The following is a 142,300-nucleotide window of genomic DNA, read 5'->3' as shown; positions in this document are numbered from 1 at the left end:
CTATATGCACCTGTTTCCCTTTTTTTTTTGAATCCCACATATGTGGATTGTGTCTGTGTAGATTAATTATTTAGGAATGTGTTCTATCCCCAAGGTGGCCGTGGGTAGCTATATGTTTTTCCTCCTTTTTGTGAATCCCACATATGTGGATTGCGTTCGCTAGATTAATGATTTAGGAGTGTGTGTTTTAGCCCCAAGGTGGTTGTGGGTAGCCGTAGCTATATGTATTTTTTCCCTTTTTGTAAATCCCACGGATGCGGATTGTGTTCGCTAGACTAATGATTTAGGAGTATGTGTTTTACTCCAAGGTGGTTGTTAGGTTGCAAGGTAGATATCTGCACTTTTTTCCCCTTTTTTGAATCGCACAGATGTGGATTGTGTCCGTGTAGATTAATTATTTAGGAATGTGTTTTATCCCCAAGGTGGCTGTGGGTAGCTAAATACTTCCCCCCCCCCCCCCTTTGTGTGAATCCCACGGATATGGATTGTGTTCGCTAGATTAATGATTTAGGAGTATGTGTTTTCCCCAAGGCGGTTGTTTGGTTGCAGGGTAGCTATATGCTTGTCCCCCCTTTTTGCGAATCCCACGGATGTGGATTGTGTTCGCTAGATTAATTATTTGGAAGTATGTGTTTTAGTCGAAAGGTGGCTGTATGATTGCAGGGTAACTATAAACACTTTCAAATAAATGTCCGAGTTTTTGTGGTGGTTATGTATATTCCCTAGTGTGACTAGCTTGCTTTGATTCGTTAGTAACCTTATACACTTTCATTGTTCACACGAGCGTATTAAAGTATTGATTTTGATATGTAGCTCTTCATTTGCACTGCACAGTTGGTTTTTCATAGTCAGCAAACAACATCTTGATTAACCTTGTTTGGTGGTGGTATGTGTTCTCATAGCGTTCTTTAGAAAAACATAGAGTAATCACTCCCACTACCAAATCCAGGTTTGTCTAACACTCAGGTGTATTGGTCACACAATCAGTTATTGTTAGAAGTTCATGACGACTACATTTACTATTTTCGTGGTTTTCCCAAAGTAGCTGGCTAGCTGCCAAACTTGCTTAGTTCATTTTCACATTTATGTGGCCAAAGAATAGTAGAAAGCACTGTGTTACAATAAAATTGCCTATGATGTCCTTTCATTTTTCAACTCAGCGGCTAAAAACTTACACAACATGGGCCTCTGCTAATGGGTTGGATTATCTTTCAGAGGGTTTGAGTCTTACTTTTCATTTTTATTTTTTGGTGTGGGAAAAGAAGGAATTCAATTAATCAGGATAAGGTTTGATCTTAGTTGGTCTAAGCATTTAGTTTTTCCAGTCATACATCACGTATGTTCTGTAATTTTGCATTTTTGAGGCTATGATGTCAGGACTGCTTTGCTGGTCTTTACAATTTGATGCCTTATAGAAAAATTACATGACGTGGCATATTGTATTTGTCTGATATATTTGTTTTTGAACTGACATTGCATCGTATGAGTAGTTCACAATGTTAACAAGTAGTGTAGAAAAATAAATTAACATATTTTATACTTTGGTACAATGCAGAAAATCCCATCATCATTCAACCAATGCCTTCAGAATCAACCTACTGGGATGGTTTCTCTGGTTGATCGAAGTGGAAATAAATGGAGTGCAGAGCTGACTTCAGACTCTGAGGGATTCTTCTTTGTGCATGGATGGAAAGAATTTGTCAGAGATAACTCAATTCAGTGTGGTCAATTTTTAGTATTCACTTATGATAAACGGTCACAATTCTCAGTGACAGTCTTTGAACCTTCAGGCATTGACAAGATATCAACTTTCTCTGCTCACCCTTCCAAAAATGTGATCATTAAAACAGAAAGTGATGAAGGGGGCATGGTCACCGCAGCTATCACAACAGAGAAAATGGCTCCCGCCCTGAAGGAAAATAATGGAATCACAGGAAAGAGAACTAGAGATGTAGATTACCTTATGGAAGATAGGGTGGTTGTATTTAAGAAGTCATCTGAGGCTAATGTTTGCGAAAGTTCTAGGAGAAAACGTGCAGGAGCTTCTGCTGGCAAGTCCAAGGTAACATCGACAAGCCATAACAGTACCAGAGGTAAAACATTTCTATATTTCTGAAAGTGTTATACACATATTTGGCATAGTCAGCTTAGATGATGACTATTAATAGTCAATTATTTTGAACTGTTGGGGGACCAGGGAGGTCTGCATAACGGCACAAATGACTTGCCACATCCATTTCGTTTATAGAACTTGTTTAGTTGTATTCCTGATTTGTTCCATGCATAGCCATAAGCTACGCGGTGCCAAACCATGCAAAGTAATTGCAAAAAGACATATTTCTAATCTCTTGGTTAGAGGTTGCTTATTTATTTATTTCCATCATACTTGTTCAGAATCCTAAGGATTCATATGATTTCCCAAAAAAATTACTTTTGCACATTATAGGTTCATCATGCAGCTCAGATGAAGATAATTCTTCTAGCAAGTCACCAAATCCACCATTCCTGATGCGCTTTCTGTCTGGTGAGGTGTCTCGGCGTGGTAGATGTAAGTTATTGTCCCCTAAATGTAGTGCTAATAAATTACTTCTGTAGACAATTTGACTGTGTTGCACTTTTCAGGTGTTTCAAAGGGTCAAAGACAACTAACAGTAATATCACAGAGGCGTCCGGTAACTGAAGCAGAGAAGGACCATGCTCTTCAAAGGGCAAGAGAGTTTAAATCTAAGAATCCTTTTGCCGTGCAAATAATGATGGAGTCATATGTCTATGTTGGATTTTTCATGGTAATGTTACTTCCGTGTGTTAATCCTCATCCAGCACTTTCCCTTTTTCTATGTGCATGAGACATTTTATCTTAAAAAAAATATGTGCATGAGAGGATTCTTTCATGCATGATTATAATTTGCACAATGGCGCTGCTGCTATAGTTTGAGAGTTTTGGATGTTCTAATTTGAACATCCCATCTTGACATAGCCTTATTACAAAGTTTCTGCATACAGCAGAGAGCGATCTATAAATAAGCAACAGTCTGTAGTAGTAATTTTCAAGCATTCGGTTAATACCATCATAAATGAGCCAAGTTTAGTATTTTTCAACTATCTTTCTTAGATAAACTTCCGATTTCCCCAATTATGCCTTACCCTCGGGGCAATACATTTTTTTTACAAAAAGGCTCACTATCTGTATATGTTTACTCAACCTCCCTACTTGTTTTCTTATATCTAAACCAAAACTCATTTTCTTATATTGCAGAATATCCCATGTGAATTTGTCCGTGAGTGTCTTCCCCATACCAACAAAAGGATCACACTCTGGGATCCACAAGGGAAGGCTTGGGAAGTTAACTATGTCTACTACAGTGATCGTTCTGTTGGTTCTTTCAGTGGTGGCTGGGGCAAATTTGCTGTTGGCAACAATCTGGAGAAGTTTGATGTGTGTGTCTTCGAGCTTGTCCAGAAGGATAACATAAAAGTGCACATCTACAGAGTTGTCCCAGAAATTACTCCGCACAAACTCCGTTCTGACCCGAAGTAACATTGCTATGTCGGCATGTTGGAGGCTTCAATTCCATTGATCTGAGGCTGTAGTTGGCAGTTAAAAAACTATTTATATGTTGGTTTCTATAAAAAAAAACAAAATAAGTGCCTAGTTCATAAGTGAACTATTGTTCCGGTTGGGTTGTTGAATGACTAGTTTAGACCTGGTTGTATTGGTTAAGGAGTGTACTATTGTTGCGGACGTGCAGCCATTGTAATGCTAAAATGTAACTTGCATTTTTTTTTGTGGCTGTATAATATTTTTACTGTTATGTTTCATGATATATGTCATAGGTAGTTGATTTCATTCAGATTATCATCAAAGTATACTGGCCTGAGATCTGAAAACCAGATGGTGTGATATGCTTCACCATATCTGATCAGCTTTTACTTGGGATGGTGGTTGCACACACATGTGGCTCTAGTGTGCAACTGAAGCTTTGATGAAAATTAGTCGTTAGCTAAGAAATGTTCTGATCTTATAGCTTAGAAAAAAGAGTTTCTGATTGTTGCCTCTTTCTGGGAAACTGTTACTGAACTGGTGCTTATGTGATCCTGTTCTCTAAACCCTGAAACTTTATGCTTGCAGCAATTATGATTCGGTTTCAGATTTGTTTATGCTAGTAGAACAATCCTGATTCAGTTTCAGGTTCAGTTTCATGCTACAGCAATTGTTCATTTGTTCTAGATCTCTGCTGCTAGTCATGTTATAGCATGATTAGCTTATGATGTGAGAATAATTTGTTTCCCCTTCTTGCATGAATATGCCCGACAGGCAAGTGCAGATTGTTGCCAAGATTTTCTGACAGTGTACAAGAAAGAGTACACAACCAATTCCTGCTGTTTGAGACCAACCGGTAGAGGTAGCTGAATCCATCTCACAGCTCTTCCTTTGCCTAGCTCACCTGACCTCACTGTTGCTTCAATTTGTTACAGGCCTATATACAGATCTGAGATACCGCAGATTGCCACGAGACGACACGTGTCGGCGCCTCGCCCAGCCTGAGGCCTTCTTCTTCCTTTCTACTCCAGTGAACAATGGAGAAATCCCAATCAGGAAGTCCTATTCAGATGACCTTTCTAGGTTTGATATGTACTATGACTACGATGATTGACTTACTTGTAGTACTGGTCATTATAACAAAGTAAGCACAACTGCTAAATCAAATAGTAGATATCTATATGATGTGTTAGGTGAGAGTTTGAAAATTTTTCAGTCACTGATCAACTGAAATGCAGTACAGATTACAGAAGTACAGTACAGTACAGTACAGATTACAGAAGTATTTATGTCTGGACATTTTTAAAATTATGATCTTATTACTAGAAGAGAAAGATTATAAATGCAAACTGTGGGATCAGATAGGGCATTGAGATTACTAATGTTAGAATTCCTGAAGATGCAGCACAAATGATTGTACCCTGATCCTGGTCTGTTTTGGCTGTGATGTTTAGTTGCAACATTTATGAAGCTGAAGACTTGGAATCATCTGGCACTGCCTCACATAGAGATTTCTGGTGAATTCACCAGAAAACTTGGCCTGCTCCTTGACATTTAATAGCTCCCTCATTTCGGTAGGTTTTGATGGCAAGGCATCTGCATCTACAAGGTTGGTGACAACAAACCAAATGCAGCTGTAGGAACAGGTGTACAGTAAAATTTTACAAACAAAATTCAGATATCTTTATATGATGAAGCAAAATTCAGATGGAACCAATGATTGATCTCAATCAGTACTATACTGAGAAATAGCCAGGGCTTGTTGAACTTGATTCAGAAATAAAATTTTTGATGATTGAGATGCCAATATACATTGTGATAACTGATATAACATAAGAAGAATCAGAGTGAAGAACAGAAACAGATAATTATATAGGAAACTATATATATATATAGATAATAAGAAGAACACACACTTCAGCAAAAGAGAGGAAATTTACCTCCTTGGGTTACTCTGTCCTGTGACAGAAACATCAAACATGTAGTACTAATAGATATCAAATATATGCACATTACTATTTTACACTCGTGTATATAACTCATCCTCATCATCATCATCGTGATCAAGATCATCATCAGCTCTCGGATTTCTTGATTTCTGAAACCTCCAGAAAAAATCTGATCGACTGATCGTTTCGGAAAAGCTTCAGATGGGTGCAGTTCTTGGGTTGTTCCTCGTGTTCTTGGCCAAGAAGAGGTTCTTGAGCAGCCTGAGCATCAGCAGCAGGCTCCATCTCCGGCGCCGCCGCACCACGCTGCCGGAGTACATGCGCCTCGCCTGCTTCTCGCCGCCGCCGCCGTCGTCCTTGGCCATCGCCGTCGTCGCCGTCAGCCCTCCGCCCTTGATGTTGAGCGGGCTCAGAGGGCACACCGGCGGCGCGCGAGCCAGCTCCTCGTTGAAGTCCTCCCACAGCAAGTCCATCTTCTCCTCCTCCTCTCCATCATCTCCGTCGTCGACCTCGATGACGGCGGCGAACAGCAGCGGTGGAGGCGAGCCGACGAGGCCGAGCCGATGATCGCGGCGAGGCGACGTCGCTGCTGGGAAGAAGGTGAACTCCTCCATGGTTTGCAACGAGGTTGCAAATCTTTTTTTTGATGTGTATGTGTCTATGTGTTCTTGATGTATCTACTGCTACTACCATTACTCGGTCTACTTTCCTCCTATATATATATATATATGAGATGAATGGTGATAGCTACAATTTGTGTTTGTATGACAAGTGGTCACTCATGGAGGGTGAAGCATCCTCATCTACCTGCTTGAAATGTGCAGCTGTTGGGAGGATTCAGATATGGTTGCCACCCCGAAGATTCAGAGTTTCAGACAAGATGGCAATAATGATGCAGTGATAATATGATGATTAGTTTTCACTGTTTATGCAAAATGGTACTCACTCCATCCTCTGTCCAGATCCATAGTACTCGGAAATGTTACATCTTGTACTATGTTAACCTTTTTTTAGGGACGGAGGGAGTAGGCTTGATCCACTGCCTCTCTATTATAGGCTATGTTTAGTTCTTGGAATTGGGGAGAAGTTTGGGGAAAGTTGGTAGTTTGGAAAAAAAAAGTTAGGAGTTTATGTGAGTAGGAAAGTTTTGGATATGATCTGATGTGATGGAAAGTTGGAAGTTTGGGGGAAGTTTAGTGTGTACTAAACAGGGCCATAGAGCCAAAGTTGAGGGACAAAGGTTGTGTAGCTAGGGTGTAGTAGGATGTAGCATCCTAATCTAGAGTACCTACTTGAAATCTGCAGCTGTTGGGAAATTCAGGGATATGGTTCCCCTGAAGCTTCAGATCAGATGGCAATAATTATGCAGTGATGATGTGCTGATTACTTAATAGTGTGCACTGTTTATCCCAAATGACAGGCAACTAATTACTATATACAACCAGTGTTAAAAAGGGACAAAGGCTGTAGGATACAGTGATACACCACCCTAGGAAGAATGTTCACGCATCTGACCTGCCTAACAGCAACATAAGCTGCAAGGTGTTGCACTGGAGTTGGACCAACCAATCAAAAATTTTGTAGTAACAAAAAAGAAAGGATTGCTGTTGCATTGTTAGTGTGATTGAAAAGCAAAAGGGAAGCTGGAATCCATAGACAGGCATGTGCAGGAGCAGCAGCATGAGCAATTGAATGGTTTTTGGAGGGAGGATGTGTGTGACAGCAACAGCAACAGCAGCAATGCAGTTATGCAGAGCCCAACAGATGATTCAGGGATTGCTTTTTTTCTGATGGCTTTCTGCCAAAGATGTTTGATGTTGCTTGGAAAGATGGAATCTGCCTTACTCTGTGCATGCTGTTGTGCATGTAGTACTGCTACTTTCTGGTAAAGAGTAAAGATGACTGAATGAGATGTTCAGCACTGGTTTTCACAAAAAGGAAGAGAATGCTACAGATTGTCTTGGCTGCCTCTGCATTGTTTCTCATGGGTGTAGTTAGCTTGATGTGATAAGATTCTAGACACATTGAGTTGCTACACATTGAGCATGGGTGTAGTAGTACTCCAGCAGCAGCAGTAGTTGATAGTAGTAGTAAGCTAGAGAGTGTTTAACAAGTACAACCTTTATCCCAAAATATAAGAAGTTTTAGAATTAAACACGGTTATTAAGAAAGTAGGTAGAAGTAAATGGTGTAGGGTTGTATTTGGATGAGTAGTGGAGGTAGGTGGAAAAAGTGAATGGTTGAGGGTTGTGATTGGTTGGGAAGGGAATGTTGGCGGAAAAGTTGTTACTCCCGCCATCCCAAAATATAAGTATTTTTAAAATAGTGCCAAGTCAAACTTTTTAAATTTTGACTATTAATAGTGAAAAATTTAAAAAGATTAATCATGTAAATTTGATGTTACTATATTTATCATTAAACGAACTATCATAATATGCAACTTTTTTATTCAAGACATTTTACTTTTGTAGATATTGTTGATCAAAATAGCATCTTGGAGACCGTGTTCAGATCCAAAAATGCTTATATTTTGGGACGGAGGGAGTATATTTTGGGACAAATCCTGATGGCTAAAAGTTTTATATTTTGGGATGGGGGAAATATTTATTTTAGTTACTAGGTATGCCTTTTAGTAGATTCCAACAATTCAAACATAGGCATGTGGGATATCTAGAGTATGTAATCTCTTCTTTCTTTACTATGAAGTTAAGGCCAAAAGCTCAAACCTCGTGCTTCCACGTTCAGGGGCGTAGCTAGCTGGTGGTCTATATGGGCACAGGACTACCCTAGATTCTAGCCTAGAGACCTTAATCCCCACTATCAAAATAAATTTCTTTGGCCACAAAGTTTGCTAAAGCATTTCGTATTTACCTTTGAGATTTATACTCTTAAATTGATTTGCTCTTATTCAGTCTTTACAATTCATGGATCATTTGCAAAACGAACTATACTTACTGATATATCATGCTTCTTAAACTTGTTAGTTAGCCTGACAACTCTAGAGTGTTATATATTTGTTATTGCATTTTTGTCAAGTTTTGAGTTTGTTTATACGATTAGATTAGAGCTAGCTGTCTTTTTTTTCTGTCATGGTGTTTATGTTTTGATGGTTTATTTGAATTAGGCGGTCTTTAACAAATTTTGTAAATGCATATTAGATAGTATGGTGATATTAAAATTGTAGTATAAGTTGGCACGACTATGGACAAATTTTGTAAATATTGTAGTATAACTTGTTTTTCATCATTCTTTTTCTATCTACTGGGTACTTGGTCACACCTAAATTTTTTTTATCCCCCGTCATGGGAAATAGGACTATCCAACGAAAAATTCCTAGCTACGCCACTGTCCATGTCATCATCAAATTGTGAACCGTTGGATGAATGCGTTAGATCGCTTCTCAGACGTTAGATGGAATCCAGCATATAAGCCCAACCCATTAGTCACCGAGTAAGTCTCTTTGCCTCCTCAGTGCCAAATGTAGCCCACATGAACACATTGGCCCATCTCCACATACATTTACATGTATCCAGCCCGTCAATCCGTATAAAAGAGCTTTATGGCTAAACGCCCCTTTAGTTGACATGTGCTACCTAAATTATCTACAAATTTTGGATAGAGATGCTAAAAAGAATTTTTCCAAGAAAGCTATTTGTTTCTTCTGTTTCTTCTTGAGATTGTACCTCCTATCTAACAAATTGATGTTAACCAAGTCACGCAGCAACGCGTATGAGGCATCATCTAGTTATCATGGTGCTAACTGAAACTAGCACGAATGAAATCGAGCAGAATCTATATATGTAGGATGCAACACCGATAAAAATTTTGGAAGGACATGATGGCTGATTGTACAGTTGCACAAAGTGGCAAGGCCTTGTTCTAAACGGATTATTCGTGTCACGTTTCCAAAATATACATAAAAAAATCTTTTCTGTAAATAAATCGATCCGACATTAGCAAGTAAAAAAGCTTAACAGGTGGAACACTCATGTTTTTGGGGCATTTTTATAAGAAAAAGATTTGGCAATTCAGTGGGAGCTGGAACCTTTTGATGGTTTGACTCAAAAGAAGTTACTACTACTACTACTTGTTTATTTATAGAAGTAGAGACCCAATCATTGAGGATATAACTTTTCTCTTGCCAACTCAAAAATGTCAGAATGGCTTGTTTTTTCCTCGAAATACATGACTTCTCATAGAAAAAAGTAAGTCCAATTGTCTTTCTTTAGTAATAGTTGGTCCATACAATGGATTACAATGTTTAGGACTCCTCAAAAATAGAGAATAGGAACTTGCAAGGGAATTAAATTTTTGAAGTTTTACCACATGTTATCTCTTTGTAGTGTAAGTGCTTCAATCCTTTCTCTACTAGGTAAAAGCAGTTGTCCTTCTCCCCTTCCCTCCTCCTATCCTACATATTAAAAAAAAACCAGTGAAAAGACAAACTGAAACCAACCGAAAAAAAAATAGGGTGGAAAAAATTGAACCATGTTTCTCATATCAAATTAAATCACGTTCTGAAAATCCTGTTGCAACGTATGGACATATGACTAGTGCCATCAGAGAAACAATTACGAAACTTTCTTGCCCTTTTAAAAACCATAGGGATTCTAAGTACATGGCACTTAAATTCCTGTGTGTGTACTAAAGGTGATCTAATATGATTCTCCATTACACATTTGCACGTACGACCGTGACAAGTCATCTCATGCATGATTGATACAAATCAAACAAATCCATGAATGTGATCCCCATTCCATGACAACATATATACTCCCTCCGTCCCATAATATAAGGGATTTTGAGTTTTGGCTTACAATATTTGACCACTCGTCTTATTCAAAAAAAAATTGTGCAAATATAAAAAACGAAAAGTTGTGCTTAAAGTATTTTAGATAATAAAGTAAGTCACAAAGAAAATAAATAATAATTCTAAAATTTTTTTGAATAAGATGAATGATCAAACAGTGCAAGTAAAAACTTAAAATCCCTTATATTATGGGACGGAGGGAGTAGGCCAACAGTAAATGGTGCATTGGGGGAACATTCTCTACCGTCCAGGACATGAGATGATCAACGGCTTAGATTGAACTGGTACAGTAGAATGAGCAAAGTACAGCTTTGTCTCACAGCAACATGCCAGCATCAACACCCTGTTGCTACAGTAAGAACGTACTGTTTGAATTGGTCAGTGATTTGGATCCTTCGCTGCGATGCTAGCAGCAATTGCAAGCATAAGGACCCCATATCGCTAGTTTGGTATTTATCACTACCTTTGTCTTTGTATCGTTGTCAGCAACTTGTATAGGATAAACAGTATTACTCTCTCCGTCTCATAAAAAATCAACCTAGCATAAGATGTGATGTTTTCTAGTACAATTAATTTGAACAAAAGCATGTTTCCTCTTTTTTAAAAAAATATACAAGGCTATTTGACTTTTAAATATGAGCATATATTTGATTACTCATCTTATCATGTCTAAAAGTTAATAGTGTTATATATTAAAAGAATCATGCTATACGTACGACCCATCCATCCAACCGGCGTACGACCAAAACAACGTAGCAACACATTGCGAGACGGCGTGAGGATTCGTACTGCACGCTGCTGACGGCGCGTACATCAACGTTGTAGTCATCTGATAGAGTCGGATGTGTGGGTCGTGTGTGTAGCATTTTCCATATTGAAAAAAGGAGGGAGTATCTATCTTCCCTCTAGTTTATACTACCCCTCCATCTTTTATATGACATAGAGGGTATTATACAAATGTCTATATGAATTTAATTTGTCTAAAAGATAAAGAATTTTAATAAGGTAAAACACCTTCAATCATAATTTAGATCCAAACTCTTAATTAACTCTTATGCTGATCACCTTTCAAATTTAGTGCATAACTGTTGTGAAAAAAGAGTTTCATTTTTTAGAACCAAAAAAGGAAGGACTGTACATGTATATAAGATTCCTCAAACAGCCAGCATCCACCAGGACTAATTTTCCCCGTTCCTGTCGATGGCTCAGGACTTCTCTTGACACGCCTTCCCGTATTTTTTGTCCATATGTGTCGGTGACATGGGACCGGGAGTATCATGACTAGAGGCTTGGGCAGGAGCAATCACCCACGTGGCCTGACCCCCTCGGGGGGGTCGGGCCCGAGGGTGATGTGGCCGCCCCCCTCTTTGTCTCCCCGAGGGGTCGGACCGCTCCCGTTTCGGCCCCGAGGGCTGAGGCGCCCCGACCCCTTGTGGGTTTTGCGCCGCGTGTATGGGTTAGGTGAGCACAACGGGGCTCACCTAACCGCATTTATTGCGGTTTGGACGAGCGCGTCACACCGCATATAACGCAGTGCAGCGCGCTCGTCTATCCGGTCTGTGACCAGTCACAGGCCGGTCAGATCGTGGGTTAGGTGGCGACAGGCGGTCTGACGCACGCCTCGCCCCATCCCGTCAGGATGAGAGCCTCCAAGCACTCGTCCCTAGCCGGAGCCGGCGTGTTAGCTCCTGGAGATGGCACGTTGGTCCCGGACAGATATATGCCAGGCTTCATCCTAACCATTACAAGCAAGATATTGTATGAAGAAGGGCGAACATGCAGATTGCTAGACTGACGCGTGGTGGACAAGAATGACCGATTTGTGACCGATCTGACACTGGTCATGTCGTCGGCAGACAACCGTGTTCCCACGTTGCACCTGCTTCCGGCGGAGTAGAGGTAGGTATGGGCCATCCCATCAGAAGGTCATTCGGACAGCAGCCATTGCAAGTCTCCGCCCATTTATGAAGAGATGACAAGGTGATCCCCGAGGTCAGACGAGTGAGGACGCGTGGCCACACTCAAAAACAAGCAGTGTTTTTAGCTTTCTAGAGAAGGCAAGCCAAGTTTGAGTAAAGAGAGGATAAGTCCCCACACAAAAGAGAGATAGGTAGAAGTGGTGCATGTGGTATCCCCTGGAGAGATAAAAGGAGGACCTTGCCCACTTAGGATAGGGGACGGGAGGAGAGGAGGTTTTGGAGAATAGATCCCACGAGAGGAAAAAAGGGAGAAGAGGGTTTCTAGAGTAAGAGCTCTCTGGCTCTCCAGCTCTTTGGAGCTTCTTCATACATTGATCCACCAGAACACAGGAGTAGGGTATTACGCTTCTCAGCGGCCCGAACCTGTATACATCGCCCGTGTCTTGTGCTTTTTCCATTCTCGCGAACTTTCCACAGACTAGGAGCTTAGAATCTCACCCAGGGCCCCCGGCCGAACCGGCAAAGGGGGGCCTGCGCGGTCTCCCGGTGAGGAGCCCCACGCTCCGTCAATATGCCTAAAGATTTTAGGCCTTGGAAAGAAAATCAGGGTATTTGAGAAGAAAAATGTAGTTTTTTTAAGAAATATACTTGGATTTATCCAAGTTCCAGGGATCTGAGCATATTATTGTCCAGGATAAATTCAGAAGAATAATGGACCATTGCATGAGGATTGAGGGGCCTTGTCCAAGTGACCAAGTCTATGGCATGAAAGGCTCAGAAGCCACGGCATTGCTGGTCCAGTAGATGACTCACTAAAAATCTTGAAGACTTGGACTCTGTGTAGTACAATTGTCTGCATGGAATTGAGCTTTCCTGTGAGAACAACATTAATTACAGGCACACATAATAGTTATGAAGTTAATTGGTTGTTTGATGGTGTGGCAGGCATTTGGTGAGGACATGTGACAACAGCTAAGGGGGTGTTTGAGAACTAGGAACTAAATTTAGTCCCTCTCATAAAAACATAGAACTTATGTTTGGGACTTATGTTTTTGTGACATGGACTAAAGTTTAGCCCCACTTTAGTCCCTCCAACCAAACACATTGGAGGGACTAAAGTGGGGCTAAACTTTAGTCCCTCTCACAAAAACATAAGTCCCTATGGGTAGGGACTTATGTTTTGTGAGAAGGACTAAATTTAGTCTCTAATTCCCAAACACCCCCTTAGCTGTTGTCACAAGCTGTGGTCCAAATTCACCAAGTCATTCAGTTTTGGGGTATAAAACATGCAATCAGATGTCATGTATAAGTTGTGGTATTAACCACATTTGATAGAATCAAGCTCGCAAGAGACAAAAAAAGATGTAACATTTTCTTTCTGTTTTATAGTTTGCATGTGTTCTATACCATGGTGGAGGATATAACAGTAGCATACTATGCTACTGTAGCACAAACGATGGCATAAAACAAAATATCTATACATATCCAAGTTTTTTTTTTAATAATGGAATTCATTCCGGTCTTTACTTAAAAGAAGATACAACCAATTATTACAGAGGTTATAGGACGGATGACTACGAGTTAGAGTCCCAGTTTGATTAGAAACAAGAAAACTACTTAAAATACCACATCAAACATAGAGATTTTTCATCTATGATAAATTAGTAAGAATCTGTATAATCTTCCTTTCTTCACGATAGCTTACAAATTCGCAAAAAATAATCAGAGAGGCCTCTCGAAATTGCCTTATCACGCAACGCCAGAAGCCAGTACACATGCTAAGTCTTTTTTCTATTACATATGCATGCATTTCCCCCTTCTTAATAAGTTTTCTCTCAAATTATTTATCCGATCTATAATCCGATTACACCATTGTGTTCGTTGTAATTAAATCTTCAGAACAAGATCTTACATGATTATACTACAATGAAAAAATATTTATGTATTGCCATGTTTGATAACCAGAAGCGGTTTGGTACAATTAAATTCTTGCGTGGATACCAAGTTTTAATCATACATCCCAATGGCAAAAATACTACTCTTATGCATATATATACCTATAGTTCTCAATGGAATGAAGAAAGTTGCAATAACTACTTTGTGATCCAAATTCATGAACTGTGCATAAAACTGCTCTCTTTTTCGTTGTTTCTTGATTTGATATGTGACAAATATTTGGTGGTGAGTAGAAGCCTGCCTCTTTCGTCGATTAATTGCACGTACGTCCCATGGAAAATATTGGTATAAAAACGACATTGCAATGATGGTTAATATATTTGATACTTGTTGTATAAGAGTTATTATATATATAATATAATCATGCAATGGCTCAAAATGTAAATAGATGTTGCAGTAAGTCAATAACTACTAATGTTAATAACGTGTTCCATTTGCACAGTGAGCGTAACTCAATTAGTTAGCTAGGTTCCTGTTGATGCAAAATCTGGTGCCACACACGAAGGTCAAGAGATTTCCTTAGCTCTGGTGCAAGTCCTAAATTTTGATGAGGTTCAGGTGTGTCATTTAGTTTGATCTTGCAACTAACAAGGATAATAGAAAGGATTGAACCAATAAACCAATTGGCCGATACTGATATAGTGTGTATATATACATCGGCTAACTAACCGATATATCTTATAGCTAAAGCCCATAGCTAGCAATGGTAACTCATCGACTAGAACTCCGATAAAACGTTGTATAATAGCCTATTGACTTAGTAGAATCAAACTTATTAGCAGCAATCTAATAGATCGGACCTAACCGAGATAATATAAGATTGAAGATAATAAGAAAAACCTATTTAGCTGATAGATCTACACAATTGTGATGGATATATTGAAACAATCTAAAACAACAATGTGATTAGAGAAATACCAAGATAGTCAGAATATCGGACCTAACCGAGGAAGTCCTAATTAATCCAATACAACTCTAAACAACGATGCAGTTAAAGATAGAGTCGATATATCTGATAGGCAATGCTTGCATCAACTTGAATAGAATATTGGACATAACCGAGAAAGTTCTAGCCAAATTGATACAAGCGAAGTTGACGGAACTTACTTTCCTCACTGGAGATTGAAACGATGAAGCCCAACTTGAGAGCAAGGCCCTGAACTTGGTTTCTCACCGAAGATGAACTTAATCGATGCAGCCCCGCCCAAAAACAAGAACCCGTCGAAAGGTTGCCGGTTCCGAAATATAATTGTATTGATCTGTGGATGATATTAAAAAACTCCAGGTGTACATATTTATACCCTCGAGGAGGTACAAGTCTATATCGAACATGAAATAATATTTCCTAACAAGAAAAGGAGCATAACTAATCCTACCTATCTAAGAGATATATTAATTAAGGAAATACGAAACTGTATTGCTATGGTCTTCACGATTCCTCTTTGAATTCAGCTTTGAATTCAGCTTGATCTTGATAAACTTTGTTCTACCAATTGGCTTTTTTCGATAACTGAATCCACTAAAAGACCATACCAATTTTTGGTGTTAACAATTCCTTATGGTGGAACCTACCCAACCAGATTTAAGTGCTAACTTGACATGCGTATTCATATTTATGACTAATTATTTTGCACTACAACAAAAAACCTCACACAGAGGCATTTTACAAATTGTCTATAAAATTAGGAGTTTTACAGTGTAAAGACAATTTTCAGAGGCACTTTCAAGAATTGCCTTAAAAAACTTTTATTCTAGAGATATTTTTAGTATATTTTGTTAAATTTTCTCTTGTAGAGGTATTCTTTCACCACTTTAAAATATGCCTGATATGTAAAGACATTTTCTTGAGATATTTTAAACTCTGCAGAGACACTTCTAAAAAAGAATAATACTGTATACTAAGAGAATAAATATAAGTAACACACGCCATAACCTTACAAGTATTGACATGAGGTTAAGTTGGTCAACGCATTGAAGATAATAATGAGTTGCCTAAAAGATCTTGAGTTCAAGGATTGACAGTAGCAAGAATAAATAGTTTATGCTCTTTTTTCAACATTGGTTTGATATGATTATGGTGAAATTTAATATCTTTAGAAAATGCATCTACCCTCTTATAGACATAAAAAATGTCTCTATTAAAATACCACGAGACATAGAGGGATTTATCTTATAGACATGAAAAAATCGCCTCTATTGAAATGCCACAAGACGGATATTTTTCGTTTGTAGATATTAATTCACAATAAGGCACGCATTACATATTTTTTAAATGATATAGTGTTGTAAATGTATTTTAAAATTGTTTTCTATGGCATTAGAAAAATGCCTCTACGAAGCATTTTTCTTGGAGGCGACGTGTCCGTCGAGAGCAAGACACCCATAAACACTTCATCAATCTCAATATATACCAGTCTAGTCTCTCGGAGATGTTCATAGGGGTAGAGTGTTTGTGTGTGTGAGTTCAGAAGGATGAGTGTGCGCCTGTACTGTGTTAAAAAAAAAGTGTTCCACTCATAAATTGCATGCAAGATCGATGCGCATGCATGTTCCCTACAAATGAAATACGAGTACTATCTGTTATCCAAAACAAGTCCATGGTGCACACTTCAATTAAAATCTAGGATACAAGGAGTAGATCAACCTTTATGGCCTTGTCCTTTACCTAGAAAGAATAAGCCGTTGTTAAAACTTTGATCAGAACTCCTATGGGCTTTTGTTATCTAACTAAAAAAGCTCGTGCGTTGCAACGGATAAAAACGTTTTGTCAGTGATACAATAGCTATTAGAAACTGAGCAATAAATTAAAACATTAGGATGGCTATACATTATAATTGAAAAAGCTAATAAAAATTCTTCTTGGTTTTGGGATGAAAGTCCATTCTTTCCTTCCTAGCCCCAGCCTATTCCGTTACTTCCCTCCGCATGACCTACCTCTCTTCGGTCCAGCCCACAAGTGGAGCCATAGGCCCAACTCACACAGCCGACTGCCATCTCCGACCTTTAGATAGTCTCTTGCATATATGCCGGAGCCGTTCATCCCCATCAAATCCAGCCAATTTCTTCTTAATCTATCAAAATTGGTTGAGGGCTTTTTATCCATTCGATCTTCTCTTTCCGTTTTTCTCAAAATTGGAACAAATCCACAAAATTCAATAGGGGGATAAAACACACGGGGAGATGATGTGGCGACAATGCTAGGTTTTGGTCCGGCGGCGGCGTGCAATAGATCAGATGAGATCGAAGAATACCAAACCGAAGCGTGATGGAAAAAAACAGTTGGAAAAAAAGACGGACACGGACAAAAAATATTTCAGAAGCTTTACCTATTTTTTAATAAGGTATAGATATAGATATAAAGTTGCATAATTAGCTAGGTGACCATCCATTATTAAATCATACCTCATGAAATTTCACTTGGCGCAGGGATATTATTGGCTCTAAATTAGTGGCATGGAATCATCTATTCCCACGCATCGCTAATATAGTTTTGTCACATGAGCAAGATGAGTTTAAATGGAATCTAACACCAGCTGGAAGATTCTTGGTTAAATCTCATTATCTTGCTTTGGCTCATACGGGAGCTCCCAATATTAACAAAACTATTTGGAAGTTAAAAATGCCTCTTAAAGTAAAGATCTTTTTGTGGTATCTACGTCGAGGAGTGGTGTTAACAAAAGTTAACCTGGCTAAGCGGAAATGGAAAGAGAGTAAGATCTGTTGTTTTTGCCACAAAGAAGAAACGATAAAACACTTATTTTTTGAATGTCGCCTAGCACGGTCGGTTTGGTCTCTAATCCAGATTGCTTCAAACATTTGTTCGCCTAGGAACGTGTCACATATGTTTGGGCAGTGGGTTTTATGACATACCAAAGAGTTTAGACCTCTAGTCTTACTAGGGGCGGCAACAACTTGCTGGGCAATTTAGCTCTCAAGGAATGATGAGAATGATGTGGTTTTTGATAGGAAAGCTGTTTCTTCTCCTTTGCAGGCTATTTTCTTGATTACACATTGGCTCCGATCATGGGTTATTCTCTAGAAACCCAATTTGCAGGACTTTGTCACTTCGGCTTGTCTATATTTGGAGCAAGTGGTCAAGGAGTTTTTTACCCCGATATATGGGTGGCGACCTAGTCTTCGGGTTATAGGGCATTGATCTTGCATGCTGTTTTTTTTTCTCTCTTGTTTTGAGTATGTTGGAGTTTGTTGGCTGTGTGCACTATCGTGGTGCAGAGGCCGAAAGTATCTTCAGATGACTGAGATCAATAAAGCTTCTATTATCTAAAAAAATAAATCATACCTCATTTCGGCCCCATGTCGCCGCATTGCATGTTCAGCCTCCAAAGGCGAGCTGGGTATATATGCATGCTGGTCAACAATTCCCCCTGACCTCCCTTCATCATTGGGTGGCGGCAAAAATAATGATGGTTTTGCTATGAATGCTACCTAGCTAAGTGAGGTGATTAATTAGTAAATCCCTTGTTAATATATCCAGGTACCCTAGCTAGCAACTTTAGCAAGGCTAATGATTGAAATGTGACTACTCAGTCAGGAGTGCCTTCTTTAGAGCCTACTCCTACTCCCCATAGAACTTCCAATTCAGCTACTTTCGCTGATTAAAATTGTCTGTTGTTTCAGTTTTATCTCAAGTTAAATATTTTTTACCTTTAACTATCATTTTTAAAAAATCGTGTAGTTTAATAACACGTGAATTATATGTTATGAAAGTATTTCTTATGTTAAATCTAAAATATAAATCTCACGATGTTAAATCACGTGTCTAGAATATGGTGAAAGATACAAATATTTAACTTAGGACAAAACTAGAACGGCATGTAATTTGAAATGAATGGATCATACTTGAGTTTATAGTTATTTTCTAGGCATATTGTCAGGAGATTTGAAATGAATAGATCATACCTCAATCCAGCCGTCTCTTAAAGACACGTTATCTAATACAATGGGAATATACCTGATGCAGACAATTGAATGATATATAGTGGATGGACATCAAGACAAATTAGATTTGGATGGTTTATATTGAGAAGATGAAAGTCCTATGTATAATTTGCCAGCTGGTGTAAAATCAATCAAACTTAATTGCGTATTAGAGACAAAATGCAGCTGCTAGAGTCAAATTTTAAGGTCACTCTTTCAAGTTCAAATTTTATGACATGATCCTAGGCTACTAGAGCAAAGTAGGAATGGAGACTTTCAAGTACTCCAATATAGTACAGGCTGTACATTGCATTTGTAGGGTGTTTTCAGCCCAAGACACAAAGCTGACATCAAAGACATGGTCACCGTGCATTCCTTGGCCTGTACCCAACAACTTTTGTCACATCTTCGTGTGAGTTCCAAAAGCTAAAATTGTTTGTACCATGCCAAGCTGGGCCTCATGTTTACAACTTAGGCCGTGATTAGTTCCTTGTCAAAAAAAAATTTTATGTATACAGACATACATTTAAAGTATTAAACGTATACTAATAACAAAATAAATTATAGATTCCGCATATAAACTGCTAGACGAATCTATTAAGCATAATTAATCCGTCCTTAGCAAATAGTTACTGTAGCACCACATTGTCAAATCATGGTGCAATTAGGCTCAAAATATTCGTCTCGCAATTTACATACAAACTGTGTAATTGGTTTTTTTCGTCTACATTTAATGCTCCATGCATGTGTCCAAACATTTGATGTGATGGATTTTTTGGAAATTTGAAGGGAACTAAACACTAGGTGTGCTTAGATTCCAAAAAATTTTAGCCAAAAACGTCACATCAAATATTTGGAAACATGCATAGAGCATTAAATGTGGACGAAAAAACCAATTGCACAATTTGCATGTAAATTGCGAGATGAATCTTTTGAGCCTAATTACGCCATGATTTGACAATGTGATGCTACAATAAACATTTGCTAATGACGGATTAATTAGGCTTAATAAATTTATCTCGCAGTTTATAGGCGGAATTTATAATTTGTTTTGTTATTAGTCTACATTTAATACTTCAAATATACGTCCGCATACGTCAAAATTTTTACACCCAACAAACTAAATACGGCCAGCCTTATTGTAAACCACTAACCAAGTAATCAGGTACTCCACACTCCCTCCGTCCAAAAAAAAAACCTAACATAGTATTGGATGAGATGTTTTCTAGTTGAATCTGAACAGAAGTATGTCCAGATTCATCGTACTGTTAACTAGAAAACATTACATCTAATACTAGGTTGGGTTTTTTTAATTTGAGACGAAGAGTATATGCTTATACTTTATTATACTTTATGGTGATCCTGTAACGATTGAGTAATGATTAGTTACATGAGTCCAACTATACCGTATCTTATAAATAAGTAAAGAAATAGTATATCTATGCATCTTCACGTTAGAAAGAAATATGTATAATCTATTTACCTCCTATACTACGGGATTTTTCTACTTAATCAGCCCCGAAATATGAAACCATTTTTTTCTAAAAGAAAATGAAATATGAAACCGTCTAAAATATCCCCTGAATTATCTGAATAATTAAATAACTACTCCCTCCGTACTCATAAAGAAAGTCATTTAGGATAAGGTTTAAGTCAAACCTTAGGAATATAAATCATGAATAACTATCAAATTGTTAAGTTTGAACATGTAAAAGTTATATGAATAGATTTGTCTTGAAAAATACTTTCATAAAAGTATACATATATCACTTTTCAATAAATATATTTTATAGAAACAAGAAATCAAAGTTGTGTTTTGGAGACCGTGTCACTGTCTAAAACAACTTCTTTACGAGTACGGAGGGAGTACTTGAGAGAGAGATTCTAGATTCTACTCCTACTCTCTAGAGTTTTTTGCTTGTTTGTTTGTTTGTTTTTTTTTGCAATTTTGCCACTATGGAATGTTGATGTAAATATGTAATGCAAAGCATTTGAAGGGGAAGGTGAGGGATGAGATGAGCAAGGAGACAAGATAAGCTGTTGCTGTCTTGCTGAGTGAGCAGCTTTCTAGTGGCAACTGGCAAGTAGCCAAAGCTAACAGTAGCGGCAGCTTTCGCATTTCTAGCTGTGAATTGTACCGTTTGCTATTTAACTTATCAACTGCAACAAAGAATTTAATATTAAAAAATATTTCTATAGTTGATTTTGATTTTTTTTATCCTAGTTTATTTTTTAGCATTGAATTTTTAAGTCGTTCAGAACACATTATAAAAGTTTTATCATCATTTTTTTTTATCGTTAGTAAGCGTTATGACTTATAGTTAGTTGTATGCAAAACGATAACAATATTACCTTAATAGCTTGTTAGTCTGTTGGTTGTCACCTTGAAAATGAAGTTTAAAACAAGTTGACTTTAGAGTATTTTTATCCTTGTGTTTTTAAAAATTGATTTTTAAACCACTAATAACACATACTGTTTTAGAAGTTTTTATAATTATTTCACGGTTTATCAGCCCTGGCTTAAACGAGGAGGAAACAAAAACAGATATTATGAACTGTAAACACTCTGACTTTGCTTGGTGTAGTACTTGCTTTGGAGCAAATGCAACTATAATAACTGTCCCTCTGCTTCTGTGTCACTCACGGGCCAAAGTTGAGGACAAATTGTTCTTAAAAAAATTGGTTCAGGACAACGGAGTGACATTGACAACAGTCAACTGTAGGAGTAGGACATAGCATTAATTAATTAATTAATTTCTCTCCGTTTTCTAGGTGTGTAAGTTGGCACAACTGAACAAAGAGTTTTTTTTTTTAATCTTCTTATTTTTGGCTTTGGCTGAAAATCTATGTCAGGCAGACAGGCAATATAGAGGCTCCCACGTCCTAAATTCAGAACACGACATGGACGTATTTGGTCAGAAATATAAATACTTCTACAGTACTATACGTGTTTCGGTGTTTGGCTGGCTTGCACTGCATTTTGTCCTTTTTTTAAGTCAGCGGAGTACTATCTGAAAAATGCACAATGTGGACTTAGTAAAAACCATCAAGCCGTTCAGATTTGTAATAGAAACAATCCTCTAAAATCCCGTGGACTCTCTTTATTGTAGTACCAAATTAAACCAGCTGTTATAGTACTCCTTGTGTCTCAGATAGACTCAATCCTAAAATTAAAATTTAAACTTCTACATTTTTACCTACTATTGATTCATTGATCAAGAACTTTTATTCCTTCTGTACCGCTCACCTACGCATCCAACATATTCATTTTCTATTAACGAGGGGTTATGTAGTATTTTTTTTCTCACAACTAAAATTACCTCAGGATATAAGGGTTGGATTTTTTTTCTTGAACAGAGAGTATGTGAATTGTACATCAAACATAATTCTAATATCAAAATCATGGAAGGTCTGTAGGTATAAGACCAAACCCATGACTTATAAATGGATGATTATCCATTAGGAAATGAAGATGGTGTTTGAAACTCGTAATAAAGATGAAATGTTTTATACAAAATGAGATGGTATTAACGTATGGTTAATTGAGTTTTAATTATTATAAACTTGAAAAATATATTTATTTGATATTTTAGAGCAACTTCCATATATAAAAATTTTGCACGAAACGGCAGCGTTTAGTAATTTTGAAAAGCGTGCCATGAATATCCAAATTTATACAATTTTTATTGGAGAAAAGAACGGGGCTGAAGTTACACAGCATGATAATAATGGCTTCTCATGAAACAGAGACAACTTGTTACTTACACAAACTACATCACCAATAAGACACAAGAAAATAGACAGATGTTCTGATCATTTGAGTTACGACTAGCAAGTGAAGTAAATTATCGGTAGAAGTTGTGTTACTATCAGTTTAAAAGCCAATGCTAAAAAATAAACTACAAAGAAAAGGACCCCCAAATCAACTTCATTTTAAATTTTAGTTTTGGTTGCATCTGATAAGGACTCCCTCCATCCTGCAAAATAAGTTTCCTACAATTTAAAATTTATCACAAAATAAATTTATTTCTACTCTCTTAACTATCCTCGGTTGTAAATTGAGACATTTTATTTCTTCAATACTAGTAATACCTTTGTTTTCTAAAAAGTGTCTTTTTACGTATGAACTAGGATAGTGGGAATAGTAAGAGTTTCTCTTTCGCTACTGTTTTTTTTACGTACTCCCTCTGTCTCAACATATAAGAATCTAGTACCGAATGAGACGTTTCTTAATACAACGTATTTGGATAGACTTTCTATCTAGATATTTTATACTACAAAATATTCAATCCGATAATAAGTTTTTATATTTTGACATGAAGGTAGTAGGGCCTTGTTTAGTTTGCGAGATGAAAAGTTTTGGCATATCACATCGGATATACAGACACACACATTTGAAGTATTAAACGTAGTCTAATAAAAAACAAATTACAGAGCGCCTGTAAAATGTGAGACGGATTTATTAAGCTTAATTAATTCATCATTAGCAAATGTTTAATGTAGCACCACATTGTCAAATTATGACGCAATTAAGCTTAAAATATCCGTCTCATAATTTATACGTAATTTGTGTAATTAGTTTTTTTACAATACTCTTATGTATTCGAACATTTAATATGACATGACAGGGTGAAAAGTTTATCTTAGGGAATAAACCGGGCCTAGCTACGATCATGCCATCAGCGTTCGTAATTCCGATCCATTTTCGCTTGGAGAGTGAGAGCCACCATGAAAATGGAGAGGAGGCGCCAGCGTGGCGGATTCCTTGCTCCGTTTCATCCGGTAGTACAGAACTACAGGAGGGCAAGGGCATATTCCACGTGCTCCCGAACCCGTCCCAACCCAACCAACCGTCCTGGATTTTTCACATTTTGGTCCTTTTAAAAAACTTATTTCGCAAGTAGACCCCTAGAAAAACTTATCCCAAAAATGGTCCTTTTTGGGGCGCCAGAGTGGCTGGCGCCGTTGTTCAACAGGACGGCGCCAGCCTCTTTGGCGCCGTCCCCCTGCCGACGTGGCGGGGCGATGCTGAGGTGGCTAAGGGGAGTGCGCCAGAGTGGCTGGCGCCCCCCCCCCTCCGAATTTTTTAATTTTTGTTTTATTTGTTTGATATTTTTTTCACGCTTAGGGACACACAAGAACCAACCATAGAAAAATTGAACTCAAATAAACGTAATATGTGACATGTAGAATTTTTCCTCTCCTCTCCTCTCTCCGAACTAGTGCAGAGGAGAGAGATGTGCAACTTTTTTATTTTTATTTTATTTTTTTGATATTTTTTTCACACTTAGGAACTCACAAGAACCAACCATGTAAAAAATAAACTCAAACGGACGAAATATGTGGCATATGGAATTTTTCAAAGCTCCACCGAAAAACTTCTCTCCTCGAAAACACAATCTTGCAAGCGGAATTTGGAGGTTTTAATATCGCCGAACCCGACAAAGCGGGGAGAATCGGATGTAACTTTTTCTGTAGATGTCCGTGCATATATTATTTGCCTGATTCCGAGTCCGTATGAGAAAGTTATGCCTATTTTAATAGATGACATATTTTGTCCATTTCGGTAGAGTTTTGAAAAATTCTACATATCACATATTTTGTCCGTTTGAGTTTATTTTTTATACGGTTGGTTCCTATGTTCTCCTAAGTGTGAAAAAATATCAAAAAAATGAAATAAAAATAAAAAAAATTGCATCTCTATGTACTGTTTAACTTATATATGTCATTTCATGTGGTTATATTTTGAATTAGATTAAGTAATTTCATATAGTGGTAGAGTGCATTATGTTTAACATGCTGATCAAAGGGTTTTACTAAAAGAGTTATGGTCTAATTTTAGTGAAGGTGCAAAGTAGACTAAGTGGTATGCTAGATATTTTCAGACTTAGCTAAGTGGTAGTTCGAGTTTAATTTTTTTTTGTGGTTGGTTGTATCGTGATCCTGAGTGTGAAAAAACATCCGAAAAAATAAAATAAAAATGACACCGTTGCAACTCCATACAGGGAAACAGGTATGGAGGCGGCGGCGCCAGCCATGCTGGCAGGAGGACGGCGCCAGAGAGGCTGGCGCCGTCCCATTGGATGACGGCGCCAGCCACTCTGGCGCCCCAAAAAGGACCATTTCTGGGATAAGTTTTTTTAGGGGTCTATTTGTGAAATAAGTTTTTTAAAAGGACCAAAATGTGAAAAATCCAGACCAACCGTCCCCACGTACCAACGCCACCCCGGCCTCTCCTGGGAGAAGCCTCCACCGTCCGATGCGGTGATGGACAGACGGATCGGACGACGCGACAGCCGCGTGGTTGGGTGGGTTCTGACACGCCCTGCCATCCGAAACACATTTATTTCGATTCACCTGGAATTTCGGGGGGCTCTTTGCGTTTTGGTCCCTTGGGAGTCTCGGTATTGTGAAATTAGGACTCGTTATACTACTTATTCACAGTATTAATAAAAAACACGTACATATACGCACGCACTCACGTTCGCACACTCACTCATATATGTTAAAACACACACACACACACTCTAATCTTGGAAAGAACGAAATATTATATCCTAAAATTTACGAATGCGCTCGAAAAATTGGTCAGCATATTTTAAGATTAATGACGTCATTATGGGTGTCTCGTTGTCGATGGTTACGTCGTTTACCACTGAAAAACAATAATCTGTAAATGCGAACATCCGTATCAACTCAATAACTTGAATCCGGATAGACTGATTGCATCACAAGAAACTTAACAAACTCACTTTGTTATTCGTGGTACTTTTTTTTCTCTCTAATGCAATGTATAATAACTTTTGCTAATATAAGATAGGAGAACGTGGCGATAATTGTAAAGGGTTTATTTAACGTGAAAGGAGGAGGAATTTCACGTAGTAGTAAAGTCCCACCGGTGAAGTGAACATGTGCTAGTCATATTAAGTACTACTAGATGGTGACCAATCCCAATAATTAGGTTTACCACAGTTCCTCCTAGAATTCCGGATGCATATGTAGCGTGTATGATACGAATAGTGCTTCTATGTCATGTACTCAGGCTGTGTTCGCATGGGGTGGTTGAGAACTTATTCTCTCCGCACGGAAAATGGAGCGGTCCATTAGCGCGTTATTAATTAAGTATTGGCTATTTTTTTTAAAAAATAGATTAATTTGATTTTTTAAGCAACTTTCGTATAAAAACTTTTTGTAAAAAACACACCGTTTAACTGTTTAAAAAACGTGCGCGCGGAAAACGAGGGAGATGGGTTGGGAAAAAGGAGTTGCAAACACAGCCTCACTCCGTTTTCGAGACATGAGTATTTTTAAGGAGTTTTAAGTATAAATTAAGGTTTGAATGAGAAATGGTGATGATATGTTAAGATGCGAAAATAGACGGATGAATTAAAGAAGAGAATGTTGTGATTGATTAATTGAGATGACGAATAATGTGTAGGAAACAGTTATATGAGTTAAATAAGATATGTATATTTTCTTTTTGAAAAATAAACAAGGAATAAGAATTAGACAGATTTTATTATGACAATAATTAAAGATAGAATTATATACCGCGCTGCAGACATATAGGTGAATAAATGAAATTTGATAAGCTTGAAGCTGCCTCATAGAAATTTACACTTTTGATTTCAAATATAAGTAATTTTAAACATACATACAAGAGTCTTTTACGAACACTTACATAAACAATTCCCAATGTGGTTTTGGTGTCTTCGTTTGTACGAGTACTTATATAAAATAAACTATAGCAAGTATTTATTTGCGAACACGAGCAATAATTTAATAATTTATAAAAGGATAGTATTTTTTACAACAAGAACAACACATATAGTAGATCTGAGATGAGAATGCAATGCCTAATCCAACAAAAACTAGAAGAGTTAGACAAGTTTTTTTTTAATATTTAGGTAAACCGTTCTAAAAACGGATACTACTTGTCTAACCCAAAAAAGAATAGGATTTGGTAATAAAGCGAATCCTCGAGGACCCCGTCGCAAAAACACCCCCTCCCCTTAAAATTCCCACTTCTTCTCACCTTCTTCTTCTTCTTCTTCTACCTTTCCCTCCCGCTTCCGATTCCTCCACCTCCATGACCTCCTCGTCGGCGGCGGCGGCGTTGGAGTAGTAACCGTGCAGTGGCGGGGGCGAAGTGTAGGTTGCGGCGGTGGCTGCGGCAGCGATGGCGGCGCCCGCGTCGGCGGCTGCGGCGGCGGGGCTCGCGGGGATGTCCACCGACAACGCCAAGGGGCTGGTCCTCGCGGTGTCGTCGAGCGCCTTCATCGGGGCGAGCTTCATCGTCAAGAAGATGGGGCTCAGGAGGGCCGCCGACTCCGGCGTCCGCGCTGGTGAGTTCGCGGCCGCCCGCGCGCGCGTGCTCTCTGGGTGTTTGGATCTCCCCCCGCGCGCCGGTGTGAGGTTCGTCGGTGGCGGTGGTTGGGGAGGGTAGGGTCTACGCGGTTTCCTCGCTGGGTTGAGTTGGGTTGGGTTGGGTTGGATTCGTGGGCAGTGGAATCGAGCGGAGGATCTTGCTTTCCATGGCGACGCGGTTTCCGGTTAGCTTTCTTTCCTTGCTTTGTTGGTTTGCTCGGTGGGAGAGAGAGGGATCTGTTTCTGCTTTGGTTTTTTATTTTTTTTATTTGGCGAGGTTGTTGTTCTTGGGTAGTAAATTGATAGTCTGATTGAGTCAAGGGGATTTCTCATGGGAGTAGAAATATTTTTTGGAAATTTTTCTTTAGAATCTTGATTTGGTTGTCACTCGTCAGAGGAGAGAGAGGCTGGGAAAAGGTGAAAATTTTTGGGGGCACAGGTGACGCCGTTTTGGCGGGTAGATTCTGCTGATGTGAAAAATATAGCTTTGATTCAAGTAGTGAATCTTGTCAGAGACATCTTTTGCTTCGCGATTGGATGGATTTGTTCCTCTTTTTTCTTTTCTCGCGGGTGAAAAGGATTGCAATGATTTGGGCGTGGAAGCTGGAAAGTTCTACCTGCAAAAGTAGTTCTAATCGAGTCTAAGGATCTTTACTTTACTTGCAAGGAGGATCAGTTGACTCTCTGAAGAATTTTTTTTTCTTGCTTCATTTGATACGGCATTTGTTACTTGTGAGATTTTTTTTTATTGGAACTAAGATGAGTGAGTCCGGAAAAAAGTTGTCTTTTGTGGTGGTATCCTTGGCCTTTTGCAATTGTCCTCCATTATTAAATATTTATACAAGATGATGTTCAATGCTTGTGGTACCAATGCTTTGCTTATTTTGAATTTCTGGATCGTAAGCTGTATCTGATCGAGTCATGGATGATTACTGTGGATTTTGTTTGATTCGGTTTGCGGAAAGAGTAAAGTCAAGTCAAATTTCGGGTTGTTGTTTCTATTGCTAGGTGGTTGTGGTGCTTCTGCGATTAGTGGCTAACCGATATGGTTCTTCAGTATGCCAGGACGAAATTACATCTTTTTGGCTGGCTAGTGGTTCACTTCCATGATAGCGATGTCACATGTGCAATATTTTATCAAACCAACCAACTACTATGATACTTTACTCTATAATAGCTTACTTTAGGACAGCCTAGTGGTAACGTATGAACAAAACATGCACTTACATCTCAACCTGATCTATGTCCTTATGCACTTACCTGAAATGATTGATGTCAGATCAATGCACTTTCATTATTCGTGTGATATTTCATAAGCTATTGTGTTGCAAGCTCTACAAGTTTCAATGCAGGAGGTCACATGTTTTCTTTATTTGCATTAAACAGGATATGGAGGATTTTCTTACTTAATGGAGCCTCTATGGTGGATAGGCATGATTTCTAGTAAGCCACATTTGATTCCTTTTTAAATTATACAATATTTTGTACTTCTTGAAAATGTTCCTTTCTTTTCTGTCACATTATGTGCACAATATTTTTTTTCTATCATTGGATTTATCAGTTTTTTCCCCTTTGATCTTAACATATAGCTTGCTCTGCTCAAACATTATCCTGCAATTATTTTTTCCTTATTGATGTCACTTTGATTATGATGAGATCTTTATTGTCTGTTACCTGGTTAGTTGGTCATGTAAACTCGTGTTGATGTCAAGTTGTCAACTCCCTAAGACCTGTAATAAGATGTTTCTGTGTCTTGAGAATCAGGATAAATACAGTTACTTTGTATTAGGAGAAACTAAACATTTTTAATTGGGGCTGAATTCAATGAAGCCAAAACGATATTCTAGATAATTACATTGATACAAGTATGTGACTAGATATTAGTAGAACCTTTGAGCTTAACTGGGGCATGAAAAGTGATTGTACGGAGCAAAGTGTTTCCTGTCACCTGAATATGGCTCCTTAGCATGAATATCTCTTACTACTGTCTGCTCCTAGGGCTGTTGTTTTTCCTTGTTATTCTTTCAGTAAGATATTTGGTGGAATTTATTGGTTGGAAGTGAACAGAAATGTGTATTTTCTAATATACTGAAGTTACTGTTTCATTTGTTTTTAGACAAAAAATGTCACTAAGGAAAGAAACTTGACTAATGGCATCTTACATGACCTTTGTGAACAGTGATTGTGGGAGAAATTGCAAATTTTGCTGCTTATGCATTTGCTCCTGCTATTCTTGTTACTCCTCTTGGGGCACTCAGTATAATCATCAGGTAATTTCAGATGAATCAAATAAGAAACTTGCTAAAATTTGTTTTTGCTATCTAGTTGCTAAATCAAAACCATAATCTTTTGTCAATTTGTGCAGTGCTGCACTTGCACACGCCATTCTGCAGGAGAAACTACACACCTTTGGCATACTTGGTTGTGTTCTTTGTGTAGTTGGATCTATCACAATTGTACTCCATGCTCCACAGGAGCGCAACATCGATTCTGTAAGGGAAGTTTGGGATCTTGCAACTGAACCAGGTATTTACTGTATTAAAATATGTTCATAACATAGCCCTCAGCAGCCTTACTGTAAGTTCCACGGGCTAGACTGAATGTCTGATTCATTATTGTTTTCCCTTTGTTTCCAGGTTTTCTTTGCTACGCTGCTATAGTAGTTGCCGCAGCACTGGTGCTTATATATTTTGTTGTCCCTCAACATGGACAAACAAACATCATGGTGTACATCGGAGTCTGTTCTCTTCTAGGATCTCTCACTGTACGCTTCCTGTCCAAATATATGACCCAATCATAATCAATTTTGTTGTTTTTTCTACTGTTGTTTCAACTAAATTCCATGTTCTATCTGATGGTGAGAATTTAACAGGTGATGAGTGTAAAAGCTCTCGGCATTGCATTGAAGTTAACATTCTCAGGAGTGAACCAGTTATTCTATCCTCAGACATGGGCTTTTGCCCTAATTGTAGCCACCTGTGTGAGCACCCAGATAAACTATCTAAATAAGGTACATGAAGAGATTTAACTTGAGTTTAAGGGATCTTCTAACAGCTTGTCTCATTCATACAACTTCATCGCACCTGTCCTTAAAAGAATCTTCACTAGCTCAAATAATATGTAGGGCATAGCAGTGGTGGAGCCACCCGGGATCGTTGGTGAATGTGCAATAGAATTTTAATATCATTGTAGGGATTGAAAATAGAATTGCAGCATATACTCAGCGTAGTTAGATTTTTCCAGGGCTTCAGGCTGTAAAACTTTCCTGGCTCGTCACTGGGGCATTGAAATGTCACTCTGGGCAATAGTACAGAACATGTAGCTTATTGAGCTACCATTATTGTAACATATCACATAAGGGCTTATTACATTAACGCAATAGTAATTCTTTTATCTCTGTGACTTGCAGGCATTGGACACCTTTAATACAGCAGTTGTCTCACCAATATATTACGTGATGTTTACTTCACTAACAATTTTAGCCAGTGTGATAATGTTTAAGGTAAGCTTTTTCTATCACTTCCATTAGGCATTCAGCCCTTATACACTCAACTTTCTTGTTGCAGAAAGCTATGAACAATTTTTTTTTTTGGCTTAATGTGTAGTTCTACATGTGTCCTGCTCCGCTAACTATGCTGCTGTGATTATAATTTTGCACAATGTTGTTACCGTGCACTACGCACCTTAATTTTCTTTCACAATGTTGCTGTCTTCAAGAAACAATTGATGCCTTATGGAAAGTTTATTTCCTCAATTTGTGATAGCATAGTTTATTACGTGCAGGATTGGGATCGACAAAATCCAACACAAATTGTCACGGAGCTGTGTGGTTTTGTGACCATCCTTTCTGGGACATTTCTCCTCCACAAGACAAAGGACATGACTGACAGTATGCCACAATCTGTCATTTTACACATTTTCATAGATACTACTATGTCATCATGTCTAATGAGATTTTTCCAAATAGGTACTGGACCATCTTTACCCACAAGTCGTTCAAAGTCGGCCAGCCAAAATAGGTTTTCGATTGAAGTCGTTCCATTGAAATACCGAGATTCTGTGGACGAAGAGACCTTGCCATTGTCACTTCCCAAAGCTGATAATCGCTACCTAATGGAAGACTTTCCAGTTAGATATAAAGACTTGAATATTGCCTGATAAAGATAATTCTTCGACATCACATGCTAGGAACCTTTCGGAAAATTGGCGCCTCACACAATGCTCAGACATGACATAACTTGATGATGAAGAACTGGAGGTGGAGCTTTTACAAAGTCTATGCATATGACGAAATTATCTGTTGATAACTCTTTTCTGGATGATGATTGCTCTAATATGGAGGAAAACAGGGATTGTTCCAACCTTAAAGCCAGTTGAAACTTGAGAGAAAGTTGTTCCAGAATACCAGTTCTGGAAAAGAACATGAAGTGCAGTTGCACATGGTGGCATCCTTTAAACTTTCTTTTTTTTTAAAAAAAAACATATTTTTAGGCAGTCATGCAGTTGTGCTGCAATTTGAGCTTACCTGATTTTTCTAGGAAGATGTAAAATAGGGACATCAGGCCTCCATTTTTTATTTTTTACCTGTACCTACCTGATAAAACTGCTGCCCAACATAGTTGTCAATATGTTGACTGGGACTGTAAGTATCAAATCATACTTTTTTTTGACAGATAACTGGTGGATCTAATGTTCATATTTCTGTCGTAAATAATTTGTTGATGATGCCTCATTCTGCCAAATTTTCTTGTGTCGTTTTTGTCTTCAAATAAACGATTCACTAAATCATTTTCCTTTTTCTTTTTTTGAGGGATTCACTGAACCATTGATTAAACCAGCAAGCAAATGATTACAAGCTTACATTTTTTCTCCTTCACTAGCAAAATGCATGTGCGTTGCATTATTTTAATTCTACATTTAGGCAGCTCATTAGATTGGGAATTCCGCACGCAGATCGACTTATTAAAAAATAATTAAATAAACATTAGCTATTTTTTTTTAAAAAAATAGATTAATATGATTGTATGAAACAACTTTTCTACAGAAAATTGGTTCAAAAAATAAACCGTTTGGCAGTTGAGTCAATACCAATTTATTTTTGGAAAAAGTACACCGAAGGTCCCTCAACTTGTCATCGAGTTACAAAATTGTCCTCTAACCGTAAAACCAGATATCCGGCGTCCCTCAACTAATTAAAACCGGTCATAATAGGTCCTTAGATGGTTTTGGCGCCGGTTTTATCCGACGTGGCGACTGAGTCAGCGTGGGACCCACGTGGACCCCACATGTCAGGATGCCACGTCAAATCTCTCCCCCTCTTCTCTCCCTTCCTCTCTCTCTCTCAGTTTTCTCTGCGGCGGGAGAGGAGGAGGTCGGCGCGGCTGAAGCAGGGAAGCACGGCGGCTCCGAGGCCTACGGCGGAGGCCAGCGAGAGAGGAGGCACAGGGAGGAGAGCCGAGGAGCTGTGACGGCCAGCTCGCCGCCGCTGCCGTGGATGATCAGCCTCGTCAGCGTCCGCGACACAATCTCGGCGAAGCCCGTGGCGCAGCGGCTGAGCCGCAGGTCCTCCAGGACGGGGAGCCGCGACGGGACCTGATCGGCGAAGCGGCCGCCGAGCGACACGTCGGCGAGGTGCAGCCTCCGGAGGCGGCTGGGAGGTCCAGGTCGACGAGCCGCCGGGCGCCGGCGAAGCAGTGCTGCTGTGCCGCTGGCGGTTACGCGGGCGCGCTTGCTCCCCCGCCGGCAAGGCCTAATCCTTCGGCCACCCCTATGTGGAGTGCCTCCTGGAGCGATTCTTGCAGGAGTCGTTGTCTTCGCCAGCGACGCGGGTGCGGCGAGGAGTGAATGGTGGTGGGATGGTCGGGGAGCAAGAAAATGTTGATAAGACATTAACCGCTAACCACGAATTTGCAGATTAAGAAGCGATCTCCTGCGAATTTGGACGAGACAACAAACTGCATCACTAAGATAGGAGAATATTGTAGCTAGTTCAGATTACAACTGAATTTTACTCGCAACTTTGTAAAATCTGCAGATGATCCAGCAATCGTCTATCACTCAATTCAGCTATCTAAATGGAGATTGAGTGAGGTGCAGGACGATGAAGAACACAAAGATATGGGCTTCCTTTTGTTTGTGGTGCTGCCTCTGGATGGATGGATTCTGCTGGCCGTATCAGATCAGATGGGCGCGTATGTGTACTAGCCAATCATTCAATCACTCATCACTGGAAAGATGTACTAGCATCATACTCAGATACTCCTAATACAGAGATCAACCAGGCCATTAGATGGGTACTACGAGTAGCAGAGAGATTCCCCTGTTATAATTTTAATTCATCAGTTCAGAACTTCATCAGAAGTTCAGAATTGCAGATCTTGACTGTGCGCGTGTTGATCCGGCTGCTACGCTCTCGTTGGTGCCAATCGCCAATCAATCACGCTGGAGTATATGCATCCAGTCAGAGCCATAAGTTGCGCACGCTACATCACCAACTAGAGCGTACGGCGACCTGTGCGCGATGGTGGAGGCGCACAAGGCACGGCGGGAGAGGGAGGAGAAGATAGAGATGGAGCGCGCGGCGGGGAGGTGGCCGCCGATAGACGCGGATGTGGGCCGCATGTCGCCGGAGGAGCTGATGGCTTTCGGGATGGGGCTCATGGCTGTGCAGGCTGCCGTCCGGTCTCGCCGGCCGCCGGACCCCGTCGGTCTCCTCTCCACCTGTCGGCAGGCCTGCGAGAGACGAGTGAGAGAGAGAGAGAGGAGGAAGGGAGAGAAGAGGGGAAAAAGAGAGATGACGTGGCATCCTGACATGTGGGGTCTACGTGGGTCTCACGCTGACTCAGCCGTCACGTTTGATAAAACCGAGGTCAAAACCACCGAAGCACCTTTTGTGACTGGTTTTGATTAGTTAAGGGACGCAGGGTATCTGGTTTTGCGCTTTGAGGACGTTTTGGTAACTCGATGACAAGTTCAGGGACCTTCGGTGTACTTTTTCCTTTATTTTTCGTTCACCAGGATACATGGGCCTAAAATACTCCACTCTGCCGTTTAGGCCCAACTATTCTGGGCTACACGTACTCCCCTATCCCGTTCGGGCCCACCTATATGGGCCTCACATACTCTGCGGCATCGCTTCGGCCCAAGGAAGCCTTCCTCAGAAACTCAATTCCGCCTTCGCCTAAGGGTTACGGAAAGCATTGTCTTTCTCTAGTTTTGCATCTGCCGTCTCCGACGAGGCGACGAGGCGGCGGGTGGCGGCGCCTCCGCCGGCGTACGGCTGCCCGGACGCTTTCGTCTCCGGTGCTCGCCTAATGTGACAGGTGATTGTTCCTTGCTCCCCTACTCGCTGGCGCCGCTGCTGCGCAACGCTCTCTGGTGCGTGCTGCATTTGGCCAAATTAGCTAGGTTTCCTGGCTATGAATTTTGTTTTGAATCTGCGCGAGATGGTGCTGATTTGGATACTTCGAACTATGGAAATTCCAATCCATACCAAGCATTGTCTGGCCCTGTAACTGTCATTTGAATTGATGGTACTTGCACGGCAGCTCATCCACAAATGTGAATGCTGACTACCTGACCATGAGTATCACTTGGTGGTCAGGAGGACATGTTGTTCCAAATTTTTGGATGGCTGCAGGCCTGCAGCTGACAGTGATAGATTACTCTATTCTGTTGTTGCTAGCAAAAAATTGCAACTAACCTGTATGCAGCAATAGTGCAATACCAACAAGTGTTATGTTATAAGGTTATTAATATAAGCATGCAATGCATGTAAGGTTTTGTACTTATATTAGTAGCCTTTTTTTTTGCTACTTTGGCTGAAATAGACTTCTGCAAAACTATTCCAGAAAAAAAGAGAGAAAAAGATAAAAGGGGGACTTTGTTTAGTACTTTAGTTGAATATTGCTCTTCTGCATTTTTCTATTTTTAGAGCATTTTATTTCGTGAAATCATTACACTTTTTGGATATTTTGATTGCCATAGGTGCGACCGTACCTTTGTATGAAGTGTTTGCTTGCAACCTGGTACAGACATTGGAGGAACTTAAGAAAAAACACCATACTGAAATAGTTTCTGATTATCGTGAATCTATGTAGTATGTTGACATGGTTTTTCATGTGAATCTCATGTGAAAGAGTAACACCCTTTCTAGCACAATGAGGTAAAGCCCGGTCTGAGCATGGTCATTTTTATTATCAGTAATTTGTTATTCCACACACATTCATGTACAATCCATCCCTACTTGTGAGAGAATAGTCTTGTCTCTGACATGATCTATAAACTTACAATACCTCTACTTGTGACTTGCAGGGATATGCAGCTAGGTTTTGAGTTGTTATCGTGTTCCCACTGACACTACTTTATGATCATAAGAAACATCAATAGCAATACTTCCTGATACCAGCCCAATAGAAGGAGATGATGAAGCCAACTACAAAAGAAACTGTTGCAACCCATGTAGTTGACCTGAAGTCATCTTCAGTGCTAGCCATATTGTATTGACTGTCAGAGTCTTCTGTACATATTGTGAGACCTGGATTGCCAGATACATCAACCTTTACCCCTCTAGGCAACTCAGGCATGGGGCCAGAGAGCTGGTTATAGCAAAGAGACAAGTAGATCAATCCCTTCAGGTTTGCAAACGAGGATGGCACCTGACCGGACAAGTGGTTGTCTGAAAGATCAAGTAACAGCAAGTTACTTAAAGCTCCAATGCTGGATGGAATAGACCCCTGGAGATGGTTGTGACTTAGTATAAGAGCACCGATTTTGGTTGGCATTGTAGGAATGGTTCCTGTCAGCTGATTGTTCCCGAGATCGAGGGTGCTGAGAAACTGCAGAGAGCTGATCGAAGGTGGGATCACACCACTGAAATTGTTGCCATGTAAATCGAGATAACAGAGCTTGGACAATAGGACCAATGTTGAAGGTATCTCTCCAGAGAATGAGTTCGCACTAAGGTTAAGTACTTCCATATTTGTCATACCAGAAAATATTCTTGGGATATATCCACTGAAATTGTTGGTTTGGAGCTTGATGACCTCAAGTTGCTGAAGATTTCTCAGCTCATCAGGGACAACACCTTGCAGCTTGTTTGTTGACAGATCCATGAGCACCATGTTATTGCATTTGCCGAGTTGTGAGGGTATAGGTCCACTTAGCTGATTGTCATCCAACTCCAGGTAAGCCAATCTGATGGCATTACCTATTGATTCAGGGATGCTCCCGCTTAGCAAGTTGCAACCGAGTCTCAGGTGGTAGAGGCTCCGAGAGAAATTCCCAGGAATGAGCCCTTCAAGCCTATTGGCAGTGAGGTCAATGGTCTCCAAACTATCTGGTGAGAGGAGATCAGAGGGCATCTCACCATTGAGCATGTTGTAACTCAAATCCAACATTCTAATGTTCTTGGTGATTCCTTGAGGAATTGAGCCAGAAAGTTTGTTCTCATTACTTGCAAACCGAAACAATGTGGTGACATTCAGCAAGCTCTGTGGAATTTTCCCTGTCAGGTTGTTTTCTGAAAGGAGCAAAATCCTGAGTTTTGGGAAGCTCAAGAAGCCATCTGGGACGTCATCAACTAGATTATTCTGGCTTAGGTCCAACAGAGTAATATTCCCATATCTGAACAAACCCATCGGAATTCTACCACTGAAATTATTACCGGAGAACACCAGTTCTTCCAAAGAGGTAACCATGCTTGTAGGGATAGGGCCTTCAAAGCCATTGGAACTAAGGTTCAAGCTTCTCAGTTTTGGCAAATAATTCAGCTGGGTACTTATGTTGTCATTTAAAGAGTTGAAGGACAAATCAAGAACCTCTAGCTCATGAAAACCGGAGAAATTGCCAAGATGACTGGATAGCCTATTGTAGCTGAGATCGAGCACTTGCAATTCTGCCTTCATGGGGCAAGGAGAGAATTGGCTTGGCAAGTCAGTGAAGGAGTTTCTAGAGAGATTAAGGGAGTGTAATGTATCAAGAAGGCATATAGATGCAAGGATGGTGGCATTGGAGAGGCCATATCCGGGGAGGGAGAGCCTGGTGACAAAAGAAGAGGATGCAGCAGAAGTGCAATGAACCCCACTCCATTCGCACGGATTTGAGCTGGTGTTCCAGCTCTTGGTGAGAGATGAATCCATGGCACTACTGACCAAGCCCAGGATATCTCGCATGATGTTCTCTTGTGCCTTGTTCAGTTGCATTGGCGATTTCTCGGTGGCCGCAGCCATCGACACGCTCAGAAGAAAGGTCAGAAACAGCAAGCACAGGCTGCTACTGCTAGCAGGAGCGCGGTGCCGACTGATCACCTCCATGGCTACTTCTCAGTTCTCTCTCCACTCTCCTCGGCAACTCTGTCGATTCAAGATATCGACTGGTTACATCTGAAGTACACTGGTGCAATTTTCAGTTAGTTGCTTATGTGAAGTTGTGAATTATACATATATAGAGATTGCATTAGAGGGAAATGCCAAAGAGTCATCCAGGAAGGGGTCAAAAGTTTGCTTTCACCACTTTACCTTGTGTGACACTGTAAATTTTTTTATGGCGTGTGAATGGAGCAGAGCAGAGAACACTCACCGTTCAGTGTGACTTGCACTGATTTCACCTGGCAGATGGATCCATTCAGGATGTTGTGGCCGTCGGCATCACATTTGACACCAGCACTGGCTTAGCCTTTGTCCCTTTTTACTGGGCTTGTGGCTACTGAAATAATTTGAGCTGGTTTGGAGGAACGGTCAAGATAAGAGATGACTTGCAAAGAAACGGGTGAAAAGGCACCATAAAGATGATATCAATATTTACCTTTTCAAAAGAACTCCATACTATCAGGTATGAGGAGATCATCTCACCACTAACTGATTTTTTCTCCATAAGCCAAAAGCAGAAATAAATTAAATAGTAAGTAATCCTGCTCTGATCATATTTATAACCGTAGGATATTCTCTATCCTTGTTAACGTGTAGAGTTATTAGTTGCTAAGACCATTAGAATTACTAGATGCTAATAGCGTTACATACTAAACTAAATATGCATCGCTTCTGGAAACTTGGCGCTGGATAACTTATCATCTACAGTATAAGTTGAGAAATTGGGTGGTCAAATGTTAAATAAACTGAATAATCATTGCTGAGCAATTAATGCCGGTTGTAGTTTACATTTTTATCAATATATGGTTTCTGGTTATGAGGGTGTGATCGATGAAATATTACTTTGCTACAATACTGTATTTCTAGATAAACTGTTGTAGCTTTGCAAACTTAGGAGGGATTATGTACTCTACCCTGATATTTTCAGTCTGAACATTAAGTGTTCCCTAGGGGAAATATTTAGGCATCATAGAAGGAATAGAAAATGACCAATGCTGATTGTTAATTGCATCCCTCTAAAATCTATCAAATTATTAGTTAATGAAGGGAAAAGTAGAAAACCTTGTTCTTCTGTACCCACCAGAATCAGATCCGTCCAGAGTTTTTTTTTTCTGATGTAAACTGCCATGAAAACTGATCGAATATGGTGCATGAGATCACCCTTCTGATAAATGAAGCAATGGCCTCTATTGGTTGCTGCTAGAGGAGGCTAGATAGAAAATGATTACCCGCCATCACAGTTAGAGCTCAAATTGTTTTTAGATATGGGGATGCGTGTCTTATTCATTTAATTTGTTTTCTGTTTTGTTTTAATGAAAAAAATTCGGCACCAGTAATCATGTCGTACCTCAAGTCTTCTTTCTTACATGCAAACGAAATTTGCTTGTCAGGTTGCCCTTTCATGGAAGGAGCAAAATCCTGAGTTGTGGAAGCTCAAGAAGCCCGTCTGGGACGTCACCAACTGGAGTAGATTATTCTGGCTGAGGTCATCCAAGAGAGGAACATTTTTTTTAAAAAAAAAGTTAGAACTTTCATTGCTCACTACTCTCTTGGTAAAAAAAAAAAAGGCCTAGGTTAGATTTTTCTGGGACGGAGGCAGTTGAGATATGCAAGAGAGGAAGATTTCCATACATGGGAATGCTACCGCTGACATGATCACCGGAAAACACCCGGTTCTTGCAGACAGCGAACCGGTATGGGCCCATCAAAAGCCACGTTCCGAGCCTAACTGGTATGGGCCGCACGTACTCCGCCGCTCTCTCCTTCCAGCCCAAGTAGGATGAGCCAGACGTGGGCCGCACTCCCGTTATGGGCCCAACTAGTATGGGCACGCACTCCGCCGCTCTCTCCTTCCAGGAATTTTTTTTATTTATAATTTTTTTTATTAAAAGTTTTACAAAAATAATTTTCCATTTTGAAAATTAACGGAAGTAGTCGCCTACCGCCCTCAAATCGCCCTCCCAGAGGGCGGCGAAAATGACATGGCAGACGGCCGTTCGCTCTCGGGCGACGGCCGTCAACGAAATTTGCAGGCGGCCCCCTTGCCGTCCTCCGCGAGGGCGATTTTGTACTGTGCGGGGGGCCGCCTGCAAATGGGCGGCGAGGGGGGGCATGGAATTTTGCAGGCGGCCCCCTTGCCGCCCTCCGCGAGGGCGATTTTGTACTGTGCGGGGGGCCGCCTGCAAATGGGCGGCGAGGGGGCATGGAATTTTGCAGGCGGCCCCCTTGCCGCCCTCCGCGAGGGCGATTTTGTACTGTGCGGGGGGCCGCCTGCAAATGGGCGGCGAGGGGGCATGGAATTTTGCAGGCGGCCCCCTTGCCGCCCACCGCGAGGGCGATTTTATACTGTGCTCTATATTTTTGTATAAATATCAATAGTTATCAAATCTTTTTATATTGAAAACTATACAAGATTAAAATCTCCAAGACTGGTAAAATACAATTTTATTATTTTTTAGGGCATATTTGGATTGTTACCGTACAAATATTTTGTTACCGTACAAATATTTTATTAATTTTTAGGGCATATTTGGATTGTTAGTGCCAAATTTTTCTTCACGACCAAATATTTGGTAAGGTAAAATTGCATTTGATCATATTTGGTTTGCTGCCAAAATGTAAAATTGTAGTGAAGAATGTTCTACATAATCTCAAATCTAGATTACGTATTACCAATGAATAGGCTTCCATTTTCGTGTGTTGTGTGCTAGTGGGAAAGAAAATATTAAGAGGTTGCCTTCAGATTGTCAATTATATAACGTCGTTTTCATTGCAATATATGTGAACTCAATGAGATACATTATTCATTAGATGTGACAAGACGATCACGCGTGGGCGTGATTCACTTTATGTAAACAGGCAGCGCCGAAAGTTGATAGTGATAACTCGAGCTGCCGCTTTTCATGTGTGCTGTTGTGGACTGTGCGCGCTACTGGATCTGACACTACCGTGCAGCGCCGAAAGTGTGTTGTCGTGAGCATAAGTTGTTCTAGCACCATATGAATGAAAAGAACTATGTAGACGAGACAAACACAAGTAGTACTGCAGTAGTAATAGCAAAAGTAGTACTGCTTTACAAGTTTGTAAGCCAAAAGAAACGGTCACATAAGGACTGAAGAGGTAGAACACTACTGACGAGGCCTCTTACCCCTGTCCCTCCTACCCTGCGCCCTAATGTGCCCGTGGGAGTACGTGAGTCGGTCCGGGGGTACGGCACGGCCAACCCGTCCTGCCTGTACAGGTGTGACCTCTGGCTGCTCCTGAGTGTGCGCCTCTGGAGCTCCTCCAAGCTGAGAGGAGCCTAGTACGTCGTGGTGGTCTGCACCGTGCAAGTCGTCGTCGTAGAACTGGCTAGTAGGACCAGTCCTACCGGCGTGAGACGAAGAGGCCCCAGTACCGAAGATCCCGGCTGCAAATCCTGCTGGACAAGGACCATCAGTTTCGTACAGGTATTTAACAGTATTAATAAAAAGTAAAGTACCGTGTGGGCGAGGGATCGACGCTCCGTGAGAGGAAGAGCTGGCGAACGCGCCCGAAGAGGTGGCGAACGCCCCTGCGGAGCTCGTGGAAGCGCCGGTCGTGCTTACGAACGCGCTCGAAGGCAGACGAGGTCCTGCGATGAGGAAACGTGCAGTTAAAACATGGTGACATAATCGTGCAAAAGCTGAAACAAAAATGAAGTAATATCTGGGCTGAACTGTACCGTGCGAAACCGGTGCTGTAGGTCGCACTGATCCGAAGCTAGGGGCGCTCGAAGGCAAACGAGGTCCTGCGAGGATGGATCATCAAGTTACGACGGGGTGATGTTTTCGTACAAAAACAGAAACAAAACTTAAGAAACCTCTGGGCTGAGCAGTACCGTGCGAAATAGGTGCCGTAGGTCGAGGTCCTGCTCCGACGGTAGGCGCGCGAGGCCGTGGTTGTACCGGACCAGCTGGAGGTACGACGTCCACGGCGCTGCGACAGGAGAAGACGCGCATGACCGCACGCATCTTCTCCTGCATCCGGTCGAAGGTCACCCTCTGCTCAACGTCAGTCAAGTGCAAACCTCTGTTCAACCTCACTTGGACTGCGGTGATATCGGCACTGATATCCCGTGCGGCATCAGCCTATGCAAGATGGAAATAACAAATTCAGTAGTTGTCCTATATTATGCAAGATAAATGAAATAATTGTAAGAAGTAATACAAATTGGACGTACCGCCACGAAGTAGTCTCGGTCACGGTGCGTGGGATACGCGTCCGTGACAGCGGCAACGTGCGGCTCTGGGGCGTCTGGAGTGAAGGTCACACGCGCACGAGTGCGAGGAAGGTACCAGCGAAGGTAGTCACGGTAGTTCTCCTCCGTGTGTGGGAAGAGCTCGTTGATCACCTCCTCTGTAGCTAACACCCAGTCGTCAACGTACTGCTGTACACGTGGAGCCCAAAGTGCGCCTGCTAGCTGTCCCCGTCGAGTCAACCTGTGAAGAGAGGTAAATTATATGGCTCGATGAAGTAATTATCATAAAAATTTAGAAATGAACAATCCGAACTCACGAGTGGTCGGCAGGGAGGACGGTCGGCTGCACGTTGCCCGGAAACACCTGCCTAAGTCCGAACTGTCTCATCACACGCTGCGGGCAGTGAGGCTCCGAATCTTCCCTCTCCATTTCATCAACAATTATACCGACTCTCTCCCCCTCATCTGCCATGCCCATAGCCTGCTCCTCCCTTGGTTGATTTTCCTCATTTTGCATCGATGGTCCAACAACATCCCCTGCATTGATAGAACCCTCTACATCTTCGGTTTGCATTGAAACATTTATATCTTTCTGTTGTACCGACACAAATATAACGAGGGGCCATGACCGTTCAAAAGCCATTTCCACATACCGTCTCCAAGCATCAGTGCTGTCCATCGGCATTAGTTCCCAAAAATAACCTTCTGTTGCACGACTCACTACAACTGACACTGACATTGTGTAGACTTCTTGGTCTATTCTAAATCCTCTCAACAACCAACTATAAATTGACTGAAATGTTCTCTCCGCAGGCCTATCGATGCCCTTAGATGTCATTACAAAATCTGACAGATCAACACCATCTGGACCAAATCTAATATTTCCTTCACCGTGAACTATCTGAAATGTGACCTTACTTGACATTGTGCCTGATGAAAACAATAACTGCGTTAACCTCGCATTTCTGTACTACGCCCTAAGTTACATTCTCTACAATATTGTTCTCTAAATTTCTAAAATTACGTTACATTCTCCAGATCAAACTAAACTACATCTTATAATTAACACTACTGTCTATGTCTCAATTCATACTATTATATTCTATGCTCTGGATCTACACATATGTGCTGTGTGCTACAGATGTGCTAAAATATATGGAACTAAAACTAAAACGCAACATATATACTCAAACATAACATATTAGTACAAATGCAAAAGATGTATGGGAGCATACCTGTGATGAATTGAGCGAACCAGCAGGGCTTCGCCGCTCCCCTTCTGCTGCCCTCCCCTCTCTCTCTTTCGTTTTTTTTGGATTTTTAGTGAATATAATGAAATTTTACAGAGGAGGGACTGGGCTTTATAGGGGGTGAGGCAAAAATCGCCCTCGCGGAGGGCGGCAAGGGGGCCGCCTGCAAAATTCCATGCCCCCTCGCCGCCCATTTGCAGGCGGCCCCCCCCACAGTACAAAATCGCCCAAGCGGAGGGCGGCAAGGGGGCCGCCTGCAAAATTCCATGCCCCCCTCGCCGCCCATTTGCAGGCGGCCCCCCGCACAGTATAAAATCGCCCTAGCGGAGGGCGGCAAGGGGGCCGCCTGCAAATTTCGTTGACGGCCGTCGCCCGAGAGCGAACGGCCGTCTGCCACGTCATTTTCGCCGCCCTCTAAATCGCCCTCCCAGAGGGCGGTAGGCGACTACTTCCGTCAATTTTCAAATTGGAAAATTATTTTTGTAAAACTTTTAATAAAAAAAATTATAAATAAAAAAAATTCCTCCTTCCAGCCCAAGTAGGATGGGCCGCAATCCCGTTATGGGCCCAACTAGTATAGGCACCACGTGGGCCGCTTCCCCGTTCTGGGCTAACAAGTTTCAGGTTTCCCGCTTCAGCCCAAGCAGCCCATCTTTCTTCCTTCCTCGGAGCGAAATCCACCGCCGCCGCCGCCGCTCCAAACTCCGGCGACGACTCCACTACAGCCGTCGCCGCGTGCTGGCCGCCTCCTCCGTCTCCGGTGTAAATCCGCCTCCCCGCGCCCCTCCGCGTCTTCCACCTCCGAAGATTCAGAGAAAACCAAAGCTTCAGTTCGTAATCAGGTTTGCAACAAATCTCTCGAATTCCCAGCTCTGCGCCCGCGGGTTCTCGTCAGCGAGGCGGCGCCTCCGCCCCGGCGACCGGCAGCCTCGGAGCGGCCCACGCCGGCGGCCGGCGTGACCATGCATCAGATCCGCCTAACCCCCCTGCGTTGCTGCTCTTCCTCATTCATCAGTCACCACTTATTTCTCTATCCTGTGTTGTGCTTGTGCAGATGAATGCATAAAGGGAGGCCAAATGATCAAAGAAAGCTGCAACCATTCTGAGAACAAGGTAAGTTGCAACCATTCTGAGAACAAGGTAAGTTGCAACCAGCAATGGCCCTCCTGCCTGACAAAAGTTAATTAAGCAGTCCATGTTCTTGAAATTGATGCACAACTGCACACGGTACAAGCACTAAAGAAGTAATGATACACCCTTTTACAGCAAAACATATCTGTGGATCATGCGTTGATTACTATGACAATAATTTGGCTGAAGAATTGTGTAGTAGTACAATGCAACCAACAACAGATGAATATTCATATCGTTCAGCAAAGTGCATCATATTCCGCTGTAAAACAAACCCAACAAGGCTTCCTGACCAAACAACAATCCCAAAGGTGGTAGCGTACATGACAAGGGCTTGTGAAAACTGAAAAGAAACTGCCTTAGAGATGAACGATGGAGAAGCCAGACTCATACTACTCTGTTAATCACCCTTTGAGATGAACGATGGAGAAGCCAGACTCATACTGCCTTAGGAGCACTTCCAGTGAACATTTGCTGGCCCAACTCATACTACTCTGTTAATCACCCTTTGATATGCAGTGATGCACATGTTTAGGATAGATGCAAAAGTTTGTTTCTATCTGATAAAATGAAGCACATGCTCTTCAGACACAGCACAATCCGCGTTCATGAATTATTTTAATGTGGTGTTTGTGATTCCTTTTATGTTCGGAGAAGGCCTGATTACAGAAATGAATGGAAATGGCTGGTGCGTATAGGACAAAGCCTCTTCTAAAAAATCCTGCTACTACTTTTGTCATCTACAGAAGACAAAGAACATGTTTTCCAGTGAACTGTACGTTTTCTTAAATTTGAGGCTGCTCTTCGCAATCTAAACTACTTCCTTTTCTTGATCTTTCCTTCCTAAACTTGGTATTGCTTTGGTTCTAATATTTCTACTTGCTCACTCATAAACTCTACCAAATTAATTCTTCTTGGCTAGGTACACCAACAATGCTTCAATAAAAAATTGGGTTTAATATAGTGACTGGATTGTGATGATTCAGCCAGAATGAATAATGTAAAGAACTAAAGACTTCAATATTTGCATAAATAAATTCAAGAAAAAATTCAGTAACCAAAGCAACTTGAAAATAACCACCTATAAAAACAGCCACCTCCGTTTATCAATAGGACTATGCAAATCAACCTTAGGCTTACCTCAGCATTTGTACATTAAGGATGATACAATAATGGCCTTTAATCCTTTTTCATGTCACCTAGTACATCTCGTAGTGACTTGAAGGTATCTGCAACTATTACTAATACATGGATCAACTTTGTCACCTACACAGGTATGGATTTAATGATCATCAATCGTCACAGTGAAGAGTCTCCAACCTTGGCATCAATTTTTCCCCTGGTCCAGCCCAATAGAAGGACAAGCTGAATCCAAGTACAAAAGAAGCTGCTGCGACCCATATAGCTGATCTGAAATCATCCTGGGAGCCTTTCATACTGCCTGAAGTTCTATTTTCTTCCGTGTCTAGTATGATGCCTGGATTTCCAGTTACATTGACCATCACCCATTTAGGTAGCTCAGGCAATGGTCCGGAAAGGTTATTGTCTGAAAGGAATAGACACATTAATCTTTCCAGGTTTGCAACTGAGGATGGCACCTGACCTGACAAGTAGTTTTTTGAAAGATCAAGACGCTCCAACTTCAGAAAGGTTCCAATGTTTGTGGGGATAATTCCAATCAACTCATTGTTCCCCAGATCAATGGTGATCAGAGACTGCAGCAAGCTGATCGACGATGGAATCACACCATTGAGCTTGTTGCCATGCAAACCTAAGTAGCAGAGCTTCAGTGACTGAGTAGAATTTGTGAAAGGTAGTTCTCCAGTGAATGAGTTATGACTCAGGTTAAGTATTTCCAGGGCTGACATGTCAGAAAATGAACTTGGGATATCTCCACTGAGATTGTTCTTTTGGAGCTTCAAGACTACGAGCTGCTCAAGGTTGCCCAGCCCAATAGGTATATTACCCTGCACCTGGTTTGATGACAGATCGATGAGTGCCAAGTTCTTGCATCTGCTGAGCTGCCAAGGTATATATCCAACCAACTTATTGCCATCTAACAGAAGATTAACCAAGTCAATGGCATTGCCTATTGATTCTGGGATGCTTCCACCGAGCAAGTTTCGACCAAGCCGAATACTATGGAGGCTCCGAGAAACATTCCCAGGGATGAACCCTTCAAGCCTATTTGCAGTGAGGTCAATGGTCTCCAAAGTATCAGGTGAGAGCAGTTCAGAGGGTATATCACCATTGAGCATGTTGTAACTCAAATCCAACATCCTAATGTTCCTGGTAATTCCTTGAGGAATTGAGCCAACAAAATTATTCTGATTACCTCCAAACCGAAACAGTGTGGTGACATTCAGCAAGCTCCGTGGAATTTTTCCTGTCAGGTTGTTTTCTGAAAGGACCAAAATCCTGAGTTTTGGGAAGCTCAAGAAGCCATCTGGGACATCACCGTGTAGATTATTGCGGCAGAGATCCAACAGAGTAAGATTTCCATACCTGAACAAACCCATTGGAATATGATCACTGAAATTATTACCCGAGAGCACGAGGTCTTCCAGAGAGGTAGCGATGCTTGTAGGGACTGGGCCTTCAAAACCATTGGAACTAAGGTTCAAGCTTCTCAGTTTTGGCAAATCACTCAGCTGGGTACTTATATTGCCATTTAAAGAGTTGGAGGACAAATCAAGAACCTCGAGCTTGTGAAAACCAACGAAATCACCAAGTTGACCAGACAGCATATTGCTACTGAGATCCAGCACTTGCAATTCAGCCTTCATGGGGCACGGAGAGAGTTGGCTTGGCAAATCGGTGAACGAGTTTCTCGAGAGGTTAAGAGATCGCAAGGTATGAAGATTGCATATGGACGCAAGGATGGTGGCATTGGAGAGGCCACATCCGGGGAGGGATAGCCTAGTGACAAACGCAGAGGATGCAACTGAAGAGCAATGAACACCACTCCATTGGCATGGATTTGAGCAGGTGTTCCAGTTCTTGGTACTGCCCACCGAGCTCAGAATATCTCGCATGATGTCCTCGTGTGCCTTGTTCAGTCGCGCTGGCGATTGTTCGGTGGACGCTGCCATGGGCACACCAAGAAGCAAGAACAGCAGCAGTAACAGTAAGCACAGGCTTCTATCGGGAGCATGGTGCCGACTCATCACCTCCATGGCTACTCTCAGCACTTTCTCCATCTTTCCTCCTGCAACATATGAAGACAGAGAAGCACAATGTTCAACACAAAAAATGTTCAAACTTCAGACGTTGTGTTGAAGAACGGTGACACATGTAGGAAGGGGTCCAGCAGACTGACTGAGCACGGCCAGCATTCGTTGTCACCGGTTCTCATTTGTCAACCAACCCCAGAGACCATTCATCGTGCAGCGTCTTGACTTGCAATGGTTTTTACTGGGCATCAGGATGTGGCCACAAGTCGGTGTCACAGTTGGCAAAAACACTGAAATCGTTCGAGCAAATGGAGCTGGTTTGCAGGAAAGAGGAATGAGATTTGCAACCCAAAAGAATTAAAATTCGACAGGGAGATGGATAACTACATCATCAAGACGCTATGCTGTCACGATTGACAAAAGCACGCGCACACGTAGAAATTGTAAAATGGTAGTAGCTGTCATTCAGTGATCAAACACAATGTCGTATGCTACAATTGTTCTAATTTCTAAAATGATTGGTACATACTAATCATATAAACATAAAGAGATAACTATAGACTCATGTTAAATGTTTAGGAGATTGTATCTTTGTTGTTCAGCACAAATTCACGATATATTGTATCATCATTATGTTATCTTCGTTGTTTTGTGATATACTGATATGGTATCGTAACACATTGCAACTAACACTCGGCTATAAACCATAGACGTATTAGCCCTTGCAAGTTGCAATAACGACGACTATCGAGGCACTACAATGACATTGAAGAGCAGTGCACTTTCCTTCAGATATAACGGCGAATGGATTCATTCATACACTGAATCTGTTTTTTTTTTAATTTTTCAATGTGTCTTTTGTTTTTATGTCTGAGTTGATTTTAGATGTAAGATTTTGTGATGTTGTATAGGTATGTCACATGAATACTGTCAATTCTTTTAAGATTTTCTATAACAATTTAAATGGTGTTTAAATAAATGAGTAGGCATTGCCTCGAGCGATTAAAAATTGTTCCTCTGAGGACTACTACTAGTGATATTTGTAATCATGTGGCATATGCCAGTATGAAGTATGAAATGATGCAAATGGGAAGGAGGAGAAATGAATTAGCAATTGGGCCGGAAATATCTCCTCAAGTTTTACTGTAAATGGGTTGGGCCAGAATTCCGGCCCATCCAAACGAGCCCTCTCCGTCTCAGGTACCATGAAAATTACTTTTATATTTTTGCAAACGCAAAAATACTTTTATATAGCAGTGTAGTTACTTCTAGTACCGAAAAGCTACTTTCATGAAACAATATAGTTACTTCTAATACTGTAAAGAGTTACTTCGCTTTTGTAGTGTAGTTACTTCTAATACTGTGAATAAATTATCAGTGTGGTTACTTCTAATACTATGAATATATATTACTAGTGAATATATATTTTCATGAGTTACTTTCTTAACAGTGTAGTTGCCTCTTATGCCATTGAAAGTTACTTCCTTTTTTCATAATTACTTCCCTATAACAACGTAGTTACTTTTAGTGTTATGAAGAGTTACTTCTTATATCAGTTCTTATATAAGGTAAAATAATATAGTGATTACTTTAAATAAGAAAGTCTATGTATTCACTTATGAATCTTCTCTATATTTTACGATTTTGCTATAAATCTGTTGACAAATTTCTTCCTCAGAATTTATCGATTTTTGACCCGCTTGATGAACCTCGGGATTCGTGCTTTTGCGTCAACGCTTTGATTTGTTTCTTTCGAGGGCCGCTGGCTGCCGGCAATGGCGCGGCTCATGCACGCGTAGATGTCAGACGAAGGGCAGAGATAAAGCGGCAGGGCATAGCCGAACATGCATGCATGAACGATGGCCTCCACACGCATCGTACAAACAGACATTGCGAGTTCGTAATCCCTCTTTCACGTGAGCAGTGCCAAACATAAGTTTTCTAAAGGTACATCTCACTTACATGCAAGTCATATTATAGTTACAGTGTAATTACATATAAGTTACAGTGTAGTTATACTAAAGTTACAGTGTAGTTATACTATAGTTACAGTGTAACTACATGTAAGTTACAGTGTAATTATTCTATACTTATAACGTAATTACAGTATAATTATATTGTATTTACATTTGACAAATTTTTAAGAGAAAATTTGTCGACAAATGTATAGGTACTCCCATATTTTATATGTGAATTTCCTTCACGTAGTTCTTTATTTTCAATTCACTCCTATATAATTAACTTAATGTTATTTTATGAAAAGTTACTTCTTTTCAAACTAAGTTACTTCCATAATTTAAATAAATTACTTTCAAGTATTTGAATATATTTAATGTTGTACATTTTGTCATATATTTTAAGAAGAGTATGATGGTTTAAACGGAATTTAAAAATAATGCATGGTTTAAAATATATAGACTGCAAAAGGTTTGGTATTAAGAAAAAAATAGATTAGTGTTGGCCCTCAGTACCAACCATTTACCTTATTTGGTACTTCCTCCGTCCTATAATATAAGAGATTTTAAGTTTTTGTTTGCATTGTTTAACCACTCGTCTTATTCAAATTTTTTTTTTGGAATTATTATTTATTTTTTGTGACTTACTTTATTATCCAAAGTACTTTAAGTACAACTTTTCGTTTTTTATATTTGCATAAATTTTTTGAATAAGACGAGTGGTCAAACAGTACAAGCAAAAACTCAAAATCCCTTATATTATGGGATGGAGGGAGTATATAACTAGCCATTGTCTTATTTGGTATATAGCTAGCTAGAGAAATATTTAGACAACACACTACCCACTACTGTGCACGGATGATAAAAACGTTCGAATCGGAAAAAGGACACCAGGGTCACGCTGTAAGTCTAAACAGTGCACGTGTACTTAGGGCATCTTTAGCTTCCAAGGATAAAGGTAGATGAACAGCCATTTGATCCCCCATCAAAATCCGCATTGAAACCTTTACACACTAATGGGTGTAAACAAATAGTACGCCCCTCTACTAAAGTGGGTTGGAAAGCCTGTATGGCTAATCTATGCAGGGTCAAAGCTATTTGATGTCTGACTCAGGCCTATATGACCGATCGATCGAAATACTCTAAGACTCCACCTTTGTCATATATTCCATATATCACATTAGATAGATATCATATTCTAGCCAATATTTCTCTCGTGCCTTTCCGCGTTCATGGTTCGATATTCTGGTGTCCAGAATTTTTGAGGAGCCGGACGACGAAGCCTCAAAATTCTGGCAAAAAAAATTTTTTTGGGTGTCACATCGGATGTTTGAACGGATATCGGAATGGGTTTTTGGATACGAATGAAAAAACTAATTTCATAACTCGACTGGAAATGCGAGACAATCTTTTGAGCCTAATTAATCCGTCATTAGCACATGTAGGTTACTATAGTACTTATGACTAATTATGGACTAATTAGGCTCAAAAGATTTGTCTCACGATTTCCCCTAACTGTGCAATTAGTTTTTTTAATCTATATTTAATGCTCCATGCATGTGTCCAAAGATTTGATGTGATATTATGTGAAAATTTTTTGGGAAACTAAACCGGGCCTAATTAGATTTTACCCTCTGCTTCCTAATTAGATTTTACCTTTTTCGAAGCAGGTGTTGGTTTCATTACATATGAGAGTATCCTTTGCATAAAAGTAGTATTCTATATGATTAACAGTGTTTCCTAATGTTGCGGGATATACTCCCTCTGTCTCATTATAAGTGCATCCATAAATTTTCATGCTCAACGTTTGACTGTCCTTATTTAAAAAAATATGAATTTTTTTTAAAGTTAAGTCATGCATAAAGTACGATTCATATTTTATCATCTAATAATAATAATAATAATAATAATAATAATAATAATAATACTAATCATAAAAATATTTCTAATAAGATGGATGGTTAAAGTTAGGCACTGAAATCCACAACTGCGCTTATTATGGGACGGAGGGAGTACCATATATTTAAGTGCACTGACAAAGAGTACCATTAATATTTGGTAAATATTCATTAATACCATTGATTCTTTTTTTGACAGTATTAATACCATTGATTCTAATATTACCATTAGTACATAATTAAACTTAATGTACAAATCTTAAGAAGTCCAATTATTCATGATAAATTAATTCTCATCAAGATCACTATCCAAAGTAGGTCAAGATCTATAGATGTCGTGTACACAGACTTACTTTTGGATCTAACCAACTCTAGAGTTAGTTAAAAAATAGTTCTAGACTAGATCTATAGAATTCATAATGACAATAAATATGGGAAATATCTACCGATAACCATAGAATAAGTGAAATCCCATGAAAATCGGACCTATTTTTCTTTTTTAAATTCATGAAAAATTATTAGAGATAGGTATTGGTATGAGATATTTTTACTAAAATTTAAGTCCAAACTCAACTCCCGTTTGGGATGATCCAAAAGACATCCCCCTTAATAACACACTATAGAGGCTTTCAACATGTCTAATTGGGGTTAAGTAAAGAAATAGAGGATGCCCATGCACACAACCGTGCACACCAAGTAATGAATACCACTGAAAGTTCTAGAAAAAAAAATGTGCATGTGCTTTAGATATAGTATTACGTATATGTGCAAAGTCTTATATTTAAATTCATCATACCTAAAGAGCAAAAACAAAAATAAAATTCTAACATATTTATACATTTATAAGTGACATAATTTTTATTTTTTAGACTAAAATATAATAAATTTATGGTTAAGACTTTATATATAGGTGTAAAACTACGTGGAGAATACTTTCCCTCCAACGCCCGAGCCTAAGGGGAAAAAGAATCGGACATGGCTAGTATCTGCCTCTGCTAGAGTATTAGGGCCCCCATCTTTTCGATTATATTTGTACTTATCAGTCAAAATTTAAATTTTCAACCTTAAATTTGGAGTTGATTTTGATGTTTTTTCATTGAAGTTTATTTTTCAGTCTTTGCTTTTAGATCACAACACGTATATAAAATTTTTATCCACAAATTATTTTTCATTTGTAAATATACCGTTTCGCTTATTTTCCGAATAAGCGAAACCATGGGGCCCATGACAGAGACAAATACTAGATAGCAGGAGTACTTCTGAATTGGTCGCAATTAAATTTTTTAACAAGATCCTACGTCATTATATTTCGATGATTTTTTTACAATGCATCTTTTATAAATGTTGCATTTAGTGCTATTTAGATGTTTTGATAAGTATTCTCTTATGTTTCACTATATAATTTGTAAATGTTACAGCGATGCTTTTGGATATTTTAATAATTGTCCTTATATATATATATATATATATGAATACATAAAAAATTCATATGAAACATTTTTATAAAATATAGAGTGAATTGCATATTGGACCACTAATATTTTTACCTTGTTTGCACATTGGACTAGAGGTAAATCTACCTTTTCACATTGGGCCTGCTAACTCTATAATAGTTGCACATTGAATCGGTGTTCTTCTCCAACTCTCTTCTCCGTTGAGTTGTATTGTATCCGATCTGTAGAAGTCTCCACACCTGCCATCTAGCTCAAGCTCACTACCACAGATGAGCAAGGCTCCGGGAGACTAGGACTTCGAATGAGCTGCCGCCGGCTGGTGATCAAGCCCTTGCCCTACGCTGCATTGAGCTCGACCTTCACCAGTACCACCTTGCACTGGAGCTGCATTGAGCGTTGCCCGGGCCGCGCTCGAGCTCACTATCGGCGGTGAGCAGACCATCAAGATTGCGCCACCAATCTAGCTTGACCTCCTCCAATCTCTGCCTGCGCACTGGAGCTCAAGTTTGAGCTCGATCTTCGTCAGCTCAGGCCAATCGGTTGATCTCGCCCGCACCCGTCCCTGCATCAAGCTCAACCCTCCTGGTCCTACAATCTCTCAAGCTAAACCTCCATCCGACAAGTTGCTGCAGGGGAGAAGTTGATGGTGAGCAGCTACGATTAGGTTGAGACGTTGAGTAAGCGTTGGCTAAGCTCCTTCGTAGATATCTGTTAATTGTTGGCCACCAGTGTTCGAGGGAGATAAGAGATACCAACACTGACTGATATGTGGGCCACTAAATTTTTGGTAATAATACCTAGCCCAAAATGAAAAATTGTGCTACCACTTAGTCCATCATGCAACAAAGGTAACAAAAACTGGTCCATTATGAAACTTTCTCTAAAATATATAGATTTTTTTATGTGTTCCACTCTTGTTAGGACTTAGGGCCCCTTTGAATCGCAGAGTTGAAAAAATGGAGGGATAGTAAAAACACATGATTCTGATAGGAATTGAAGTGTAAAACAGAGGATTGCAAAACATAGGAAAAACATAGGAATGGTCGTTTGATTGGAGCGCAGGAAAAACGTAGGAATCAGATGAGAGAGATAGACTCAAAGGAAATTTTTCAAGAGGTTGGAGCTCTTGCTAAATTTCCTCTAAAATCCACATGCAATGTATCATTCCATAGGAATTTCATAGGATTTGAAAAGCTTCAATCCTTTGAATCAAAAGGTCAAATAGAAAAATTTCCTATAGAATTTGAATCATATGAAATTCCTATAAAAATCCTTTGATTTAAAAGGGCCCTTAATGTTTTGTGCAATGGTTATCATTTTTGCAGTTAATATTTTATAAATATTGCATCTTTCTGCATGCAGGTATTTCTGCATAACCACCAGCATACGGAAACACGTATTTCTACATGCAGGTGCTTAGGTGGCCCACAGGTAGGCCGGTTAAGTTGTCCGCCCGTTCAAATGTATTTCCAAGGCAGGCAATATGGTGCACTACTTAAAAAAAAAAACATTTTCACACACTCCCTTTATTTTTATAAGCGGGCTAAAAAATTAGTTTGTGAAAATGCGTAGGATTCCCTTGGTGAAGGCCCATATGTGAAAATCGATTTTTATGGACGGTTATGCTATTAGGCCCGCTTGTAAAATAGGTATCGATTGAATGTAATAGCTGATACAAAATCAAAAAAGGACGCATACACCTATTGACTTGCACCGACACACACCTTAGGGTGTTTAGATGGAGGGGTAAAAAAATTTTAACGTGTCACATCGGATATACGGACACATATTTAAAGTATTAAACGTATTCTAATAACAAAACAAGAATCCGCCTGTATGTAAACTGCGAAACGAATTTGAGGGAGTAAATGTTAGAAGAGGGAGTAAATGTTAGGAAGTGATTATCACACTCCCACGTGATGGTTATGCGGGAAGGGGGCAGCGTGCGCGGAGAAATGGGACCAGATCTGAGCTGCACATCCAGACGCGAAACCACGCCGGTGCCGCGCTACGGTTCCACAGGAGCGAGGCGGTCCCGTGTGGCCCCACTCGGCCACTCTCCACCACGCAGGACAGGGCCGCGGAAGCGAGGTGGTCCCGCTCCTGTGCTCCACGGGACCGGTCCTGTTCCACGCTTCTGCTCCATGACATCCGGTCCTGTTCTGCGCTTCTGCTCCATGGCACGATGTGGTCGCCGTTCCCGCGTGTCCGAGCTGCGCTTCCCGCGTTTCGGATTGGCGGATTATGTGTATTTCTGCTCTCTATGGATATATAAACGTAAATTATTAAAAATATATATATTTCAACTTTTTTTTTCCACACATGCTGCCTCACTCACCCAGCCACACCGCAGTGGGCCCACCACCATCCATTCGTAGCACGGTATTGGGGACGAGAGGCCAACCGCGGTGTGGCTGGGTGACGGATCGATGGTGGTGGGCCGTGGAGTGGCGGGGAGGCCGGATCCAGATGTTGTGCCTCCAGATCCGACGACGACGACAGGAGTTTCTAGATTTATTTTTATTTTTGTTTTTTCTATCAAAAATATTGTGTAGAGTTCTGCAAAAATTAATTCTCGCATGGGGTTGCAAGGCCTACCCGTGAGATTCCTCATTTTCAAATAGTACATTTGATTCCAGGCGGCCAGGCGAGTGCTCCACCAATTTGGGAAAATCGATTTTGTCCGTCTACGAAAACATTCTTGTGTATGCTGCACGGTGGTTCCCCAGGTCCCTAATTGCATGTGCAGAACTAGTGTGTTTATTCGAAAAAAACATTTTTCAAGCAGTGGCTGTAGGATTTCGAATACTGTGATTGTGATTAATTAGTGAGTAGTTCTGGTAAGTTGACGGAGTTATGTAATCCTAGAATTGATTGGTCAGATTGCAGTTACGTTGCGTGGGCGTGGAGATGCAACGTACAAAATAATATTTGACCTAGGCCGGCATGTGTGTTCTCAAGAAAAAGAAAAACCTAGACATGTGATGCGATCAATGATAGGGATGCATTATGGACTATATATATGGATTATTTTGGCCTTGTTTAGTTAAAAAAAACATTTCACCTACCCATCACATCGAATGTTTGGACACATACATGGATTATTAAATATAGACGAAAAAATAACTAATTACACATATTACGTGTAAATTACGAGACAAATCTTTTAAGCCTAATTGCGCCTTAATTTGACAATGTAGTGCTACAGTAAACATTTGCTAATGACGGATTAATTAGGCTTAATAAATTCGTCTCGTGGTTTGCAGGCGGATTCTGTAATTTATTTTATTATTAGACTACGTTTAATGCTTCAAATGTGTATCCATATATCCGATGTGACACGCCAAAACTTTACACCCCTGAATCTAAACACACCCTTAATCAACTTCTTTAAGTTTTATCAAATTTATAGGAAAAACATAGTAATACTTTTAACACTAAACAAACATAATATCAAAATATATCGAAGGTTAGATTTAATGAAATTAACTTGATGTTATAGAGTTGCTATATTTTCATACAAATTTGACTAAATTTATAGAAGTTTGACTTTATGATATAAAAAGGAGGGAGTAAATAAACAAGCAAGTCGATGAAACCATGGGTGCTAATGGATCTATCATTCGTAGAACATAATCAAGGAGATCTTTGTGTCGATATTCGAAAGGAAACAATCCTGTGGGTCCATCGGGATATTTAGGAACAATGACGACATGTGCATTTTGTACGATGCTAGACGCACACGCTAGTGTGTTCATGATAAACATGTCCAAAGTAATTATTTAGTTGACTAAATAATAGATGAAAATGATTAGCAAGTCTTAATATAGTTTTATGCATTTTAATGCACATAAATATAAAAAACAATTTAGAGATATATCAATGCTGACATCAGAACCTGATACCTATCAGTATCATATTGAAAAATGGATTAATCTGATATTTTAGAGCAACTTTCATATAGAAAGTTTTCGCACAAAATATACCGTTTAGCAGTTTGAAAAGCGTGCCACGAGTATCCAAAATTTCATCTCCGTCTTGTCGGAGAAACGAACAATATGGTCATCATTCTATTGGCTGAATGCTACACCATTCTGTTGTAGGCATCCACTGTAATTGAGGCATTTAGCCTATTCCCCACACATAGATAAAGCAAAACTTTAACAAGCCTCAAAAGAATTACATAAAGAAGGAAGAAACAAAAATCTACCAAATACAAGCAGATCAGCCCGCAGCCTTTTTAGATAAAGCAAACTTTGTTGTCAAGTTGATATGCAAAACCACTTCCAGCTTATATACGTAACTAGAATATAATATAATTAATATCAACATCCAGCCACTTCCAGCAGGAATATAGAGTTAGAAAAGTAATGATGAAACGTACACGATGGAGAATATAGCGATGTCCATAACTAGTACTATATATGAAAAAAAAAAAGAATGGAGGAAGTACAATGCAAAATATGAGACTGTAAAACAATATATTTTCCTATGCCCTACAAATATAATCCATGTTATATGTTCATATATTTCAGATATCCAAATATATTCACTTGAGAAAATTATGTTTCCTGCGCTTTATATTATAAGCTAACTACTAGAGATGGGAAGGCTTCCGTGTGCTCAAAACCCACGGGAACAGGCAAAAACACACATCAACGCCGTTATCGAGTTCTAGCTCACGGTAACGCTCACACGGTGGCTTAATCGGTTTACCGTGTGGCCCGTGAGTTTGCATGAAAACGCACAGGATGGTTGAAAATCTTACCGAGTGTACTAAAAATTCGGGACTCACGGTAGCACTCACGATGTAACGGGCTAACGGCGGTCGTAACAGAGAACGGTGGTTTACCGTGCACTGGGGTCACACGGTAACATTTTGTTCGACACGCCAATAGAGCTCGACGCGCACAGATGGAAAGCGGTGGATTCCGGTGCTCCCGTGAATCCTAACACACGGTATGTGCTTGATGGTTCCCGAATTTATTGTTCTACGCACGGTAAGTTACCGTGTGTTTAGAGAAACACCCAGTAATATTCGTAGGCACACGGGAGCCTTCCAATCTTTAGTAGTGAAGATATTTTGATTTTGTTTTCTTAGTCAAATATTTATAAATTTGATCAAATTTATAGAAAACATAGAAATATTTTCAACACTAGATAAATATGGTATTAAAATATATTTAATGTTAAATTTAATGAAACTAATTTGGTGTTCTAAGTTTTATTATTTTTTCTATAAATTTAGTTAAACTGATAAGATGTTTGATTTAAAATTATAAAGCGTCTCATAATTATGAAACCGAGAGAGAGTATAATTAAGAACGGAGTGCTGGCTAGCTAGTTAATAATGATTCCACTAACTATATAGCCAATGTGCTGCCACCAGCTAGCTAAGTTCATCCGATCAGTAACCCCAATGTAAGCTACGCAAAATACTTTTTTTTGTTCGAAAAACTACACAGAGACATTGAATTGTCAACTAATAATAAAGGCTTCTTACTAGAGCATTCCGAACGTACTCCCTAAACCTCACACCCTTAGAGATAGCTTTCTAAAAAACCTCCCTCCTTATATTTCTTTTCCTTTGCTCTCCAACTGACGACCTAAGATTCACCTTATATTTCACATTTACCATATTTTACTAATTTTATGAAATAATACGTACATTGATATTTATATTTTTAATAGATAACATAGGAAGGGCCATGGAGTTCGGGTAAATAGGGTACGCGATAATAGCTCGGAACGGAAGGTTGTAACTGGAGAAATAATTTAAAAAAATCTGTGATAGTGAAGATATGGCCGGGGGACGAGCAAGGGGGTGACGGTTAAAACAAAAAATGGTAGCGCTAATAATGATAGGGTTTGGTTTTTTAAGATCTACTCCCTCCATCACAATAAGTAGCAATCTAGAGTGAATGGCACTGACAGGCACAGTGACAGTGAACAAGCTAACTAGGGAGATGGGTGACCCGATAACGAGTGGGACATAGGCTCACCAAATTTGATGAGAAAGAAGGTCATGATAGGGGACCCTAAATTTAGAGATGGATAGGAAGTCCCTTTAAACAACGATTTTAATAAAATCACTTAGTGCATGTTTGGTTGGAGGAATTTTAACCTATGGGAATAGGAAAGATAAAAAAAATGAAGGCATGCAAACATCAATCCATATGAATTTTTCAATAGGTTTGAGTAGTTAGATTTTGGGGCAATTGTACTTTTGGCCATATTTTAAAGTCTAACCACTATTTTGGCCGTACTTTCTTAAGTTTACCCATTTGACCCTGTTTTTCAAAAGACGAAGAGTACCCTATTCCGTTAAGGCAACATAATGGCATTAATTTAGGGGAAAATGGCTTATATGCCCTTGTTCATTTGACTTTACTTTTTCAAAGTTTCAAAGTTTTTTGCTTGCTGAATTTTGTATTTTTTTTAGAAATTTGACTAATTTCACTTAGATTTGATATATTTCTTTACAAACATAACTTACATTTGACAGATTTTTGATAAAATTGACAAAAAAATTTACGAATCCAAGGTTGCATACTTTCATATACGAACTGAAAGGAAAAAAAAAACACAGCAACCCCTTTCCATGGTGAGACGTCCCAGCAGGGCGTCATACCGAGCAGGCCTCCCTCCAAAACCGGAGAGGGCTGCGCGTCGGACGTCCGATGCTTTAGGGAAAAATCGGACGCTGACGTCAGCATGACGTCAGCGCCCGATTTACGTGCAAAACTACTTTTAAACTGATTTTTCTCTTAAATTACTTATCCAAATCATGATCCGATTACACCATTAAATTCGTTGCAATTAAATCTTCAAAACAAGACCACACATGGATATATTCCAATGAAAAAAATTAGCTTATTATTGAATTATTTTTAAAATGTTGCACGATGTTCCACCAGGTATATCGGAATTGTTTCACTAAGTAGATCGAAAATGTTTCACTCGTTTAAATCTGGTGTTGTTTCACCTTATATAAAAACAATGTTTCAACAAATAGTGGAAGAATGTTTCAGTTCACTGCAACATTAGATCTATACATAGTGAAACATTATAAGTACACTAGGTGGAACATTTTTCGGTGAAACAAAAAATGAAACGAATTTCCTTAATAGAAGGTTTCCAAAATATATGGGTTTTTTGTTGCAATGAAATATTTCAGTTCACTGCAACATTAGATCTATACATAGTGGAACATTGTGAGTGCACTAGGTGAAACATTTTTTGTGGAACAAAAAAATAAACCAAATTCCCTTAATAGAAGGTTTCCAAAATATGTGGGTGATTTATTGCAACGGCGCATTCCACTGTAACATTTGATCCGTACACAGTGAAACATCATGAGTACACTAGCTGAAACATTGTAAAACTACTGGTTGAAACATCAAAAGAGACCACATGCAACATTAAAAAAAATCAATAAAAAAATTAAAATATTTTTTTGATGAAATATAATCATGTGTGGTCTTGTTATAAAGATTTAATTGTAACGAATTTAGTGGTGCAATCAGATCGTAGATTAGATAAATATTTTACGATAAAAAATCTTTTGAAGAAATAAGAAAAGAAAAGATTCTTTGCATGCATCATGCTGCGGTGGCAGACAGTGTCCGATTTTCTCCACCCCGCCGGTCGTCCGGGTGTGAGCATTTTCGTCCAAACCACGCCACCACTAGCAGCATTCAGTCAGGTTGGAGAGCGGAGCTCCAACTTGACTGCATTTTCATATAAGCCATTTTGCCCTGAATTAATGTCATTACGTTGCCTTAACGGAAGAGGGTACTCTTCGTTTTTAAAAAGCATGGTCCAATGAGCAAACTACAAAAATAGGGTCAGATTGATAGTTAGGTGCCGAAGAAACAATCCCTTAGATTTATTAATCAAGTGGACATTCGCTTGTTTCTTGTGTACCATCTAAATAGTTAAAAAAAAGAGTTGCACCACAAACAAGCACGGTCAAATTTGACTCCTTTAAGTTGCACTACTAGAAAATGCATTTTTCCCGACGTGGGGGTCTGATTTCCGTAGGCGAACATGACCCTTGAAGCCAAATAACCGCCTACAAAAATATAAATCGGGGTGAAGTTTGCTATCGCAGACGTACCACTTAAGCGACGCCCGCGAAAATCATACCTACAGAAAAAAAAATCTAAGTCTTATCTTCTCCTCCACTCCCTCCCCACCACTCATTTCCCTCACTCAACTCTCCCTCTCCCTCAACATTTCCCACCGGCCGGGCCGTCCCCCTCCCCTCCTCTCCCCTCCCTCCCTCTACCGGCGGCGGCACGGGGCGGCGGCGGCGGCGTGGACGGCGACGACGACGAGGCTCCCGGTGCGGCGCGGCGGCTCCCCTCCCCTCCCCTCCCAGATCCGGCTGGAGGGAGGCCTAGGAAGGGCGGTGGGGCGTGGGGCGGCGACGACGACAGCTCGGCGGCGGCGGTGACGACGAGGGCGGCGCGGGGCGGCGGCGGCGGCTCCCCTCCCCCTCCCTCCCAGATCTGGCCGGAGGAGGGAGGGATGTCATGCCTAGAAATTCCCGAATAGAATTCCAAGCAGAATGTGCATTAAAACCCCCGTCCAGGACCGGCCGGGGTACACAAACGACAATGTTGACATACAGATCCACGCCTTACAAACAATATAAAAGTCTTACATAAATGCAGCGGAAAAACAAAAGATAACTGGAGCTAATCCTTGACTTGAACTGCAGCGGGAACACCACTCCACAGGCATCCTCGACGGCACGGACGAAGCCTACTCCTCGGAGAACCCGCCATCGGACACATACTCGAGCTCTGGGATTGGGGGAAAATAGAGCAAGACTGAGTACTATCCACTGTACTCAGCAAGTCATACCGGAATGGGGGGGGTATGATGCAGGGATTCAACAAGGGATAGCTAAACAGGTTCATTTGCATAAATACTAGCATTTATAAACAGGAATTGAATGCGAAAACAGTTGTAATAATTAAGCAGTATTAATCATCCACTGTCCAATGTTACACCACGTTGCAACAGGCCCAACCATCCACCTATACCATCCAATTTCATTAGACTAAACTAAGGTGAGTCTAATCACGGTGAGTCTGGTTGACCGCCCATAACCGCGGGCACGGATATTCGAATAGTTTTACTCTGATCAGAGGTGTACAACTGTACCCACAAGACACAGCCCCACGACACGTTTCCGTGCGCCGACATGCCACCACGACATACCGGAAAGAGGCCGTGACAGGACCCTTCGCATAACCCCCTCTAACCAAGCACACCACACCTCAGGTTTCACCCCCACTCCTCGCAAGGCAGCGGGCAGTCCCCTCTCGTGCCTAGGTGAATCCGGAAGCCGCATAGGCCGTCGCAGGGCCCATCCAAACTCCATCATGCCCACCCTTGCCTGGATGCGTCTGCTAGAGGAAAGCTACACTACAAGCCCAGCCGTTGCCCACGCTGGTTTGTGGTAAGTACGATAAGTTCTTCCAGGGTTTCCCGCGAACCGGTCCTTAATTGCCATGGGCACGACTAGCAAAACCATACACCCACAGCCCACCATGTGATTCATTTTATTTAACCAACACCAGAGCGGTGGTACTAATCCAACATTATCAAATAAACCTATAGTCTAGGTTTTAAATGAGATTTTCCCATTGTGTGCTAGTTGAACTAAGCATGGCTAAGCAATTCCTAGTCCAAAGTTTAATCATGTTATAACCCAAGCTAACAAAGGAGCATGGTATAATTGCAAAACAAATGCGGTATTTGAAAGAAAACATTAGGACATTTGCAATATAGGATCAATATGATCAAGTGACAAGCATGACTTGCCTTGCTCTGCTGCTGGAGGAACCTCGGCGACTATTTCGAAGTACACCGGAGCGTCGGAAGAGCCGGAATCTAGCGACATACAAGGCAAACAATGCAAACAGGCTATAAGACTACTGAAACAGAGAACAAAACCATTTTTAATGGATTCTACACATTTTTCTTGATTTACTGAGACTTGAATGGGCTTAAACGGAGCTCGGATGAATTAGTTATGAATTTTAGAAGATTCACTGTGTTTATTACTATAACAAAAATCCTTAAATAATTTATTGCGCAATATTTTCCAGGGCTGACGTCAGCACGGGGGGGAGGCGCGGCGCCGACAGGCGGGCCCCACTGGGCAGCGACTCAAGGGGGGGCGGTTCACCGTGGACCGGGACCACGCGGGTGGTCCACCGCCGGTCCACGGGACCGACGGCCCAGATCGGCCCCGAGCCGATCGGGGGCGGCGATAGAGGCGGCCGCCGGGCTCGGCTCGGCATCAAAGCCGGCTGGCCGGCCAGGGCTAGCGGCGACGGCACGCGGCCGACGGCGGCGGCGGCCGAAGGCGTCAGCGCGCGACTTAAAGCGGTGGCGCGGCACTAGAAGGGGGAGGAAGGGGAAAAGAGGGGAGGGATGCCTCACCGAGGGTGGCCGGCGCGGAGGAAGACGACGGCGAACGGCGACGACGAGCCACGGGAGGACGACGGCAACCGACGGACGGGATTCGGGGTGCCCTAAGGAAGGAGAAGAGAGAGATTAGAGGGAGGGAGATGAACCACGGCGACCGGCATTCATGGCCGAAGGCGGCGGTAGAGGTTGAACTCACCGGAGCGCGAGGGGATGCGAATTCCGGCGATGAATCCCGACAGGGAAGGGGCGGCCGGGGTGGAGCTTAGCCTCGCGAACCCGACGGCGGCGACGGCGCGGTGCGGTGGCGACCCTAGCGGCGGCTAGCGGCGGCCGGAGTGGCGGAAACGGCGGCGGCGGGTGGTTGCACGGCGCGGGAGCGATGGGGAGCACGAGGGAGTTCGGCGAGATGGGGAAAAAGCGAGAGGGGGCGACGGGGAAGCTTAAATAGGGGAGGGGAGCCCCGGACGTGGCCGGTAGGGGCGAGATTTTGCCGGCCAACGTGGGGAGTGGGGGAGGAGAGAGAGGCGGGATTCGAAAATCGAATCCCGGCCATCTCGGGCACGGGCGCGAGCGCGAGAGAGGGGGAAGTGGGTGCGGGAGATGCGGCGCACGCGCAGGCGTGGCTGACGTGGCCCGGAGAAGGCGGAGGCGTGGACGCGGCGGCGGTTGCGGGCGCGGCAGCGCCGGCTGGTGGAAGGAGACGGGCCCGACAGGTGGGGCCCACCTGTCGGCGTTCCGGGGAGAGAGGGAGGGGCGGCTTGGGCCGGCCCACAAGGAGGAGGGCGCGCGCGCGGCGGGGTGGACTGGGCCGACGGCCCAAGAAGAGGAAAATGAGGGAAAAGGAAAAAAAGAAAGGAGGAAAAGAATTTCCCTGGGATTTAAAATATTGCATGCTCGATTTTAATTGGTTAAAATTATTTCGAGAGCTCTGAAAATTCCACTAAAAATCTTGTTAGTGAATTTCGACTTGTAGAACTCAAGAAAAATTCCACATGCCAATTCCGATTATTATTTGCATTGATTTAATAGGGTTAACTCTTGCTTTGCACCGGTATTTTCTTAGGGTCTCTTATTAATTCGATTTTAGGCTTAGGAGGAGAACTTCAGGGTGTGACAAGGGAGGAGGAGGAGGAGGAGGGAGGGGGGAGGCCGGCTCCTAGATCTGGTCGGAGGAGGGAGGGGGAGGCCGGCGGGGGCAGCGGCGGCGACGACGGCATGGGGCGGTGGTGGCGGCTCCCCTCTGCCTTCCTCCTAGATCTGGCCGGAGGAGGGAGGGGGAGGCCGGCGGGGGCGACGGCGGCGACGACGACGCCCGGCGCGGCTCCCCTCCCCTCCCCTCCCAGATCCGGCCGGGGGAGGGCGGCGGCGGCGAGGCGTGCCCGCAATTTTTTTTTTTGCTCATTCAACGGATTTTCGCAGGCGGGCCATTACCCCGACTGCGAAAATCATCGATTTTCACAGTCGTTGGGCTGCTGGCGATCCTCCCCCGTCTGGAAAAATCACTTTTGGCCGCCTGCAAAAATACTTTTTCTATTAGTGTTGTACTCCATCCGTCCCATAATATAGGGGGCTCCTAGCTGGCGCGTGCGCGCCAGCAACACGCACGCGGCCCAGTAGGTGGGTTTCCCTTTTTTTCGTTGTTTTTTTTTTCACCGCGTGAATTTCTCTTTTTTTCGGATTTTCCTTTTTTCCGTGATTTTTTTATCGCGAATGTGGCGCGACTGATTTTTTTCCGTGTTTTTTTCCGAGTATATCTAATGTAACTAACACGTTATTTTTAGATAACGATGGTAATTAAGATAAGATTTTTTTAAGTAACAGATTGAAAACAAATCTATACGTGAAGTCAAAATTTGAAAACTTTTAATCCAGATTTAAAAACTTTTCAACTCAAATTTGAATTTTTGAAGTCAAAATTTGAAAACTTTTAACTTTTCATCTCAAATTTGAAAATCTCTCAACTAAGGTTTGAAAAACTTTCAACTCAAGATTTTGAAAAATTTTCAACTCGGATTTGAAAACTTTCAATTGAGATTTTGAAAACTTTCAACTCGAGATTTTGAAAACTTTCAACTCGGGATTGAAAACTTTCAACTCGGATTTGAAAACTTTCAACTTTTCATCTCAAATTTGAAAACTTTTAACTAGGGTTTGAAAACTTTCAACTCGGAGTTGAAAACTTTCAACTCGGATTTGAAAACTTTCAATTCGAGATTTAAAAATTTTTAAGTTAAGATTTGAATATTTTCAAGACAAGATTTAAGAACTTTTAACACAAAAATATGTTTTGCTGTAGATTAATAATTATAAAAAAGAAAAAAAAAAGAGAAAGTGAAGAATCACGGAAAAAAAAGCAAAAAAAAAAGCGACAAAAAGAAAGAAGCGAGGCCACGCGGAGGAGGAATCACGGGAGGAAAAAAAGAAAAAAAAGAGGATAATGTTCGGTTGGTGACTATTCAAAACGTGAATTCACGATTGTTTTGCCCGACTCCCCACGGCAAAAAAAAAGGAAATGAGAAAAAAGAAAAAGGGAACAGATGGGCTGCGCGAGCGAAGCGAGGATGTGGGCCGCGCGCGAGACATTGGGCCTGAAACGCGCGCGAGTTAGGCTGATGGCAAATTAGGCTGATGGCGCGTATGCGCCAATTAGCAATTTCGCATAATATATGGGTGGATGCGACATATCCTAGTACAACATTGTACTAGGATACGTCGCATTCACAAAAAATCCCTTATATTATAGGACGGAGGAGGTAATAAAAATAACAAATTCTTTGCTATGACTTGTAGGGGAGAAAAAATTTCCTTTAGTTTATCTATACTTCATTAATTCCTACAAATCTAATACAGTAGTGCTTAGAGAAATTAATCATTAGGAAGGATGCTTTTCTTTCAAACCGAACGGGCATTAAAATTTGAATTTAACGGGTGGGATATATGGAGGTGATACTTAATAATTAACTTGGCTTCATCGGATGCTTTGGTGGCAGCCTGTATTATCATATATAACAGTAACAGCGGTTTAGTTTAAACTATGAGATTCCATTGACTAAGTGCGCACAAATATGTATATATATAGCTAGGCAATGCAAGCTACGGGCTGGCACCAGCTAAAACTGAGAAGCGCAGCAGCACCGCCTCTCCCATATTTCCACATTTGCACGTCATTGTCGATTCATCGTCGATCGATCCCATACCTAGCATTCAAGCTAAAAACATGCTTATTTGGTGGAGGATGATCGGCGGCGGAGGAGCAGACGACGGCGGGTCTGACCGACGGAAGAAGAGGCGCGCCGAGTTGGAAGTGGCAATCAAGGGCACTCTCGCCGTGCAGGCCTACATCAGAATCACATGTACGATCATGGCGTACCTTGCATTTACATGGTCGACAGTCGTCCTCTTGGGCGGCTACGTCAGCTCGCTGCAGAGAAAGGATTTCCAGTGCTTAACAGTAATTACTGTTATAGAGGCAACCAGGTTAGTGGATTAATTTAATTCCTAGCATGTGCTTCCAGTAGAATTACATCTATGTGGAAAGTTTTATATTGCAAATTCATCATACCTAGAGAACAACAAAAAGATAAAAAGTACTCTTAAAAGTGTTAGAATTTTTATTTATTTTACAGCCAAAATATAATAATTTTGAGTATATAATTTTTAGAATTTTTTGAAATCATTTTTTAGTTGGTTCATATGGTGTTTGCACGCAAAGCTTGTGGTAGAAGATATGATCCTATACAAATAACCATGTGAAACTTCATATATTGAATGCTTGCCATAAATTTTGAGCTTTGAACTCTAAATTTTAAAGAAAAACTCCATGTCCATGGCCAAGCAAAATTCTAGCTAACAATTTAGATGGAAACTTGAAAATAACACTTGGAATCTCATGCTCTTATTGTAAAAGCCCATTCCGAGTAAATCGAGAGCAAAACTTTATTTTCTCAGGCAAGAAATTGCTTCTTTCGGTTGGATAGATTATTCTAAAGGGAGCGCCTTGTGAGAAACAAGAGTTATGGGCCCCTTTGAATTGGAGAAAAAACATAGAAATTTTGGAGGATTTCAATCCTATAGGAAAATTTTCTATGATATCCTATGAAACAAAGGATTGAATCATATCCAATCCTTTGAAATTTCTATGGAATTGACAATTCTATAGATATTTTGGAGGAAATTTAGTAAAAGTTTCAACCTCTTGCACTGGTAACTTTCCTTTGAGTCTATCTCTCTCATCCAATTTCTGCATCTTTCTCGCGGTTCAATTAAACGGTCATTCATGTGTTTTTCCTGCGTTTTGCAATTCTCTGTTTTACATTTACATTCCTATCAAAATCCAACGTTTTTTCTATTACTATGTTTTCTCAATCCTGCGATTTAAATGGGTCCTTTAAGTAGTAGGTATTTTTACATGATGATCTTCTAATGAGCACGCACCTCGGTAAATACATTATTAGAGGTGGGCGTGTGAAAGACCCGCATGTGAAATAGGCCGATTTACACGGATGGATCACCTAAGCGCCGGCTTATGAAAACATGTATTAATTTTATCTGACGGATACTTACATGCCATATAGGTGGACTGGTTAAGCTGTTCGCCTAGGGAAATGTGTTTTTATATGTGTGCGATGGATTGGGATTGGGTGACATAGGGTAGGCATGTCATAATGTGAGATAGGGTGAATCTCGTTCCTCCAAAACAAATCCAACGGAAACAAATCCAACGGCTGAGATTCGTCCATATCATCATGAGTAAAAATTTTACTCACAAATTTACTCAGGAGTAAAAATTTTAGAGTCAATTACACATTGGGCCAGTTATTTTTACCCTTGTTGCAACTTGGGCTAGGCATATAGTACTGTTTTCACTTTAGACCATATAAATTTACATTTTGTTGCACATTGGACTGGACCAGTTCCTTCTAGCGGCCATTGCTGCGTTCCTGCCCCCATGGCTGGCTCCTAGTTCTTCGAGAAACAGAACAAGCTTGTTGTTGCCTGCTATGGATAGCTTGTCGAACATAGATATGCAAGAAAGAGCCTACTGCTTGGTGCCTGGGTGCTGGGTCATCGAGCTTGAAGATGCTAGAGATAGGGACCAGGCTTGAACTTGAAGCTCTCGCAGCCAACTCGACATAGGCAAATAACATGTCGGAGAAGATGGTTATGGCTATGCGGCGGCAACGAGCACGAGCACAGCGTCATCGGGCTGGTTGCAGGGGATGCGCGGTGTGTGCCAATAGATCTCTCGCGTCGAGCACTGTTTGCTACGCATTGCTACATTGAGGCACGTCCTGTCGCGGTGGAGCAATGTAGCGCTTGAGCGCGATGAGCAACTCCGTGAACACTATGGTGACCAGTGAGTTAGAAGGTGTAGTTGTCAATCTGTGCTGCTCCGTCCGTGGACCGGTGGAGCATGAATAACTGCATAATGATGTACTGGCGGCTGAAGGTGGTGGAACCGTGGAGAAAGTCGAGTAGTCGGCAAGTCCTTGCACCTGCTATCCTATGCTCCTAGGCTCCTAGCTAGGGAATGGGTGGAGGCGGAAGGAGCTTGGAGCCATCATTGGTGCAGGAGTAATTAGAGAAGAAGGGATATGGTAGGTCCAAGCTGCAATGAGTGGTAAGTTTTCATGGTCTTAAGTGAAAAGAATACAGTGGACCTGGTCCAAACTGCAACTATGGCAATAATAAGTGGTGAAAAGTGTAATTTACTCAAAATTTTATTGGGAGTAAAATTTCAGGAGTAAAAGTTTTACAGGGAGTAAAATTTTTACTCGTGATGACGTGGACGAATCTCAGCCGTTGTATTTGTTTTGGAGGGCCGAGATTCACCCTATGTCACCATGTGATATTCCTACCATATGTCACCCAATCTGAATCCATGTGCGATATGGTGTATTATATATAACTATTTTCGTAGATACTTCTTTTGTTTTCCACGCAGTCTAAACAATGAACCATTGGAAATGCATAGCTCAAAGGACTATATGTAAAAATCAATTTTTATAGACTATTGTCTTAGAAGCTTTGCTCATGAAAGCAGGTACTTTTTCTAACTTAATTTAGTTGCATGATCGCATTTACAACGAAATTTTGCTGTAGTTTCATCTATTGTATCTAGCGCACGCACTTGTTATGGGTGTGGATTGATGTGTACGTGTGCGTGCGCGCATCAAATCAAAAAAAAAAACACAGAGAGAACGCCTCAGTACTAAATTTCTATCGGACCATTCCTTTGACGATGCATTTTGCATTATTAGTTTCCATTGTACATGTACTATGAGTTATTCCACATTACATTAGATGTTCCTTCTGTTTGGATCTGGTTTTCCATTTCTAGAAAAGCATTTTTGGGGAGTATCTAAATATGTGCCGACATAATTTTTGAGTAAAAATCATTCGATTTTTTCCACTATAGTAGAGATGAATACATAATAGCAATATTCATTACTGTTGAATTGATCTTTGCTCGGATGGCAAAAATCACATTTGTTCTATTTCGAATGGAAACAAGGACTAAATAATATCTTTAACCCCGGTTCAAAAGCCCAATGGCACTTTATGATCTTTATTCTCGGTTGGTAACACCAATCGGGACTAAAGATCATTTTTAGCCATGGTTCAATAGCTGTCGGGCCATGTCAGCCCCCCACTTACCAATTCGAACTAAAAATTGATCTTTAGTCTTAGTTGGTGTTACCAACCCAGATAAAAGATGCTTCCATGGTTAGTTTCAAAAGTATCCAAGTCATCATATGTGTGTAGTAGATGGGATGATAACGCGAGTGAGGGCTGAAGTGAGAGATCTTGAGTTTGAGTCTCACATCCCACATATTTTTTTTTAACTTGGTATGATGGACAACTAATCTCACATCCCACATATATGTTTTTTTTTCTTGGTATATATCTTTAGTCTTGATTATTTCAACCGAGACTAAAGATAGATATTTTTAGTCATTTTAACCAGGACTAAAGATATACATCTTTAGTTTCGGATTGGCATCCGGTTGCACAACCAAAACTAAAAAAGGTTGCTAACTAGAAGTAAAGCTCTTCCCCAGCGGTAATTTAATCAATCTTGGTGGATCATTAACGTGCACATCAGTTGTTTACTTATTCTTATCCTATTTTTGTAATTACATCCTACTTACGGTGTAATTATATCTTAGTTAACACTATGTAATTAATATGTAAGTAGGATATAATTATATTATAATTGAGATGTAACTCAAGTATATACACTATAATTTGGGAGTATTTGTTCCCTACTCACTAGCTTCCTGTTAAAAGAAATGAATCAACTAGATTCACTGCATTGGCAGTACTGAGAAAGGAGTAACATTCTTTTGTCTCGTACTACTAATATTCATGCAGCGATCGCTCACAGTTAGCTTGTGCCACGTACGGACCCACGGCCATGCATGTTTGTTCTACTTTAATCAAGGGAGCAGCTATATTTATGGCGCCATATTTTTTACCAAAAAATAGTCAGCATGTATTTACAATGTACCCGTACCGCACCTGCACGAATATAGGAGAATATCAAGTGGCTCAAAAATCAACTGAGGCAAAAAAAACCTATCGACATAATTTTAGCCAAATCGTTTTTCATGCGGTCAAATCCGATTTTTTAGGCGACTGAACAGCCCCGCACACACACAGGTATCTGCGAAATTTGCTACTTTCTTTTTTCATGTGAGTAGCGCACCCGCACGCGAAAATAAGATTTTGGCACGCTGGTGCGTATGTCGTCCGTATGCAAAAAATAAAAATCCAAAAATCCCGAGACCCTAACCCTAAAAGCCGTTGGCGGTGCGGATCCGGCTATCACGGGGCCGCCGGATCCCACCACCCACCGCCCATCGAGCCCAGCTGCTCCGGCCTTTGTTCTCCTCCTCCCGTCGTCAATGGCGGCCCGCTTGCCACCCATCGAGCCCAGCCGCTCATGCCCTTCTCCTCCTCCCGTCGGCGGCGGCGGTTCACTCACCGCCCGCCGCTGGCAGCCCGCCCTTCTTCGCCGGTGGTGGGAGCATGAGGAGAGAGAATGAGGATGGAGGGAGGTTGGTTGGACTTTTCGTAGGTGGGCCTGTTAAGATATCCACTTGTAAAAATCGATCTTTGCATGCGGGTCTTTTATAAAGCCGTATGCGAATGCAGGTCGATTTTTGCAGAGGCGATTAGTTACGGTTCGCCTGTAAACTGAAGGGAGTCTCGTCCAGGAAAAAATGTTTTTTTTATAGTGTTTCTTGGAGTTTGGTTCGACAGCTCCAGTTTGGCCTAAACGGCATGAAAACCAGGAAAAGTTCGTTTTCTCCCTTTCTTTTTTCCCGTTCCACGAATGAAGAGTGTAAAGTACGTAGAATTTCAGCTCAAACAAGTATATGATCGAAACACGGCAAACCAAGCGACTACAGGGGCAGTGGAGAATCCAGTATTAAGATGCAGCATAGGATAAAAAATCAAGCGACTACACGGCGTTTTGCTCGTTGAGTAGTACTAGTATAGTTCTTCTCCTCGTTTCGGGGTGTGTGGCCCCCGGAACCCCGGTTGGGGACGGGGACGGCCAAAAATCATCCCCGGCGACGGGGCCGGGGACGGGGAGTGGGGGATTTCAGTTCGCCCGGGGACGGGGACGGGTGACCACTCTCCGCCGGGGATGTCCTCGTTGCCATCCCTAGTAGCCACGTACCTAGAGTGCCACACTAAAAAAACACTCAAAACTACTAACTCCCGAAATTATTAGAAATTTCGGCAGAGTCTCTTCTAAAAATACGGACATCCACGACAGACAGTTATATGATAGATCAATAACGAATTAACCAACACATTGCTAACCATCCTAGCTCCATAAATTCCACGTGAAAATAAGGACCCGGTCAGCAGTACTGTCTCCGTTGTTTCTCCTAAACCATTTATCGGAATCGATAGAAAGATATCGACGATGGCTACAAACTTTATTTAGGACAACTAACCTGAATCCCGACGGTTTAATATCAGATTTGAAAATACGGTTTTAGCCTATAATCAATAACTTCAAAAATTGCACAAACGACTATCGAATAAATTTCTATTTGAATCTTATACTTCTAGGGAGTAGCCAAAAGTACCGCTGCAGCGTGGATACTAGAATTTGAGAACAAACCCGCTAGTTGCAAAATGACCGAAATCCCCAAATTCCTTCTTCCTCCTGCTCTCCTGCGCCCTTCTCCTCCCTAACAGCAGCAGTCAGCAGCAGTCAGCAGCAGCAGCAGCAGTCAGCAGCAGCAGCGATGAAGAGACCAGATCGCAGCACATCAAGGCATCAAGCCATGCATTAGCAGCAGCGGCAATTAAAAGATCGGATCGGCAGCAGCAACAACAGGAATTTGGCAGCAGTAGCACACCAAGAGGCAGCCGAGCAGGGAATCGATTGGCGGCGGCGGACGACGACGGCTGTGGCGACGCCGTCACCAGCAGCGGCGGCGCGGAGGCAGGGTTGGGGAGGACGACGGGCTAGGGCTAGCTGCTGGTGTCCTTTTCTTCTTCTTTTTTTCAGTTGGTTAAATAGAGAGCCGAGAGCCTAATCAATATCGAACGACCCATATTAATTTGATCACCTGGATTTCGTTCGGACTCCGATTACAATAAACTTATAGTCTATTTTGTACTACTCGGCGAGCTCTACGCATCCACGGTTCCTGATCGCCTATTCGAACAACAGTTTAAAAGTTAAAATTTTGCGCGTTTCTTCTAATATTCTCCGAAATATATTAATTCGAAATTCGGGGTATTACAGTATTGTATTTCATGCAAGCATAAGGATTTCAATGTAAAAATTACAATATAAGAGAAAAAGAACAATATGCCACTCTATACGTATGGCTTCAACAAAATGTCACTCGTTAGGATGCAAATGATTAAATGCCACTCAATGTGTTGCCTTCGGGATATATAGTTTAATTACCACTTCAAGATAGTTGCCACTCCATTAGCTGTTTTATTTTCTTTTCTCCTCATTTTTCTTTCATGAACTAACCGAAATGCCTTTGGCTGTTCCTAAACAGATCAGATCGATCTGTGGTCTCTCTGTAGTTCTGTACCAACGACAATGCATCAAAATTGAATAGCAACATACGAGCATCAAACACCATTTTCATGAGTATCAGCAAACAAAAAGTTCACGAAGCATTCAAACGCACAATCCAGTTCATACACAAATTTTGCGACAAATTGTTCAACAAACCATTCAACCCATAATACAGTGCATACACAAATTGTTCAACCAAGCTACATAATTTTAAGGATAAATTGAGTAGACAATCTCGGTCAAATTGAGTCAATTTTTTCTTCTTAGGGATAGCATAATTATTTTACCCCAAAGTGCAACCAGCTCCTACAGAAGTGCTAGCTCCAAAAGTGCAATCTCCGCCTCCACAAGTGCTTGCTCCCGAAAGGCCTCTTGCTAATTCTCCAGTGCCCGTAAGGATGCAAGTGGGTCACCCACGAACTCACTTATAATTCAAAATAAGTGAGTTTGAGGGTTGGTTTAGCCTATAAGTGGATTTTCGCGGATAGCCGCTTGCACCCTTATTCAATGGTGCCTGATCTGTCTCCTAGCAGCATTGCAAGCGCCTACACACAAGCACGAAAGATAAGCAACAATTTGAATGAGATATATGCACACACAAATACTTCGGTTACCTTCTTGTCACCATTCCTAGGCTATCATGCGTTAGTGTAAACCTATTTGTGATCATTATTGGTGTAGAAGGTTCAGGTGGGTGCTTTCTGTCATTCTTCCTAGGTTGCCTTTTCCTACAAAATATGCATATGCGATTGATTAATCAAGAAAAAAATAATAAGCTGTAAAGATAGAAAAAGTAATATATTTTTTTCTTTGTCCCATTCATTGGGCACTTGTTGCAGGCAGGTTTTTCAATCCAATCACATAAAAAAAACATACACAGGCTGTGTTTAGTTTCCTTCGAACTTTTAACTTTTCCGTCACATCAAATGTTTGGGCATAGAGCATTAAATATAGATAAAAAAACCAATTATACAGTTTGCATGTAAATTGCGAGACGAATCTTTTGAGCCTAATTACGCCATGATTTGACAATGTGATGCTATAGTAAATATTTGCTAATGACAGATTAATTAGACTTAATAGATTCATCTCGCAGTTTACAGGCGGCATCTATAATTTGTTTTGTTATTAGTCTACGTTTAATACTTCAAATGTGTGTCCGTATACGTCAATTTTTTTTTTGCCAAAACAACTAAACACGGCCACAATCCCTCTGTGTTTAACGATTAGGAAATGAACTGCTGCAATTGCCGATTGACCGAGCGCCGTTTTCGTATATAGGGTACCGTTTTTTATTATTTTTAAATTTTGTTTTATCACAATTTTTTCTGCATCGTACTGATATCGATACTGAGTAGTTTAATAATAAATATAGTCGATTACCGACCGATCGAGCATTGTTTCGAAAGAGATGCTACCGATTTCGATCGTTTTCACCTCTAGCTGCAATTGATGAAGCAAATCTGAATTTTTTTGTCCTTAGTCAAAGAATCTTCCGCACGTACAGGTTGTCCTTTTGCACAGATATTTTAGTACTGCAGCTAATGGCCATGGACCCATAAAGATCAAAATCAAACGAGACTCAGACATACGAAACTGAACTTTAGTGCTGTGATTTGTTTTAATTACCATCATCTCTGATTTTTTTTACTGCAGCATGTGTGCGGCCGGTGACAGGTAGCTGTCGATGGGCCGCGCTAGGCCTTGTGGCCAGCGGGTGAGCAGCAAGTTCGGGGAGGGCGTCCAGACTCACTTGGGCGTAATCGGAGGCATGGGTCTCCGGCCGGAGCAAATGACCTGGTGGCTTGCTTGCTAGGAGGTTGTGAGAGGACGGCGATGACGCTGATTTTCATTAATATGGTCTCTATATCTACGAAGGATATACACAGCCAAATCTAGAGGCCTACTTAGACTGAGGCTTTAGTAGGGACTCTGCTAGATCCATATTTTTTTTAATCAACTCTCAATAATGATTTAGGGATTATGTTTGAGGACCTGCTAGAGATGCTCTACTAAAATCTTCCCCTTGTTGTAAATCAGATCAGATAAAACTAAAAATATCAATTCAGAGGCTCGCACTGATGTGCTGCGCACGTTTGAATGCGCTTAGTAATATCTACCCGAAATCTCCCGCGCAATCCGCCTCCCGGTCTCGGTCACTTCGCCGTCCTGGCTCAGCGCCCCGGAAAAAAAATTCTCTACGGCGGTGCCGCACCACGCCCCCTGTACAACACCGCGTACACATCTGACGCGTGTCCCGTCATATTACTGCAGCCAAGCGTTTTCCTTGAGCCAAGCCGATGTCTTCCTCAGCTCGTTGGAACGGACATCAAGCCGCAGTTAGCGACTGCACGCGGAGTTGAGCTGTTGTTTCATTAGAAGACAGAACAGATAGTAAATCTGCCGCTAACGAAGAACAGACGAATAGTATATAGATTGTAAAAGACAACCGTACGTCTACAGCCAGGGTTAGGAATTCCGAAATGAATTTTGGTCATTTCGGACTCTCGATACGATATTATTTCGGCTGATTTTTTATTTTTTTATTCTTTGTGAATTTGGTAATATTTTTTTTTAAATTTAACCAATATTTGCTCAAAATTTTGAAAATTTTGGACTGAAATTTCCAAATTTTCGGTATATCAGTGACGTCCGATAGAATCGGCCAATCCGAAAAATTAAACCATGTCTACAACACCATGTTCATAAGTCACAACAAACACCATGTTATTGAAGCATGTAAATCCGTTTATATTTTGCAGAAGCAAAAAGATAACCAAAACTCTTCGGAAGTAGTACAAGCTAATTAGCAATGTCGGTCATATCCCCAAACCATCAAGTTTCAAGGCTTTAAGACGTGTCGCAATGCAATAGGTTCCTATCTAAAGTTGTGAACTGGACAAATTAAATCTCTCCAGCAATCAGCTTTGATGTACTCCTGAACAGCGGCTCCCAAATCCCAATCGGCTTTAGTATTTCGGCACAGCGGCTCGGCTCCAAAGAAACGGCTGCTTGGCTACAGCGGGAGATGGACACGCGTCAGGTATCTACGCAGTGTTGCACACGAGACGTGGTGCGGCAGTGCCGCAGAGAATTTTTTTTTCCCAGCGCCCCGGCCGCCTTGACTTGAGCGTCCTCACGGCCCAATGAATCGATTCTGGATGGGCAGCTCGAAGAAGTCGAAGCTCGCCACGACGTCGTCACCTCCGGCGCCGATGATGCCGAGCGCCTTGAACGTGAGGCTGACGCCGGTGAGGGCGTTGACATCCGCCATCTTGTTCGCCGGATTCCACGCGTATGGAAACCCCTTCTCCTCTCTCGTGTACAGGCAGAAGAATGTCCCTGTCGGCCACGTCTTCGGCGATTCGTTCACCTTACGCCTTATGTGACACCATTTATGGACGACCGCTTTCAGGCCTCGAACCAGGCGCGCCGCCGCCGCCGATCAGATGTAGGAGTACGGGGCAGTTGTCCGTTCGGCAGTAGACGGAGTCGACGATGTACTTGATGCCATCGACGAACACCGAGCAGAGCACTACCTTCCGCTTGCCGTCGGCCGCCGGCCGGAACACGTCGTGGATCCGGTGAATCGGGAGGCCGTCGTGTAAGCAGCATGTAGCTAGCCCCAGCAGCGCACAGCCCGTTGAGTGCATGCTCGGCTGCCTCGACGTCCGTGCAGCCCGGGAGGAAGACCAGCACGTCGCCCGGCGGCTCCGTCGCGTGGATGCGGCACACCGCGTCGATGGCCGCGCCGAGGTAGTGTCACCGGCTCCGGGAGGTAATATTGGTCGATTAGACCGGAGTAGTACGGAGCCAGAGCTCCTTGACATCCATGCCGGAGCCGGAGAAGAAGCCGTGTACAACGCCCTTGCAGAGGGTGCTGTAGTGGTTCAGGCAGACGACGACCCGAAGGTCCAGGCGGCGCGCCGCCGCGGCCTTGACGCAGCTGAGCACGACGCCGGTGAGCGCCATCCCGTCGTGCGCGTCGTCCACCACGACGGCACCGTAGCGGGTGAGGATCGGGTCGGCGGCGAGCTCGCGGAGAAGCGCGCCGTGCGAGGTGTACTTGACGACCGTGTCGGCGTCCAAGGAGCGGTCGTCGAGGGGGACGGAGTACCCCACCTGGCGTCCGAGACTCTGAGCTCGGCGCGCATGTCGGCCGCGGCGCGGGTCGCCGCGAGCACGGCGGCGAGGCGGTACGTCTAGGAGCAGACGACGCGGCCGTGGCCAGCGACGTGGAGCAGGCGCGGGATCTGGCTGCTCTTGCCGGTGCCGGGGTTGTGATTTGCGTGGAATGCTATTGATTTTTTATGTGGGGATCTGCATCGTATGGTTAGTGCTATAGATGGCCATAAAGCACTAGGCCCGAAGGCCCGACCCACAGCACGGCTTTTTGCCCGGCCCAAGCACGGCACGGCCCGACTTGGGTCGGTCCTGTGCTGGCCCGGCCCGACCGCCGGGCCATGCCTGGGCCTCCCCACCGACACGCTGGGCTGGCCCGGCAGGCCAGGCTCGGCACACAAAGTATAGGGACTAAAATAGACATATAATTGTCACTGTCCTAAGAATAGGGACCTTAAATAGACTTATTTTAGCTATTTATATACCGCAGCCCAAAGAAGAGAGAGGTAAAATAGACTTTTTTAGCTATATATATATATATATATATATATATATATATATATATATATATATATATATATATATATATATATATATATATATATATATATATATATATATATATATATATATATATATATATATATATATATATATATATATATATGTGTCACAGTCCAATAGGAGGGAGGAAAATTAGACTTATTTCCGAGGAAAAGCACGATAGCCCATTGTGCCTTTGGGCCGGCCCGGCACGGCCCAAGGCGTGTTGGGCCATGCCTGGGCCATGAGTGCGGCACGTGGGCTGGCACGGCACAGCCCGATGTGTCGGTCGGGCCGTGCCGGCCCGACAAGCCTTGGCCCAGGCACGGCCGGGCCTGGGCCGTGCCGTGCCGGGCGGCCCACATGGCCATCTATAGTTAGTGCTAATAGGAATTGAGATATGTGGTCTTGTAACAGCAAGGTATTATTTTTACAGTGCAATTAGCTCTGTTCTTTTCTTATATGTGAAATGCGCATGCCAGCTATAGCTCTGAGGGTACAATGTCAAAGTTACTGATCAAAGCATGTCAGTTTCTACCATTTTTTTATATGCTTTGTGTTAAATACGTGATCTGAATTTCAGCATGCAATATATTTGAATTTGTTTCCTAGTGGTTAGATTAGTTTGCTAGTAGATTTCAGGTCTTTTCCTATTAGCACTACTAGGTTTTATCCAATTTATATATCTCTCGTAAGCCACACTGGAAGGGTGCGACAACGCATTGTTTTCTTGCATTTTTAATCGAATCCTCAATATATAGTGGTCATTGTCAGTCAGCGCGCCTGTAGTATACTCTCATAAGGGTTTTCTATGTAAAAAATAATCTCTATTTATATATATTTCCATAACACTTAGAGAGTTCTGAAACGCCACTAAATTGCTACAGTGCGGTAGAGATGACTGTGGAGTATGGAATGGCGACGACTACTAAGGAGGGTCTGCCTGCTGTCACACCTAAGAAACAGAAGCCGATGGCTGCTGAAAATGAGGATGCGAGTGTTGCTTAGGCCCTTCACAGTGGGCGTTCCTTCGTCTACGTGGAGCGTTACTTCGTCCTATGTGTTGAAAAAAGTTGGTGGGCCCATAGCTTCACTAGCTTCTTCGGTTCCTAGCGAAGGATCGAGAACCTCGCTCAAAAAGTCGAGCGCGGGGCCCACTGATGAGAGATGCGAGGACGAGAACGCGCCGTGCAGAGGATGCGTCATTTGCGTTCTGATAGGAGGGTCTGCCTGCTGTCAGAACTGTGAAAGAGAAGCTGATGGCCGCTGAAACTGAGGATGTGAGTGCTGCTGACGAGGGTCTACCTGCTGTCACAGCTGTGAAAGAGAAGCTGATGGCCGCTAAAACTGAGGATGCGAATGCTGCTGACAAGGGTCTGCCTGCTGTCACAGCTGTGAAAGAGAAGCTGATGGCCGCTGAAACTGAGGATGCGAATGCTGCTGACGAGGGTCTGTCTGCTGTCACAGCTGTGAAAGAGAAGCTGATGGCTGCTGAAACTGAGGATGCAAGTGCTGCTGAGGAGGGTATGCCTGCTGTCACAACTGAGAAAGGGGAGCTGACTACTGTAAGTGAGAAAGAGAGACTTATTGCTGGAATTACAGAGGAGGAGGAGGGGATGACTTATGTGGAGGGACAGATTAAAAATGTGAAAGATATGCTTGAGACTGGATATCTCGAAGGAGTAGAAATTGCCTATAAGAAAAAGAGAGATGGCCCGGTATGACTTATTATCACTTTATTTACTTGTATGAAATCCAAATCCATTGTATTCACTAATTATGGTTTGTTTTTTTTTTTGTTGTTGCAGGTGTTGCTCACTGGTCAAATTCATAAAATGGCTTATTATTGTTCTCAGAACTGTGAGTTCTATCAGAAGGTATTGTTGTTTCTTCCAATTAAAACTTTTAATTTGCATTTTGCCTAGCATAAGCCATTATCTTCTCCTTCTACCTATTAATGTGAATTCGAAAGGCAACCCGTGATTTTATAAATTCTATTGCATGTACTGTCAGCCCGTGAATTTGAAAAGCATGCTTTAGATCAAGATTTAAGTGATACAGTTAAGCGAGCTACCCACAATCACAACAACCACATACATTCATTATGGTACCTTCGTTTATAATGCTTCTCGGTTGTGAAAAATGTGAAAAGTTTAGAGAAAACTTTAAAAAATATTTGATTAAATTAAAATGAAGGTCTCGAACCAGAAGGGGGAGATAGCTAGAAAGGCCTAGGCCTATTGCTTTTATTACTGGGCAGCCGGAGAGTGCAATTGCTTCTGGTTCAGGGCAAGCATATTTGCTTCTTCAGCTTTAAATTCAGGTACAAGAGTTACTGCATTGGAAGAAAGAATCTGAAATCAAAATGAAGCCTCCAAAGCAGAAGCAGGATGGGTTTGTTGCTTATGTAATAGGACAGCTGGAGAGTGCATTTTCTTCAGGATCAGAACAGGCATCTCGTCCAGGACAGGAATCTTTGCTTCATCAGCTTGAAGTTTAGGTACAAGACTTACTGAAGAATGAAGCTGAAGTTAAAATAAATAATTTAGAAATTCAACTAGAGAGGCATAAGTTGTTATACAGTGTTCTAACGGAGGTCCTAAAAAGTTCTCTGAAGAATGAAAGTGATTTCTGATGTTGTTAATGGATATTGTAGAGTTCCTACAGACAAAGTTAAGTTGTGGTATTGTTGATTGTTTCTTTCTTCTGCAGTACGGTATAGTTAATTGCATTACGTAGTATAACTCTTTGGCCAAGTCATTAATGTATGGCCTTACGAATGTTGCACTCGTTCAGTGACTTGGTATTTTGCACTAGTTCAGTAATTTGGTATTTTGCACCGGTTCAGTGATTTGGTATTCTGGTTTCTCTGTTACTGCAAATTTGAATAGTGATATATTAACATGCTAGCTAGGCAATTTTATCTTGATCATTTTTACTGTTATGATATAGTGTATATCAACTTCATGGAACTTTTTTTTTGAAAGATACTTCATGAATAAAACATAATTAAAATAATGTATAGTTGTACGAGAGGAAGAGATAAAGGTTACTATCAATTACACTTGACTAGTAATTAAAATATATCTGTATAAGAATGTCAACAATAATGTTGAAAAATCAGATAAAATAAACTAAAAATATTAGCGTTGTGTAGCCTTATTTGAGTTAGGTTGGCTGTTAAGAGATGGTTTTGTAGTTATGGTTAAGCAAATTTGGTTAAGTGTTGTTGATGATTATACTCATTTAGAGCGTTGGCAGGCTAAGATTCGTAGATTAACACAATTTTTAAGAGGTTGGGCCAAACAGACTAGTGGCCTTTATTACAAAGAGAAAAAGTCTTGTTTTTCTGGATAAAAATGGAGAATCAACTTTGTTAACTCAGAGCTTGATTCTATACTTTATTTGAGGAATAGGTTATCCTATTTGCTAAGTGAAAAGCAAATTAAATGGTATCAGCGAGTTAATACTAAAGATATTTTGGAAGGGGACTCGAATACTAAATATTTTCGTTTGGTAGCAAATGGTAAGCATAGGAAAACAAGGACTTAATCAGCTACAGGATGGTGATTGGTAATTAATGGTGATGCAAATTTAAAGGCATGTATCACCACTTATTATAAAGATCTTTTTTGGCCCTCGTGAAGCTTTTTCTTTAACGTTAGATGAAAGCCAAATAAGTAATATTCCCCAGGTTTCTCAATTAGAAAATAATGCTTTAGTACAAGATTTTTCTGAGGAGGAAATTAAAGATGCGATTTTTCAAATGGAGCATAATAAAGCTCCGGGTCCGGATGGATTTCCAGCTGAGTTTTATCAGGTTTTCTGGAATGTTATTAAGCCCGATTTGGTTGATTTATTTAATGATTTTCATAGTGGTAATTAACATCTTTAGTCTCTAAACTTTGGCACTATAATTTTACTACCCAAGTGCAAAGAGGCTTTCAAAATTTAACAATATAGGCCTATTTGTTTACTTAATATCGGTTTCAAAATTTTTACTAAAGTTGCTACAAATAGAATTTCTATAGTGGCTCAGAAGGTTATTAGCCCCACACATACGGCTTTTATACCTGGGAGGAATATTATGGAGGGTGTTGTTATTCTTCATGAAACGATACATTAATTGCACCGAAAAAAAGAGTGGTGTACTTTTTAAGATTGATTTTGAGAAAGCTTATGATAAAGTAAAATGGTCTTTTGTTCAACAAACTTTAAGAATGAATGGTTTCTCACAAAAATGGTGTGATTTGATTGCGTCTTTTATCCAAGGTGGACAGGTTGGCATTAAAGTGAATGACCAAGTGGGATCAAAATTTTAAACATATAAGGGTTTAAGGCAACGGGACCCGTTATCTCCAATTCTTTTTAATATAGTTATTGATGTTAGCTATATAATAAAGAGAGCAAAAGATTATGGTTAAATTTCTGGAGTGGTCCCACATCTAGTTGATGATGGTTTATCTATCTTACAATATGCTGATAATACTATCATTTTTTAGAGCATGATTTACAGAAAGCTAAAAATATGAAATTGATTTTAACTGCTTTTGAAAAGTTATTTGGCCTGAAGATAAATTTTCACAAGAGTGAATTATTTTGCTTTGGACAAGCAAAGGAATGTCATGAGCAATATTCAAATATTTTTGGGTGCAAACTGGGAGATTTTCATGTTAGATATCTTGGTATTCCTATGCATTTTAGAAAGCTTTGTAATAAAGATTAGTTAACAATTGAGCAAAGAATTGAGAAAAAACTTAGTAGTTGGAAGGGTAAACATATGTCTGTAGGTGGGCGATTGGTTTTGATTAACTCAGTGTTATCAAGTTTAGTTATGTTTATGATTTCGTTTTTTGAGATTCCTAAAAGGGTTCTTCGAAAAATTGATTATTATAGATCCCGTTTCTTTTGGCAAGGTGATGAACATAAAAAATAATATAGGTTGACAAGATGGGATGTTATTTGTCAGCATAAAGATCAACGGGGACTTGGTATTCATAATTTAGAAATCCAAAACCAGTGTTTACTAAGTAAGTGGTTGTTTAAATTAATAAATGAACACTGTGTGTGGCAAGATCTTTTGAAAAGGAAATATCTTGGTACTAAATCTATAACTAAGTTGAGCGGAACAAGGGGATTCCCATTTTTTGTCAGGATTGATGAAGGTTAAAAGTTCTTTTCTAAATATGAGTTCCTGGTTTATCAATAATGGTGAACAAGTTAGATTCTCGGAGGATAATTGATTAGGTAATTCTTCTGTAAAGGACAAATACCCATCATCATATTCTATAGTTAGAAGGAAAAACTGCTAAGTTACAAGTGTTTTGAGTACTGTTCCGTGATAATTAGTTGGTCAAAACTTGATTAGATGGCACAATTTGTGTGCTTCAATTGTGCATGTTAACTTAACAGAGGAGGATGATATATTTATATGGAATCTTGTTGTTTTAACAAAAAAAACAATTTGGCTAAGAGGAATTGGGTGGTAGTTTGAGATGTTTTTTTATGAAAAAAGAATCAATTTACCATCATTTCCTGGATTGCCATTTTGCCGGATTTCTTTGGAGATCTATACAATTCGAGTTTGGATTATACCATCCACATAGTATATCTCACATGTTTGGGAATTGGCTTGTAGGTGGTAATAAAAAGATCAAGGAACTTATTCTTGTTGGAGCTTTCGCTGTATGTTAGTCTCCTCTAGCTTAAGTAAAAATGAAATGGTTTTTGATAGATCACCTTCAAAATCTTATTTGCATGTTCTTTTCAGGACAACACATTAGCTCCGGGAATGGGCTCAACTAAAACGGCATGATGATTATATCAAGCTAATAAAAGATGTGTGTCGTAAACTTGAGTCGATGATCATGCAGCTCTTTGACAACTTCGGATGGAGATTCACCAATAGAATTCAGTAGTCGTGGGATCTTTACCTTGTTTGGTTTTATTACTTTGGCTACATACTCACTATGTGAGTTTACTTTTGTGTGAACCTTGTAATAATTGGCTATAGCTCTTGAGCAAAGACTGGAATGCTTCATCCCATCTCTTCTCTACTACTATAAAAATTGAAGATGTTTTTGCGGTTCGTCATCCGTGTTTGAGTCGGTTATAAAAATTGAAGATGTTTTCGCAGTTCGTCATTCGTGTTTGAGTCGGTTTTAATTTTATTTTTTGGTTTTAATCTATATCTCTTCTCTACTATTATAAAAATTGAAGATGGTTTTGCTGGTTTTTTGATACGTCATTCGTGTATGAGTCAGTTTTTAAGTTCGTTTGGTTTTTGAAATACATATCTGTATTTGAGTCGGTTTTTAAGATCTTCACTTTGGTAATATAGAAGGAATCATATAAGAAATCTGTTTAAAAAAACTTGCATGCTAATTTGAGACAATCGGATTCGCTCATGATTTTATAGAACTTCCACAGTGAATTTCATGTTAAGTAACTAAACCATATAACAATAATAAGATTAAAATATATATTCATGTGAATTCCCACAGTGAATTTCATCTTAAGTAACTAAACCATATAACAATAATAGGATTAAAATAGACTTCATCTGTTGGGAGCATTTATTATAGTTATTAAAAAAAATAAAGGTTGATGACTAGTTTAGTCCTGTCAAGCCCACGGTTCAGTGGCTCGCACGGATGTTTGAATTCGCTTAGTAATATCTTCCCGAAATCTCCCGCGCAATTCGCCTCCCGGTCTCGGTCACCTCGCCGTCCTGGCTCAGCACCCCGGCCGCCTTGAGCGTCCTCACGGCCCAATGAATCAACTATGCATGCGGCGGCTCGAAGAAGTCGAAGCTGGCCACGACGTCGTCACCTCCGGCGCCGACGAGCCGAGCGCCTTGAGCGTGAGGATGACGCCGACGAGGGCGTTGACATCCGCCATCTTGTTCGCCGGATTCCACACGTATGGAAACCCCTTCTCCTCCTCTCTCGTGTACACAGGCAGAAGAACGTCCCCGTCGGCCACATCTTCGGCGACTCATTCACCTTACGCCTTATGTGGCACCATTTATGGACGACCGCTTTCAGGCCTCGAACCAGGCGCGCCGCCGCCGAGCCGCCGCCGCCGATCAGATGTACGGGGGCGTTGTCCGTTCCGCAGTAGCCGGAGTCGACGATGTACTTGATTCCATCGACGAACACCGAGCAGACGGCGACGTCGGTGGCTAGCACTACCTTCCGCCTGCCGTCGGCCGCCGGCCGGAACACGTCGTGGATCCGGTGCATCGGGAGGCCGTCGTGTAAGCAGCATGTAGCTAGCCCCAGCAGCGCACAGCCCGTTGAGTGCGTGCTCGGCTGCCTCGACGTCCGTGCAGCCCGGGAGGAAGACCAGCAAGTCGCCCGGCGGCTCCGTCGTGTGGATGCGGCACACCGCGTCGACGGCCGCGCCGAGGTAGTCTGTCACCGGCTCCGGGAGGTAATGTTGGTCGATTAGACCGGAGTAGGTACGGAACCAGAGTTCTTTGCCGTCCATGCCGGAGCCGGAGAAGAAGCCGTGTACAACGCCCTTGCAGAGGGTGCTGTAGTGGTTCAGGCAGACGACGACCCGAAGGTCCAGGCGGCGCGCCGCCGCGGCCTTGACGCAGCTGAGCACGACACCTGTGATCGCCATCCCGTCGTGCGCGTCGTCCACCACGACAGCACCGTAGCGGGTGAGGAGCGGGTCGGCGGCGAGATCGCGGAGGAGCGCGCCGTGCGTGATGTACTTGACGACCGTGTCGGCGTCCGAGGAGCGGTCGTCGAGGGGGACGGAGTACCCCACCTGGCGTCCGAGCTAGGCGCGCATGTCGGCCGCGGCGCAAGTCGCCGCGAGCACGGCGGCGAGGCGGTACATCTGGGGCAGACGACGCAGCCGTGGCCGGCGGCGTGGAGCAGGCGCGGGATCTGGCTGCTCTTGCCGGTGCCGGGGCCGGCGTCGACGAGCACCACCAGGTGCAGCGCCACGTATTTCGTCACCATCGCCTGGTTCTCCTAGTGGCGGAACTCCCGCCGCCGATTGCGCACCCTTCTCGGCGGCGCCGCGGCTGGCGGTGTCGTCGTCCTCTGAGCGGCTAGTCGGGCGCTCCGGCGAGGAGTGGCCATGGCGACGGGGCGGGGTCGGCGTGCGGGGCGCGCCATTGGTCACACGACGGCGCTTCTCAGTTCAGATCACGCGGGGTGAAACATCGATGAGCACGTTTAAGTAGATGGGTCATGGGTGAGCTGTCCGCGCACGTAGGAGATCGTTCCGGAGTGCCACTGCCGTCTGAATCCAAATTTGTGTATCAGCAATGTAATTTACTCAATAGAGTAAATAATACGGAAATGCTAAACACCGGTATACCGTCCCGACGGGATAGGATAGACACCAACCAATCCACTCTTCTTCTATCTAGCTATTCTTTCTACCACATCTCTCTCATGCGTGCTGCTGCAACTAAGTCAATGACGAGCTCCGGTGTGGCATGGGTGTGGATGACGGAGGTCGCGGTCGCCGGCGACGAGCTCCGACGCGGCCACCCCCAACGATCCCCCGGCATCGCGGACTTCGGCGACGAGCTTCAGCGTGGCGTGAGGCACGGACGGCGGAGGACGTGGCTGCGGCGACGAGCCCGGCGTAGGGAGCGACGGCGGAGGACGTGGCTGCCAGCGATGTGGTCGCCGGATTGCCGCCTGGAGCTCCAGCACCGCCGTCCGCCATCCACGGCGCCGCCGTTAACGCCCACCTCCGGCTCCATCCGCGTGGCCGGCCGGTGCGCCCTCCGCCGGCGCCCCAACTCTGTCGCGGGCCCTCTCCGGTCGGCGCCTTCGTCGCCGGCCGTTGATCCCGCTGCGAGTCCGGGCCTTCATCCTATCCATCTACTGCTTCGGGGGAGCAAAGAGACAAGATGGGGTGAAAAGAACTTGCTAACTTGGTTATGGCTGGCTGTGGAGTGTGGTAGAATCATCTTCTACGTGGTAAGAATCGCATGATACATGATAGGTATCATCTTCTACGTGGTAAGAATCGCATGATACCTGATAGGTATCATCTTCTACATTGTAAGAATCACATGATACTTGATAGGTATCATCTGATACCTCTTAAGTATCACCTGATATGTGGTAGAATCGCATGGATACCTGGTAGGTATCAGGACCTGATACATCGCAAGCATCATCCACAACGTGGTAAGAATCGCATGATACCTGATAGGTATCATCCGATACCTCGCAAGTATCATCTGATATGTGGTAGAAACGCAAGTATCACACGATCTTACTAAAGTATCATTTGTGAAACCCATAGAATCTTGTTACTAGACATGATACCTAAGTAGGGCCATGCGGTACTGCACAGGTATCACACGTAATGATACTTTCGAGGAGGATCATGTGATCCTCCTAGGATATCATTTGTGAAACCTGATGATACCAGACATGATACAGATGAGGATCATGATACCTCCCAGGTATCACATGATCCTCCCAAAGTATCACCTATGAAACCTGGTGAAACCGGACATGATACTAAGGAGGATCATGATACCTCCCAGGTTTAACATGATCCTACTCAAGTATCACTTGATACCTCGCAACTATCATCTTCTATGTGGTAAGAATCGTATGATACCTTACAGGTATCACCTAATAACTAGCTGGTATCGGATGATACCTACCAGGTATCATGCGATTCTACCACGTATCAGATATCGGACGATTCCTATCACGTATCAGACGATACTCGTGAGGTATCATGTGATAGCTATCATGTATCATGTGATTTCTACGATGTATCGGGGGTGATACTTATGAGGTATCATATTCATATGATACCTACTAGATACCAGGAGCTGGGCGTCGAGGTGTCGAGGCATCGTCGCCGGCGGCCGCGTCCTCCCCCGTCGACGCTCCGTACTGAACCCGAACCTCGTCACCGGCAGCCGCATCCTCCCCCGTCCACGGTATCGGAGCTCGTCGCCGGCGACCGCGTCCTCCGTCGGGAGCTCGTCACCAGCGGCCGTGTCTGTCGTCCACGCCTCAGCGGTGGCTGCGTCCTCCACACCGGAGCTCGTCGCCGGTGCCGCCACCACCACCACGCAGGATCCTCCGCCGTCCACGCCCCACGCCGGAGCTCGTCGACGGCGCCGTCTCTGTCACCACGCAGGATTCTCCGCCGTTCATGCGACCATGCCCCACGTCGGAGCTCGCCGGCGGCCGCGTCCTCCACGCTGGAGCTCGTCGCAGGCAGCCGCGTCCTTCACGCCGGAGCTCGGCGGCGGCCGCCGCGTCTGCGCCACCGGCGTCAGCCTCGTCTGCGCTGCTCCCATGGGGGCCTGCGCTCTCGCATCTGAGGGAGGTGGACTGGGAGCGATCCCGTTGGGACAGTATCCCAACGGGATACCGGTATATAGCAGCCCCCAAATAATAATATGCTCTATATATTCTTGACTGGTGGGAATAGTTCAAGTAGTAATATACTCCCTTCGTTTTAGATTCTACTACCTCCGTCCCATTATAAGTGCAGCCATGGTTTTCCGCGTCCAACTTTGACCGTCTGTCTTATTTGAAAAATTTTTGAAAAAAATTTAAAAACATAAGTCACGAGTAAAGTACTATTCATGTTTTATCATCTCATAACAACGAAAATACTAATTATAAAAAAATTTCAAATAAGACGAACGATCAAAGTTGGGCGCGGAAACTTATGGTTGCTCTTATAATGGGACGGAGGGAGTAATTTCTAAGTCGTTTTGGTTTTGATAAAAGTCAAACTATTTTGAGTTTGGCTCAGTTTGTTGATAAATATAGCAATATGTAAACATCAAATTAATTTCGCTAAATCGATAATTGAGTATATTTTCATAATATATTTGTCTTGGGTTAAAATTGTTACTGCTTTTTTTTTTCTACAAATTTGATTAAACTTAAAGCAGTTTTATTTTGACCAAAGTAAAAAAGACTAATAATCAGTTTTATTTTGACCAAAGTAAAAACGACTTATAATCTGTAAAAGATCATAGAAGGACTAGGTTTTGCTTTGTGTGATTTGATTTGCTTATGTTTTTTGTGTTACTTTCCTACCAATACACATTTGTGGTTTTCCATCTTAGAATTATGTCCCCAATCGCCTTAACAACAAGGGCTGTTTGTTACAAGGTCCCTATCTTGTCCACTCCAAGAACTGCATGCCCCAACTGAAAAAACTATGATTTCTCCCAACCACCCCCATGACACCAGAATTTCTGTTCTGTTATGCTTCATGCTGCTGTTAATAGGATTTACAATCCGGTGGAAACCGGACCAAATTTCGTAAAATACAGACTTTTCGGATCGGGTTGAAACCATAGACACTCGATTTGATGGTCATGTTTATTTTTGCGAACGAGTAAAAGAATTGCACGTCAATATATTAGAGGGAAAAGAGTTTTTGTTACACAATGCAATCAGCCAGAGCGGCTTATACCGAGGGAAGGAAGAAAAAGCAAAACAAAAATTGTAGCTAAGAAGAAAAAAATACGGTGGCTATACACAACTCCGATTGGAGGAAAGGGGCAAAACCACAGTACACTCCCAAGAAATCTCCAAAAGCAGCAATACCCATTAAAGGCCACAGATGACCTTACGAGCGGATGGACTGCAGAGCCAGTGAGACCGAAGAGAGCGCATAATCGAAAACCCTGGAGTCATGTTCAAAACTGAATTTTAAAATTTTGATAAGATTTATCTGAATTTTATCAGTTGTTTTCGCCTTTTCGGTTAATCAGTACACTTACCATGAGTGATTTTTATCCAGCATCGGAATTATGAATAGCATGCTGCATACCCTGCCTGCGTTGCATGCTTGCCAAGAGTGGTCAGAAAGCATCCCTGCTTCAGCTCCACTCCTACATACAGATGAGGTTAGCTTGGGAGTTTTATCTGACTTCTTTTTGGTGGCAAGTCACTCCTCTTGCTTGTTGCTATTGGGAAACTAGTTGCTGGTTGGCCAGTGTGCTACTGAAGTGGAAGCAAAGAAACTACCTGCAGCCAAGCGATGATCCACTGATCTTCGCCCCTTCATATAATCCTCCAAGCGATCGTGCATGTTGCTTGCAGCCAAGAACGTTCGATCGATCGATCGATCCTCGTGTTGCTGCTTAATTGCTGTGCTTCTCCATCGCCATGGCCACCGACCGTGTCGAGGTCGACACGGCACGCCCTTTCCGGTCCGTCAGGGAGGCCGTCGCCGTCTTCGGCGAGCGCATCCTCGTCGGCGACGGCTACTCCCGGCGACCCAGCAACGGCAATGCTGCTGCTGCTGCCGTTGTTGACATCGCCATTGCCAAGCATGAAGCTAGCGGCGATAGTGATGATGCTACTGTTTCTTCTCCGGATGCCATGGAAGCTGAGCCTGAGGTGGAGGAGGATGCAGCGCCGGCCGTCGTGCCGATGATGTACTCGGCACCGTCCTCGCCGCAGTCGTCGCCGCCGCCGCCGAACGACGGCGGCGACGCCGACGACGAGCGCGACGGCGGCGTGGTCGACGAGGGGGTGACGGTGGCGATGATGCGGTCAGTCAAGAAGCTGGAGGCGGAGGTGGCGGAGACGAGGCAGGAGGTGGCGCAGCTGAAGAAGCGGGGGAGCGAGATGGAGATGGCCGTGGCGTCGCTCAACGCGCAGCTCCACCGCGGCCTCTCGAAGCTGGCGGAGATGGAGGCCGGCGACACGGCAGCGGCGGCGCGGCGCAGCGTTGGCGGCGAGACCGACGTGTCGTCGACGGTGGCGACGTTCAGGAGCGAGCGGTGGGGCGGCGTCGGCGGCGGCGGCGCGGCCGTGTCGCGCGCGACGTCGTGCGAGTACCTGCCGTCGTTCAGCCACGCGTTGAGCCTCGGCGAGGTGGACGACGGCGAGCTGGTCGGGAGGAGGAGGAAGGCGAGGAAGGTGAAGCCCATCGTGCCTCTCATCGGCGACATCATCTTCTCCAAGAGGAAGAGCACCAAGGACAAGGGCGGCGATGGCTTCTACGGCAACAATGGCGATCTTTACAGCGTTCTGGGCTGACGTCATCTCACTCTCTCTGTGTGTGTGATCTCATCAACCTGCTCATGTGTTGTGGCTGCTTTGTGTGCAATTTGGATGAGCAAATTTGTTTTTGTTTTTTAGTTTTGGTTTTGTATTTCTTTCTGCTTCTGGTTTGGTGTGGATTGTGCAGGGGAGTTTGTGTAAATGTAAAGCACTGTTAAGTTGACTGTTTTTATATGTTTGTATCTTCAGAAGTTCAGATCATGAACAGCCTACTCTGCAGTGGAACGTAATATTTACCCCATTTTTTTTGAAAATTCTCGAATTTTATTTTTTTTCTATATTTGATTGCACAGATGATGAAAACCATACCTAAGCAATTTAAAGTGAGCAACACAACCTTCAGAAATCTATTATCATGGGATATCTTTCCTAAACTTTATGTTTGAACTTAAAGTTTGTTTCAGTAGATTTGTTTTTCGGAAGTTCAGTGCCCCAACATATTCCCCCCAAAAACTGAGAATGCACAGCCGGTGAACACTTCTGGCCTCCTTTGGATTGGAAGATTTTCAAAAGAACTTTGCAAGAACTGAACAAATTTCTACGAAAATCCTGTAAAGTTACATCTTTCTAAAGAGGGAATAATTAAATGTCCCTCTAAAAAGAGCCTTAATCTTAATGTGAATACCATATAAAGCTACCTGGTATTCTACAGATTTTGCATGTTTTGTTATCTTTGCCAGTTTTTGCATGTTTCTGCATGGAATTAGGACACGCTGCTTTAGTTTTTTAAATGGAATTTTATTACCAAGCTATTATTAACTCCCCGCAATTTCCTCTGCACCTCTGCTTCAAATTTGGGTCACCGTTGTTTCTCCTCCTCCAAGATCCACAAAACCCAAACAACATAACAATATCAAAACTTTTTTGGCACATTTTTTTTCAATCAATCAAAATCCAAGAACAAGAACAAGAACAAGAACACAAATCCAGAGAGAGAGGCGATTGGCGCCACCATTGCCATGCACGCCGCCTCGTCCTTGTTCTTGACCCGCGCCGCCGCCGAGGCCGCCGTCGCCGCCTAGTGCCGTGATCCTCTTTCGCCGCCGCCGCCGATGGCGCCGCCGATGCAGGAGGGGGAGGAGCGGCCGGGCGGGAGCGCGTGCGTGTGGATGGTGACGACGCTGCTACTCCTCTCCGTGCTCGCCGGCGGCGGGTGCCTCGCCGGCTACGTGGTGCTGCCGCCGCACGAGGCGCCGCACTGGCTCCCCGCCGTCGGGCTGGCGCTCGTCGCGCTCCCGTGGGCGTTCTGGGTCGCCACGTGCTCGTACCGGTGTGTCCGGAGGCGCGCCGCCGACCGGCAGGCCATGGGCTCCGCCGCCGTGGCGCCGGCGGCCACCGGCAGCATGCGCTCGTGCGCCGACTCCTGAAACTCACTGTAAGCAAACCGTCCTAATTATACTGAATTTTTTTTCGCATTTTTCAAGATCGTGGCCACATTTATTTTGGGATGAGACTCCCCTGACTCTTGTGGGTGTTTCCTTTGGGTGTGTTTAGTTCACGCTAAAATTGGAAGTTTGGTTGAAATTGAAACGATGTGATGGAAAAGTTAAAAGTTTACATGTGTAGGAAAGTTTTGATGTGATGAAAAAATTAGAAGTTTGAAGAAAAAGTTTGGATTTTAACAAGGGCTTTATTTTGATAGGAGTGATTTTCAGGATTTACAGGAGGTACCATATTTTTTTTCCGTGAAATTTTACCATCCTTAAAAAGTACCCATGTTTTTTAGTGTAAAATTTGGTACCTCTATATACTAAGTAGCTTGATGTATAAAAAAATTTAGTATGAAATTTAGGTACCTCGAGGTATTTTTTTAAGGACCATAAAATTTCTCTATTTTTTAATATAAAATTTGATACCTCTTAATATCTCTGATGGTAAGACATACCAAATTTGCACCAAAAATTTTGGTATCTCTCGATATGTCTCAAGTATTGTTGAATTTGTGTTTTGATAGATAATCATCAGATCAAATTTTGTTGTTGAATGATGATGATACTCTTTCTTGTTGCAGTGTTAATTAGAGTTATTCAAGACGCAAATGAAGGTGATGAGGGCGGAATTAAATTCGATGACTCCATGTACAGATCGATTCAAATTGGAGGATAGCAAAGAATTTGGATGAATTTGATATGGTCTTGCGCCTATGCATGAATGCAGATATAAGCCCCCTGCTTGGTACACTGAAACTGCAAGGAAATGATGAAAAGAAAGGGTGCAACCTATTGCAGTTTCAAAGCAAAATGCGAATGAACAGTTCATCTTGAATTAAGATTTGTCCTACACCTTTTTTGTATTTTTGGAAGTATGACTTGAAAAGTTGAAGTAATCTTGTTTGTATTCTGAGAAGGTGGAAGTGATGATCTCATAGATGATGGATAGGACAGTGTCATACACAAATGGTCAAATATAATATACTGTCTTGAACTGTTTGTAGACTACATTATTTTGATGGCAGATATTTAATTTTTCATCCATAAAACCTTTGAAAATGTATCGAGAGATGCTATACTTTTTATATTTCTTTTCAGCTACTTCACCATATTATTAACACAGATTATTTGCTCCACATCTATAAAGTATGTTTTGTAAAAAAAAAAAAAAAAAAAAAAACTTGCTCAGACCACTTATTCTAAGATATCTCTGTTAAGTTTATTTATTAAAATATTTAATCTATTCCTATAATCAAGTAGATAATTAATCCGTAGTAATAATCTAGCAAATAATCTATTTCAAATTAGCCCATAGTATTAATGTGTGCTAACTTCATGTCTTAACACTGGTGTATAAACTCAACATCAAACATACCAAGCCTAGCTTAATGGATATGGCTGCCCCATTCTTGTTCAGTAATCCTGACCATACATGTACAGCCATACTTTATTTCGTTGTCGTGGACTCAAATCGAACAATTTACTGTAGTGTTTATGGACCACAATGTCTAACATTTTCTGGATAACTACTCTTATCTAAAAAACTACTCTTATCTGAAATACTTCAACAGTAGAATAGAATATATCCAGGGTAGCAATAATGCAGCAACTTTCAGAATACAGATGCTCCAGTCAATAGATAGCAAAATTAAATTAAAACACATCGATCTCTCTCGGTTAAACAGTATGGGCTACCCATGCATGCGTGCAAGCCTGCTTCTCTGTGCAAATACTCCACTACCTCTGATCAGGGTTCATCTTTTCGATTGAGTGTTGGATTTCAACCTCAAACGGTATGACATTTTTCGTCAAATTACAGCAAAGTTTGATCAACTTTTTATTGTTTGAAATTTGCATTCTCGAAAACCATTTGAAATTTCACTTCGAATCTACTTTAATTTCATGTGGTGTCAAAAAAGAAAATCAAAATTTCACGATTTTCATGGGAAAAAAAAGCGTAAACCCTCCTGATCTCATCTGGTGATGTATGTGTACTGCATTGAGTGAAGAATATATATAACTTGTCTGCAAATGTAGATCACTCCGTATATATTCTTATCCCGGTATTTGTTGATTTCCCAGCAAAAGAAAAGGAATATTTGTTGATTTCTTTCTTTGGGTGGAAAGGGACTTAACTGTGCGCGCAAGTTTAAGAAAAGAATGTACAGAATATGTGCCTGCTACTTTCAACTTTTCAACCTAATTTTCCTGTGAAAACACCATTGCCGTGCATTACTCACTCATTCTTGTTGTAAAAACAACTTACTATATATGGTTTAATTTGGTTCTTTTTGTTACAATTACTGAGTTACTAGCTGCTTCTCTCTTCTAGGAAGAAAAGTTGGTTGAAAAAAAGTCAGACATCTTATTCTTATTAGCTTAATGGTAACGGGAACATCCTATGCACGTAACTTTCCCGTGCACACCAACTAGCAAATGTCACGAAAAATTATATAAAAAAATGGGCATTTACTCCTAATAGTATAACACATATATGTAAAGTCTCATATTCAAATTTATTGTATTTTATCCCTATCAAAAAAAGTGAAAAATCTAATAGTTTTAAGGGTAAAAATCTGTCAAAATTTTATCTTTTTTTGTTACAGCTAAAATATAATGAATTTTAAGATAGCATTTCACACGTAGGTGCAATACTATTGGAAGTGTGTGTTCAATTTTTTTTTAGAATTTTCTATGCCATTTGATAGTTGGTGTGCACGGAGTGTGCACGGGAAGCTTGTGTGCATAGGATATATTCTCTAATGGTAGCCCGCATCAACTTCATTGTCTTATACAATCAATCAAACAATTATTATAATCTTTTATTCCACTTTACATGGCATCTATAAAAAAAATTATCGTTAATTCAGCAAGTTATCATTTATAAGATGTTGTGGCTGGATTTGTCTCAGCTTCTTATGTCTTTTTTTTATTTCCACGAACGCGCAGAAGAATTACACGTCAGTATGTCTTTTGTTTTATCAAATTGATTAAAACTTACTGGTTCTGTGCTTAATGACAAAGGCTGAAGATGCAAACGTTTCTATTATCTAAAGCCATACAAGTATTAATATCAATTGTATTAAGTTATAGAGATGTGATCCATGCACAATGTTCATATGCATGAGGATTGAGGAAGTGTTGATTTTTTATACTGAACCAAAAAAGCATCATGCCAACATAAGGCCCCAAACAGCACTTCATCTAGAACCCCATACTCTACGGTATTAACTTGCAAAAAATCTAGCTCCCAACAAACATCAACTTCCAATCATAAATCTGAGCAAAGTAAACCAGCCCATCATATGATAGCAAGATTGCAAGAGAAAGAGGATCTAACAAACAGGAGTGCCAAAGATTCCAATCCTTTGTGAGCCATTCTTTTTGGTACCTGCCAAGATCCCTGGCCAAAAACAGCCTTAATTCACCTGCCAAAATCAAAGAAAGCAACACCCTATGGCCCTGGTAAACACTGCCATGTACACCCCTTGGGCCCTCCTACCCTTGGATGCATGCATATATGCACATGAAATCCAATCCTATCTTCATTTTGCCCGTCCCTCAACTATCTCCTTTTTGGGGAGAACAGAAAAGAGGCTTGTATGAACTAATGGAGCTCTATCAGTTATCATAATCCACCAACAGTGGATGCACCACTTCACAGATCATGAAGATATTCCTCTCCAAATTATTGGTGTGTGTCCATGGTGTAATGATGTGATGCTTGTACATCTCTAGACTTGTCTAGAAAATCACTGCAGGATCAAATAAACAGTAAAGTGTTCTATACAGCTTTTCAGAATAACCTCTGCAAGCATGCTTTTCAAACTATTAAACTATGTCGTGCAAAATATATATATATATATATATATATATATATATATATATATATATATATATATATATATATATATATATATATATATATATATATATATATATATATATATATATATATATATATATATATAAGTTTTCTAAAAAACTAATAAATCTATTCATTTTTAGTTTGTAATAATTAATATTCGATTAATCATGCATGTGTTAATAGAATGTCTTGTTTCACGTACTTCTAAAAATCTCAACCTAAACGCTAAAACGGACTCAGCCTTAGGCTGCGTTCGGCACCAGGAGATTGGAAGAAAGTTTGTTTCGTTTTACGCTTCCTGAACTATTAAACGGAGTATTTTTTTAAAAAAAAATTATACACGAAAGTTGCTTTAAAAAATCATATTAATCCAATTTTGAAGTTTAAAATAGTTTATACTCAATTAATCATGCGCTAATGCCTCACCTCGTTTTAGTATGTTTACATTGCTAGTGTGATGTGCTTGCTCTTTTGTACAAAGTACCTGGATAATGTATATGTAATAATGCAATATCCCTGGAAAAAAATTGTAGTGTAAGCTCCACCAATGGTCTCACTGACAATCACAACATCAAATGTACAAATACAAGTTTCAACCATCATATCAGTAGCCTCGAACGTCACAATATATTTACAACAGTGCACAACACACTGAAGCACATTGCGCCATGTATAGATTTCATTTTCATCTTCCGAATGACATATCACATGCATGTGGACTTTTCCAGTGAAATATAGATATATAAATAATACTCCCTCCAATTTCTCATAACCAAATTATCTTCTGTTAACATCACAATTGAGAGAAATAGATATCACAACAAAATCTTGATCTTAAGATATAACAATCTTATTTATCTTAATATAACAATTATTAATTAACACTAAGTACATAGATCGAAAAAAATTGACCATTTTAACAAAAATTCCATTTAAAAAAGTCATTTTCATCAGACAAATGTATTTGCATACGCAGTCATTTGCTTACCACTTCTTGAATATCACTGAAATATTCAACCGTTTAATACTGGTACTAGTAAGCTTAGCTTAGCTTATTTGGAACTAAACACAATAATAGCAAAATCGAAGGGAGAAAAAAAAAACAGAGACGTACAGTAAGCTGTGCTTCACTAACCATTAAAGCCTTGTTATCCCAATCAAACTCATAATACAAGAATCTACAAGGTGTTACATGACAAAACACCACACAAAGCTCAGTAAATAATTTTTTGTTTACCTCGTTCTTTTTTATCTCACACCTGGGCCCCACCTGGCAACGGCAGTGTTGCTCTGCTGCCCATACGACGTACACATGTTTGCTAGTGCTAGTACTACTTCGATCGGACGGTCACCGATCGATCTCACATTCTCTCTACCCGCTGAACGGCCGGTACACCTTGAGCGCGTCGACCACGTCGGCGATGGAGCCGGCGGCGGCGGCGACGGAGACGACGAGGCAGGCGGCGCTGAGGACCTTGAGGCAGAGCCACCGCGCGCTCCCTCGCCGCACGCCGCGCTGCGCGATGTACATCTCGACGGGGAAGTAGACGGTGAGCGGCCAGAACGAGACGGCGCCGAGGAGCCCCACCACGTCGCCGAAGAACGGGAGGAGCATGGACACGACGGTGGTGGCGCAGACGAACGCCGTGCGCCATGTCAGGCGGAACACGCTGAGCGAGAAGGGGCCCACGCGGAGCTCCCGGGAGATGAAGCCGCCGTCCGGCCACCTCGCCGCCGCCCACCGCTCGACGAACGCGAAGATCGGCTGGACGAACACCTGGTAGGCGCCGACGAGGTGCACGACGATGGCAGCGTTGGCGACGTCGAGCAGCCAGAACGGCTCGTAGAAGCCGAACCCGGTGAGCAGGTTGTCCGGCGACTTGTCCCCGAACGCCGCGTACCCCATGCACCCGCACAGCATGTAGAACACCGTCGTCGTCGCCACGCTCACCATCGTCGCGCGCTTCATCACCTTCGCCTCCGATGGCGGCGGCGCCTTGATCGTGTCCTGACATGACATCACACACAACAACGCTCTGTTCTGTTAGGACACAAGAAATAGAAGAAGCCAAGAAACAGAGGATGCGGCAATGGCGGCGGCGAGCTGCTTGCCTGGATCTCGATGAGGATGATGGAGTAGGAGTAGGCGAACGCGATGTCACCGAAGGCCTGGAGGCTGCGCCAGACCTTCTGCATGGAGGTGACGCCGGTGCCGACGCTAATGCCGGTGAGGCTGCCCATGAACCCGCCGTTGGCGACGGTCTGCGCGATGCCGAGCGAGAGGCCAATCGTCGAATAGGTGAAGGACATGATGGCGGCGACGATGGACAGCCACCATATCTGATCGAAATCCGGGATCTGTGAGAACACGATCTGCACGACGCCGAACAGGATCATGTACGGGTTGCTCGAGCTCCTGCACGGGTTCTTGTGCCCCTTCTCGTGGAAGCAATCCGCCCTCTTGATCGCCCTGCTCGATCGAATCAACTAAGCTATCAGCAATCACATCATCAATGGAGTTTGCATCGAAACCGAATCGAAACAAAGAAATTGTTTGATTGATTACAGCATGCTGATGGAGGCGGCGATGGTGTAGCCGATGGCGACACCGAAGAGGTTGGCGTACTGGATGACGCCGCAGAGGCGGACCTTGGAGCCGCCGAGGTTGGCGCGGACGGCGTCCATGTAGGTGTAGTTGCGCTTGCCGGTGCACGGGTCGCCGGAGCGGTAGCACTCGGCGAGCAGCGTGGAGGTGTAGTAGATGACGAAGGCGAAGAGCAGCATGACGGCGGGGCCGGCCACCCAGCCGAGCTGCGCGATCGCCCACGCCAGCGACAGCACGCCGGAGCCGATCACCGCCGTGATGATGTGCGCGCTCGCCGTCCACACCGTCCCCATCCGCCGCGCCCGCCCGTCGTCGTCGCGCCACTCCCCATGACCCACCATCATCCCCGCCTCCGCCGCCGCCGACGCCGACACCTCCATCGCCGCCGCCTTCCCCATCCCTCCTCTCTTGAAGGTGTTCGACACCTCTAGCTCGCCAAGAACTCTGTCGAACACTTGGCTGGTGATGGTGTGCTGCGCGTTGCTTGGGTTGAGTGAGTGAGAGGTGGAAGAAGACGAGAGCTATATATAGAGAGAGAGGAGAGGAGAGGAGAGGTGAGAGAGGCGTGTAGGGTTGCGGCTGCTTCGTCTTCGTCTTCCTCCTCCCGCCATGGCGCGCCACGCGTGGACAGCTTTGCTTTTCCAACATGAACTGACACTGCCACTGCCACTGAGGCCGGTGGCAAATGGCAGTGCACCTGGGCATCCTGGGATCATAGCCACCACATGTCCTTTTGTGTGCCTTTTTTTCTTCTTCTCAGATAATCTTTTGGTGTGTTAGCAGGGGCGAAGCCAGGATAAATGATCGTCGGGGTCATTACTAGCCATGGTCTATGTTTTCAAACAAAACGGATTGAAAACAACGCAATTTCGATGTTCCAACTTGGGACAAAAGTAGATTTTGAGTGAAATTTGGAATAGTTTTTCAAGAATTCAAATTTGAAATTGTAAAATTAAACCAAATTAATAAAAAAATATCAAATTTTGGTAAAAAAAAAGCCATATTGCTATATTTGGAATCTAATTTTAAATCGAATTGGTGAACCCTGATACAATCTGGGTGTGTTCAGACCTAGCTATGGGATCTGAACCCTTCCCTCCCAGCACGCAAAATAGGGCGAGGTTACCACATGATTAATTAAGCATTATTAGCTTATAAAAAACTTGAAAGACAATAGATTAATATGGTTTTTAAAATAATTTCCTATAGAAATTATTTTGCTAGGGAATTTGAAAAGTTATGAGCCACTGGCCTTATGCATGGTCTCAAATCTCAAAAACTCAAAGTATATGCATATTCGGCTGACGTATAATCATAAATGCTAGGTAATTTTCTATTTGCTGCTGCCAGTATCGTTTCTAGTTGTCAATTGGAATTTAACACAACAATCAACAATTAATGTCACCGGGGTCTAATATTTGTTTTCACCGGGGTCATAGCTGGTAAAATAAAGAGGATATGAGAGGTTAAAATAAAATCATCGGGGTCTACTGACCCCGGTAATTGACTGTACCTTCGCCCCTGTGTGTTAGATTAGGATTAATGGTCACATTTTTTTGGATGGATTTAGAGATGATGTGGAAGGATATACTCTTTTTGTTTGTTAAATAGATGATGCCGCTAACTTTTAACATAGCGTTAAACTATTCGTTGTATTTAATATATATATATATATATATATATATATATATTTATTTGATGTGCCATCTTTTATAATCAAAGGAACTTTCAGTACTTATACTTTAGCATATTATTAATTTTTTGAATTAGATGAATGGTAAAACATTGACAGTAAAGAAGTAAAATTGTATTGATCTTATGACTTATGAGGTTCATGCTTAATAGGGTGCCATTTGCTGAAACACACTATAATGAAGCAACGGAGCCACCTCTTGGACAGACAAGGTCAGGTGGCTCTTCAACAATGTTGACATGCGACATGGTTATCCGCTAAAAACCACTACAAAAAATTATTGGTAGCTAATAAAAGATTTTTCCTGTCTGGCCTTGATGTCACCATTGGCTCCAACTACTGTTACAAACATAGATATTTGGATAAGAATTGCCAATCTTGCGAGAGCTATGTATGTTGTGGGGAAAAGAATATAGAAGGGCAAGACTTGTTTTCCTCATGCTTTTTTTGCATGCTAATTAATTTAGGACAAGATGGAATGAGACATTCCATGTTGTAAAGGGAGAAGCTCTTGTTGCCACATACCGACGGGGTGTTTACATCCAGGGTGTAAAGTTTTGGTGTGTCATATCGGGTATTATATAAGGTGTCGTATGGGGGTATTTAGGCACTAATAAAAAAAACTAATTACAGAATCCGTCGGTAAACCGCGAGATGAATTTATTACATCTAATTAATCTATCATTAGCAAATATTTACTGTAACACCACATTGTTAAATCATGGAGCAATTAGGCTTAAAAGATTTATCTCACAAATTAGTCACAGGGTGAAAAATTTTTGGGTAGCCGGGATCTGTTTGGCCTGAACTATCTGCATTCTCATTCATAGCATAGACCTGACACCATGCTGAACTTTCAATATGATTTAATGGAAGCCCTGTATTTTCAATGCATCCTCTGCCTCCGGCACATGGTATGTTTGGTCTCAGACGGTCAGACCCATTTCGTTCCCCAGCTTTGTGCATGATTTATCAACAACGTACACATTGTTTTTTTGGTTGTTGATGCCAATTCAAGTCTTCAACTACCAGAAGTAAAAGATGCATTGATACATGTCCAAAACTGTTTAAAGAGGTACCTAAATAAACGTTTAAGGGTATGTTTAGTTACACGCCAAAATTAAAAGTTTGAAAAAAAGAGTTAAAAGTTTATGTGTGTAGAAAAATTTTGATGTGATAGAAAAGTTGGAAGTTTGAAGAAAAAGTTGGGAACTAAACCCAGCCTAAGAGGCACACACAAAATATGCCCTCCTGAAACCTTGTCACATCCGATTTATTCCTTATGAAAAATATTCTATTTTCCTCTCTGGTTTTTTTTGGGGTTTATCTCTAGCCTTTTTTTTATAAAAGAAAAGCTAACGGGATTTTTGTCCTATTTATTAATAAAACATGAGTAAAATACTCAGCCGAATGCTAAAAAGGAAAACAATGCGCTTGCCCACACTAAATGAGAAGGAGATATCACCGACTCAAGTGCACACGCAGAAATTTAGGGAATATAAACTCTTGACAGGGATATATATCCTCATTTTCTTGCGTATCATCCAAAAGAGTTATGAGAAAAAGTTGACAATAAAAAATTAGTATATGATATATCCTCTACAAACATATAAACTCAAATTTGACCAATACAAGTGGTAACAAAGTAAATAATAGACTTTAGCTTATATACATATATATTCATATTCATATTTGTTTATTTTATTTTACAACTTGTAAAACTTAAATTTTACCATGCATGTTTGTGAAATGATGTATGATATATTATTTCATCTTATTATTTTTTTAAAAAAATCATAACTATTTAGATAAAACGAAAAAATGAGGGTATATCCTCTCGAGAGCACTTCACTTCACTAGTTGAAGTCAATGATCAGACGGTTAACCTTGGTCACAATAATGTGCACGCGTACGCATTATCTCCATTGTCTTATATGTGTATCTTGGCCAAATTGATCTACAGTAGCATGCATGGTCGGCATATCGACCAAGAACAAGGCCAAACAAATTGAAATGGAAGAAGCGTTCCGGCATCATATATACATCGCATTCATGGGAAAATGTTAGGTATATATGCTTCATCTCGTCTTTGGTCCGGATATATATGCCCAAAACTCTCGCCTCTTTCGAGATTTTTTCTCTGAAAGAGATTGTAGTTTGTTGTATTGTGTTGTGTTGTGTTGTGTACTTGTATTGCGTAAGAATCTATCTAATCGATGTTTGCTCTGGTCAGTTGTAGCTAGATACCCCTCCTTTCTAAAATATAGAACTAGTGTATAAAAAACTAGAAAATAAATAGCAATAAATCAATAGCAATATATATTTCATAATATATATAAACGTTGGAGGTTGTGAGAAAAATAATACACTAGTTTCTGATATCATAATATATATTATCAGAAACTAGAAAATCAATAGCAATAAAAAGTTTTTTAAATACGAATATATGCATGATACATATATTATTTAGTTCGATCAATTATTAGCTAGAATTTTGAAATGTTGATTTTGCGTGTGTAAAACAATGACATTTATATCTAGAACAGAGGGAGTATATAAATATCATACTTCAGGAGAATTTCGATTTAACAACTAACATATGGTTTGAAATTCTACAATATAATATAAAAGGTTCTAGCAGCAACAATAACAAATTAGTAAATCCAAATTTTTCAGTTAACTATGGAAATAATATGTGCTTCTACAGCCATGTCAAATTAATAGATCGAGCACCTAGAAAATTAACTGAATTATTTGGATGCCACAGCTGTACATGTGCGTAATAATATACATGCTAACATACGACAATGCCCCTTTATCCCAAGATGCTTTAAATTTCTTCGTGGTAGAAAATTTAAGTACGCAAATCAAATAAACCGAAAATTAAGTGAGGAATTTTTCTAAGTGGCCATCCTTCTCACCGTAGACTACTGTTCGTGCACGCCGTATATAGTGACTTAGGCATATATACCACAACTAATATCGCCGTCTAATTCACCAATCAAACTTGGGCAGGTATATATACGGCATATGAACTTTCCAAGCTAGCCAAGTACAGTGTAGATGTTGCTCGCAAAATTCCAATTTGTTCAACTGTGTACTATCTACTGGGCAGTTTTCATAGAGTGTGCATTCTTGCTTAAGATGTTACCAAATTTTGAGTTGGAATTCTTTTTTCCGTTGAGTTGAATTAAGAAAATTTTCAAATTGGAATGAAGTTGAACAATCCAGATAAAGTGTGGGTTGTATATTGAAGGATTTTTCTCACTTAAGAAATTTCATACACAAAAGAATTATTAATCCAACTCAAAATTTTCATAGGATGAAGTTTTTTTTTTCTAATTTCCTTTCTGTCTAGGGTTTTTACTCATGCTTATTGAAATATATATAATTGCTAGTTCTTCTGCCGGTTTGGTTTCAGAAAAGTTAAGCAATTGAGGAATTTGTGTGAAATTAAGCCGAATGTTTATGACAAGTTGGGTACGTCATAGAAGTGATGAAAGGTGTAGCGAGGAAAAAAAAAAGCAATTGTGAAGCTCCAATGATATACCGGTTAACTACAGATATGATCGTACGTATGCAAATATCTTCTCGCTATATACTACCTCCGTTAATTACTAAATATTTAACGCCGTTGATTTTTTTAAATATGTTTGACCGTTCATTTTATTCAAAAAAATTAAGTAATTATTAATTCTTTTCCTATCATTTGATTCATTGTTAAATATACTTATATGTATATATATAGTTTTACGTATTTCGCAAAAGTTTTTAATAAGACGAACGGTCAAACATGTGCTAAAAAGTCAACGGTATCAAATATTTAGAAACGGAGGGAGTATAAAGCTAAGAGAGCATATGTATCGACGTGGCAACTCGTCAAATGTAGCATATATGCTAGCCTGATAACATTGCCCATAAAAAGCTGGCAAAAAATGAAGCTTTGTGAGGTTCTTTTAATCATAGGTGTTAGACCACCCCACTAGCTAGCTAGCTATACCACGTACTCCCTCCGTCCAAAAAAAGGCAAACCATGGGTTTCCGTGTCCAACTTTGATTGTCCGTCTTATATGAAATTTTTTTATAATTCGTATTTTTATTGTTGCTAGATGATAAAACATAATTAATATTTTATGCGTGACTTGTCTTTTTAATTTTTTTTCATAATTTTTTTTCAAATAAGACGGACGGTCAAACGTTGGGCACGGAAACCATGGTTTGTCTTTTTTTGGGACGGAGGGAGTACTTATTGTTCTTTTCAGTACGATCGATCGATTCGCCACATAGCTTACAAGTTAGAACCTCATCTCTATATCTACCTAAGTTTGACTAAAATTGAAGTGTTCAAAAGATTAATTGGCATCTAGTAACTCTTTTGTCCACAAATAAATTAACGATGTTCGTTTTTTGGACGTGTACCAAAATGCAGCTTAATTTGAAGAATGGTAATACTATTGCCCTATGGAAGTATATATTTCCCAAAGCAAAAATCTACAGTTATCATTTTTAAGTGCATATATTTCCCTGAGACAAATATGTTGATTCATTCCAAAGTCCAAATTGGAAAAACGGTAATTAATCATCAGTAGAAGTAATCGCAACGGTTGATTTATAGTTATACTATCAGTAGAAAAAGAAGTAATTAATCTACTGCAAATAGTTGAGACAGCATTATATAAAAAAAATGCTCCATTACATGATAAATGATAAAAGTCCTACATTAACTATACTAGGCTATTAGCAGAGAAAATTTGTGAAATATATAATGGGTCAATTATTAATTTCAGCACTAAAAACAAAAGTGATCACTAAAAACAAAAGTGATCAATAATTATATAGCGACAGGGCAATCGAAAAGAAAGAGAGAAAAAGAACGAACAGGCGTCCATGCATCCTGGGCTCGTGGCCGGTCTCTTTGGTCATGGACACTGCAAATTCTCTTTGCAATTAATTGATCATCAAGAGGCTTCAGGAAGAAACTAAGAAGCCTGAGATGATGTGATTACGCGAACATATCCACCTACTAACTGCCGGCCGGCCGGGCCGGCCGGCAACATCACGTACCATCGATGGATATGATCAGCAGTGGGTATATGTGAGACAATTAGTGGTTCATAATTAGTTGGTCATTTTCTAATCGTGTGTTGCTACTAGTAGCAACCATGGCCAGTGGTAGGCGTCGATCGGTATTCACGCTAGTGGTAGGATTCGATCATCTCTTCCCATTAATTCTCTCTCTGCAAAAATCAAAAGGGCACGCATGCAATGCATGTTATCATGATCAGTCGTCACTCGACCGGTCCTGCAAAGTGTAATTAAAGTAGAGTGGAAGGGCATATAGCTAATGGTTGTACTGATCCGAGTAGCACCCCAAGAGCATCTCCAACAACCTCCTTATCCCACTCTTCAAGTTAAATTTTGGCAATTTTAACTCAATTTTGTGCTCCAACAAACTGGCTAACCGGATGGCCAAGCCATCTGGCTAGCCAAAGTGCTCCTCGCGCTGGCCAAATTTGGCCAGCCAAAATAGCCTAGCCAATTGTGGGCCCCACGCATGGTCCCACGCTTTTCCCTCTCCCGTCCTGTACTCTCTCTCCCCCAAATCGACCTCTCCGCCGGCGCCACTCCTCCGCGTCGCCCCTCCGCCAGCGCCGTCCCTCTGCCGTCGTCGTCCTTTGCCGGCGCCACCCCTCCGCCGTCGTCCTTTGCCGGCGCCACCCCTCCGTCGTCGTCGTCCTTCGCCACTGCAGCCCCTCGGCAGCGCCGATGGAGAGGTACCCTCCGGCGATGCGGCGGCGAGGGGCTTGGACCGGCTCAGCAGCGCGACGGCGAGGGCTTGACCGCTCGCGTCCGATGCCGCGTGGGCCCGCGCGAGGTTGAGCTCGAGCCGCCCCGATCCGGTGAGGAACAGGAGCTCCGGCGCCGCCTGCTGGATCTCCCCCTCTACGGCAAGTGTAGCAGGAGCTCGGTGAAGGCCGAGGAGGACGCGGCGGAGGCGAGGTTGGTGAGGATGCGGCGGAAATTGGCAGCGAGCTTCTCTGCGGCGTCGGCTTTGAAGGAAATAAAGGGGAAAAGAATGGGGAGAGAGAGGAAGAAGGGGGAGAGAGAGAGAGGAAGAAGAGGAGTAGAGGATGACATGTGGGTCCGTTGTTATTTTAGAGATGATTAATAGAGAGTCTGTTAGAGTGACTATCTAGTTTGACTAGCCAAATCAAATGGAGAGTTGGCTATATGGGTGTTTGGAGAGTCCAATTTGGAGCGGCTGTTGGAGATGCTCTAAGATCCTGAATTTAAATCTTCATACAAGCGAATTTTAGATTGGGTTATTTGATGGGCTACATTCTTAATTTAAAAAAGCTACATATATCCTGTTGGAGATAGATATCGGGTTAAAAATACCCTTCTCAAAAAATTAAAAAATGTAGCTTGCAAGCATGGGGTACGTTTATCCACTATCGCACCTACTCCCTCCTAAAAAAGAGAGAGAGAAACAACTTCTAACAAGTGACAAAATCAGCTTGGAGCCATACCTAGAGCTTGAGTTCTTCATTTCGCCTTATTTCTATATAATTTCAAGCATTTTTTTTCTTAAATTTATACATAATTTGTATGAAGTTTGGATCCTAGGTCTAAAGCTTAAGCCATAACTTCCCGCCGATCCTCCTAGTTCAAACTACATGTATACTTAAAAAAAATACCCATACATTACAACGGGTGAAGGCTATTTTAATTTTATTATTGTTATATGGTTTAGTTAAGATAAAAATTACTCTGAGAATTCGCTTGGATATATATTTTTCTAGAAAATTATGAGTTGCAATTAGGAGCCCAATCATCTCAGATTAGCATGCGAGTTTTTTTAAAAAAAAAATTTTATATGACTTCTTCTATATTTTCAAAAGCGAACGAACTTATAACTTGACTCAGATACGAATCTGTATTTCTAAAAGCAAACGAACTTAAAACCCGACTCATATACAGATAACTTATTAAAGTACCGATAAAAACTATAGATATGATTCGTATCTTAGTTGCGGAGATAGACAGGCGCGCGGCTCATGGGTCAATGGCGCGGCACGACCACGTGTCGAAGTACTAGAAATTTCCTTGAGCCTAATAATTAACCACAAGATCGACCAAAGTCGCACACTCTAACTAGCTAGCTAGCCAGAAACAATTAATGTGATAAAATTGTTGCCATATGCCGGTGAACTGCGTTAAGAATAAGAGAAAATTTCCTGCGTAACCCTAAATTTTGTCCAATCCCTTTTATATCCTGAGATTTACTTATTTTCATTCATACCCCTAAATTTCAGTTTATATCCTTTCTTTTATATCTCTTTCGTTAGTTGACAGTTAAATTTATGAAGTATATCGATGGAGTATATAAATTTATTGTGTGTGACTAATAAGGCATGACAACCAATCACACTTCTCCATATAATAATAAGTCTATTTTTCGTCCCTGAACTCTTTGGGTGTGTCTTATATGGCTGGAGCAAGTCTATTTTGTATTCCTCTTCTTTGGGGCTTACCTTTGCTTATATGGCTGCATTAAGTCTATTTAGTCCCTCTACTATTTTCCATTAACCGTGCCGTGCCGGGACGGCCCACCGTACCAAGGCATCGGTCCAGACACGGCTCAACTGTTGGCTCTCGGGCCTTATTACCATCTATACTTGTGTGGGTCGTTTAAAAAAAAATCTTATTTTGGGACACAGAGGCCATGCCAACATAGTAGAAACTTTATGAAAAAGTCTATGGCAAACCACGAAGAATAGATATTGGGAATTTCCTTGACGATGTTGCCGTGATCATACCAAGATTTGGCTGCTACATGCCAGATTTGAGATGGGAACAATATCCTGTTCGTACATCAGCAAGGCATTGCAGATTCTTGAGACACTCAAGGGAGGAGTGCTCCGGCGAGACCTCGCCGCCGGCCACTATATCCGGCAGGTGTACGCTCCTGAGATCACGCATGACAAACCGCAAACGGCGGGACAAGAGGAAAGGGCGGCGGCGCCGCCGCCGCGTGGAGGAGCAACTTGGCCGCCAGCCGCCGCCACCAAGGAAGGATATGACGACGGCGCATATGCGGCCAAAAAATGCTGTGAGAGAGTATACTATACACTCTCAAATTCTGAGTGAATGAAATCTTACTCCGAAACAAAGGCTGTGTTTAGATACAAACTTTGGATCCAAACTTCCAACTTTTTCCATCACATCAACCTGTCATACACACACAACTTTTCAGTCACATCGTACCAATTTTAACCCAAACTTCCAACTTTGGAAGGAACTAAACACAGCCAAAAAAAACAAATTATGAATGAAGTAATGATGAACTTTGAACTGTTGGTGAGAAATTCACAAACTTCTGCTGCGTAATTGAATTTTTACATGCACCAAATTCGCAAAAGGAAAAACAAAATTACTTATAGATTGCGACTCCTGGGCTGAAATTGTACATGCGTCTGAAAGAGTAGCCACAGTTTCAGAAGCTGGGGTTTGATCAGTTTCGGGAGTTCAGACTGGGAAGCTTCAGACGGTTTTGAAATTCAGAATGTAAATTACAAACTCTTGACAGAGTTGGGGATCAAATCAGGGAAACAGATATTTTCTTGGTCATACACTCGTACTAGTTACCACACCAGTAGCTCAACCTGAAGAGAGAAGAATCCAACTCCACACACAATTTTCTTGGTCAGAAGTCAGCAAGCCTACAAGATCCTTTCAACAAGTCTGTCATCAAACTATGTACATTTGGTGATATCCATAAAGGTAAAACATGCAGAGTCATACAGATTTGGTTGAAGCAAATTCTTGACAGAAGTGAAGTGAATCAGCTTCAAGTTATTGCAAATTTCAACATGAAGAACAGATACATCATAATGCAATGCCTCTACCAGGACTAAATCTATTTACAATCACCTATATTATGTTGCTAACATTCATTCATCTGTGCCTAAACTAGATGACAAATGCTCAACAAACTAACTAATTAATTAATTAATTAAATTTTCTTAAGGTGTTTCAACTTCAAAATTGAAACAATATTGTCCTAACTTCTTCCCGGAGCTTGAGCTCATTCCACTCCTTCACCCACAGGGAGTAGCTCGACTGTGGCGCAACGACATCAATGGAGACCTCCTTGTTCTCCACCAGCTCGCTGGAATGGCGCTCAAACTTGTGCAAGTCCTCCAGCATCCTCGCCAGCGATGTCATGTCGCGTTCGCTCTTGGCACTCTCTGTCTGCTCGCGCGCTTCCTCCACCCTCGCCCAGAAGCACGGGTCCTGCGTTAGCCCAGCGAACTTGCTCCTCCTCGCTGTCGTGGTGGCAGAGGTGTCACCAGTGCTGGGATCTGTGCAGCCCTTCTGTTTCCACCACTTGTCGAACAGCTCATACCTATAGAGTACAGGTAGTGCATAAGCCTAATGGAGTCCATGAATTATCTAGAATGAACAATGTGGTTTTGTGCTACTGCTTCTACCTTCTCTCCCGGCCATGGGTGATGTAAGAGCCGCGTGTGCGGTGTAGGTTGTTTCGGTGGTAGTCGGCAATGTCAAGTGGCTCAACAAGGAGCTGGTAGAAGTGGGCAGCGTTGACCCACTTGGCACGGCGGTGGAAGTCGTAGGGGAGCTGGCTGGTGTCAAGCATGGAGAGGACGCCATCCCAGAACTGTGCGAGCTTGATGCGGTACATGTTGGCCTTGCTGAACTTCTTAGGTGATAGCCGCTGCTTGAATGCGTCGTAATACCCGGTGTTGGCATCGAACAATGCCTTGTACCACTCGATCTGCGCTCGGCACGGCGTGATCCGTCCCAACCGCGTTGCGAGGCTCGCACAGTTCAGGCTCGGGCTCCGGCCCACGCGCTTCGACGTCTTCAGCCACTGCCGTGCCGGTGCTGCCTCTGTAGCTTCACCGGTGATACCTGATGCCTCCAGTGCAATGGAGATGCCGACGTCGTAGTTGGACGCGGCAGGTGCGGTGACTGTGGCACCAAGGCGCCTCTTGAGCAGCAAGTGGTGCGGCATGCTCAGCACGAGGTCACCGTAGCAGGAGTGTGCAGCCTCAGGTGGCACCGCGCCTGTCTCTGGAGCACGCCTTGCAGCAAATGTTGCATATAGCATCTGAACCGCTGCTGTTGGATTGTCGACACACGCCGCACCATCCGGAGAGCACAGGACATACGCCCCAAAAGGCCGGTATGGGCTCCCACTGGGTATTTCCGGAGCAGCAAGCTTCTGCTCAATTGCTGCCTCACCGGCGTGCTCTTGGATCAGCTGCCGCAGCGACTCCTGGTTGGTGTCAGCCATGCGGGCAGTGACCGTGGCCACCACACCGGCTGCACGGCGCGCGCGCACCGGCAACTGGTGCAGCTGCATACCAACAACAATGTGCACAGGGATGACATTGAGTGGGCAGAAGAGGAGCCTTGGGACAACATCATGCTGTGAGACCACATGGCAGAAGTTGCCGGCCCACCGCTCACGCAGGATAGCCCTAGACAGGGCCTGATTGCCAAGCAGCGGGCTCCCGAATGTGACACAAAGCACCGGAGGAGCAGGGGCAAATGCTGAGCTTGACGATGATGTGCAAAGGTAGTGCAGCGCCACAAGGGCAGCAATGGCACCACCGAGGGAGTGGCCAGTGAACACTACTGCCTTGCCTCTGATCTGGTTCAGCAGCACCTGCAGTGTTAACCGACACAATGCAATTAGTAAGTGATATGATCAGTTTTCCTAGTCTCAAAAATAATTGCAGCCTCAAGATAGATTTGATTCATGAGTATAAGAGAAGCATTAACTGTATAATCGAACAGACTAAATTGACAAGCTGTGGACATTAACACCTTTGATGGCTCAACAAAAACATCAAGGAAATGAAGATAAGATTTGTCAACAAGAATAGGCCACATAGTCGATTATGAAACACAAATACTACTAGAAAAATATAACACCGGATGGAGACAGGGTGAAACATGATAGAAAAGATCAACAAATGCTGAAGTTACCAATCTGCAGTTTATTTTTCCTCAAAAAACCAATCTGCAGTTTATTTTTCCTCAAAAAACCAATCTGCAGTTTATATTCAAAGAGTGGAATGAAGGTCATGTCTGACAGCCAACTAAAAACTTTAAAGAATTCAAGAATCATCCGAAATAACTAAGCTCAGTATATTGTAAGTTTCTTGCATATCCTTGTTTATCTCTGAGATGCACAGGAAAAGTACATATACCAAAAGCAGGCTTAAATCTAAATTACCATCCAAAAATCAACTATGTCCATACTTCAGATTCCATTCATCAATACTCAAACCTTTTATTATTCACATCTGAAGATAATGACACATCATGGATCGCCATTTTTCACATGCCAGCAATGAATTTGTTCAGATCCAGACAGCCAAAAAAACATTATATTCAGATCCCTACCCACATAGTGTTGCCAGGGGTCATTCTCTCAATCATGCATTGTATTCAGCACGCCTAATCATCCTCTGTCACACATGGGCCACCACAAATGGATCAAAATGAAAGTGACAACAAAAGAGCAAGAGCAAGAAAAACATTTCGGTGTGCTGCCAAACGTGCCAATGTGCCATTTGTGCCGTACTTTTTGGTTTCAATTGACACAAAAAGACAGGTGCATAGCATCTGTGCTCTGGGTTGGCCGCCAAGTTTGATAGGGATTGTACACATTACAACACATGTACACGTCCTATAAGCTCCAAGATAAACTCGTGCATATAAATCTCTACTGTCAAAGGTACCAATTTAATCAAACAAATTGATAACAGAGAGGAAGATAGACACGGCTTCAGAAGGCAATACACGAATCAGGAGAGAAAAAACTGCAGAATAAGGAATGTGCGAATTTCACTGCAATTTGAAAGAAATCAGTTCAATTCTAACAACAAACAGAAAAAAAAATACAGCCTTCCAAACTAGCTTAAGGAGAGCACTCAATCTTCACATGGTAGTAATGGCACAGCAACCATTATCATTATTTTCACTGAAGATTACTCCAGTTATTATTGTTTGAATTCCACAAAATGTTATTGAAATTCCTTGCCAAATTAGACTCGTAAATTAGTTATCGCATAAACAGAATCATTGACCTTACAATAATAAAACAAAAAAAAATCACAGTACGAACTCCCTCAAGCCTCATATGTTGAAGTCTGAACATAATGACATATCAACCAACTAGAGACAGGCACATCAACATCACCATAACTTGCACCCAAAATAACTCAAAAGAAAAAATGTCAAATCATCCTAGACGAAAACTAAAATCAGGAGGCGTAATTAGCGAGCTTAAGTGCGCAATTAGATGGGGGGCGATTAGTTCGAGATATTTTCAGCTAATTGGTCAATTACCTGGAATTCAGGGGATCTGCACAGCCTCAAGAACCCCTGCAGCGCCAGCGCCTGCACGGCGACCGGCTCCCCGCCGGCGTCCTCCGGCTCGGCGGCGACCAGCGGCGCGAACAGCCGCCCGGCGGCGTCCCCGCGGAGCCCGACCGGCTTGAAGATCTCGGCGCCCCCGCCGCCGCCCGCCGCCGCCGACAGCGCCGCCTGCACCCCGGAGAACGCCACGCACACCGGCTCCCCTTCCCCTCCCCCGCCGCCGCCGTGCACGAACCCCAGCGACGACGCGCCGCCGTCGGCCGCGGCCGCGCACCGGTCCCACGCCCGCGCCAGCAGCGGCGAGGAGGCGAGCAGCGCGCCGAGGACGTGGCTGGTCTCGAACCTGGCAAGACGACGACGAAGAAGAAGCATTTGAGCTTCTTGGTTTCCACCATTTCTTCTCCTCCTCCTTCTTCCGCCCCCCAAATCGGGCGCGAAAAGAAAGCTTTCGCGCGCGTGGGTTTATATACACGCGAAGAAGAGGAGAGGGAGGAAGAAAAGCCATGGAAAAAGAAGGGGGAACTTACATCGAATTTTCTTCTTCTCCCCTGCTGGCGTCTTCCATGGCTCTGCCTGGTTGGGGGCAGTGAGCTTCCAAGAAATGGGGTCTTAGAGAGAGAAGAGGCTTCCAGGCTGGAGAGAGAGAGAGAGAGAGGCGAAGTGGTCAAGTTTATTTTGGTGGTCTTCTCTCCTCTTGGATGGTGTAGGGGCAAGGCAACAGGTGAGGAGGGAGGAGATGAGATAGATCATGGCCATGGGCAGTTAGGGTCTGTTTGGCATAGTTCCAGCTCCAGCTCTAGCTCCATCAGCCAAACAGTTTTAGCTCCACCAAAACTAGGAGTAGAATTGGGTGGAGCTCTCTCACAAAATGTACTAGAGTTGTGGAGCTGGGTTTAGGCAGCTCCACAACTTCACTCCAGACTTAACTCCTGAAGCAATATTTAGGAGTTGGAGCTGTACTAAACAGACCCTTAATTTGGTTCTGCTTTTTTTTTGGGAATGTTCTGTTTCCTTTGTTCTAAAATATAATAACTTTTAATCTTTAAAATTCATTCTAAAATATAATTAATTTCTTCATCCATATTTTCTTCTCAATTAACTATAACCTCTTTCAATTTAATTTTTCACCAGTTTTCTTAATACCTATGTCTAATCTTAAAAATTATATTTTTAAAACGGAGGATGTACCATTTTGTTCAAATAATTCGGCGGGTTTTGTATCAAGGAACTTGTGGAGTTTTAGTTTTGTGGTTTCGAGGAAAAGTTAAAAGGTAGTACTCCTATTGAAATTGTGTAATGTTCGGATTGAATATGCTTGAGGTGTTAAGGTTATGTTGTTTGCCATCCGCCGACGACAGGATCTCGTTGATAGAGGTACGGAACTAAGATATTTTGGGAATCGGGTATATTGGGATTGATTTCATGTTCTGCTGAATGATAGTGGTTGAGAATATTTTAGGACTATTGAGAAAAATATTTTACTCACCCATGTATTACGTACTCCCTCTGTCTCAAAATATAGCTATCTTTAATTTAAATTTTATCTCAAATAAAACTATGGTCCCGTTCATTTCTTATGGTGGTGTTTGAATCTTCTGAAGATGAAGATGAAGATAAAGATTAAGTGTTTCACGTATAACGTGTGACTAATTGAGGTTCAACTATTATAAACTTAAAAAATAGATTATTCTGATATTTTAGAATAACTTTCATATAAAAAGTTTTCGCACGAAACGTACCGTTTAGCAGTTTGAAAAGCGTGCCACGAGTATCCAAAAGTTTATCCAAGTTATATAACATGTGGATGAAAATTTAGATACTCGTGGCATGCTTTTCAAACTACTAACGATGCGTTTCGTACGAAAACTTTCTATATGAAAATTATTCTAAAGTATTAGATTAATTCATTTTTCAAGTTTGTAATTATTAAAACCCAATTAGTCACTCGTTATTATCACCTCGTTTTGCGTGAAACACTTAATCTTCATCTTTATCTTCAGGAGATTCAAACACCACCTATGTATGATATATAGAATATAAACTTTATCACATTATTCCTTGTATTTAGTTACCCTATCACCTCACTAGCACTCGAAAGCCGTACCCAACATATCATGTCTTTAATCATATCAACCTCTATGTATTTGAGACATTTTATCTCAATTATTAATTCCTAACATACTACTCCATCCAAAAAACCAATTTCTTAAAATAAATTCTCCCAGTCTGGAGGATGTCCTCATTTAGGTAGCTATATTTTAGGGGGGAGAAAGTAGGGTATATATCCGATGCCACTTCAGAAATAAAAAGGGTGGGGATTGATCGGTTTCACTCCATCCTTTCGGGTACTCTAGTCCACATACGTAGTGGCGGAGCCTGATCGAATTTATAGGGTCATTCTCCTAAATCATGACATGTCAATTAGTGCCTAACATATTACTCCCTCTATCACATAAAAAATAAATTTGAATAGGCTCCTACCATATTCATAGTATTAGTATGTGTTGCATCTCATCCTATGTTTTATAAATCCTATGTTTGTTTTCTATAAGACAGATGGAGTGAGTAGTACTAGCAATGACTAATATTTCCTTTTTTTTTTCATTCAAATATGATCTCCACTAAACTCGGTACCCTGCACATGGCTAACCTCTACTGTACTAGTACTCCGTAGAGGTGGCCAAACGGGCCGGGCCAAACGGGTGGCCCGGGGCACGGCCGAACCTGTAGCAGGCACGGCCCGGCACGGCCTGCTACAGTAACGGGCCGTGCCGGCACGGCACGAGTAGCCGTGCCGTGCTTGGGCCGCTGGCCGAGCCCGCGGGCCGGCACGGCACGGCACGGCTACTGTAGCGGCACGGCACGGCACGGCCCGCGGCACGGCACGGCCCGTTTCGCCGGCGGCCCGTCAGGCCGAAAGCGGGCCAGCGGCGCACGCGCCAGGCCGAAAGCAGGGACAGGGCGGGCGGCGGTCGAATGGGAAGGCGCCACGTGGCACTAACGGCTATTTGACCGTTCAAATTTGAAAATAACCGTTGGGAGGCTAAAAAATTCATAAAAATTTCGAAAAAATTCCAAAAAATCTCAAATTTCGCCCTATAAATAGGGCATGAACCCCAGCCATTTCTCCTCATCTCACACTCCTCATCTTGTGCTCTCAAGTGTTTTAAGTGCTCTCTTTGTTCTCAAGTGTGCATTTTTTTTTTATTTTGACAAAATTTGCTCAAATTTTGTCAAAAATCAAAATTAGTTTCGTAGTTCAACAGTTTGATCGCAGAGGTTTGAAGAGCTCGCGGTTGGAAAGATGTAAGTAATATTCAAATTTGTGTATTATTTGTATTGTGTTTGTGAATTCAATAAATATTCGAAAATTTGTTTATGTCGGTTTAAATTTTCAGAATGGATCCGAACTTTCCATACCAGTCGCCGTCGTTCACCTTGGGTGATTTCGACCCCAACTACATGTCGGGGTTTGACAATACCTCCGGATCGGCTCCAACTCCACCATCTGTGGAGGAGGTACCGGTTCATACGGCTGTCGTTGAGGAGGTACCGGTTCAGGCGGCGACAGCTTCGGAAGGATTTTCCGGAACCGCGAGCGGAAGTGTTTCGACACACACCGGCTCGAAGAGATCGAGAACCTCCGGTGTGTGGCAAAACTTCGACGAGATAAAGGAAACATGCCCCGACGGAAGGGAGGTATCGAAAGCCCGTTGTAGAATATGTAGGCAAATTTTATCTGCTCGTTCTTCTGGTGGTACAGGTCACCTCAAGCGCCATGCGGAGTCGTGTGCCAAGAAGCAAGGAATACAACTCCGGCAGCAGCAACTTATGGTAAACCCAGACGGTACGGTACGCAGTTGGGAGTACGATCCCATGGTTGCTCGGGAATCTCTTGTCCGGTTAATCGCCCGGCAAGATTTACCCCTGAACTTTGGGGAGTCCCCTGCTTTTGAACATTACATTCAGCAATCTCATAACCCTAGGTTTAAAGCTGTGAGTAGGCAAACATCAACTAGAGATTTAGAGAATGTTTATCACAAGGAAGCAACTGCACTTAAGGAACTGTTTAGTACATGTACTTTCTCTGTTAGTGTTACTTCAGATATATGGAGTAGTAGAGCTAGAGAGGATTATCTTAGCGTAGTTGTTCATTTTGTTGATGATGATTGGCAATTACAAAAGAGAGTTTTAGGGCTTAGGTTAATAGATGTCTCACATACAGGAGAAAACATAGCTGAAAGAATTAGGGAAGTAATTAATGAATTTAATCTTGCTGATAAAATATTTGCTGTCACCCTAGATAATGCATCTGCTAATTCTAGGGCTATTGAAATATTGCAACCTTTATTTTGTGTGTATGCTCAATCTTTTCTACTCCATCAGCGTTGTGCATGTCATATAATTAATTTGATTGTTAAGACTGGCATGAAGAGGGTAGGTGACCACATCGATGCTGTTCGTCAAGCAATCGCGTGGTTAACTGCTTCTAACCCGCGGATTGCTGCATGGAAGAGGTTTTGCAATGCGGCCGGTGTGAAAGCTCGTAAGTTTGCCACCGATGCAGAGCATCGGTGGAATGCAACGTATTTAATGTTAAAAGTTGTTTTACCTTATAGTAGTTTACTTTCTGATTTTGTTCAGTCACGTGGTGGCCCAAGAAACAGTGACGGGTCTTCAGTACTGAACGAGCATGTTTGGGCAATTGTCCAAAAATTTCACCAATTTCTAGAAACTTTTTATGATTGTACTCTAACTTTGTCACAAGTTTATTATCCAACTGCTAATATAATTTTGCACAACCTTCTTGAAATTGCTACTTTATTTAAAGAATACGAAAATGATGACGTTCTAACTGAACCTGTCTTTCACATGAAACAAAAATATTTGAAATATTGGAAAAATATACCTATGTTGTATGCTTTTGCTTTTGTTTTAGATCCTAGGTGTAAATTAAGGGGATTGTCTGCTATTTTATCACTTGTTGGAGATACTATAGGTGTAGATTATAGTTCTTTTTATACTGAGGTTAGACGTAAATTATATGAGGTTTTTGGAAGATATGAAGTAAAGTTTCAGGAAGTTCGCCAGCAGAGACCCCCTCCTATCCCCACTACAGGTAAGAAGAAGATACAGTGGGGTAGGATTTGGGGTGGATCGTCTTCAATCCAAGGTGGTGGCAGTTCGTCGGCTACAAGTGGAGACGCCTCTTCGCATGTTGTGGCCGAAGAGTTGTCCGGTTATTTGGACAGCGACGCCATCCACCACGAAGCACAAGATTTCAACGTCCTCGGGTGGTGGAATGACCACAAGATAACATATCCTGTGCTTTCAAAACTAGCACGGGATGTGTTGACGGTGCCCGTGTCGACGGTGTCCTCCGAATCGGCCTTCAGTCTATGCGGCCGAATCATCGAAGACTGGAGGACGACTCTGCGCAGCGACCACGTCGAAATGCTACTAAGCGTTAAAGACTGGGAGCTTGCTCGACAACATGCCCAATACACTGCGGACAACCAAGAATTGGCCGCCCAGTTCGAGCAACTCTACCTGGATCCAGACCAACCCCAGTAGAATTTTGTTAGAAGTAGTTCTGACCTTTGAGCTGTACTCTTTTCTTTGTCATGGTTTTCTCATTTTCCCTTATGAGTTTTTACATGACAAAGTTTTTAACGAGGCAGCATGTATCATTGTATCCTGTAATGATATAAACATCAATAAAGGTCATTACTATTTTTAACAAATTCTTTTGCAATATTTTCGCAAGTGTGGATTTATCTTTAAATTATTTCAAAATAATGAATCACAATCTATATTTTTAAATTTTTCAACACAACAAAAAAATACCATTTTTTCTTTTTTTTAACATTAGCAAATCATTACTTTTTTAAAAAACTTTTATTTCCATTTTTTAAATACCATTTTTTCATTTTTTAACATTAGTAAATCATTACTTTTTTTAAACATTTTATTTCCATTTTTAATTTTTTTTCCTTATACATTTCCTTTGCTTTTTTTTTTAAAAAAAACACTGTGCACTGGCGGCCTGGCGGCTGGCGGGCTGGCGGCCTGGCGGCCAGTGCAGCTCAGCTGCCGGCCTGCCTTCACGGGCCGCCGTGCCCCGAACGGCCCGTGGGCCGCAGGCGTGCCGTGCCGGCACGGGCACGGCCCGGCCATCCACGGGCCGTGCTTGGGCCGGCGGCTCGGCACGTGGGCCGGCACGGCACGGCCCGTTTCATCAGCCGTGCCTAACGGGCCGTGCCGAAACGGGCCGTGCCGGACCCGTGCCCGTGCCGGGCCGGGCCGTGCCGCCCGTTTGGACACCTATAGTACTCCGTAAGATGATAAGTTGTTTGATGTCTAGTGGTACAGATTTATTTATTTATTTATTTGGCAAGAAGGGTTGTTTGGGATCTCAACTTCTCATCCAAAATTGCGGCTTGTGTTGCCATGGTTGATGGCAATCTCATATTAGAATTCTCAACTTCTTGTTCAATGCCAAAGCATCCATCGGAATGAATATGAGCAGGTGGTGGAGCCATGAAAATTCAAGAATAAGGCTAAACTCGTTTATATATCTTCAAAATTTTCACTGAATTTTGAGAGAATCTATTATGAATTTAGGAGATAAGCATAGAACTAAAGCTTTAATAACTACCGTAGGTTTGCATCTCCACATGCCATAGTACATATGTAATGCACACTACCACAGTTAGTAGTCCTAAGAGCAAAACTTACCTAATGAAAACCAGTTTCGAAAAAAGAAACTATTGGAAACACCACAACAAATTTGACATTTTGGTCATCAGTCTGCCCATTTCACATATGAAGCTCATGTATTTCATTTATTTGAGATACATAAAATTCTTGGTATATTACAAATGCTTATTATCATGTATGTGTTGTACTTTCCTCAAGTTACTTTAAAAATGTGAATATTAGGAAATGACATAATATCAAATAAATAGAAGGATTGAGACCTCGAAACCAGTCCAACTAGCCCATCACCTTGTGGAGCTAGCTGAAAGACCCTGGTCGTTTCTCCTCAAGTTACTTTCAATCTTTTTTTTTTTTTGTGCATGTGGTAATAATCTTCATGTGTGTGCATGCAAACTGGCGTCAATTAGTACATGTAGTGGAGATTTTAAGTGGCCATCACATCTTATACTTACCAACATTATATTAAGTACATATGCACTTCCTATTGGGGTTAATTTGACCTTTGCATGTGGATGCTCTCAAAAAAGGGTCAGGAGGGGTCCCAAACTAGCCTCTTTGTATGAAGGAACATCCCTACCTTTCTGGGCACTTTTGTGAAAAATCTCCAGCGGTGAAATGAACATTTAGATATATACTAATGTGGTGAAAACCAAGTAGGAGTACTTATTTTGTTAAAGAACTTGGAAAAACTTTGTATTTTCATAAGTCGTCATTCTCTATCTCAAGTGACTTTTTTTTTAATGTTGGGTCAAAATCAACACATGCTATCTCTGAAATAAACATCTGCTTGATCAACGATAAGGACTGCATTCTGGTAGGTCAATAAAATATGGAATCCGGTTTGGGCTCAGATATGCATTCGGTGAGTATGAACACACTCTCAGAAAAGACACTGCATACCTATATTTTATTGGTATTCTTTTAGGATTAGGAGAAAATCCATAAAATGCCATCGACAAGCACCTTGATCCTAGAAATGCCATTGACAAACGCAACTTCCTGAAAATGCCATCGTACAAGCCTATTTCTCCCAGAAATGCCATCACACCGTTAGTCCACACCATTAGAACAAAACATTTTACAAGAATGACTAAATTGCCCTCACTCCAAATAATACTATCCCAATCCACCGGTAAAAAAAAAACTACCGCTAATGCTTGATGCGTCACATGGCCGGCCTGCCTCGAAGGCGCCGGCCTGACACGCGGCTAGCCAGAGGAAGTGGGAGGCTCACGTCAGCGGCGGCGAATGACTCGTCGTCGCTGTGGTTGGAGTCGGAGTCGGCGCTTCGCTCGCCGTCGCTGGAGGAAGAGGAGGAGAGGCGGGCGAGCCCCGCGGCGGTCATGCTCCAGACGTGGGCGCCGCAGTAGGGGCAGCGGACGTGCGGCTCGAGCGGGCCATGGTGGATGACGAGGAACGCGCGCGTCCGCGACGGCATGAACCCGCGGTACGCGCCCACGATGTCGTCGTACACTGCGCCAGCGACGGCCAGTGGCGGAGCTAGCGGCATCGTTGAGCCCGGGCGAGTAATAGCGTTTTTCGGTGATCGACTAATTTTGATAGGTGTTGACAGCTATTCGTAGTGAAGACGACATCGACGGAGCACGGGCGGCCGCCCGACCTGTCCGGGAGGTGGATCCGCCACTGGCGACGGCCACCGCGTGCTCGCAAAGTGGCCCGGCACGGCGGCGGCCGCGCGGCAGCAGAAGAAGAGCAGCTTCGCCATCACCGGCCAACCTCCCCCAATGAGTCGATGCCTGGGACCGTCGTGCGGATGCCTGCTGCCGAGGCGCCGTCGCCTGGGACCACCGTGCCTGCGGCCGACGCGCCGCCGCCTGGGACCACCGCGCCGCCGCATGCCACCTCCTCGCCGCCCGTCGCGTCAACGCCTGGGACCACCGCGCGGACGCCTGCTGCCGACGCGCCGCCGCCTGGGACCGACGCTCCGCTGCCTTCCACCTCCTCGCCGCCCGTCACGTCGACGCCTGGGACCGCTGCCACAGGCGCCGCCTGGGACCACCGCGCCGCCGCCTGGGAGCCCCGCGCCACCGCCTGCCACCTCCTCGCCGCCCGTCGCGTCGACGCCTGGAACTGATGTGCCACCGCCTGGGAGCGTCGCCTTGCCGCTGTCGCCCATCGGGAGCTGGCGATTGAAGTGGAGGGGAGGAATAGTGGCCGGCGATGGGATGGAAGAGAAGGGGATTTATCCTTTGTTGAGGAGGGTAATTTGGTCATTTTGACAAAATTAACGGTGTCTAACAGAGTGAAAGTGACGGCGATGGCATTTTTGGGACAAAATGGCTCGTACGATGGCATTTGCTGGAAGTCGCGTTCGTCGATGGCATTTCTTGGATTAGGGTGTTTGTCAATGGCATTTCATGGATTTTCCCTAGGATTAGCATCTGGAGCAGTACTTATTGTTATATGCAATCAAATAAAAAAATTTAGTAGTGGGCAAATTATATTCTGAGAACATTGTGTTTATTTAAAATCTTTTCAACTAATTATGGGGAATTGCTTGTTTAAAATTTCTCTTCTGGTTTTTACAGCATATATATAGCCTTTTTTCAGCGTTTTCTAATGGGTTGTTTTATTTTCATTTGAAATATTGATGGTCTTATATTCAAATTTTTGGTGTGTTTGATCACAAGAAATACATCTAGGCCCTATTTGGAGCCTGAACGTTTTCCCTTTCTTTACAAAATTAAATTGTTTCGCGGCAATAATCCTAATTAAGCATTTAAACTCCAAATAGATGGAGCTCAATGTTGTATTTGTAACTCTGTATGATACTCTCTCCGTCCCATAATATAGCAATCTATCCAGATTCGTTGTACGAAATATCCCATCCGATTCTAGGTTTTTATATTATGAGATGGAGGGAGTAGTATAATAATATGTTCAACTACCACTGAATTAGAGTACCCAAGTGGAATTATGGATCGGGATCCTCTCTTGTTTCAGGGAAATAATTTCTCCAGTGATTTCGATCAGTACTACATCGTCTCAGAATATAAAATATTTTAAGTGGACACGGTTATTAAGAAAGTAGGTTGGATTAAATGACGAGAGATCGTGATTGGTTGAAAAATATAAGTATGTGAGAAAAATAAATGATGAAGGGTTATAATTGGTAGAGAAGAGAATGTTGATGGAGAAATTGTTATATTTGAAGACAAATTCTAAATGCTAGAAGTTGTTATATTTTGGAGCATATAGAGTAGTTTTTTATTGGGTGATATAATTCTACCTTCTAGAATACACTGTTCTTTAATTTAATGTATCTATCAATCAACTGGTGGGGTAAAGAACTAAAGACATGTTGCTGACAGTTACTGCATTGAATCCTGTTAAATTCTATAGATCCCTACTACTGGCATTTTCTTATAACCTCTTTTCTTTCTTCCTTTAATTAATTTTCCCTGCCGTGTGGGTGTGAAAAACTGAAATAATATATTTTTCTTGGCAAGCTGAATTAAAATATTCACTCTCTTCCCAAATAGAACAACCTGGTAATACTAAGAATTTACATATATTTCCAATTCAAATTCATAGTACTTTATTATGTCAAATTCGATACTAACTTGTTATATCGAATTAGAATGGAAAGAGTAATTAAGGTTTCCCTCATGTTACTACATTTACATCAACTCATTAAGAGTAGAGCATATTCTTACCATCCCATGTGTCAGGATCAAAATCGTCATTCTCTCTTTTCCCGTGGAATACGAATATTGTAAACCTATGGCTAAGAAATAAAAAGGAGAAAAAAATATTCTCTAGGTAACTAGCTTGCCATGTATGACAACAACGTTTTGTTTATATATTAAGGTGGATTTGCTTGCTGGATCTTTTAGTTCGATATGACAAAAAAAAATGTAATTCATACAAATGATAAATTAGCAGCATTTATACGGATCTGAGCAACTGAGAAGGTGGATGGCGATCAGTTTTTTTTTGCAAAATGATAAAAATTCTTACTGAGGTCCTCGCAAAAGAAAAACTTAATTATGCTAGATCGTGTTAATGCATTATTATTAATAATTTCTAGTCAGTGATGATATAACACACTTGTATATTGAGTTTTAGAAGTTAGTAGGCATCAACTATGTAGATAGTATAGATTTGCAGCTATTTTGGTTCGGCATATTTAGATATGGCAATGTATTGGTTGTGTACATTTTCATTAATGCATAGACCAAGAGTTGTTAGGACAGCCCCAACCTTTCACCTCAGCCAGTGAACATCCCCTTAAATATATTGTCACTTAAGTTAAAAAAAAAAAACTAAGATGGTAAAATAGTTAGTGAGAGAGAAAAGATGAAGGACCATTTCTCATGTAAGAAATTAGCTTTACACAAGAACCAATAATAAAAACAAGAAGATAGGTTGATGAAAGGAGAGAAAAGAGAGGTGATTAGATGAGAATTTATTTTGGGAGTATCTATATTTATGGCGCCATATTTTTCACCAAAAAATAGTTTGCATATATTTACATTGTAAATACACTAAAATGTATCTCAAAATTACATATGTAATTAGTTTATAATTATAGTGTAAGTATAATGTGATTATGATGTAACTAATATATATACTAATTACCTATACTTAAATTTGTTTAATTACCTATACTTAAATTTGTTTATATGGATTCCTACATCTTTTTCAGATGTATTAGTACGACAATAGACTCCCAACTTTCAAAGAAATATTTTCAATGAACACTACCATGCTAATCAAGCGTTGATTTGTGTAATCCAAGATTTGAACTTTTTACCCAAAAATCTGTAAAGATTTATAGCAAAACTGTTTATTTTTGAAGAAACCACATTAGATATATAATCTCTATACATAGTGTTTATATGACATGATAAGTATGAAAACTGCATGATAATTTCTGATTTGGATTATCTTTAGTTAATTATCTTATATAAAGTAATTAACTCCGCATAAATTAAAAAAAGTACTCATCAAACAAGAGGAAAATTTAATTTGGTGTCCCATTATTTAGCGAAATTTATCTGTTGATGATTCGCTACCCTCTGTCTATGCCACATGGGTCCTAAGGACACATGTCATTGATGATTTATGGGTAAATAAACTAACTATTGTCGACAAAGGCCCATACTGTCAACTACTGAACTTCAAAGGCTTTGACCAGATGTAGATGTGGTCATGGTCTTCGTTCAAAGCCAAGCTAGCTGTTGATGCCTGCCTATGAGCCTATCATATGTGAGTCGATTTCAATCCATCATCCCTCGGCGAAGACTGCCAATTTATGCTTCAAAAGTCTGTGCCAAACAGTGAAAAAAAATCCGAGGAATTTACATGCTTTTTGTTGCATTATTACTGCTTCAGATCTACAGATGTTGGACCTACTAACTAATGACCATCAGGACAATAATACAGTGAAAGTCACTGTGTGTCTGTACCCTCACTTGACCAGTAAAACATTGTAATGTCATATGATGCTAAACCATACCTGAGCCGTTCGATCAGGCTAAGAACACCAGATGGACGGCTCACATCGATCGAGAGGTACAGGAGGCTCCTATCAATCCCATCCCCTTCTTCTGAGTGTGACCTCCTTCATCCAACATGCGATCCACGCCATTGGTTTCTGATCGAACGGCTCATGCCAATGTCGATTAGTATGCATGATATAATCATATACATCAAGATAGAGATTGTGAGAGGTTGGCTGGGAAGATGAAGTGCGTCGGCGACGACACGACTAAGTACAGTGCAAACGTCGGTCAAGATCCTCGAGAACAAACATTTGCATGTACTCGTGTCCCAACGCTAGGACATACAATTACAATGATGGAGATCTTCTGGTCTTGGTCCAAGTCCACTAGAAGTCTCCTTCAGTGCTTCGGAACTTAATTTGAAATCATAAAAGTTGTGGATGCTGCTGACTCCCTACCAGTGAGGCAATAGCTGTTGTCATGTTGTTCATCACATTCTTGTATGTTGGTGATGGGAATATAATGCCACAAGAAATTAATCCATTTTTTATACTAGCTCAGACTCTAGCCAAATTTGCTTTTCTGTTTAACTGTTGATTACTTGTATCATGCTAGTTTATTTGGTGAGCAATGATGATTGATGACAATACACAACTAACATGAGATAAAGTGTGGTGCATCATTAATAAGTCAAAATGATTCATATTAGATATATGCTGAAACAAGCTTGGAAGTCATCCATCCAAAATCCAAACCACCCAACTATGCCAGATAACTAGATTACTATTGATGACACATACTTCTCCGTCCCAAAATATAGCAATAACGAATTAGACACAACCTACTATTACGAATCTAGATGAATACGTCCAAATTCATAGTACTCGGTTGTTTCAAATTCAATACCAGGTTACTATATTTTATGACGAAGGTAGTAATAGGATAACAAGCACAAGCAATGAGATGCGCTTCTAGCGCAGTTGGCACAAGCGTTCAGTGTGAACGTTGCAGCCAGGGTTCGATTTCTGAACTCCTCACCTTCCGCCTGGATTAAATGAAGGGTTGAAAATATGTGGCTCCTCCTATCTTAATTCCATTGGATGGCTAGCTCCTTCTAGCCATCCCAACCTTTTTTTTTTAACAAGCACAGGCAATGATTTCAATATAGCACATCATCAGTATGATGTCAGAGGCACACTCTTGAGAAAGTGATGAAAGCAATGCTTAAAAGGAGTGGGCAAGCCGCCCACGCGAAACAAACGCGTGTAAGGCAAGAGAAATCCTCTCATACTTTTTATATGTGCAACATGTCTGATGGCTTCTTTGATAGCTACTCCAAAACATCCAAAAAGAAACACTCATAGCACTGCGTGTTGCATGGGTCATCATCAGCAAGCAGCACCTTATCCCCATTGGCTTAAAATCTTCTCTCTAACAGGACTTAAAATCACTTTGGCTCATCAAGCTATAGCAATTAAATGGCATGAATAGCTATAGAAATGGAAACAGTGTATAAGATCAACTGGTATTTTCCATAGTGATAATGCAATTGTAGAGTACTCAACAGTACAAATACAAGGTACAAATAAATACCAAAATATATGATAAGTATCAGTCTCATGTACAGGGTTGGGAAGGTATTTTGCAAATGTGAAAGCATGGCAATGCAGACCTCGGGCGATTGACTTATCATCATCATGAAAAGGCAGCAACTCACACAACGTTAAATGCTGCCACTAGCACATGAAGGGCAAGAGTTCATTGTCCACAAGTAAAGAGATTCCACATGCACTCATTTGACAAGAGGTGAGCAAACGAGAGGTCTCTCTGTGCCCAGTACTTGAAAAGGTTGAAATTCATACATTGTCGGTATACATTTCACTCGCATGCAAAAGTACAAAGTGGACCTGTGGGGATAACAATGGTGATATGGGTAATACAATGTGGACAATTATCAATTTGTACTCCTACGTTACAAGTACAGCCGCTTTCTTGATGAAGAACCCTATTCTTTTGCATCAAGATGTGAGCGCAAGTCAAAATTTGTACAGGCTTCGCAGCTAGCATTAGCATAAAAACTCCCTTCATATCAAGTTCTGATTTTTACAGAGTGAACACAGGGTCTAATTCTATGTCATGTGGTGCTATCGCTTAGTAATTCTGCTAAAATAAAGTAAGTGCCTAAACTACCTAGACTCCTGGGGAACAGGGGATCTACTCATGTGAAAGCTCATTGTGACTGACTCAAGAGTCAAAGCTGCTTCGAGGAAAAAAAAGGAGTCAAGCTGTTGATTCAAAGTTTTCATGAATCATGTAAGGTGATTTTGGCCAAAAACACATACCGGTATGAGGAATATTGAAGAGCCATGCATCACAATTTCAGGAAGTATCTGATACGCGTTCTCTTGAGAAATTTATATGATATGATGATGCTTTTGGCTATTTATCACCTGTATTGAAGATTTCCTCAGACTCCATTGGAGATGACCAGTAATGGAGTAGTGATTCCACTGTCAATCTCCGTGTGGCACCCAACATCGAGATGAAGAACCGACAACCATCAATCTTGTATTCTTCTAAAGGGTTTCTATGTCCAAAGCTCCGCACATTCACCTAGAAAAAGAAAATCAAAATCAACACCAGAAAGCTGTGACAGGAGAAGAGTAAATCAGAAGATTTAAAGGAACATATTGGAACTACCGCAGAACTAAGCTTGTTCATGTTCACCAAATGGTCCTTCCACAGAGTATCAAGAGTCTTCAGTAGTATTTCCCTCTGCAATTCAAGGAAAATGAAGATAGTGGGCAACAAATATGCTTTGATTACAGAAAAAGAGTACAGTCATATCAACAAGGCATAGCATTTGTCAATAAACACCGTAATTCCCTATAGTTGGCATGATCACATTAGCCCATAAGTTGAGGGTTTTTTTTTCATTTTAATCACATATTTGCTTGTAGAACTAATAATCTGCAATACATAGATTGTTCAGGACTTAAAAATGAACATAGAATAACATTACGCCCAGAATGATTCGTTGATTGCGAAGTGCCCAATATAGACCTCCACAGAATACACAGGTTTAGTTGGGTTTTATCTCCAACAAAACTGCATAAACAAATTAGTGATAGAAGCAAACCTCAATTCCTCGAATGTATGCATCATCATAACGGGACTCTTGCACAGCATCCAAGTATGTAGCTATTAGAAAATCCCCAAAATATTTGCGAAGCATATTGACAATGTACGTGTATCTTCCTTTCCTGGATTGTTTGTCACGGAGTACAGAAAAACTATTGGTAACTGTAGATGGATGTAAAACCACACTTCAAGCAAAAGCATAAATGGTGTCACAACTCACTTCGATGCATCATCAACACATATGGCAAGCCACCGCATCATTGAAGATGTTCTCTTCCAGATTCCTCTGAATGAATTAGGTGATACTGGCATATTTGGAAGAGTAAAATTATCAACATTCACAGGGCCATATTCATGAATTTGCTCAAGTGATGATAGCAAGTCTTCCTCTTGAATTTCCTTGAATGGTTCTGCAAAGCATCTCAAGGTCAGGATATCTACTAAATATTAGCAGGGGCTAAATATCATGTCTATTACCATCAAGTAACGTTCCACCTAGACTGCCAAACTCGTCCAAAAGGTTTGCCAACTTCCACGTGTTAGGAGGCTGAAGAAAAGGTAAGGTGAGCAACTGATATAGAACAAAAATATGCATCCTAGAAAGGAACTTAAGAATCAGATCTGCTGAAGTACCTTCTGGGGATCAGCATTTCCCAAGATAATATCATCAGCTACAGCTTGCATGTACCTATAAGTATTTCAAGGGACACAATGATATCCCAGTCAGTAACGTGCTTCTGAAACCTATCAGGCTAAACCCTTTAAATAGATTATCTCTATCCATCTATACCCTTAAAAATATATTATCTATTCTGCAGTTTTGATCCAAGAGAATGACTATGTTAGAATATGTCTGAATGTGTCTAGCTCTTGGTTAACCATTTTATTAGCTACATTTTGAATTTAATAAGAGAAGGTAAACTTACTGAAAGATTTGCTCACTGCAGCTTTCAGAGTCACCTGATAATATAACCTGTCTAAGGTTATAAACATGCTTTCTTTGTACCTATCAATAATATAAACAGTGCCCTGTTAATAAGTATGCAAGGAAGAAAAAATACAAAATTTGGCTAAGAACTTAGCCAAGTTATGTCAATTGGGGAATTAAGGCCCCAGTAATAAGCACAATGAAAGCAAAACCATTTGGTATAGAATTCCGGATTAGAAAGTAGCACACAGCACAGTTGATATGAATCAACACTCAAGAGGGGCATGCACATTAACAGTAGTGTGTGGCTACCAGTAAAATAAATCAGAGTTCAAATACTCAAATTGGGTATAGAAGTAGGGATAAGTATGTTAACTGGGAATAATAATATACCTCCAAGACTTCATCAAACTCAACAAGACTTTTCCTAATACCAAAATAATACTTTTCTGCATTGATTTGAAGACCTAGAAGCTGCATTTGAAAAGGCAATGCATGTAAACAAGACAAAACACTGTCATATCAAAACAAAAGAAACACTGAATTGCTAACGTTCAGCATGGCTAGAAAAAGGCAGTATGACCTGTTTTACAACAGCATTGCTCTCAATAGCTATGTCTTCATCATTTGTTATCCTTGATATAAGTCTCACAGCCCATTCAGTGTCCAAATTGAATTTCCGGAACATTTCATCTTGTAAGCTGGTTGACCAATTAGGGGCAGTTAGTTTCAAGTGAATAGATAAGATCAGAGTGTATGCCAAAATTTATAGAGATAAATGCTTATGTTTGGGAAGAGACATACCTAACCATAAACCTTGTTGACCCAGGATCACCTTGTCTGCCAGCTCTGCCACGTAACTACAGGGGAAAAAAACATACAGATTTAATGACACTGTAGCAGCAAAACATTTCATAACTCAGGGCCATATTCAGTAACTCCACAAGCTTTAGAAGTCAAAGATTGTATCAGAAGAACAAATTTTGCATGTGACACATCTGCAGAGCACTACAGACTAGTCAAAGGGGAGACAATAGCAAAACATGAACACAAAATCACCGACTGTATTTATATATAAAAAGAAAATGAAGAGAGAAGCAGTATCTGATCTCAACATGTCATATTTGCAGTTCAGTACTAATTTACTAAATTTAAAATTATTTGATCTCAAACATCAAATCACCTGACCCGTAGGGTTTCATGTGATACAAAAACCTAAGCAGCATCGCAGGTAGAAAGTATCCCCTTACTTGGTTATCTATTCGGCGTGACTCATGCAAAGAAGTTCCTATTACATGGAGACCCCCTAATGCCTTCACCTCAGCACCTTCAGTAGAACAATGAATTTCACAATCCCTCAATACAGTAAGATAAGCAAGTCCTATTGTATCACAAAGAGGATACATCTCAGACTCTTCAGCCAAGCGATCTTGCAGTTTCTCCATCCCAATAGTATGACTCATTTCTACAGACTCAGCAATAGTAGATTTTGCCTTCTGAAAAGGCCATTCATTTCTTTCGCTTCTCTGAACATATTTCGCTACAAGTAACAAGAAAGGGTGAGCCAAACAAAAATAAATAAATAAAAGCTTTCTAGAAGTTCTATAATGTACTGTCATTGATACTTCAATACATACCTATGATTGCAGCTTTAGCAAGCAGGCCTAGCGATGATGGCCCAAGTTTAATTTTGGAGAGACCCTACAGAAAATAAAGGGAAACAGTGTGAAACACCTGTGAGGTTTTTAGGCGGAGAAGGCTCTAAAATGAACCACCTTGTGGGATGTGGATTCGCCTACGGTTTCAACATCTGGGGGTTCATGGGTAAGAAATGGAAGCACATTATCTTCTATAATTTCTTTTGCAAGCATCTAGTAAAGGGAAAAAAATCAGACCATGAAGATAATGTTGTTAGTGGTTTTCGGATATAAGAAAATGCAATGGTAAGAGACTAAAAGTATGGATAACTAACCTTAGGGTTACCACCTAAAATAATATCTGTTCCTCTGCCAGCCATGTTAGTTGAAATTGTAATAGCATGTTTCCTTCCGGCTTGTGCAACAATTTCAGCTTCTCTTGCGGCATACTGTTGAGAATGATGCAATTAGCTATAAACGAGGAGGAATAAGTTGAACTAAAAGCAAGATATCAAACCTTTGGCCTTGCATTAAGGACATTGTGAGGAATATTGCGAGCTTTAAGAAGATCTGACAAGTACTCTGAACTCTCAACACTGTAACAGGTATATACACCATTAGCTTCAAACAAGAAAACAGACAAATAAACAAGCACAAACTAACATATACGGGAGCATACAGTTACATCCTCACAAAATTTGCTCTCTGCCAGGGCTAGGCTAACTACTTAGAATTCTTTTAACTGTATTCCTATCATACAAGAGTAGCTAATCAGGATTGTGTTGAATTGGCAGAATCTCTCTAAAGCAAACATGGGATCTGCACTCCTGCATCCCACCCATCAACTCATAACCCCCTAAGAGATAAGATGATGTGGTGAAAATTGTTTGCTACACAATTATATATTCATAATCCCAACAACCATAGAAACAAGTTACAACAGATGAACAGAAGCAACTATCACTCTACGAAAAAAGTATAAAATCAAAATATTGCACACTTCAAAATTCAGGTGATGGAATCTAATAGTCATAGTTCATAAAGTACATTTGATGTTATTTCAAGCAGTCGTGAACATATTGTTTTGGATTGCAACAAAATGGATTTGCTATAAGGAAGTTCACCTTGTAGTGCCAACTAAAACTGGACGACCCAAATGAAACATGGACTCTACCTCTGCCCGCACATATTGCCATTTACCTCTTGCAGTCTACAAAGAGTAATGATATAGATCATTTTTTTTTGTCACCAAAGAGAGAAACTGCATATTATTTTATGAACTAATCATCACAATCCTTACTGCAAAAGCTTGGATAGGCAAGTCCACCCGTATATTTGGCAGATTTGTGGGCACTTCAATAACTGGCGTCTTAAACATCTTCAGAAATTCCTTTTCCTGTAAAATCATCATCATGCCATTTGAGCACAAATTATAAAAAGTAAAAAATAACCCAGAAAATAGTTAAATAGATATCTGTACCTCTGTTTTAGCTGTCCCTGTCATCCCAGAAAGTTTAGGATAAAGCTTAAATAACGATTGATATGTAATCTGAGCCACGATTACTGAATCTGCCTAATGAAATTGCAATTAGCATTGGTCACAGAAATTGTCATAAATTAAAAAAAAAGGAAACTAATCGGTGTAATCTGATACTAGATCCATTTGTATAAACCGGCTATGCATAAGTCAATACTGACCTGAATTTTGAGGCCTTCTTTTGCTTCTACTGCTTGATGAATACCATCAGACCACCTTCTTTTTGGTTCAACTCGGCCAGTTAGCTGGAAAAGCATTAGCATTATTGTCCCAGATCATAGGCTTCCCAAAATATGTAATGGTAACGGACCCATAGGCAAATTTAAGATCAAGAGGATATATAGAACATAACCTCAAAAAGAGTAAGAATAATGATACTAATGCCATTAATTGGAACAATGCAGTACTGTAGGATGGGCATGACAACCTTGAAGGAAAGGTTCCACATTATGATCTATAAAGCATGAAATGAAGTTCCAAATCAACAATTGGAAGTCTTAGTCATCCCATGATAAAGTAGATTACTTTGCAAAGCCTATCAAGGCACGTCAGCATTAGAATTGCATTGGTGTATTGTAATGGGATCTGTTCAGTGGTTGTTAGATGGGTGTTGTACTGCTACCATTACCAGAGGAGATGTACCCCAAGATTGAAGAAATGGAAAGTGTCACAAAGGAATAGCACATCCTGGATACAATGAAGGTTTGAGCTAACAGAGCTATGTTATTCTCGAACGTTCTACCAGATTTACAACAATACAACTGAAAGCATTGTATATTTGTACCTAACACATTGACAATTGTTTGGGACTCCTGCAATCTAATTTTACATGATATTAGGATGATACAGTGTAACAATGATAGATTTCTGCTTCCTATCCACCAAAAAAGCCTTGCTGTGAACATATCCTTTAGAGAAGCAACCTTGTTTTGAAATTAACATCTGCCGAGTTGGTTCTTTGAAAGAGAATGTTATGCTCTTATCCAATATTTTGCGCAACAGACAGCTTTGTCTCTGTATTATGGATTTATGGTAAGTATGAAACTAACAGAATCCTTGTCAACAATACCGAAACAGAGATATTACCTCATTAATTATGAGAGCTTTTCCATCCCTCACAATATATTGGACATCCCTGCGGTAAAACTCTTTGGCCTTCAATGCATTCATCACAAATCTGTAGCATTGTGACAAGTTTATGGTTAAAATCACTAGTTAATGCATGCACAAGTTGCTATTATATTGGTTGTACCTATCATGTAGCAGCATTCATTAACTCTATAGGTTCAGCAGTTTTTTGGATGTGGAGGTGATAAAAGATGTGCATCAGCATAAAATTATTATTTTCCAACCACAATTCTCTTCTACTCCCTTCAGTTATTTCGCATAGAAATAAAAAATTCTAACTATACTAAAAAATAGTGGGTTCATCGTTTCTATGGTTCCCTTTTAAACGGCGAGGCGCTCGCTATACACGGAGCCCTTTCTTTCATTTCATCAAAGGGTACTGTGTGTATAGTTCACATTCTTTAGCTCTACCAATCCATTCTAAACAACTCAAGGTTGCCATGGAAGAACAATGACATTTCTGCCTTGCTTGGTTAGGGCTCATCAATTTTAATGCATTCCACAAAAGTACAAAGAAATGCACTTCATTAGTTGTCTTGCAATACTTGCACTTGCACAAAGCAAGAAAACCACATTCAGACAAAAACTACATAAAGAAATAAACAGTGATTGCACCTTGCCCATGGATCGTTCTCATCCCATAGATCATTTGTCTCAAGAATCATCTCAGCACAAGTAACTCCATCCTCTGTGAGATCTATATTATTGCTCTTTAGTTCAACAGTGTAATGCTGCAGAATAAATTAATACAACAGTTTAGCAATTACTAGAAAACCATGACCCCTTGTAATACTTAGGTTTGGCATACAAGAACAATACTCACAAAACCCTCCATAAGAAGGTCTGCAGCTTTAGCAGCTACTGGATACCGTGCCGCATCTCTATTATCCTAATAACAGGGCAGGAATTAGCAAATGTCTTACAATAAGTTTGGTAAATATATTACATTTTGACCAGTTGAGAAACAACAAATGTCTAAAAGAATAAGCCTAGAGAAAGAATTAGCAATAAACCTCTCCACTTATTAACAATGGGTTTCTTCCCTCATCAATAAGCACTGAGTCCACTTCATCCACAATTGCAAAATGGAATGGTGTCGGCCTGTTAAATCATGTGTTAATTTTAATAGTGAAATTTTCTCCTAATGTGTTCCCTTCGAATCAAAAGGAAACATGAAGAACAAAGTTCTGCAATGTAAAAGTGAAAGTATAAAATGTACCATCTCATAACTAGCTGTTCTTTGTTCCGTGATAAGTTATCACGAAGATAGTCAAATCCAAGCTCCTGTAAGTTATGAGTAATCTTTGAGAACCTAGATGTATGGAGAACTCACCAAATAATACCATAAAAGTACTAAATAAGAAGGTAAAAGGTCACATATACAAGTATTTGTATGTGCTGGTCACAATTAGCATCTAATCAAAGTGTCAAAGTCAACTTGAAGAAATACACAAAGATACCACGGAGAAAAAGATTGTCCCCTAAATCTAGATAACCACGTGATAAGACTATTTAAATGTTGATCCTCTATTGGACATCTTACCGAGTTGTTAGTGTATGTAATGTCACACCTATAGTTGGCTCTTCTCTCGTCAGCCTTCATACCAGCCTTGAGGATATGTAAAAAAACAGAGTGACACAAAGTTATAATGTTATATGTTTGCCTCCAATGATTTCTACAAAATAAAGTAACACTACCAGGTATTTCAATGCCAGCAAGAGGAAGGTGTAGAAAGTACAACAAAAGCATTGTTCACCATAATGTCAATACCTGAATTAGACCCACGGAAAGACCAAGAAAACGATGCACACGACCCATCCATTCAGCATCTCGCTGTGCCAAATAATCATTTACAGTCACAACTGAAAAAGGATCACAGTGCTTATAAAATCTGAATGAAAGGAAAAGATAAATAGAGCTTAATATGAAATGTTCTAAGTGCGACAGATCAATGCATACGCGACAAAGAAAATCGACCTTAGATAATTGTCTTTGTTCGGATCTTTAAACATGACCAAGAAGCATATATTTCATACTAACAGTGATTACATAAATGACTAGCACGTCTTTTGTGCGTAGTTATCTAAAGGTAATGACAAGGTAAAGATGTGATCCACTAAATGTCTTAACTCTTTAACACATTGTGAAGAAGCAGCAGACAGTAGTCAATGTATGGAATGTGACAGCTACAAATACAAAATGTGCAGTCATACACTAAGCCTAAATGCCTAATTGCACATGGCGCAACAGATTCCACAGAACAACTTAAAGTAGACAGATGATCAACAAAATACGATATCAACTCAGATAGTACCATGAACGCCTTCGCTTGTGAGCGCATTGAGATAAGCCGCCAAGGTAGACACAAGCGTCTTCCCCTCGCCAGTCTTCATCTCCGCGATGCACCCATCATGCAGTACAGCACCACCTATTATCTAACACAAACATCAAGGAAACACAGCTGAATCACTCCCACAATCAACACCAGCTCAAATGCTCAATCATCCCCAACCAATTACTGAACATAAAACTGACCAAGCTGAGGTCAGGATACCTGGACATCGAAGTGGCGCATCCCCAGCGTCCTCCTCGCCGCCTCCCTCACCACGGCAAACGCCTCTGGACAGCAGAAGCAAGCAACGCACCGACGCAATCAGATGGGGACCAAACAAAAACGCCAGAATGCAGCAGTTTCAGCACTGGGCGGGCGGGCGGGCGGCGGCGGGTTGAGTACCTGCTTGGACGTCGGCGAGCGTCTCCCCACGGGCGAGGCGGGCGCGGAACTCGTCCGTCTTCGCCCTGAGCCGCTCGTCGGTGAGCCCCCGGAGCCGCGGCTCGAGCGCCCCCACGGCGTCCACGAGGCGACGGTAGTCCCGCACCACCCAGGCGTTGAGGCTACATAGGTCCCTCCACGACCCGGGCTTCCCCGCAGCGGCGGCCGCGACGGTGGCGGCGGCGGCGTTGCAGGAGAGAGTAGGAGGCCGCTTGGGCCTGGCGCTGTATACCGGCGAGAGTATGGAGCTTGTGGGGAGGAGGCGGGGCGGGGGAGTGACGGCGGAGACGAGGAGGATGGAAGGGGCGGAGGAGGAGAGAGAGGCGGCGGCGGCGGTGGCGCCGGCGAACGCCATGCGAGAGGGGTGAGAGATGAGGTGGTGGGGACTCGGGAGAGTGGGGCCAGTGGGGTTGGGGGAGGGAGGATGGAACGAGGACTTACATGTGGGCCATAGATTCGTGCGTGGGCCTCCAGTGCTCGGGCCCATTAAAAGCTTGTCCGTATGGGCCGAACTGACGGGCCATCTATTTTTACTACATAAATCGAGAAAGGAATAAGTCCACTTTGACTCTCCTAAAAGTGACCCGAATCTAATATATGTCCATAAACCGCAAAACCGGATATCTCGACCCCTGAACTATTAAAACCGGTGCAATTTGACTCCCTTGATGGTTTTGGAGAGCGGTTTTGCTGACATGGCGCTGACGTGGCAGGTCTGTGAGGTTGACGTGGCGCTTAGGTGGCATTTGAATTAAAAACGTATGCGTGGGATCCGTTTGTCACTCACACACATGAAAAATTGTGGGGCCCACTGACATGTGGGCCCCACATGTCATTCCCCTCTCTCTTTCTTCTTCCTCAGTTCCTCCCTCTTCCTCCCTTCTCTCTTTTTCTCTCTCTTCTCTCCGGAGCAAGTGCATCGCGCCGTGTGCCCTCACCGCCGGGGCAATCTCCACAAGCGACTCCGGCCACACCGCAACGTCCGCCGACCGCCGCCACGCCATCCTCCGCGAGTCAAACACCATCCTCTTGCGCGGTGTGGTTGCGTCGACACAGCAGACGAGCCCCCGGATGCCTCCTCCGCAGCATCCTCGTCACCAACCCGCAGCGCCGCGCGAGGGGATCTTGTGGCGTCCTCGTCACCAACGATTGCTTCCGGCGAGGGGAATGGCGGCTGCTCTGCGAGATACACCGACAGAAGGTGACGCCGCCGGCGCCAGCGACGACGACAACGACGACGATGGGGGAGGTCACGGTCGCGGCCGCGATCCCGATGGCGCTGCCGGTGACGACACGGGATTACTCCCCGGTGCTATCCGGCGAGGAGCAGGTCATATCCTCCAGCTCATCCCCCAAGCCCCCGCTCATGCTGCCGCAGGCGCCGTCCGGCTCCGGCTCCGGCGGTGTCGAGTCCAGTGACATGGGGGATGAGAACGAGCAGCTGCGGTGGGAGGACGTACAGCTCGCGCGGGAGCTCAGCCAGACGAGGAAGCTCTACAACAACATCCTCCCCCTCATGTCCAAGTACTTCGACATCGAGCTACTGCGTGGAGCACCATCCTCAAGGCGGTGAGGGCGCACGGCGCGATGCACTTGCTCTGGAGAGAACTAGAGAAGGGAGGAACCGAGGAAGAAGAAAGAGAGAGGGGGATGACATGTGGGGCCCACATGTCAGTGGGCCCCACAATTTTTTATGTGTGTGAATGACAAACGGGTCCCACGCATACGTTTTTAATTCAAATGCCACCTAAGTGCCACGTCAACCTCACAGATCCGCCACATCAGCGCTATGCCAGCAAAACCGCTCTCCAAAACCACCAAGGGAGTCAAATTGCACCGGTTTCAATAGTTCGGGGGTCGATATATCCGGTTTTGCGGTTTAGGGAACCGTTAATGGTAAGTTTGTCTCACAACCACCATCCACTTATATTTGGGCATCGCAAAATAGCCCCCACATAGCTAGTTTTAATAAAAACGAATAGGGCCATTTGTATAATTACTTGGGCTTGTTCATCCAAACGAAACCCAAGTATTATTTCTCCGTTATTTAATTAATTCTCATGGTAATTGAAATAGTTTTTTTTTCAAATAAATTACATCACATATATGTATATACACATATCACTACACACGCTACACCACACTCACATTCCTGCAAAATGTTACTTGTGATATTTTTCTTTTCAAGACCTGTCCTCGGCTCCTTGGCACATGATGGCCGGCATGCACGTCCATGAGAAGGGCGGGTCTCACTTTATCGTCCATGCCCATGGAGCTGATTGTGTCGGCCACATCGACTTGTTTGTGTACCCCCATTGTGTACAAAAATGTCACAATCGAGCACCACCGTTAGATCGGCGAGATCGTCATGGATCTTTCTCTCGGCGCAGGCAATGATGGTATGGTTAGGACATGATGGCTACTCTCGCTATAACCATCCGCATATTAGCTGAAAGATAAATAAAATTCGATACAAGCATATATAGAAATACCTGGCAAGTATAATCATTTTTGTTTTTTTTCTTGCACTATCTCTTGTACACATCCTGGCAATAAAATATATATTGTAGCAGTAGCGGCAGTAATACGTGCTAGCTAGGTAATGTATTTTAGCACGATACGCTAGCTGAATCTTAATTAGTACTATCTAAGTCTCAAAATAAGTCTAGCCATAGATATCGTGTCTAATGTTTGATTGTCTATTTCATTTAAATAATTTATGAAAAAATAAAAAAAATAGTCGCACATAAAATAATATTCATGTTTTATTATTTAATAATAATATTAATCTAAAAAATTTTAAATAAGATAAACGATTAAACGTTGGATATAAACAGTACAAAATTGTACCTATTTTGCAACGGAGAGAGTAATTAATTAATCAAACACACTTCAAGACATGACCATGGCTTGTATTAGCCGCGCCAGCGCCGGCCGTCAAATGCGTATATGCGCACCTACATACGTCGGCGTTCTGCTACCGGCGAACTTACCACGTACGTAGACGCGACGATGATGACGACGTACTTTAATTAATTAAGACGGATTTGCTTGGTTCGGCCAATCGAAATGATCATGTGTTGCTGTGTAGGTTACTTTTTCTCCTTTTGTAAATACATATAGCTATCGAAAAAAAAAGAAAAATCAGAAAGATTATGAAAATTAATAGCTAGGCCCGTTCACAAGGATTTTTGCAGTAAGGCCCGGTTTAGATGGTAAAAAAAAATTTTTGGTGTGTCACATCGGATATACGGACACACATTTGAAGTATTAAACGTTATCTAATAACAAAGCAAATTATATATTTTGCCAGGAAACTACGAGACGAATTTAATAAGCCTAATCAAATAGCAAATACTCCCTCCGTATTTTACTGTATGACGCTATTGACTTTTCAACCAACGTTTGACCATTCGTTTTATTTAAATTTTATGTGCAAATATGAAAATATTTATGTTATGCTAAAAGAACATTTGATGACGAATCAAGTCATAATAAAATAAATGATAATTACATAAATTTTTTTGAATAAGACGAATAGTCAAACGTTGCACAAAAGTCAACGGCGTCATACATTAAAATATGAAGGTAGTATTTACTTAGCACCATATTATCAAATCATGGGTAATTAGGCTTAAAAGATTTGTCTTGCAATTTACACGCAAGCTATATAATTGGTCTTTTTTCACATTTATACGATGGATGAAAAGTTCTTGTTTTGGGAACTGAGCACAGGCGAAGTTTAAATTCACTGTTGCTGCAGTGTTCTGTGCCTAACGCAGTGACATAACCGTTCGTACGAGTGGCTGTAGCAACATTGGTCTATTCCTATGCACAGTAAAAAAAATTGTACCGTAGGCTTTTTTTATGGGGTTGCGTTGCATTCTATCGCATGGATCTCGTTTCGACCTTGTTCGATTACTCCTTATGATAAAGGGGTTGGATAGCATCAATTAATTTCACATCTAATATGTGTGTAATTATTCTCCTTTAAATCATATTTAATCTCTTGAAAAAGGATTAACCGAATTAGACCTTAAAACTAGTCACTCGTTAATGTAAGTTGCGCAACTAACTAATCCAGAGTTGTATGGAAGCACCCAGATCTGGAGCATATATATACATACATTAATACTCTCTCCGTCCAAAATACACCGGTGGAGAAAGTCTTTTTACTCCCGGTTGGTAACCCCCTATAATCCAATTTTCCAACCGGGAGTATAAATCCGGGACTAAAGATAGCGATCTTCCGGGATTAAAGATCGATCTTTAGTCCCGGTTGGTGTTACCAACCGGGAAAAAAGAGAGAAATCTTTAGTCTCGGTTGATAATACCAACTGGGACTAAAGAGAGAGTAGCGTCAGTTCAGATGGTGTCTTTTTTTTTCTTTTGCCAGATTTAATCTTTATATTTTTCTCCCGAATCTAGTGCCATGTATATCCCTAAATCAATCCTCAAATCCCCAATTCAAAGTAACTTTCCAAATCTTAAGTTACTTATAAACATAAATCAAATACATCACAAATCCTAAAAAAATACACTCAAAATCAAATACATCACAAATCCTAAAAAATACACCCAAATCAAATACATTACAGATTATACATCTCATATCCATGCAATGAATCACAAAATTACACATCTCAATCAATCACAAATTATCAAAAAAAAACAAAAGAAAAGAAAAGAGGCCGGCCGGCAAACGAGAGGGCACGGCCGCCGCCGGGCGTGGCACCTCCGGCCGCCCGCCATGGCCGCCGCTGCAAGCGCCCCTGCCGGCCACCGCCCCGCGCGGCACCGCCGCCGCCCGCCATGGCCGCCGCCGCCGCGGCCTCACCGGCCGCCGGGCCGCCACTGCCGGCCACCGGATGGGAAGTAAGGAGATGTGAAGTGAGGATTGGGAGGAGAGGGGAGGAGGAAGGGGAGGAGGGAGAGGAGGAATTAGATATGTGAAGAGGAAGTGGAAGGGATATGTGAAGTGTATGAGAGGATAAGGGATAGGGATTATATACTACGTATTAAATTTTAGTCTCGGTTGGTAATAATAACCGGGACTAAAGATCAATATAATTTTTAGTCCCGGTTAGTATTATCAACCAGGACTATAAAGATGATCTTTAATCACCAACCGGGACTAAAGATCCTCGGCCCCCTAACAGACTACTGACACGGGATGAACCGGGAGTAAAGATGATTTTTAAAATAGCTGTGATGTTTTTAACCGGGACTAAAGATCATTTTTAGTCTCGATTTTTATTGCAACCGGGATTATTGTGATTTTGGCCAACCAACAAAAGATGGTTTCTCCACCGGTGATACGACAACTTTTAGTCTTTAGAATTTATCCTAAATTATAACAATTTCTTCACCAACATTTTTTTCGACCAATAAATTCCTCACATACCTTCACCTCTCAATCAATCATAATTTTTCACCATTTAATTATACCTATTTTTCTTAATAATTGTGTACAACTTTAAAAACTCTTTGTATTCCGAGACGAGGTAGTACATATCAGGGGGGCGAAAGACACAGTTAATTAACAACCTGATCGACCGACCATGCATGATGCTGCGCTGCACTTGCATGCATGTCCAACTAGATGGTCTAAGCTACTGGTAAGCTGTAAGCTGCCGACCAAACACACACGAATATTGTACTAGTACGTACTCTAACACGAATATATGTGTACCCGCTAATGTGATTAGTTAAATAATCTACTGCTTGCTCCTTTGTTTTCTTATCCAATAGTAAAAGAATATATTACATCTTATTTATTTATATTTAATATTTACTAGAAAAAT

General features: G+C 41.7%; 11 protein-coding genes and 4 long non-coding RNA genes across 20 annotated transcripts in view; 5 read left to right on the top strand and 10 right to left on the bottom strand.

Annotated features, from left to right (window-relative positions):
- LOC4349997 (B3 domain-containing protein Os11g0197600-like) overlaps positions 1–3,912 on the top strand; it is a 5,285-nt gene extending 1,373 nt beyond the window's left edge. Inside the window, 4 exon segments of the mRNA NM_001423178.1 lie at positions 1,556–2,093; positions 2,447–2,548; positions 2,623–2,786; positions 3,257–3,912. Of these exon segments, the coding sequence (NP_001410107.1) occupies positions 1,556–2,093; positions 2,447–2,548; positions 2,623–2,786; positions 3,257–3,538 (1,086 nt within the window). The 3' untranslated portion in view covers positions 3,539–3,912.
- Positions 3,913–5,409: 1,497 nt separating this feature from the next.
- On the bottom strand, positions 5,410–6,330 carry LOC4349996 (uncharacterized). Its single transcript, XM_015761034.3, has one exon. It carries the CDS (start codon positions 6,102–6,104, stop codon positions 5,688–5,690), a length of 417 nt encoding a protein of 138 aa, XP_015616520.1. The 5' UTR covers positions 6,105–6,330; the 3' UTR covers positions 5,410–5,687.
- A 20,838-nt stretch (positions 6,331–27,168) lies between these two features.
- LOC4349995 (probable magnesium transporter NIPA4) lies at positions 27,169–32,194 on the top strand. Of its 3 annotated transcripts, none has more exons than XR_010737696.1 (9): positions 27,169–27,458; positions 28,867–28,923; positions 29,660–29,750; positions 29,846–30,006; positions 30,117–30,244; positions 30,353–30,490; positions 30,605–30,982; positions 31,264–31,369; positions 31,448–32,194. XR_010737696.1 is itself a non-coding variant. In XM_015762396.3 (9 exons), the coding sequence occupies exons 1-9, from the start codon at positions 27,293–27,295 to the stop codon at positions 31,636–31,638; spliced, it is 1,131 nt and encodes a 376-aa protein (XP_015617882.1). In that variant the 5' UTR covers positions 27,169–27,292; the 3' UTR covers positions 31,639–32,194. The 3 variants fall into 3 exon arrangements, 2 of the variants coding, with proteins under 2 accessions (XP_015617882.1, XP_015617883.1); XM_015762396.3 differs by having other exon boundaries at positions 30,890–30,982; XM_015762397.3 differs by having other exon boundaries at positions 27,169–27,665; positions 30,890–30,982.
- A 3,602-nt stretch (positions 32,195–35,796) lies between these two features.
- Positions 35,797–38,271, bottom strand: LOC107279282 (receptor-like protein kinase 5). The gene has a single exon (XM_066305603.1). The coding sequence runs from the start codon at positions 37,791–37,793 to the stop codon at positions 35,862–35,864; it is 1,932 nt and encodes a 643-aa protein (XP_066161700.1). The 5' UTR covers positions 37,794–38,271; the 3' UTR covers positions 35,797–35,861.
- Positions 38,272–40,871: 2,600 nt separating this feature from the next.
- On the bottom strand, positions 40,872–41,528 carry LOC136354028 (uncharacterized). Its single transcript, XR_010737712.1, has 2 exons — positions 41,329–41,528; positions 40,872–41,265 (listed from the first exon to the last, which is right to left on the bottom strand). It is a non-coding gene; the product is annotated as an uncharacterized lncRNA (long non-coding RNA).
- A 14-nt stretch (positions 41,529–41,542) lies between these two features.
- Positions 41,543–42,370, bottom strand: LOC136354029 (uncharacterized). Its single transcript, XR_010737713.1, has 3 exons — positions 42,049–42,370; positions 41,707–41,956; positions 41,543–41,616 (listed from the first exon to the last, which is right to left on the bottom strand). It is a non-coding gene; the product is annotated as an uncharacterized lncRNA (long non-coding RNA).
- Positions 42,371–45,529: 3,159 nt separating this feature from the next.
- LOC136354027 (leucine-rich repeat receptor-like serine/threonine-protein kinase SKM1) lies at positions 45,530–48,290 on the bottom strand. The gene has a single exon (XM_066305604.1). It carries the CDS (start codon positions 47,645–47,647, stop codon positions 45,740–45,742), a length of 1,908 nt encoding a protein of 635 aa, XP_066161701.1. The 5' UTR covers positions 47,648–48,290; the 3' UTR covers positions 45,530–45,739.
- A 24,023-nt stretch (positions 48,291–72,313) lies between these two features.
- LOC9271824 (uncharacterized) lies at positions 72,314–72,891 on the bottom strand. Its single transcript, XR_001541335.2, has 2 exons — positions 72,760–72,891; positions 72,314–72,588 (listed from the first exon to the last, which is right to left on the bottom strand). It is a non-coding gene; the product is annotated as an uncharacterized lncRNA (long non-coding RNA).
- A 3,683-nt stretch (positions 72,892–76,574) lies between these two features.
- Positions 76,575–77,408, top strand: LOC136353889 (uncharacterized). Its single transcript, XR_010737401.1, has 2 exons — positions 76,575–76,737; positions 76,858–77,408. It is a non-coding gene; the product is annotated as an uncharacterized lncRNA (long non-coding RNA).
- Positions 77,409–89,972: 12,564 nt separating this feature from the next.
- On the top strand, positions 89,973–91,351 carry LOC4349991 (uncharacterized). The gene has a single exon (XM_015761077.3). It carries the CDS (start codon positions 90,248–90,250, stop codon positions 91,124–91,126), a length of 879 nt encoding a protein of 292 aa, XP_015616563.1. The 5' UTR covers positions 89,973–90,247; the 3' UTR covers positions 91,127–91,351.
- A 121-nt stretch (positions 91,352–91,472) lies between these two features.
- LOC136354082 (uncharacterized) lies at positions 91,473–93,588 on the top strand. The gene is made up of 2 exons (XM_066305713.1): positions 91,473–92,525; positions 93,162–93,588. The coding sequence occupies exon 1, from the start codon at positions 92,203–92,205 to the stop codon at positions 92,515–92,517; it is 315 nt and encodes a 104-aa protein (XP_066161810.1). The 5' UTR covers positions 91,473–92,202; the 3' UTR covers positions 92,518–92,525; positions 93,162–93,588.
- A 3,971-nt stretch (positions 93,589–97,559) lies between these two features.
- LOC4349989 (amino acid permease 3) lies at positions 97,560–99,761 on the bottom strand. Its single transcript, XM_015759993.2, has 3 exons — positions 99,015–99,761; positions 98,561–98,918; positions 97,560–98,456 (listed from the first exon to the last, which is right to left on the bottom strand). The coding sequence occupies exons 1-3, from the start codon at positions 99,449–99,451 to the stop codon at positions 97,821–97,823; spliced, it is 1,431 nt and encodes a 476-aa protein (XP_015615479.1). The 5' UTR covers positions 99,452–99,761; the 3' UTR covers positions 97,560–97,820.
- Positions 99,762–109,572: 9,811 nt separating this feature from the next.
- On the bottom strand, positions 109,573–113,843 carry LOC4349988 (lipase-like PAD4). 2 transcript variants are annotated; one of them, XM_015762065.3, is made up of 4 exons: positions 113,691–113,843; positions 113,134–113,506; positions 110,241–111,442; positions 109,573–110,155 (listed from the first exon to the last, which is right to left on the bottom strand). In XM_015762065.3, the coding sequence occupies exons 1-4, from the start codon at positions 113,726–113,728 to the stop codon at positions 109,789–109,791; spliced, it is 1,980 nt and encodes a 659-aa protein (XP_015617551.1). In that variant the 5' UTR covers positions 113,729–113,843; the 3' UTR covers positions 109,573–109,788. The 2 variants fall into 2 exon arrangements, with proteins under 2 accessions (XP_015617551.1, XP_066161342.1); XM_066305245.1 differs by lacking the exons at positions 113,134–113,506; positions 113,691–113,843 and adding an exon at positions 112,186–113,127.
- Positions 113,844–121,048: 7,205 nt separating this feature from the next.
- LOC112936822 (EID1-like F-box protein 3) lies at positions 121,049–121,741 on the bottom strand. The gene is made up of 3 exons (XM_026021117.2): positions 121,542–121,741; positions 121,447–121,504; positions 121,049–121,372 (listed from the first exon to the last, which is right to left on the bottom strand). Exons 1-3 carry the CDS (start codon positions 121,739–121,741, stop codon positions 121,049–121,051), a joined length of 582 nt encoding a protein of 193 aa, XP_025876902.1.
- A 5,417-nt stretch (positions 121,742–127,158) lies between these two features.
- Positions 127,159–136,877, bottom strand: LOC4349987 (protein translocase subunit SECA2, chloroplastic). Of its 3 annotated transcripts, XR_001540878.3 has the most exons (30): positions 136,458–136,877; positions 136,278–136,342; positions 136,038–136,158; positions 135,494–135,585; positions 135,266–135,331; positions 134,942–135,006; positions 134,736–134,823; positions 134,546–134,611; positions 134,338–134,453; positions 133,681–133,771; positions 132,756–132,839; positions 132,538–132,630; positions 132,358–132,453; positions 132,182–132,267; positions 131,575–131,653; positions 131,393–131,506; positions 131,196–131,291; positions 131,058–131,121; positions 130,671–130,960; positions 130,225–130,280; positions 130,004–130,121; positions 129,814–129,894; positions 129,419–129,498; positions 129,126–129,180; positions 128,970–129,039; positions 128,713–128,902; positions 128,491–128,614; positions 128,052–128,126; positions 127,694–127,964; positions 127,159–127,608 (listed from the first exon to the last, which is right to left on the bottom strand). XR_001540878.3 is itself a non-coding variant. In XM_015759620.3 (29 exons), the coding sequence occupies exons 1-29, from the start codon at positions 136,849–136,851 to the stop codon at positions 127,791–127,793; spliced, it is 3,189 nt and encodes a 1,062-aa protein (XP_015615106.1). In that variant the 5' UTR covers positions 136,852–136,877; the 3' UTR covers positions 127,159–127,790. The 3 variants fall into 3 exon arrangements, 2 of the variants coding, with proteins under 2 accessions (XP_015615106.1, XP_015615107.1); XM_015759620.3 differs by having other exon boundaries at positions 127,159–127,964; XM_015759621.3 differs by having other exon boundaries at positions 127,159–127,964; positions 135,494–135,556.
- Positions 136,878–142,300: the final 5,423 nt, after the last annotated feature.

Source organism: Oryza sativa, chromosome 11 (genome assembly GCF_034140825.1).
Source record: "Oryza sativa Japonica Group chromosome 11, ASM3414082v1".
NCBI lineage: Eukaryota > Viridiplantae > Streptophyta > Magnoliopsida > Poales > Poaceae > Oryza > Oryza sativa.
This window is presented reverse-complemented; position numbering and strand designations above follow the sequence as displayed.

Bases quoted from the DNA above. Each gene is read 5' to 3' on its own strand.
- LOC4349996 (XM_015761034.3), bottom strand. From the start codon at position 6,104: ATGGAGGAGTTCACCTTCTTCCCAGCAGCGACGTCGCCTCGCCGCGAT.
- LOC4349995 (XM_015762396.3), top strand. From the start codon at position 27,293: ATGGCGGCGCCCGCGTCGGCGGCTGCGGCGGCGGGGCTCGCGGGGATG. The intron at 27,459-28,866 runs GTGAGTTCGCGG...TGCATTAAACAG, and splicing joins CGACTCCGGCGTCCGCGCTG to GATATGGAGGATTTTCTTAC. The intron at 29,751-29,845 runs GTAATTTCAGAT...CAATTTGTGCAG, and splicing joins GCACTCAGTATAATCATCAG to TGCTGCACTTGCACACGCCA.
- LOC107279282 (XM_066305603.1), bottom strand. From the start codon at position 37,793: ATGGAGGTGATCAGTCGGCACCGCGCTCCTGCTAGCAGTAGCAGCCTG.
- LOC136354027 (XM_066305604.1), bottom strand. From the start codon at position 47,647: ATGGAGAAAGTGCTGAGAGTAGCCATGGAGGTGATGAGTCGGCACCAT.
- LOC4349991 (XM_015761077.3), top strand. From the start codon at position 90,248: ATGGCCACCGACCGTGTCGAGGTCGACACGGCACGCCCTTTCCGGTCC.
- LOC136354082 (XM_066305713.1), top strand. From the start codon at position 92,203: ATGGCGCCGCCGATGCAGGAGGGGGAGGAGCGGCCGGGCGGGAGCGCG.
- LOC4349989 (XM_015759993.2), bottom strand. From the start codon at position 99,451: ATGGGGAAGGCGGCGGCGATGGAGGTGTCGGCGTCGGCGGCGGCGGAG. The intron at 98,919-99,014 runs GTAATCAATCAA...TCGATCGAGCAG, and splicing joins GCCGCCTCCATCAGCATGCT to GGCGATCAAGAGGGCGGATT. The intron at 98,457-98,560 runs GCAAGCAGCTCG...ATGTCATGTCAG, and splicing joins TCATCCTCATCGAGATCCAG to GACACGATCAAGGCGCCGCC.
- LOC4349988 (XM_015762065.3), bottom strand. From the start codon at position 113,728: ATGGAAGACGCCAGCAGGGGAGAAGAAGAAAATTCGAT. The intron at 113,507-113,690 runs GTAAGTTCCCCC...TCGTCTTGCCAG, and splicing joins GGAGAAGAAGAAAATTCGAT to GTTCGAGACCAGCCACGTCC. The intron at 111,443-113,133 runs GTAATTGACCAA...TTAACACTGCAG, and splicing joins GCAGATCCCCTGAATTCCAG to GTGCTGCTGAACCAGATCAG.
- LOC112936822 (XM_026021117.2), bottom strand. From the start codon at position 121,741: ATGCGGCGGCGCGGTGGTCCCAGGCGGCGGCGCGTCGGCCGCAGGCAC. The intron at 121,505-121,541 runs GTGGCCGTCGCC...CCTCCCGGACAG, and splicing joins GGCCACTTTGCGAGCACGCG to GTCGGGCGGCCGCCCGTGCT. The intron at 121,373-121,446 runs CTATCAAAATTA...GCTCCGCCACTG, and splicing joins CTACGAATAGCTGTCAACAC to GCCGTCGCTGGCGCAGTGTA.
- LOC4349987 (XM_015759620.3), bottom strand. From the start codon at position 136,851: ATGGCGTTCGCCGGCGCCACCGCCGCCGCCGCCTCTCTCTCCTCCTCC. The intron at 132,840-133,680 runs GTAATATCTCTG...ATGCTTTTCCAG, and splicing joins AAGCTCTCATAATTAATGAG to CTAACTGGCCGAGTTGAACC. The intron at 127,965-128,051 runs GTAGTTCCAATA...TTCTTTTTCTAG, and splicing joins TGAACAAGCTTAGTTCTGCG to GTGAATGTGCGGAGCTTTGG.